Source organism: Sturnus vulgaris, chromosome 1, assembly GCF_052056855.1.
Source record: "Sturnus vulgaris isolate bStuVul1 chromosome 1, bStuVul1.hap1, whole genome shotgun sequence".
Lineage (NCBI taxonomy): Eukaryota > Metazoa > Chordata > Aves > Passeriformes > Sturnidae > Sturnus > Sturnus vulgaris.
Genome location: NC_142243.1, coordinates 7,961,494 through 8,097,291, shown reverse-complemented (window position 1 = coordinate 8,097,291; position 135,798 = coordinate 7,961,494). Strand labels below are relative to the sequence as shown.

The 135,798-nt window shown below is 40.2% G+C and overlaps 1 protein-coding gene across 5 annotated transcripts; it reads right to left on the bottom strand.

The window, feature by feature from the left end:
* Positions 1–16,051: 16,051 nt before the first annotated feature.
* Positions 16,052–111,961, bottom strand: RBM33 (RNA binding motif protein 33). 5 transcript variants are annotated; one of them, XM_088158943.1, is made up of 19 exons: positions 111,725–111,961; positions 100,457–100,535; positions 95,542–95,590; positions 93,616–93,692; positions 90,841–91,141; positions 89,643–89,753; positions 82,870–83,041; positions 78,120–78,328; positions 76,030–76,333; positions 70,836–70,894; positions 54,825–54,984; positions 53,602–53,933; positions 52,857–53,099; positions 51,776–52,063; positions 43,830–44,465; positions 30,349–30,552; positions 28,762–28,950; positions 17,454–17,542; positions 16,052–17,272 (listed from the first exon to the last, which is right to left on the bottom strand). In XM_088158943.1, the coding sequence occupies exons 1-19, from the start codon at positions 111,750–111,752 to the stop codon at positions 17,224–17,226; spliced, it is 3,579 nt and encodes a 1,192-aa protein (XP_088015069.1). In that variant the 5' UTR covers positions 111,753–111,961; the 3' UTR covers positions 16,052–17,223. The 5 variants fall into 5 exon arrangements, with proteins under 5 accessions (XP_088015069.1, XP_088015090.1, XP_088015095.1 ...); XM_088158964.1 differs by having other exon boundaries at positions 76,030–76,186; XM_014872226.2 differs by having other exon boundaries at positions 17,078–17,272; positions 30,349–30,549.
* Between the last annotated feature and the right edge of the window lie 23,837 nt (positions 111,962–135,798).

The following is a 135,798-nucleotide window of genomic DNA, read 5'->3' as shown; positions in this document are numbered from 1 at the left end:
TGTCAAAGGAAGAAGCAAGAGAGAGGAGAGGCAAACACTGGGGCTGAGGGATCCCTTCACCTCCTCCCCAGCACCTCCTGCAGGGGTTTCCAAAGGGACTCAGCCTCCAGACTTCCCCCAAACCAGAGGGGAGTGAGTCAAAATATTACAACAGCTCAAGGTTCCTGATCCTGGTGGGGCTGCACAAGCTGCCAGGCACATTTTGGGTCCAAAAGCAAAAAAAAGTTGCTTACCAACAAAACCTAACACTAATGGAAAGGACAGTGCCTGAAAGCACAGTGAAGACCTTTGAAGGTTTTGAGATTAATGGCTCTTCTCCCTGTATCTTCCTGGACTGGGTCTGTGGTTTAGCCAATTTTGTGATACCTGAAAAGTGTTGAAAATTCATTTCCAGTCCTCTTCAGACACCCTTGCAAAAGGCAGAACCTGACACATAACTGCAGGCAGGCCTCACTTCTGGAGCTGGCAAGCCTCTGAGCAGCAAAGAAGCCAATCTTCTTGGAGGTTCACAGGGAAAATTCCCATAAACCAGGTTTTGTAGCTCAACTTTGCATAGGAATAAACCTAAAGGTTGTTGGAATGTCCAGGTAAAGATGAAGCTGCCCAAGGAGAGCTTCATTCACCCTGCAGAGAGGAGCAAGTCAAAGATAACTGAAGTACAGCTTGAACAGCACCTTGCTGTGGTTTCCAGGAGAATGCTGATACTGGACATGGGAGGATGAGAGAAATGACTCATGGATACATGTGGAAAATTACTGGATCCACCAGAGAAATTACATTTCTCCCTTTAAGCCCTTAACTAAGAAGCTTTGCTGCTTTCCACCCAAGAGCAGACAGGAACCAGCATTTGAGATGACACATCCAGAGAAGATGATGTTACACAGGTCCATCAAATCAGCTGTGTTGGCAGGGCAACTGTGAAAGTAGAAACTCTAATTTGTGGTAGGGAAGAGAGTGCCTGAGCAAGCAAAAGCCAAATGTCTTGACCCTGGTATTGCACAAAAGACAGAGCAGGTTTTAGATGAAAAAAGGATCAAAGATTGAGAGTCGAACAGAGAATGGGATTTATAGTACCAGACTGGGTCAGTTAATGTAGAATGGTTCTTTGATAAAGTCAGCGATTTTATTTTATTTTTAGAGAGAACAATTGATCTAAGGTGAATTTGCAATGATGTTACATTAGGATGTGCTACCTCAGCCCCAGAGGATGGATAGAAGCAGGGCTGATGTGCAAGCTGAAGGCTTGGCAATGAGGGGCTGTGAAGAGCTCACTGTGAAAATGGAAGGAAGAGACAAATGGATTTCCTCACACGTTGATTGTTTCACTTATCTACTCTAATGTCCTGGCAGAAATTTAGGAGTGTGTAATGGTGGGTGTCAAGAGGAAAGCTGACACAGTCAATAAATGTGACCAAAATACTGGCCAGGAAGCAGGAGACAACCTTGACCAAATAATAGAAATGATGAGAAAATTATAATCAGAGGTGCTCCTTGCGAGTAAAAACAGTTATTCCTGTTAGAAATGGGAGGAAAGAAGGGAGAACAGAGTCCTACAGGCATTAACCACATCCACATAATCATCAGGAATGTAGCATGCTTGTGCAAAATTCCAATATGATGCTAAGAATTTCCATCAGAGTTGAGGGGAAAGCTTTGGGAAGAAGCACATAAGCACAGGAAAAAAAGGTTTTTGAAGTTGAATTTTTTTTCTTAGCATTTGTGTGAGTCTGATGATGATGGAGATATAAGAAGAAAGTCTGGGGGTTGTGTGCTCTGAAAGAGGGAGGATTAGAGATGGGCCCTCTGCTGCTCATCCTTTATGTACATTTACTCTGGTCAGTCACATCACCCATGGAAAAACAAACATTCAGCAACACATCCCATCTCTCCAGGAATTTCAACAGGTTTCACACATACCTCTACAGATAATTACTTCTTATTTAAAGCAGTGTTTAGCTTGCACTTATATGTCAGGAGAGATTTCCAGGGCTGACCTATGGGTGTTGGAGCAGCCCTCAGGAGATGGGCAGAGGTCAGGGTCACACTGAAGATACCCAAACCAAACCAAGCTCTGTAAATCAGGCATGTCCAGCCCAGAGGACAGGGGTTTGGCAGGAAAGAGCTCCAGGACAGATGTGCACACCTGGATGGGATGTCCAGGTGAGGTGCCTGGGAACGTTCACTTGTGGCTGATGTTATTTTTGGTGACTGCAGTCAGAGCTGATGTGGTGTGGGTAGGAAGTGAAGCTGTGACCTCAGCCAGTGTGGGCTGCTGGGCCAGCTCTGCTCCTGTCCATCACCCCACCACAGAAGGGTGCACAGGGCAGCCCCTGATGCAGGGTCCAATTTTGGGTGGTTTCTGCATGGACAGAGTACACAACTGGCCAGAGCCCAGTTTCTTCCCTGTATGATGAAGGGACTTTTCTTGAAGCCCACACTGCCACTCAGCTTTTCCCTTGTCCAGGTTGGTGCCCAATTCCCTATTTCTCATGGTGAGTTTCCTCCGGTTCAAGAATCTGCTCTTTAATATATCCACAGTTATTATTGAACTAAAACCTTCCCTTTTCTCAGCTTCATTCCAGGTAAAGAAACTGACAATTAACCTGATTTGGTTGTGAGTTAATTCATTTAATCTCCAGGTGCCCTTAATCTTGAAATTAATACTCCTAAAACATGGCTAAGGAGCATTCAACTCTCTTCCTTTAATTACGTGTATAATGAAGCTCATTTAGAAAGCAGCCAGCAGTATGGAGACCACATGGCTGGTGTTGCCCCTCTTTCCCACTATGATCCAAATCCCCTCTTCCAGGTTAGTATGTGAATACAAAGAAGAAAGAGTCTCAGTGACCCAGCTTGTGGTGTGTTATGGTTTTTCCTGCCCTCTGCCAGCAGGCAAAGAAGTTTCAGTGGCAGCAGTCTCCTCCTGTTGCTCCCACCTCTCCTGCATTAATCTTCCTCTCTGCCACAAAGGACCAGGCTCTGGCATCCCTCAAACGCTGCAAGTGAGCAACAAACTCGAGTTAAACTGTTGTTTTCTACCTGATCTCCTGAACCTGCAGGAAGGGAGGCTCAGGATAAACCCTATCACTCTCTACGCCCACCTCTGAGGAGGTCACAGCCAGGTGGGGATGGGGCCCTTCTCCCGAGGAACAAGTGGTAGGACAAGGGGAAGTGGCCTCCAGTTCCACTAGGGGAGGTTTATATTGGATTTTAAGAAATAATTCCTTCACAGAGAGGGCTGTGAAGTGCTGGAACTGGCTGCCCATGGCAGTGGTGGAGTCCCCATCCCTGGAGGTATTTATAAGACATGGAGATGTGGCACCTGGGAACATGGTTTAGTGGTGGGCTTGGCAGTGCTGGGTTAACACCTGGACTTGGCATCTTAGGGGTCTTTTCCAACCTAAGCCATTCTGTGGCTCAGTGACACTTTGATTTACCACCAGGAGGAAGGCTGGCATGGAATGTGAGCGTGGCAGGAGTTGTGTCCTGCAAGTAGTGCCCTGCCCAGCATCCCAGCCTGCAGCAGGCTGCATTTCCAGAGCTGCCTGCTTCCTTGCCTGTTCATTATGCTTCTCTCTAAGGACTGTTGGGGATGCCAGGAGGAAAAAAAATTAAAAAACCTTACCCAAAACACTGGTAATTAGTTCCTGTAAATGGGTTTCAGTCTGGTTACGTCTCTGGCTCAGTCTGATGTAAGATTTTTTTCACGCCCTTCCCAAAATCACATGTTAAAACTGGTTCTCTGAGAATATTCTGGGACACTTGGTGTAAACAATTCTGATATAAAACTGCAACATCAGGGGGTTTTTGAGTCTCTCTAGGGTGTTTCAAATCATGGCACAAGAACAATATTCCTGTGGGAAACACAAACTTGCGGTTCCCCCCCTCTGCTCCCCTGGGAAGCTTGGCAGTGCCCAGCTAGGCAGCTCAACCACCCCCTGCACACCTCCCAGCACACCAGGCACCTCTCTCTGGGCTGGGCATGAGCAGGTAAAACTCCAGCAGAACCAACACCTCATTCCCATCACTCCTCCCTGGTGGCCCTGCACGGTGCCCACCCCATCGCTCCGTGCACATCCACGTCCCTCCATCATCAAATCTTACTGCAGAGACAGGAGGAGGAAGGGGAAGGTGAGCATTACAAATGGATCTCTAACCCATAAAAGGGATCAGAGATGGGCACGGGCCCCTCCTGGGATGGAGGGGTCCCTTCTGAGGTGGGACAAGGCTCCCCCATCCCCGTGGCTGTGGCAGAAGGGGCAGCACAGTTCAGGTAAAGGGTTTGGGAGGGGAGTGAGGGGTCCTGGGGGAAGAATTTCCCAGGGGATTGCATCATGGATTGCTGGCCTGGGGATGGGCAAAGGTGTGGTTGAAGGACGTACACCAGGCTTATTTAATTTCATGAGGCTGAGGAAGAAGAAAAGCCCTTGTACGTTCATGCCCAGCATGAGTTCTTGCAACCAGGGCCAAAAATATCACAGGGCTGGCAACAGTCATTCACTGCCTCTCACACTGGCACATCCTCCTCAAGCTTCACTCACCAACATAAGAAAACCTAAAAAAAGTCTGAGGACTTTTGTGACACTTGGCTTTCAAGTATCTTGTCTTGGGTAACTTCACAGCTACACTCAGGAAGCAACCCCAAATATCTTGTAAATAAACACGACCTTCATGGAGAAGGTCCCCATCCATCGTGTTGCCCACTCTGCACTTTTAAGTAAAACCCAGGGGATCTGAATAGAACATGCCAGCATTTTTTCATTTCCTTTGATGTTTTTGATGTTTCAAAGGCTTGCCTTCAATACCTTGACCACGTGGCCTGTAAGGCCTCCTCACTTTTCCTCCTCCTGATCCTTGGGGTGAGCATCACCTTCACCTGAGACCTCCCTCACCCTCCTGCCAAGCCCCTGTGGGTGGAGATCCAGGGTCTGGTTTGTCTCCTCCATGGAAAAGGAGCAGCTGGAGCAGCTGAATCTCCCAAGTCCATGGGACCTGATGGGATTCATCCTGAAGGAGCTGCCAGATGTTATGGTAGGACCCCTCACCTACCAAAATTCCTGGAAGTCTGGGGAAGGTTCATCCTGATGGGAGTATAAAAAACTGTGTGAGGGAAGATCCAGGGAACTACAGACCCTTAGTTCAACATCAGTTCCTGGAAAAATTATGGAGAAGATTATACTGAGTACTACTGAAAGGCATTTAAGGAATGATACAACCATCAGGCACCATCCCTGTGGGTTCACGTGGGGAAAGTCCTGTCCTCAGTGTTTACATACAGGAGACACAGGAAACTGGGAGAGCTGCTGGGCCACACTGGTGACCAGGAGCTTGTGAGGAACTGAAGGTGGGTGGGAAGACACAGGCTTTCCTGGCTGGGTCTTTTCATTTGATGAGTTGGCTGGTTTTGTCTGTGGGATTTTTGGGTTCTTTTAGGGTATTTTTAGACTTTTTGGGGTATTTATTGACACTATTTTGATCAGACAAATACTTCTGTGCTCAGTAAATCACCTGCTTCATTTAAGTGCCATGAGAGGAGGGGTAAGGGAGGATGCAGCAGCTGCCAGGTACGAGATGCTCAGAGGATGCTCAGAGGATGCTCAGAGGATGCTGCCCCTGGGGCTCAGCAATCTCTCACACACTGCCCTGTGTGCCCACCCCATCTCCTTCCGAGGCCAATCCAAGGGGGAAGAAGTCAAGAAGGCAGCACCTCTCAGCAGGAGGAGGCCAAACTGGAGACACTGTGCACTTCCCAGCCTGTCACAACCCACAGGACCCTGGACATTTCACAGGTAAAACTCCCATGTCAAAATGCAGAGTCTCACCAGAAACAGCCACATAAAAGAGGAGCAGTGAAACAGAGACTGATGCAGAGCCTCACGGAGCTGTTTCCTCCCTGCTGAGGCTCCACCAAGCCCCGCTGGCACCACGGTGGCTCACGGCAGCCATCTGGTGACCACAGCCATCATCTTCTACAGAAACAGGTGAGTGATGCCAACGACAGAGTGCTGTCAAGCTGCCAACAGAGCCTCCTCCCACCCTCCTGAGCTGCCCTGAGATGGTACCTGCTTTCCTTTGGGCAGTACACAGCATGAGCCTGGATGGGCTCTTGCACAACAACACTTAATTAAGTTTCAGATACATAATTTTCAATGTATCCAAAGTGTTTATTAGTGACAGAGCTAAAAAAGCCAGGGAAATATAGAGGTATTCAAGCCATTGCCATCATGCTTTTGTGTTTGACTTCATGTTCCTTGCATACTCAAATATTTAGGGCTTGATTTGTGTGGGTTTTTTTCTTTTAAAGGCTTCAGTACGATCTGTGAGGATGCAGGTTTAAGACTGGGGCACCAAAAGCTCCCTTTCCTTTTTTCCTTTCCTTTCCTTTCCTTTCCTTTCCTTTCCTTTCCTTTCCTTTCCTTTCCTTTCCTTTCCTTTCCTTTCCTTTCCTTTCCTTTCCTTTCCTTTCCTTTCCTTTCCTTTCCTTTCCTTTCCTTTCCTTTCCAAGGTATTCACCCTCTCCAGCTTGCAAACAAATGCACTCATCATACTTGCTCCGTGCAATTGATTGGACAAGAAGAAAAAAGCCAGGTGCTTTTAGATCCTGATGCACATCTTTGCAGTAAGAAACACGAGGGCTCCTGCTTTGAAATAAAACAGGCTAAGAGACACTTGCCAGTTTAAATCAATAATGCAGGGAGTATCTTGGCTCTGGGCTCATCCCTGCAGGATGTTGTGTCAGGGTTTTGAACCTCCCCGGGAGCAGAAGGGCAGCAGGGATGTGCTGAGTCACTGAAGGACATCACCCCGTGCAAGAAAACCTTAGTGCAGCATGTTGGCACGGGGTTCAAGCTGCCAAGATGTGGCAGAAAAATTGTCGGGAAGGATCCTGCCTGCTCTGGGACAGCCCCTTCATCAGCAGCATTCACAGTGTGAGGACCCATTTCACCTCCCTGAGAGAGGGTAATTATTTCTTGTCACTTAGACTCAATCACTGAACTCCACACAGCTGGTGGCAGAGAACCATTTAGCCTCATTTACCACCCTGATAGCCTTTTAGCTCTTCCACATTTCACACGGTCTCTGCCATTTCGCCCATAAATTCTTCTTAGAAAAAAAAAATCATAAAAATTTATGAGGGGAAAAAAAAAAGACATAAAATGGAGGCAGCTAAGAGAAAAGGTACTAAAATTTTCAAATGAAGATGAGGTTATGTACCCCCAGCTGTTTCAAGTGCAGTGATTGAGGGTCTCGCTGATGAGGGATGATTACATTCCTCCTGCCCCTCACCCCCATTAAAAGCAGTGTGCATCCTCCCTCTGGATAGGGCTGATTAACAGGAGCACAGGGAACACTTGGAAACAACCACATCTTCCCCATTTTGATGCAATCCTTGAATTTTCCTGACTCAAGTAGACGAATACAAGCCCTCTGCAATAAGCCAGCACCTTTAAACAGTCTGAAAGGTTTCAAGCAGTGATACCAAACTGTGGGTATGACTTTGCAGAGAGACCCTTTTGTGGTAGTATTTAAGGAGAATATACAGAGAAATTATCTTCTCATCAGTTAATTGGGATTTGGCTTCCAGGACTGGTTTTGCTACACAGAAGTCCAGGCTAGAAACAGAAAAAGACATGTTTAGAATGCCAGGGTTCTCAGACTCTATCCAGTCCCTGTGACTAAGATTTTGCATCCAGCTACCGTTTGCCAAAGTGCAAATTTCAGTAATAAGGTTAATAATGATAGCAATAATATTTTTTTTTAATAAGCAGATTGTAAAAAGAGATGAAGAATTGACTGAGGGCTGTAAGAGCAGCCAGGCATCCCAAACCCCTGAATACCTTTTGAGTCTTAGCAAAATAAATCAAAGAGCTGACTTCCACTTTTTTTTTATTTGAAGCTTTTAGCTATTTCCCCATTTCTCAAGTCCAGCAGTGGGATCCACGTTAATCAAGGCTGTGGAAGGCACCTGACTCACTGCATAAAAATGTAGGAAATGTCTCTCAAACCCTCTGTTCTTGCTGGCCTTGCTGCAAGTAAAGACTCTGTGCTGCTGTACAGGAACATCACAGTTTCAGAAGGCACAGGTAATTTGTTTGAGACCCAAGAAAACAAGATTGGAAAAGGCTGTGGGGCTATTCAGTCTATCTTCATGCTGTCTCAAAATCCTTCTTATGAAAGGAGAATCCTCTCATCAGTAATTTAATGAAGAGGTTGTTAATTAGGTAACAATCAGTGGCATACAGGACTAGAATTGGAAGAAATAGAAACGCTTAACTCTCAAGTTCACCCCACAGCATCCCCAATGCCATCAGCATCTCCACAGAACAATTTTCCTGGTCAGCATCTTTAATTTTTCACCAGTTGAAGGCACACATTCCCCTGGGACTCTTTCAGAACAGCACGGATGGGTGAAAATATTTAATGTATATTCAGCAGTTACCAGAACTGACATCTGAAACCAAGGAGCAGTGGCACTGTGTGACCAGTCAATTCTCATTGAATCCAACTAAGGATGTTTTCTGTAGCTTAAGCCCTGGTCTTTGAAAGGCTGAATGTGTAGAGCAGAAGTAGAGGAAATCTTTGATAGATGAACCATTCAAAAAAGCTTCCCAAAATAAATATTCACAGGGTGTTTCTACTTAGGGAGTAGGGAGGTGGTTGATTAGGTTGCAATTTTTGAAGTCCAGCACTAAATCTTCACACCACACATACACATGCTAATAACTCAATTCAGGAAGTGCCTGATGCATCCAGCCTAAAAAGGCAGCACTCTTTTTCTCACAGATCACCCCATCTATAGATCACCTATCTGCAATTAATTCACTGCTCTTCCTCTTTCCCAGTGACTCTTACAGCAAAAATCCTTATTTATTAATACCAGAGTGCATAGCCTTGCACTTTGCAAGATTAAATTTAATCTCATCTCTTTTATTCTAATTCTCTAGTTCATCCAATTCCTCCGATCCTCCTCATCTGAGCCCTCCCTCATCTGTCTCTCAACACGCTTGATGAGCACACTCCAACTCTTCCTGCCCAAATCATTACAAATTAATTAAGGTCAATCAAGACCAATTTTCTAAGCACACCACTAGGCATCTCAAGATTTGATTTTAAAGGTTTGTTTGCACCTCCCTTGGTCACTCTCTTTCCATCCCCTCAGTAACCATTTTCCAGCCACATTGATTTCATCCCTCTCTCCCTTCCAGCCTTCCAGCTCTCAAGGCACATTCCCACATGAATCCTGCGATCTTACAAAATTACAAATTCATCAGCAGAACATTTTAACTTCTGAAGACCAACAGACTTTTATGCCCAATCCTCACCTGCCCTCTTGCAAAGGGAGATTGTCCTTCCCATGTGCTGTGCAGTGGTCAATCTATCCAGTTTATGGCAGGAGTGGAAGGGAGCTGATGCTCAGTGGTGCTGCAACTTCACTAAAACACAAATTCCTGCCCCAAGAGTACAGACAGATAGGGGCAGGGAAAGGTGGTACAAGGAAATCAGGAGACAGGACTCATTAAATTTGGGTTTTGAGGGATCTTGGTGAGGCTTATTTTGGTTTGGAGCTTCTCTGGAGGACAAGATGTGGAAGAGGCAATGCTGCAGTCGGGTATTTACAGTGTGCTCCTACTGTTCATACATGACAAAATCACAGGTTGAAAACAAAGCTGGAACTTTGATCACAAAGATGGTTATTCTTATGTGGCTCCCTATTTAAATCACTGAATCAGAGACAATTTTTCACCATGATGAGCCTTCTAAGGTCACTGTGCTGCTGTTTGCTGTGTGTCCTCCATCAGGCTACCAGCACAACAACCAACCTGGGGTGTCATTGGTCTGCCCTATGTAATGATGTTCTCTTGAGATTTACCCCAGTGATTATGTGACAAACTAGCAATGCTTCCCTGGAAATGGATACACTGGATCACAGGTGGCACTTCCAGTGATGCCAGGATTTTTAGATTCAACTTTGTTAACAGGGTTAACAGAAAAACGGACTACTAAAAACCCTATGAAGTGCGAGACAGCTGATTCTGACTTATTTTCTCAATCTACAACAGGCCACAACAGTGGAATTAGCCTCCATTTATGCTGATATAATTGTGTTCAGGAAATAATTGATGGTGACTAAACTGAGCTTGCCAAGAGCTCCTCTTTATGTCATGAACTAAGATAAGCAATATTTGAAAGCAGAGATCTTTTCTTAGACATGTCAGTATAGCTAAAAAGCATCAGAAAAGCTTTAACACTCACAAACTTTCCTCCTGTAGGTATGTTATCTCTTTTTAAGAGACCCTTCTTATCTTCCAGACCCTTTCAACCAGCTGCATAAGCACAAGTTGCTTCTACCCTCAGTGACTTTTCTTTCCATCTGGGACATCTTTGAACAGCTGGGGAAGAACCCTGTGCTAGGCTGCTGATGTAAAAGTAAGCCCAGAGATGATATAATAAAAATGGTAAAATAATCCAGTGTGTGAAGCTTTTTTTGACATGTTTGAAGTGGTACATCAAACAACGCAGGAAATTATAAAGATCTGGTTTTATTGACATCTTTCAGGTACAATATATATATATATTTACATGTTCACATTTCAAACATGGAATTACATGTAAAAAAAAACTTGTACATGAGATCATCTTTGTGTTTCCATTTTTACATTCACTTAAATAGGTACGACAAAGATCTCTTATGCACGTGGAGAGTTTGGTATAGTCCAGTATTACACCCAAGCAATCAGCAGTGCACACCTTGTGCAGATGATGCTGTAGGAAACACGAGGCAGACGCACTCCCAGTGCAGTCAGTATGATACAGTCGGCTGCTGAATTTATATCCTGAACTGCTAATAAACAAACTCTGCAATCCAGATTAGAGCAGTACATTTGAAATGATTCTCAAAACACCCAAATATAGATATATATATGTATATATATACACTGCTTAGGACTTTACAGGTTAGGAAGGATCACATTCAGTAATAGTAATAGGAGGTAGAATCGTGTCGACAGTGTTGGTATTTCTAGGTGGCAATAACAAAAAGTGCTATTACTATCACTGAATTCAAGAACAGAGCTCCTGAAAAAGTGAAAAGGATAAAATAGTTGTTAATCCTGTTTAGCCTGGCTAAATGCTCAAGCATGTAAAGGAAATGTCTACATTCCCCAGCATGGGTAAAACTGCAAAGCAAAAGTGTTAAGTGATGCTTCTCCAGTGCTCTGGGAGGGGCAGCATCGCCTAAGGGGTGATACCTGTACCAAAGCAACCTCAACTTCAGGCACCAGAGTCTGCAAAGGAAAGTACAGCATGGAGGATTTCAGGGCAGGACACCTAGGGTTCAAGTACCCTCAAAAGAGCTGGAAGAACAGAAAACAGAGCAAAAGATTGAATGCTATGCACTCAGGAAAAAAAAAAAAAAACAAAACACAAAACAGAGAGATGAACACGGAGAGAAAAGGGCAGGAACATAACAAGTGGAAATGGAGAAATGGAGGCAAATGAGGTGGAAATGAGAAAAAGCACAGCAGAGAGGCAAAGGGTACCACAGGAAAAAGAAAGTTGACTTAATCCAAGGGCTCCTTTATAAATAACATCATATGCAATGGTACAGAAGATCAGCTGTGAATAAATAAGCGTTAGTGTCTGGTCTCTGCTGGATCTGTAAGTGAAAATGTCTATTAATTGGAAGTTAAACTGCTGAAAGAAGTTTCATCATCTGAAAAAGAAAACCTGCAAACAAATTGTTTTGTTATTCTGAAAATAGAAATAAAACTGTAAGGTTCCAAACTCAGCCTGACAGACACTAGGAAAAAAATACCATACATATTAAAATCCATTAGATGCACACAAAGAAAATCCTGAACAAACACAACATCAATACAGCACTGTTTGAAACTTTGATCTTCCAAGTGACTACACACAACACTGCAATACAGCTACATTTAACCATACACAGGTTCTTTTACAAAATTATTTGTAATTTTCAATACTATTTAAAGTTTAGATGGCAAAACCCACTGAACACAAGTGCTGTTACATAAAATAAAAGCAGTATAACCTGTTGAAAAAGTGTATCTATAAAGCCCATTTCCAATTAGAAAAATCAGTGCATCCAACCAAGAAAGCAGAGAGCAACACAGGCACCTAAAAGACCCCGTTGAGATTTAACTTTCCACTTGAAGTTTTCTTTAGTGCAATAATTTCACACTTTCCATATCAAAATAAGCAGAGAAGTAGAAAAGGGAGTTTATTTGTTTTAAATTAAAAAACCCAACCCTGCCAAAAGCAGCGTTATAAAGAACAAAATGATCCTTCCCAACCATATTATACCAGAAGTTGGTATACGCAAGGATCCAATATGAATCTGGTTTTGTACACAAGCCCCTGTGCTCATGTGGACAGGAAGTTATCTCCATGATTAAAAATCAGGTTACAAAAAAACCTTACAGAAAATCCTTAGGATTTGATACTAATTTAAGATAAAATACTTTCAAGTATTACGTTTATGAAGTAATTAGAGGGCAAGGCATCATTTAAGGTAACATTGAAACAAAAGCTCTATGTTACCCGAAATGACCTTTATAATGCAGCTAACTTTCTGCAATCTGTTCAGGATTTATTTCCTTTACATTTAATTTCTCATCTACCATGATGCTAAAAAAATAAACGAAAGCAAAAGCACAAAAAAATGCATTAAAAAAAGGTTTATGTCTCTCTGAACAAAAAATGCCTTTTTGACAGTGATCAGGTGAAACCAGATTTCTACCTTCAAGTACCACGACTCGCATCACAGACACAGTACTACACAAAGGACAGGAACATCACAATACTATGCCAGAGGACAAATCCAGGGTAACCCCCAAGCAGACATTAAAAAAAACAAAAAACAAAAAAACCACCCAAAAAAAAGAATAGGCCAAAAAACCCTCAAAAGAAGAAACCCCAGAACCTCCCACCCTCTCCTCTGACCCCAGCTACAAGGATGACACACCCACACACACATACAGACACGCAGCTACTGAGTGCAAAGGGCAGGAAGAGCCTGCAGCAGCTTCCAGGGAAACTGCATCATTTCAAGCTACACAGATAAAAAATAGAATCTTTTAAAAAAGGGGAAAAAAATAGCACCAAGTAAAAGGTATTTTCTTATCCCCAGTAGCTGACGTCAAAAAAAAAACCTAAGAGGACCTCCAAGGTTATTCTGAAATAACCTTCAGTTTTACTCTCATCTGTATCCTTGCAGTGGAGACCTAACATTAGTGAATTAAAATGCTCAGTCTGCTTGGCATTTTAAAGGCTAGACGGACTTCTTTACAGAAATTTGGAAACCTGAAGCAAATCTTCAGATTTAAACTGGGGGAATAAACTACATATCCAAGGATTGCACGCAGAGGGGTGTTTGTATCCACTCCTCCTTCCCAAAGTCACACTGGGGATGTGTGGGCTGAGGACAGCATCCCTCTGGCTCCGGAAATGCTACAGACCTGTCCTGGTCCCCCTGCCTGCAGCAAGGACCCCGAATGTGCCCAGCACACCAGCACAGGGCTGGTGTGGCACTGATAACACTGCCATGCACTGAAGTGCCACCAACCTGGCCTATGTGTGAAACCAAAACTGTGAAACCAAAACAGCCCCAACTTTTGAGGACAGTATTACACCACAGACCTGATTTGTACCTGCAAACAGCACAATGGAACAAACCCAGACAGACCCCGTGCCTTGGTCTGACAGTGCACTCTATTTCACCTCAGAAGTTAAAGGACAGAGTTGTTTTAGGGTTTTTTTTAATTAAAAAAAGAAAAAAAAAAAAAAAAGTAGAACATTCTACTAAAATACCACAGATCATATGGGTAATTCAATATTTTAGTCAAGGCAAAATATGAATAGTTATAAAGTGAATTTTCCAGTGGTACAAGATGGAAATGAAATAATTTGAAAAAAAAAACCCGACTTCATATAACCACCTACTGGAGTTGCCTATTTAAATAATTATAAAATTATGCTAATAAAAACTGAACAAATAATACACAGATCAGGATATATGTATTGACTTACTAGCATCTTTATAAAAATTTGAAGATATACACAAAAACACATCAACATTTATGGAACCATATCCATTTAAATTTAGATAAGACAACACAAAAAACTAACAAATAGCTAAGATGTGGTTGACTGTAAGCACTTTGAGTAGCATTTTAATTTTAAAAGTTCAATATTTACATACTACATTAAATGCCTTCTCTTTTTGTTTCCATTTTGCATTGTATTGTAAATTCACTACAAAGAAAGAACAAGATAATGGTTGCAACAGATCTTCCAAGAAAGTTAACTTAAAATGCTCAGATTTAACTCTGTGCTGAAAGAGAACACATCAAGAACACGTCTGTCTAGCTTTACCTCTACTTCCTTTGGGTTTTTTGGGAGGAGACAACAAATGGATCTAAAGTAGCTGTATCATCCAAACCAATCAATGCCAAGAGATCCACTTTTAAGTTAGGATTTCAGAAATAAGAGAACACCAGCATTTTAAAAAATGACTCACCTAATTGCTGCTTTTGCTACTGAGTTTTTTAGGGTATTAGAGGGATATGGTGACAACACAGGGTGTGGGTATGTATGTATGTGTATAATAAAACAAATATAGACATACATACATATAGTATGTTTACATGAAGGAAGGTACCCAGGTACTGCAGGAAGCAGCTGAATTAACCCCCAGCAATCCACCCATACCCTGTCTATTGCACAAGCAATAATCTGTAACTGCTGTTAAAAAGGATGCATCTACTCATTAAACAGGCATTGCTCACGTCACTCCACTTAAATAGATATGAGGCCATTTCATATCTTCATTCCAAAGCCGCACATTTGTCTCAAAAAAAAAAAAATTAAAAACCCAACTGAATAAAAATTTTTAAAACTTAAGTTGGCTGAACCTCAGGCTCTTTGGGATGGATTCAAAACCCAAAGCAGAAGCGTTTCTACAAACGTCTTTGACTTTTGAATCAAACCCATATTCTTAGGCTCCAAGAAACCCTCTAACCCCAATAACGTTTGCTTCTGACAGGACAGCTGATCAACTGCAGATGTTCCTACTGCTGAACTCAGCTGCTGGCCTGCCTGGCGTTTGCATCTGTCCCAGATTTCCAGACACGCACTATTATAACTCCACTCTGAGATGTCTCCCTGTCCTGCTCACTGCAGAGAAGCTGCTCCCTAACAGTGGGATGAGCAACTGTTCAATGCCTTGTTTTAAAGAAAAGCAGTTATTTCTTAAGAATAAAAGTGACATAACCTGAGGAGGCAGCGTAGGGGTCCCAAAGGTGATGGTATGAGGAGTTAAACAGCCTGGGGCTGATCAATCTGCACATCTTTGGGCTTGGTCCCACTGGGCACTTCCTACCTGCAGCTCATGCTCTGTCCTGGGCTTGGCTCTACCCTGAAGCACTAACAGTGCTTCATGTACAGCAACTGTGGCTGTCATTAAACATTATGCATGAACTACACACGTGAGTGTAAGCCTCGCTTCCATGAAAAGATTCTCATTCTGTTACTGTGTCTCGTCACTAAGTTTTAAACGGACTTAAAGTATATTTCCTAAGCACCATGTTATTCTATATTATTTCAATGAACAGAGAGCAGGTCTACCTAGAAGACTTTTGACAGTACTTATTCCCTCATTACTTCTGATAACTTTGACTTAACTGAAAATCTGGACCAAAATGGAAGAAAGCCAATTAGGTATCTGAGCCATTAAATCATCCAAAAAAGAGGTACTATTAAAAAAAGGTACTATAAATTCTATAAATTTGCTTAGCTCATCCCTTCCAGCTTGGCATGCCTATTTTGGACCCCATTTGCAGCTCTTTTTTTTCATACCCAGAGTGTTTTTCTGCAGTCACTCAGGTAACAAACCTATATTTCTGTAAATCCCCCCCTTCAAAAAGTACGTGGAGTGCTTAAAGAGTAATCTTAAAATAAAGCATGAAGCAAAACATCACGGTCTAAAAACTAAGGAAATGTTCATAAAAACTGGAATCCAATATAAAGATGACATTTTAATAAGTTTATTCAGAAGTAACTGAAAAAATTTTTCCTTTGGCAACCCCGTCTGGATGGTTCTAACCAAAAGGAAACATTACGAATTTTACTTTGAATAAAATATAAGCTCCTTAATGTCTGCATGGCATTTTTGGGAACTGACACGTTCACCAGGAGATTCACAATGTCCTTACAGTCCTTTATGTGTCAGGAGCACCACATCAAAACAAGTCCTTTCAGTTATGGGTTTCTTACGGTTCACCATTAATCACAAAATAAATCTCAAAAAAAAAAAAAGCCTGATCAAAATAAAGCATGAGGCAACCATGAAACACTAGCCCAAAAGAACTATCAGGAATGCACCACTCTTCCTGCATAACATTTTTGAAGTAACCCACCAAATATTTCTTTTTCCTTGCATCTGGCAGAATCATTTAAAACAACCTAATTACAACTCGGAGTTCGCTACCCCACAATGCTACTGAAGGGCAAAGATCCTTGTTTTTAAAAACCAAGGGAAAATACAGCAGTGTTATTCCTCCTACACAGGGTTTCATGGAATAAGTGGAGTTGGGAAGAGAAGATGGAAGTCTATATTGGAACAGAAAAATGCAAAGACAGACTTATTTACAAAGATCAAAACTACAATTTTCCAGTGTCACCTCCAAAGCTTCTCAGCAAACTGCTATTCAGCAAAGCAGACCATGTTCCAATCTATGCAAGAATACCTTCTGTGCTCTCAGGTATACAATGCAACTAATTTGTTTAGAAAAATGACTTTTCATTCAAATACCTTGCACTGAAGATAAGAGCAACCATTATCAAATATTCTTTGCTATGGAGAAAGTTTTTTAAATCTTTTGCTGTAAGCGTTCTCTCTCAAGTCACTGTGGTCACACAGCAGGATCCTGAAGAACAATGTCTACATGCATCAAAAGCATTTTGAAAAAAAATTCTATAATTCCATGTGGTTACAACAGAATGTGAAGAAACCGAACAGAAATTCCACCTTTGCAGATCCTCTGGAATTCACCTCTCCTGGAGGTCACCTTGGTGCTTTCTGTAGTTCAACAGTGCAGTTACAGACTGAGCTGACAGGGCTCCCAGCCCCGTGGACTTTCCACTGTGAGTCTGTAGCTCCACACACACTGAGGCTGATGCAGGGGCTTCTCTCAGCAGACATCACTCCACAATCAGTGCCACGTTGATGTGGGACAGATCTATCATGTGCCTGTTAAAAGTTAAAAGAAAGTTAAATGTGGTGCTCAGGTTGATTCTGGCATGGAGCTTCTATGAAGGTCACTAATCAACAGATGCTTGATTGGATTAAAGAAACACTGAGCCAGAGGAGACTGATTTTATCTTCTGAAAGGAGGGAAGGAACCAGGCGGCAGCAATGCTTAATTATTTACCTGTGGAATTTCTGTTGAAATGCTAAAGCATGTGCTGGCTCCTTGAATTTTGCTATGGCTTTCCGTTGTTGAGGGAGCATCTGTAAACTCTGCAGAGACAAAAAGCCAAAACATACTTTTAATATTCACTTCAAGATCCACTTCACAATAGCCCCTTATTTTGCATGAAAGTGAATGAAATGTTGCTGTATTTCTTTATTCAGAAACTTATTTCTATATAAATAAAAGAATAGACTGGAGACTTCTGAGAGTGCAGTCAGAGCCTCACAAGAGAACAGACTGGAAAGAGATTTCTGAGATTGCAGTCAGGGTCCCAGATGATGGTGTTTGAGTTGGTGCATTGAGTTAACTCTACCACCTGGAAAACCCAGAGCAGCACTTGTTAAGCAGTGACAACTCTTCAATCCATGCAGAGGAGCCAAACCCCACAGCCAAACTCTCACCAAGTAAGAAGCATTCAGCTGGTCAGAGCTCAACTACCCACACAAACACCTGGAGTCATTTACCTGATGTACATTAAGGGATCAGAGTTTTCCATAGGTTAAACAGGGCAGAAACAGAAAAAGTGGTTTTCTCAACTGCATATCCTCACGCTGTTTTTATACAACAAGTGGCCAGCTTTTGACAGACACCACCACAAAACCCCACTGATATTGTCACCACATCCAAGTCCTCCATACAACACACATCTCCCCAGACAAGTCCATCTGATTAGTGCCATACCACGAGAGCAGCAGTTCACAATGCTTTAACTATGACAAACCCCCTACATGGCACCGAGTTCTCCAAAACGACAGCACACCTCAGCCATGGCTCTGGAGAATTCATGTCCTTATTGCCTGCTTGCAGCAGGAAGTCCAGGTCAGGCTGATCCCAGAGAGCAGTCCCATGGCCTTGGTAAAGAGGTGTTATCACACGTATGAAGATTAAAGTTTATGCTTTGAGTTAGCCCTTCAGTTACAGTAGAATATTTTTCCAAAAGACACTTGAGAAATTCAAGAAGATGAAGCTTTACACATTAAATAGCTACATACCCAATAATCAGTGAGAACATCCAGCAAGTATTCAGCATCACAGAATACTCAGGATGGAAATATGATCCTGAAATCCTGCTGCCTGTGAACACAGGCCAGAGATTTCAGAGTAATGAGGTTAAAACAGATCTGAAAGCTTCAATCAAAATTTCCCAGTTCCACAGGGATTCCAACATCTCACAGAAAGTTCTGGACGTTTAATAGCCTATGCTGCAGCACATTACAGACAGAATTATTCTAATTCAGCTTCCAGTTTTTCTTACGGCTTTGGATACAGAATAAAGAATTATTAACATTCTACTTTTCTCAGAGTTTTTACATAAAGGCAATACAGTTTAATAGCGAGATTTAGATGTATATATATACATACACACAGAAATGCATGCAAAAGTTTTCTAAATTATGATCTCCTGATGGATAAGTATGAACATAATTCTTTGCTCCTGCATTTTGCCTGGAACTCAGCTGCAATCCCCACATTTGGATGATTCCAGCCCTCTGATGGTCAGTCTTCAGGATTTTAAACTTTATCTACAAAAATTTCACACCATCATCTAGACTGTTAAAAAAGTACCATAGATCTTTAGAGAAGGCAACAATTCCTTGGGGAACAACATACAACCCCATTCAATACATTTTGAGGGTGACATACATCTCTTAGTAAAAGAATTTTTAATCCCACTAATCTCTTCCCTGTTCATTCAATCTAATGGAGCATTTTAAGCAAGATGTCAAATGTCTTGATGAAATTTGTTAGTAAAACTGTCTACTTCTATCTTTTTTGAACACTTAAGACTCTTGGTAAGACATATATATAACAAGAGCCATGGTACCTGATAAGTCATATTTCTTTGTATCTAAGCCTGACAATTCAGCTTTGCCACTTTCTGTAACTTACCTAACTGTGATTTTGAAGCAATTAATTTTGCAACTTCTTGTAGCTGACAGGAAACTTTCCTCTCTTCAGGAAAATCACAGATGTTTAGTATTTCCACCAGCTTGTGATTTCAAAGTGAAAGCTGAGTAAAAGTTAAAGGATTCAGCAAATCTGATAGGCATCAGCAGGTTAATTTGCATTTTATAGTTTTTGGAAAGCTGCTATGATGAAAAGGTATAGCTAAATCACTGCAACTTCTCTCTTTCTGAGCTGATAGAAATAGGATTAAGCTTTTAAAAAAACCCACTTAGCAGATGATTTTTATTTCTTTTTAAATCATAATGCTCTTGACATAGTTAAGCACATTTTGCCAACAAGAATGCAGTCACGCTGCAGAAAGCTCAGTGGATAAAGCTCAATGTACCTGCAGGTTTATCTACAGGAATAAGTGACAGATGCTGAAGTCTGTGTTCTCCTCCCTTACTGATCTCACTTTCTTATGATTTATAGAACTGGATCTTAACACACGTTTTCTTGACACCACTTTTCTTGCTTAAAAAGAAAGAATCATGAACTAAGTCAGTCCTATCACTGAGAACTATGCTTTGAAGACTAGAAATTAAACACAGCCCTTAAATAAGATTTGGAAAGAACAAACTTTAAGAGTTGATAACAAAAGTATCTCTGAATTACAACTAAAAAAACCTAACCAAACAAAACATCAGATCCTTTCAAAGAAGTCAACAATTTTAATAAGAGAAAAACCTGTTTGAATCACCAGAAGGATGAATATTTCAGTGAACAGTTCAACAAGAGGAGCTGTACAAGAACCCATGGATGTATCCTTGCAGCTGCACCCTGCATGTCCTGCTGTCAACTGCTTCCCTCCCCTCTCCAGATCCATCCACAGCTCTCCTGCTGCCAGCTGATCCTCCCCACAATGTCAGGTCTCACTCAACTACCACAGCAGATTCTCCCAATGCTTTATGCTCCAGACCTCTGCTGTGATCAACTGAAGAAGAGAAGCTGTGTTTGGTGACTTTTCCCACAAGAACTGAGCTATTATTGCATTAATATTCTTGAGAGGCACAGAAGCAAAATTTGATTTTGCAGTTTATACAAGCATGATGATGAATTATTAAGAAGTTTCTCAGTAATTAGCATGTAAAAAATTGACTAAAGGAAGACATTCTGGTGTTGTGCAGACTTATTAACCAAATTAGGCAAAGCATCTAAATATTATCACAGATAACTTATTTATACTTTCTTATGAATTAATAAGCTTATTGACTGACTAGTTTGGGTACTGTGTTCTTACACTGTATTACTGCTTTATTTTCCAATGAAAAAAAAGAAAATCCTCAAAACACTAAATGCATTTTAAGACTCAACTGCTTTGGCAACAAGGCATCAATTCTTGGGTAAGTTTACTGAAAAGCATCTTTATCAGATTTAATTTCACCGGCCAATGTAACTATGGAAACAAAAAACTAACCCATCTGATCCTTCACTGAACTGCCTAAACATAACCCATCACCCATCCTGGGGTAAAGCAGCATCTTCTCAACTACTGCAGTTACACATGCCTAGATTTCACACCAAGAATTAAGGACTGCAAAACAAAGGATAAACTAATGCTATGCAAACAATATTGCTCCAGATGGAAACTGTCTGAAAAAAATTAACTTAAATGGGTTTAATTCAAATTCTCAGCCTCTGCTGCACTCAGATATGTCAGCAAAAATTATGCATAATCACTTCATGTTTGTTAAGCTATATGAGGTATATGCACCTTCTTCGGGTACAGATTAAAAAAAATTTCCTGGTTTTGTTTTAACAAGAGACAATTACTAAGCTAAGTTACTCTGAAGATGTGACCACAGCCTGAAATGCCACCATCTTTGCCATGTTTTCAAACAAATCCTCATCTATCATGACTTGCAAGTGTGAACATTATACATCCAGCTAACAAAGATTTATTTATGTTCTGATTTTGGGACAATACCTTCTTACTTAACTACTTAAGCCCAGAGCTTTATGTTTTAAGAATACTGATTATAAGGCACACAGCACATTTACCACAGGTGTAGATCCTGAGCAGACCCAGGCTATTGGCTGGGCATAGAAATTATGAGTTCCACTTTAGCAGAAACCTGAAGTAAAATTATTGCATACTCATCCTACTGCATTATTTCTGTCTTTTTGAATTTTGAATTTGCAGTTTAGAGCTCATCCTACATTTAGATGATGTTAACAGCTATAGTCAGAAAAAAACATTCCTTGTGGTACCCTGTGGTATTTTATTAGCTCAAATATTCAAGGCATTATCTCAAAGACTTAATGCATCAGCTTCTGCTTTTGTTGATTCCAAACACACAAGCTAGGAAAATACATCCAAAAATTCATACATTTTGGAACTTTTAATCATGTTACCTTGCTAGTTTAACTTAATTTTTTTCATCCATTTTGAATAATTTGGCAGCAGTTGGCTTTTTTTTCAGTGATAATATTAAGCAGCCCCTCTCCCCTTCTGAAAACACATTATCCCAGAGGCACAACCACACTGCTGATGGGGTGAGCCTAGGCCAGTGGTGGGTCCATCCTGGAGTTGGTTGGCATTAGCTCTTATCAGACAGAGGGGAACCTTCGGGCAGCTTCTCACAGAAGCCACCCCTGCAGACCCTCACTACAAAATCATGGCCATGCAAACAAACACACATTTCTCAAAAACTAATTCAGTGCATTGGTTTTAGACCTGAGGCAGCACCACAAAGCAGCTACAAGCACCACACAGGACTAATGACAGCTGCTCTCTCATTTTTAAGGAGCAAATCCTACAGCAATCCTTGGTCTTATGATCTTCATTGTAACAACAAAACACATGGTTACATGTTTCCCAAAGCATGATACCTCAATTTGATCTGAGTTTGGCTTTATTCTGTGACCTACAGATGTCGGAAGGCCAGTGGTGGGAGGCAGGGCAGGATGCAGCACTGCCTCTGGAGACCAGCTGGTTCCAGTGAGCATCACTCATTGAATGGGAGGGCCCTCACTCTCCCTCCACAGGAGACTTCTCTATTGCCACACTGTGCAACACCACAGTCTCCTATCATGAGCCCCTAAACTGAAATACCACAATCCTCCCAAACGTCACAGCTCTGAGAAAACAACTTCATTCACATCTTCTCTTTATGTTGACCTAGTCAGATGTTCACCAGAGGATGAAAATCTCTTCTGGGATCCGCTCAGGTGGAAAGGATTGACAATACATACAATAACTTCCAAGGGATTTCAAATGACTGGTTACGTTACAGATTTGGCTGTACAGATCTACTGTGCAGCACTTCCTGATAGCAGCCTGAGGTCACAGGTATTCTGAGCATGTTCCTGTCTGACTCTGGAGAACAGAGATTACATTCTGACATCTTTCTAGCATTAAAAATAAAAAGCTAGTTTAGAGTGAAGAAGAGTATTTTACATGGAAGGGATTTAGGAAGCACAGAGCTCATACTGATCTTGACTGTCTCCTTTTTCTGCTTAGGAACTGCCATGGGAAGATGCAGATCTTAAGCTGAAAGAAGTCCAGTATTTCATAATCATACTTTTGACTGAGAGTTTGCTTACAAGCTGTTTTAAGACATACTATTTAACTCAACAACTTAAAAAATAATCAGCAGCTCCGGCTTTTTCTGCAACTGAAGTAGTACCAACCAGTGACTAAAGCATGAATATCATAAAAAGACCATTCCCTTTGAATGTATTTCCTTAGGCCTGAAGATCTACACTGCGCTCAAATTTGTCCTCTATCCAAGCTCTGTGATTAAATTTGCACTTACATGGACAGTATTGAAATAGCCAGTATGACCATAGCAGCACCTTAATCTCTAGTAAAGCTTCACTGCAAAACCAAGAGCCTTGAGACAAACAGCAGGACATCCTCAAGTACAAAACAAGAGACTGTCTGCAGAATGTAAAGACCTTTGACACCAAAACTCTCAGAGGTTACACAGAGAGTATGAAGTTAAAGGAGAGGTAACAGAGCACTGGGAGATGGAAATCAACCAGGTAGGAATGAGACTGGAGCAAGCACTCATTTCAACTATAGGAGACACGTGGGAAATGAGTTTCCTCCTTTACCTAATTCCTCTCACTGAAGTAAATGGACTACCCAGCAGACTACACATAGTTTATCAGTGGGTTTGGGATTAGGAGTAGCAGTTCATATAAAGCTGCTAAAAACCAAGTCTGTGCAAAAAGAAAGTAAACTTCCCCAACCAACATTACCTCTAGTGTGTGAGGCAAGCTGCTCTGCAACAAGTCAAGTAGCTGCACAGCAGGCACTTTCTGAACAGAAAGATGAGATTCTAATTTTTTCTTCCCTCCCATCAATAAATGCAGACATGTGTTTATTGTCCTCACAGGTCTCCCGACACCTGAAGCATCTTTCCTGGCAGTGACACTTCCCAGCCACTACTAGCAGGCAGAGAGGCTGGGACAGAATGTATTTATTTCACCCTCAGTTGTTGCAATTGATCTCTTCCAACTTCTGTTCCTCCTTCCTGCTTTTCTGCCACCTTTGACTTCCTACTATCTGCCCTTAAAAGTACTCAGCTTTCTTTTTCCATATGCAAGGCGTCATGAGAGAAAGAATGTTCTGTCCCTGAGCTGGGCATCTGTCACTCACACACAGCTCTACAGCAAGGCTGAACTGGACAGGCTCAGAGGAGGAGCTGCTCTTCTTTCTCCCCAGCCCCAAGGATGGAGCAGGATTGGCCATATCTTCTCCCATAGCTCCTGCAACAGCTGAAAATGTTTTCACAAGTAGAAAGACCAAAGTGTTCCCCACGTCAGCCTGAAAACCTTATGCCAAAGAACTCCCCTGCTGACCTGCAAGAGCACCCAGGTTCTGGGTGTGTGCATCCATGGCATTTCCACCGATGCCTCTGTGAACTTCAGATAAACCAAGCACTTTGGAATGCAGAGTCAGAGCAGAGGGCTGGCTGTGGCTGCCTTTACACCAGCTGAGCACTAGGTAGCACTGTCACTCCAAGAAAGCAAAGCCAGGCACATCAGCGTTGAAATTGCTTTTCCTTTCCCACAACAGAAATGACAGTGTTAGCAGAGTAAAACCCTTATCTACAGAACTACTCAAAGTACACCTACAATCCCAACATTCTCATCACCTCTGATATACAACAGTGTATCTTTGCTTTTTTCTCTTTTTTTTAAGCATCAGAATTTATGTTCTTAAATCTTCACAAATACTGAGATTTTGCACTGATATTTTATGTTTGCAACTATCTGATGTAAGAAAACATGATTAAAGATGATGATGATGATGATGAAATCCCTCCATGGAACAATTCCCTCAGTACTCAAATTATCTGGAGATCTAGAAAACGTCTATACCTGCCACCATCCTAAAAAACTCAATTCATCTGAAGGTGGCAATAACTAGCTGAACACAACTCTCTTTAGACAGTATAAACACTAAACCTGGATTCAAGAGCACAAAGCAAAACAAAAATACAAGTGCTGTTTCTCATGACCTTTGCAACTTATTAGTAATCTACTTTATCAAGTGGTTCCGGATGGATGTGCATTGAATGTCACTGCTCCACCACCATCCTCAGGAGGCTTTAGCTTAGTAATGTGCTCAGAAATCTTCTGTACTTTCCAACACTTTGGAATACATAATTTTATTTCTAACACGTAATTATTTTAGAATCAGCGAGGAGATTTTACTGCAGGTACATTATTTGCTTCTGAAAGCTTATCCTCTCCAGAAAGAGTATGACAGCAAAGTGTTTTGCTGGAAGGAAGCACTTCTGCTAATTTCGTCATGTTTGAGTTGTAAAAGGCAGCTACAACAAAGGGGATGTTCCTGAGCCCCAAAGATTTTCTTATATTCAATGTCTTGAGACTCTAATGATATTTTATTTTCCTATGTTAATAACAGAGCATCTTTAGTGAAGTTGGTATGAGAATTAAAGAGTTTTCAGTGATTAGGCAAAGGTGTTTCAAAGGTTATACATGGGAAAAGATAATTTTCTCAATTTCTAGGGTATGGGAAGGGAAAAATACCAAATTTCCAACTTCAACTCCAAGTTTCCCCCATCCTGTCTTAGGCACACCCAGTTATTCCCAAGTCGTGACTCACAGAACACCTCAATGAAAGCTGATGACAAAGCTTGGAGCACTGAACATCACTGAACATCCAACAAGCTTGGAACATGAGCATCAAGTTCTTAACTTCCCTTCCCAAGGTTTGTGCAAAGTACTTGTACCTCTGGAATGATACTGACAAAAAAAAGCTAAAAAATAAAACCCCAAGCCTAGAAAAGCCAAGTAATTTCTTCCTCCCTGTTAACTCCATTGATAGATTATAGACTTTTTCCACAACTTAAAACTGTAATGCCAGCAAAGATTCACTTTCTGAGGAAAGACACACAGGATGATCACACTGCAACAAGTTCAGGATATTTGGAAACAAGAGCTGGTGTGGGATCAGTTGCTTTACAGATGCCCCAGCATGGAAGGTGAAAATTAAGCAGAGGTCCTCTACCAGGTGGGACAAGTGCTCGTGGTCTGTTCTTCTTGTCAAAGAGCAAGGAGATCCTTGGAAGTATTTCTTCCTCCTCTCTGCGAGCTCTCAGTGCAGCCACTCCCACATTGACATCCTGACTGCAGCAGAAATTGATACATGAGATACTCGGGTTTCTGAGCTATGTTTGCACCCTGCCTTGATGCAAAGTGCTTATTTAACATCAGAGATGTATGTCCCACAGTTTGTGAATCCTTACCTTTAACCAAGGATTTGGGGGTTGGAAATGTATCATTTCAAGACACTATCCAGACAAGAAGGGAACTCCTTAAGTTTTGATTTAGATTTAAATTTCCTTTATGATTGCAAAAAAATAAGCATGAGTTCAACGCACTTATTTCCCCTGGAGACAAATAAAATGAAACATCTTGATCTCAAAAGAGTTCAGTTCCTTAAGGAAAATTTTGGTGGATATAGTCAGCAGCTGAAGACAGGATATTCTACATCTTAAAGACTGAGTCAGATAGAACTGACTCACCTTTCCCTCCTCTTACTATTTCTTCAGCTCCATCAGACACCAGCTAAAAACCTGGGCACCTTGCCTAATTTCAACAAAAGCAGCTAGAATTTCACACCTTGCTATTTTCTCCCCAGATCCCTCCTATTTCAGTCCATCAAGCTGCAACACTTCACCTTAGAGGACCAGAGCTCTGCACTACCCAAGATCTGTTTGCTCTGGTCCCTGTCTCACACACACTGTCCTCACACAGGAACCCCCAAAGCTGGCATGGAAAGAGCCCTTCCAGCCACTATTGGGCTCTCTTCAGCAGCTCACTTCAGCACTCCTCCCTGCAAAATCCCTTACATGAAGCACCTATTAAAGGAAGAATGAGGAAATCATTGACTATCCCTTTGCTATCAGAGCCTCCCGACCCTCCCAGCTGCAGGGGATTTTGTACAGCAGAGCACAAACAACAGTTAAAACATTAATTTACAGCCAGCAGAAAATGCACTCAGTACTTCAGGATATCGACCTCTTTGGAAATCTAGCATCACCTGTATAAAACTAATTGCTCTGGATAGCAACAATGCAGATTTTCAAACATTGTGTTTTCCATTCTTGTCTTCCAAGCCACTTAAAATTGTTGCTGCATCTTCCTCATTTGGTGCATTAACACTTCTGTGGACTCACTTCTCATGGTACCATAAAAACCAAAATCAAAAAGCTAAGTATTACAGATGGTGGAACCAGTCTCATATTCTTCCTACAAAGGCATCACTTTTTTCCTGCATATCTCACCATTCATACTTGTGAAACATCATTTAGTCTCAAACAAGCCAGGAAATTTCTAGCCTTCCACAAGTCAGACTTGAAATTCAAGTGCAGAATTAGCACAAGAGCATCCTGCATCATTAGTTAAATTCAAGCATCTTGTTCAAATATTACTTCTAGATTTCCTGAAAGGTGAAAATGAATGATGATTCAGAAAGCATAATTTCCAAAGGTACAGCTGATGTTGCTGCAAGAATACAAGTTCTGGAGGGCATAGATATGCATCAAATCCCACTAGAAAATTAGTCGTTGTTTTTTCTCCTGTAAGTACATTCTTCTAAATTGGCCTGTGACATTGAATTGAGAGACCGGGGTTTGGAGTCTGCTATGAAACAGCAAGTACTGAATAAATTTTTTAGCACATTCTCAATAACTTCTCTCAATTGTGAGATTTCCTTGCAGGGTTTCTATTAATCTCCTTCTAATATTCTCATGCAAGATTTAGCAAGTAAACACTGAATAAATGTGCTTTGGAACTGTATGAATAATTGCCAAGAGTACTAGAGAACACGAAGGCACAAAGTATTTTGCGAGGGTAGTTTTGCTTTCCCAAACAAATTAAACCTCTCCGAATTGATGACGTAAATAATTCAGCATTATTCCATTTACTAAATTAGGAACAAGTGAGGCAGAGTGTTCATCTTTAGGAGAGCAGTGTGTTTTGCAACAGAGAGCTGATCCCAGTAAAAAAGAAGTCTCACAGAATACCTCCAATTCGTGCACTGCATTTGTCTGAAAATGTTGTTCCTGTCCAAAGGAAAAAAAATTTCTCACCTGTGTTTTTCATTATTCATTGACTGATATTTTCAAATGCAGTAACAATAAGTCAGACAGGGCCTCCTAAGCCTTTCACTGCTTTGAAAACCTCCTGCTTTCCTCAAGTCATTTAACTGACACGTTGGTTCCAGGAGGCCATTTGTGAACAGAAGCTGCACAGCAGATACAACAGTGTGTGCATGTCATAACCTTGCTCACAGGTCCCTACTGAAGAGAACCTTCTAAAAAAACTAAGGATCAATAAAACCCTCCAAAGAGGATTTTCATCTGAAAAAGCAGAGGATGCTACACAGTATAAAATGTCTACTGGGTCATTAGGTGCTTGTACAGGACTGCAGTGACAGGAAAAGATAAATGTCAAAAAGGACAGTAGGTGCAAGTCAACAATAAACAAGGACAGCACCCAAAATATATTTGTTTTGATATGACCATCTGGCTTTAATAACCTCACAGAATGGACAGGCTTGTATTGCCTAAGAAAATAACAGAGATGGCACAAGAACTCCAAAATGAAGGAGAATTTTGCAGCAGGAATGTGATGGTTAGCAAAATCCTATCATGCCTCCTGTGCTGCAATATCATCACGTGCTTGTCTTTGCTACCAGGTGTAGCTTGTGTGGGTGGGGGTGCCTTCAAACATAAATTACCAATAAACACGCATTGTATTTAGTGTCAGGGAATTAATTGAGCTTTCTGGAATGAAAGCCTTTTGGCACAAAAATGATAAAGCAAGGTTGACCTACCTGAATGGGTCCCACTGACATCAGCAGGTTTTTCAGTTGGACATCAGTAGTTGATGAAGAAAGCCCTTCAACTGACACAATACAGGGCTGAGGTTTGCACTCCACCACTCGCAGGTTCTGTTTATTTGGCATCAAGCGTCCTCGGCCCATCTGGCCTGCTACTCCTCTGCCTCTGCCGTGCATAATGACCTGCCAACAACAAAAGTAACAGTATTTTGATTTACTTACCCACTGACTCTGCTTGCTGCACTTGACAGAGGATATACAAGTTGGATATTTACTTGAAGACTTGATTAAAGTACACGTTGATTTAAAACAGCTTGTTGCTGTTTGCCGATTTGAAAGGCCACTTATTAATATATTCATCCACTGCTTATACAAACCTCTTTTAGCAGGGTAACAAGTTATATATTGACTTACATATACTGCATTCATCCTAGAAGCCTCAGCTCTAGCACAAATTGATCAATTAAGCAGTGGAGGATCTCAGACAAAAATATATAGTGGTTTTCAACACTGACCACATCAGCAGCATGTGTTCAGTTCCCACATTTTGAGTCTGGACAAAAAAACCACAACAGGTGATCTCTCTCCTTTATCTAGTCTTAACCCAAAGTCAAATTTAATGTGCTCACAAGATCAGCAAAGTGCTTCAAGCACCTTCAATCCCTACTGCTACCAACTCTCGGTATGTTACCAGAATGGAGTTTTATTTGCATAAGGCTAAATAAAATAATTTTTTCGTTCCTCTCCCCTATACTCTGGAGCAGGAAATACGTGGATTTAATCCTTGCAAACTAAATGTTGAACAGTCAGAGAATGGAAAAATAACAATGAAACAGAGTAACAAACATTAAACAGAGTTAACACTTAACACTGAGTCAACATTGAACAGAGTTTGATTACTGCTTGGAAAGCCTATGATAGATAATAACTTTTCATACCCTTCAACATCAGCAACAAAACTTCATCCTTATGAAACAGGAAGATTATGGCCAACAGTTCAAAATCAAGAACTAACTTAAAAGCCAAAATGCCAGCTACTTTCAAAGAGTGTGCCAGCTTGCAAATGCTGAGAAGGCACACGCCACTGCCACCCTGACCCTTCCCTGCCTCCTACCAGGGCATGATCAGTGAAAAAATCAAGTTACAACATCACCAACTGTTTTGAGTGATACTAACTTTGGGGATCCAGCAAAGAGCATCCTGAAACAGTTGCTGTGTGCTCCTACATATGCAGGAAGCAGCTAAAATAAAATCTTAAAGACAACTTCAAAAAAACCACTTGGCTTTAAAGCCAGAAAGCACGTTTGTTACCATCCCCTCCAGTAGCTGTCTCGGGACACATGCACTTCCCCAGGGAGTGCTGAGCTGGCCAGAACGTCAGCAGATGAAGCAACCTGCAGGCATTGCCAGTCTGTGCTGGGTACAAACAAGTCTCTCTAGATTAAAAGCTTTATATGCAATTATGCATCTCCTGGGTCATGCAGCCCTGCGCTAGCAATTGACAAACAGAATGCTGGTTATTAATAGAGTAACACAGCTAGACAGTGAAACTTCTAGCAGCAATATGCATCTAAAAATCACCTTTTTAGGTTGATGGACTCCCTGGATGTTTTTGACTCCTTGAGGAGCTGGTGAATGGATCTGTGCCTGCTGCTGCTGTTGGTGCTGCTGCATTCCCTTTGTCAATGTGACCTTCCGCACTGGCTGCTGTTTCGGCTCCGGGGGTTGCTGAGGCCGCTGGGGTTGGCCCTCTGGGTGAAAAAAGCCAGCATCCTCTCCCCCCTGCTGAAATCAACAACACAACAGCGGCTCAGTGTCCAGGCACTGCACACTCTCACCCTGAGCAGACTCCTGCCACACTGCAGCTCGCTCAGAGAGTGTGCAGGGCTTTCCCTGCTAAAGCAAACTGGTGGCTGCAGCAGGCGCCTGCAAAGGTCAGCCTGGAAATTGCACTTCAGCCTAAAATAAATCAGTGCTATCTGAAGAACAGTTTACTTTGTTCAGGCTTTATTATAATTACAGTGGTCAATCATATCTTTCTATATACAAAGGAACAAGATGTTTTCACTCCTCTTTCTAAATCATTCTTCCTTCCAGGTTACATGTGAACTACGGCATGTGTTATTTTTTTATTACTTTTCTTTTTCTTTTTTACTACAAAGAGAAGCATACACATTGCAGAAGAAGCAGCAAAGAACTGTGGAGGCTGGAAGAATCAGGCAAATGCTCTGTTCATCTTTAAACCTCCAACCTCCCTTTAGTTAAAAACTGGTATTTATTTTGAAGTGCATACTCATTCTGTCAACTTCTACACCAGCAGCTTTTTAAGCAGTCCCCTTCCTCTGACACTGTACTTGGAACAGTTCCTCAAGGTGTTTTTTTGTTTGCCTTATAAAGCTCTTATTATATGTGTTTGTAATCATAAACGCAGTGAAACACCATCTCAGTGTCTCTCTCTCCAAGATAACTCCTGCCATTACTTACTCTTGGTGCAATCAGGCACAGTAAAACTATGAACTTAAAGCACTGAGAGAGAAATTATTCCCTTCCACTGCCTCCACCCAAACAGTTCGGGTTTTTTTCTACAAATAGGTGATTTTTGAATTTGTGTCTGCCTGTCCAGATTAGATCAATCACTGAAAATTCCATGGAGCAAGAACCAGCAGAGTCTGACAAAAGATCAGGAATTTTTGCATCTATGATGCACATCATATTATTGCATGGTTTCAACAGCTGTATCTATACCTTGACAGGACTTCAACTTTAGGTCTCAAATACCAGAGAACATTATCTGCAGAGGGAAGGCTTTGACTAACTCGCTAACCAAGCTTCGGTAACCCCACAAAAGCTCTCAAATAGAAGGCATGTCTAAGCGAAAAAAGTAAAATATTATGAAAGCACCTTTATTTACACAGGGTTTTCTTTTCCCCTTCCCTTAAATATTCACAAGACAAAACTCCTTTTGCATCTGTAACACACCACAAACAAGAGGGTTTCATGCTAGCTGGCACACTTCTTGTGGATAAGGAGATAAAAGACTAGAGCACAGAAGGAACAGACTTATGATTTAACAGCAAGATTATTTTCATTGAGAATACAAATTAGTACCTCTCTACATTAAAGAAAAGCAAAAGAAACACCTAGTGAGGACTGACTAAGCATCAGCTAAGATTTGACAAGAAATGGTCTGCAGTAATTAGGCAAGTCTCATGTTTGCAAGTTCAATAGTTCACAATTTACACCTCCAAATCAAGGTCTCTGCATTATAAAGTATATGCCGGCTGTAACTTCTAAAGAACTCAAGTACTTAAATCTCATGATAAATGAGCTTCAAACCTCCTTGCACTACAACTCAAAAGCACAATCTATAATAGGGAATATCCTAAAGCTCATCATGGCATTTGTCCACAGTGTCCAAAACAAGAAAGCAACAGAAATCTGCATCTGTCTTTTCCACCTCTAATCACAAACAGGTTCTTTTCTCTGCTGAACTGAATGGCACCAAGTCTTCACTGAAAGTTTTGTACATAAACCTTTGAGAGCAGCAATTAGTGAGAAATTATAAAGCTTTCCCTTCAGTTTCTCTTTAATTTGTATTCAAAAATACAAAAGCAAGAGCACTCCTGAAAAACCCAAACATATGCACAAAACCTTAACAGCATTAAATCATCCTCATTTTAGTATTAATTCTGGTATCAGCATCACCATAAGCTCTATGCCTTGATCAGATAATTTCTTTTATTCAACCCTACAGCAGCTGGAAGATGATGAAACTAAAAGGAACAAAAAAATTCTAGGAGGAATTTAAATGCAATAACTGGGAGTTAAAATCTAATCTCTGCTAAATGCCTGCTGTGAGAACCATAAATATTTGCAACCATTTCTTTCCAAACCAAAAAATGATCCCAGCACATCAGAAGAGCATCTGAGAGCAAAGCCCTCAGGTACAAAACACATCCAACATGCTCATTACTGAAACTTCAAAAGCAAATAATCATTTCACATAAAAGTCTAGGATGGCCAACAACCACCCAATATTTAACTACCAAGCTCAATTATCACCAAATAAAACTGTATAAATTGAACAGAGAACTGTAACAGAGTCAAAGGCATTAGCACACAACATTGGTTTGCACTGATGAAAAATCTGATCGGGTTTGTTCCCTGCTGTGGGCTCAAATGCCACCATTGGTCTTTGCTGCTACCAAGATGCTTCTGCCAGAGTCTGAAAAGGTGGAAAGCTCTGAACTTTTTAATGAGTTGATCCATTTCAGAAATAAGAAAACCTACAGAAAACAGTAATGAAAGGGTATGGAACAAGCTTTGCTTGTTCCTGCAAAAAGAAGGAAAGGAAAGGCAACTGGATCAACTTTTTTTCTATTACTGCTCTGAACATTTACTGGTTTTGAGATGTCTTGAAGAGGGGAAGCAGAGACAAAACTGCAACACTGCTTCTCAAGAGAGGTCTGTGAGTCAGTGACTCCAGACCTAACAGAGCTGAGCAAGTCAGCAAGACATTAGTTCATGTTCCAGGCAGCTTGGCTTCAACTGAAGATAAAACCTGGTGGTTTTCTTAAGAAATAAAAAACAAACGTGACTGCTAACAAGCAAAATTACAAAGAAGAAGCATTTTAGCAGCAATTCCTTTTTCACTGGTTAAGACACAACAGTGCAAGGACAAACAACGAGCCAAAATGAACAACCTATGCACTACCATGCAAATTACTCTCGCTACCACCATCATTCTTTAAACTTCTATGGAAGACAACAACGAGTAGCTCTTCTAGGTACAACAATTACAAACCAAGTCAAGCAAAACACCTGAAAAGAGCTTTTTAACTTCTGGACTTTAAAGTTACAAAACCTCAGAACATTACTGACAGGTCACATGTTCACAGGAGAACACTGACATTTTGGAGGGGAGGACATAGAGTTGTAAAGATGACTGTACATATGCTGACTCCTGATATTCCCTCATGAGCTGTACAACAAACTGGCACCAAAACACACAGCAAATTGCAGGCAAGCAGGTAAGTCCACTAAAGCTGTACTGCAGCAGCTACCCCAAATGACATCTAAATCATAGAAGCTAAATTGCTAACATCTCTTCTACTTAAAATGTCTCGAGTCTAGCTCATCTTAAATCAACTTTTGCTTTTCCTAAAGACAATTTCTGTATTGTTATTTTTCATCAGCTTACATCACTGCCCTCCCCAGATTTAAATATTAATCAACAGACGGAGGTATTAAAATTTTAAGCCTTCCCATGTCAGAATACATTTTCTTTCCAAGAGTATTTTACAATGAACAGGGCTGCACTAAATCAGCACGGCCTGTCTCATATAATTTGATGCACAAAATGCTGACCCCGGGTAGAACACCTTAGTCGACCACAGAGACGTGGGACTGACTGATACAAGCTCTGATTTTATACTTCAAATTTCCTCTAAAGTCCTGTGCAGAAAATGAATGTTTATTCTTTTTCTGTAAATCAATGAAAGAAGAATGTTTTCCTCTTATTGTCTACTCCTTAATTTCTAGATTATAAATCATCCAGAGTTTCGAGCTCCAAATTTCCAAGTTTTACAAAGGGTCTGCATCCCTAAGATCTGGCCAGGAAAGAGTTCTCCTAAAAGAAACCTTTCTATTACTCAATTAAAGCTGGAGTAATGAAAATGCCTTTTTTTAAGTTGCAGGAGTTCTGTTCAGGGGAAAGTATTAAAAGTATCTTTCAAATTTCAAGTACTGAAAAATTGTGAGCAGTGCCAAAACAGGTTAATTTCAAATACTGTGCGTATATAAACAAAGCTCAAAAGATTGAGGTAAAAGGATTTGATTTACGTGGTGAATGTTTTTCAAACCTCTGCTCTGGAAGAATCTGCAGTTTGACCTGAAACTAGACTAACAAAAAGAACTGATGCCATTCAATGGCCATGACTTTTAGAACCAATTCACTGATACCTATCAAGGCTGTTTTTCATCAGCCTTTCACTAAACAGATCTATATATCGTCAGTGTTGTGTTTTGAGCAACATAGAAAGAATTCTGTCAAATATGAGATCACAAATCTTCTAAAAGCAGAATTTGATGAAGGACTGCTTGAATTTAGCAGGCTGGAGCCCTCTGTCATAATCATTATGACAGTTTTATGATGAAGATGAAGTTTATTTGCCACCAACATTAGCAGGACAAATTTATTTATAACAAATGCTTCAAAATGTACTGATAAAAATGCCTATTGATACTGTCAGAGCTGCTTGCAATTTGACAGATCAAATCTTATTTTCATTCTTAAACCCCATGAAGGAATGGTATCACCAACTTGCATTCTGTAGTGAGCAAATTGATTAATCCCCTTCTATAGAAATCTCAACTCTTGATTACACCTATCAGACGTTAAGCAGCATTATTCTAGAGTGACAACACTTGACAAATTCCCAAACCATTTTTCTCAGCCTTTGTGGCCCTGCTAGCTTGTATTAACCCTGATGAAAAATTAATTTTCCTTATCTTCTGCTAAACCCCAAAATCCAAATCCGCCAAACTGGCAACTCTTTCTGTAAAGGTATTATGAAAACCTCTAAAAGATTAATTGCATGTCTTCAGGTGACATTAAATTAATTTCTGTACTCGTGACAGACATTTGATACTCCGTACTGAGAGGACAGATAACATTGTCAGGATACACAGAAGGACAGTGGTGCAGTGTCCCAGGGCAGCCTCTTATGAATTCTCCTTTCGATAAGGCCATACTTCACTGTCATTGGCACTGTTAGTGATCTTGCAGCCCACAGACCTCACTGCACAGGTTTCTATTAACTACCACAATGCTGTGTCTATCCATGTAATCTTTGTAAAGCTAATTCAAAATCGTCCAGTAGCAAAGGGATGCGCGTGCTGGATAAGGGAATAAATAAACTCTGGTTGATTTGTGTAAAAATAACACAGAGAAGCAAAATGTTGTCAGCTTTTCTGAGATGCATTGCAACTCAAATTCTCTGTAGCACGATGAAGACTTAAACCTTGTAGGAAATCTCAGTCCAAAACTGTACTATCATTGACTTCTTGTAAGGAAGGAGAGACCCTTCATCTGTTACCAGTTTAGAAATTAGTACCTTTAAAGTATTACAGTAGCCTGGGGAGGAAAACATCCTTTCAGTTATTAAATTCAGCTTTACTTTCAGGACAAGAGAAATGAGCTATATAGGTTTTTATAGGTAAACTTGTATTTACTGATACTGCAACTGACTGCTGTAGAACAGACAGACATCTACAAAGACAGCTGTGATCCCCACGTAACAAAGAGAAAGAAATGTAAAGCAAAAACTACGTAGAACAACAGTGACTTTCATCTAATATATACGAGTATTTTTTCACTACGGTTATCAGGAACACTTATTAAAAGCAAACCCCTAATAATGAGCTATTTCTCTTTGACTGGTGCTCCAAATGCTTTACCACTTTGATACAGCTGGCTGACAGACTGGGGCCCTGGGAATAGGAAGCCTAATCACTTGCCAAATATCCCACAACCGAGTGACATGACCAAGCACTGTTTCTGAACAGTTGACGATCTGTTTTCAATCTGTCAAATGCCAATGAGAAACACCTGGAGACCTTTTTTCTTTTCTTTTTCTTCCCAGGCCTTTTAGGACCTTTAAAAGGTTTTTTTGGCTTTGTGTTTTTTTGTGTTTTTTTTAGGAATAGCAGTAGTTAAGAAAACTGCTCTCCCATCAGGCTAGAAAATGCCACTCTATCAATAGACAACTCATCATTAACAACTGGTTTAAGACATATTAATGGGCTAGTTTTGACTCAAAGTATACACAGCAATAAGCTACATCAGACTACAAAAGTGATGAAAGAGACAAATCACTCCCAGCTCACACCAGAGAAAAAAGACAGACTTCTGATGTTGGTCAGTGATTTAGGGGTTATTTTTCCCAGCCGAATTTTTGTACAGGCCGAACTTAACAAGAGCACCCAGACTAAGCAATAAATAAAATGCAGAAATAGTTCCCTTCCCATGTTAAGAAGACACTGCTTCAGTGAGCCATGATGTGATGAGTATCTTCTGTGCCTAATGGTGTATGAAAAGTCAGAACAGCAAGAAGAAAATGTCTTGCAGAAAAAGCCCCTAATTCCATTTAATCCCATGTACTAACACAATTCTTAACTGAAGTATCTCCTCATCCACCTGAAAGGAGAACTAAGGCATGGAGAAGGACTGGCCAAGGAGAGTCCCAGCTATACCCATGCTGCATGAAGTTTCACTGGGAGTGACAAAAGTACAGCTTGAATCATGTTGAATCACAACTACATGGCTTTTAGTTAAACCACTCACCTGCTCACTATGAAAAAAATAATGAAAACTATATGTCAAACCTACAGGAAAATCAAGGTTCTAGAATGGGCATGTCTAATACTCCCAGAAATACCTTCATTTTTGTGTTGTCTGCAAGATACAAAATACAGATAAACAATGTTTTAAGTAAAGTTTCCTGGTTCGCTTTTCAGCTGCCACTCTGAGTTTTTGCACAGGGAATTCTAGCAAAGACTGGACATGCAGAGAAAGACCAAGAAAAAATGCTCCTGTTGGAAAATATCAGTGACACAAAACTTGTGATGGCCCAAAGCTCCTGGAAGAGCATTTCCCAGCAGGACACCAGCTATGGCATATCCAGTCCTGGCTTTCTATCAGAAACCTGTACAACTAGAACTTCCCTTCTTGTGGCATGTCTGGCCTTTCTAATTCATGCTCCTTGAAGCTTAAAACTACTGGCAAGTCAAATCCCTCTTGTGTCGTGCCTGAAGCTCCTGGTAAGTCTTAATAAAGACAACCCCCACTCCCTCCCACCTCAAACACTCCTGACTCGGGAGCCAAACCTCTGCACTGAAGGCCGATTCCAAGTGGTCCAACTTTTCAACAGAGGGATGTGACTTCTCAAAATATTAAACTGTACAACTCGGCAAGCTTGTCTCCCAAGTAAAGACTGCATTTTCATATGAAATCTGACTCCTCTTTGCAAAGCACTTTAGTGGTGTCACAGCTGTCTTTATCAGGAAACTGGGCTCCCAGATACTCTGTAACACCAACATGCTACAGATATGAATTCTGTAATATTTATGATGGCAGAGAAACTCTCCTTTGAGACTTAACAAGAGTGACAAGCAACAAACGCTCTGCTTTCTGGGTGTTCAGGAGCAAGCTGCACTCTTCTTCAACATACAATTTAAAAGTCTCCTGAGGAAAAGGAGAAACCTGTTCTGCAGCCTGCAACAGAAAATACTTTACTGCACTTTAGATCCAAGTTATCCATAGCAAAGTCAGTTTCTATTTAGGTAAATCTCTCTTCCCCCTTCCATGCATTTTATAAGAAGCCCATAAAATATATTATCTGTGTCTGGTTTTGCTGTCACCTTAACTCTCACTTGCTAGGTGTGTCCACTCATGCCCCTTTATTTCCTTTTCCCAGTAATCAAATATGCCCTGAGGAGTAAAGCACAGCCCACCTCCTGACCCCAGTCCATTAAATAGTCTGTCTCTACAGGGACCATCCTCACCGGAGGTCTCGGAGAACACAGATTACTCATTTTCAAATGTTCCTGCCATGGGCAGGGACACCTTCCACTAGACCAGGTTGCTCAAAACCCCATCCAATCTGGCCTTCAACACTTCCAGAATGGGGCATCCACATCTTCTCTGGGGAACCTGTTCCAGTTCCTCACAGGAAAAAATTTCTTCCTAATATCCAATGTAAATCTACCCTTCTTCAGTGTGAAGTCATTCTCCTTGTCCTATCACTCCATGCCTTGGTAAAAAGTCCCTCTTCAGCTCTCTTGTAGTCCCTTTAGGAAGGTCCTGTAAGGTCTCCTTGCAGCCTTCTCTTTTCCATGAAGAACAGCCCCAACTTTCTCAGCCTGTCTTTAGAGGGGAGGTGCTCCAGTCCCCCTTACCAACTTTGTGGCCTCCCCTGGACACATTTCAACAGCTTCTCACAATTAAGAAATTAATATCCATTTGTGAAATACCTCCAGAGTGAAATCTTCCAGGTTGTGGCAGGCAGAGTCCTTCTTCAACAGCATTTATATTAATGCTGCTTCAGAGGTCTTGCCCTTTTTGCCATGGTTCCTGGGCATTCAGATATGGCTCCTGCAGCTCCTCAGCCACTCCTAGTGGGCACTGTCCATGCCTCCTTCAAACCGTGGGATACAAATAAACACCAAAGCCATTCTCCCATTGCTTAAAAATATTACAGGACTGTACAGGGCAAGAGTTCCTTTATCAAGGGTTGGGGAAAGGGCTCCCTCATGAACTTCCACACAACTGCCACAGTTTTTAGTGTTTGCAATTCCTGACATATTTAGATGAAAGGCGCTAAAGAGCTTTCAAGTCAAATATTTTTAATTCATCTTGAATACATACATGCAAGTAGAAACATGTACAAACATTAAGCAAAGTTGGTTGATAAGGTTACATTATTAAACAAGAATCATCTCAATCAGTATCTTTTTTTCATATTTAGAACTCCATATTCATCTCACACTTCCCAGTTGCTTGAAATACGAATGAAGTTGTCCATCTTCCATTTTCATCTTGTTTTTGCAATCCAAGGACATTTTTTTGTGACAGGCGTTTCAAACAGAAGAACTTGCCAGCTCTTTTTTCAAGTGTTTCATATGAAGTATTTCAGGTTTTCAGGAATTAGGATCACTTATAAGATACTGCTTGCAATGCGACAGGGAACACCAAGATTTTTATGTATTTTTATCTATATATGTATTTATGAAAAAACCCTCATTGTGCAGCCTTCCACAGAGACAAAGATTGGTACGTTCTTGGTGCAGCATAAGAACCAGCATTTTCAGGCCTTTGGGACAGACACACAGCTCTCTGAGCATGGCAGGACATTTTCTGGCTAAGAGAGAAATCATTCAACAACAACATAAGATGACAATGATACAGAGATTTTAAGATATTGTAATTTACCACAGAACCTTCAACTAAATAAGAGAACATGTTCAGCTCATATTTCATATGATCTTAAGATATCTAAGGTTATAGCTGGTACAAACCTGTTCTTCCAGGACTAAAGCAACTCTCAGTATATTGACTTAAGGAATTCAATTGCATTTGGTACTAGAACTCTTAACAGACAGATTGATGACAGAGAGCCAAAAAAGCACCACAAACAGAAAAGGTGTTAGAAAACATGACTTATCAAGAGAGAATGAAAGATATTAGAGCTCAGAAATAGCTAAGGTAGCTTTAAAAAGAGAGGAACAAAGAGAAGAGAAATTCTCCCCATCTCCCTTCAAGTATTAATACCAATAGTCAACAACTCCAAAATGACAGCAAGAAAATGTGATTTGGTCACTAAGAAAATTCTCCTAAATACACACATTTGATATTGAAATAAATGACCTGGGAAATCGGCATAATGAGATCTCAGGAAAAGGTTGGACAAATCTGTCAGGAGTACTACAGAGTTCATCCCACCCCCTTCAAGAAAAATTAGTTCAACACTCTTTTCACCCTTATTTTCTATAATTTTACAATCACATTTTGAAGTGATTTATTAGGGTGTTTCTTTCCTACACTCTCATTGACTTTATACTTACAAGTAACTTTAGGATTGTCTTCAGGCTCCTCAGCAAGCCCAGCAAGTCTGAGATGCTTTATTAGTAAAATTTACAAGTATGAATTCTCAGTGAATACACTGAGCTCTCGTATCTGAAAAGGACAGCTCTGGGGAAATGCCATCAAAACAGAGCATACTGGATCCATTGAAAGATATGTGGGCCCCCTTGGAAAAAATAAAACCAAGAACAAAACCAAAAACAAAGCAACAAAAAAAAAAAAAACAACCCCAAAATCCCCCCAAAACACCCCCTTCCCCCCCTAAAAACCCAATCCAAAACCAAACCAGCAACAAAAAATTCCAAGTCCACGTGCTAAACCCTGCCTAATTTTCCAAGAACAAAACATTTAAAGGAGTAATTAAAATGGAAAACTATTCACTTTACTGCCATTCCTGCATAAATTATACGTATATTAGAAAGGGATGGGCAAATCAGTACTGGGGGGAGGTGAAGGGTGGGATTTATTTAAAAAATACAAAAGCATCAGACAAAATCATTACTGACAGTCCCTAATGTGTCACCTTGATACACAGACTTAGTCTGATATACTGGAAATGCTGAATCATTTTCTACTTTCATTTTGCTGAAGAACAAGAAGTCATAAATTTAGGCATCTTATGCAGCAGGAAAACTGAACAAGTTAAAATATTCTTGGAATTTACACGGTAATTCTTAAAATTCCAAAAGTAAAATCATCTCACAAAAGAATACTGTGGAAGCAGATGAAAGACCATTTTATCTTCCTAAGGACCCAAAGGGTATTTCTACAGGTCAGAAATCTTTGGTAGCACTGCTGTGCCCAACAACACAAACAGACAAAAGCTCAGCCTGGTAAAGACACTGCCCTCAAGAAAAGAAGCCATTCTCTTCTGACAGTATCTGTACTCCACAGGTCTCACCAACACACCACACTGCTTAACTGTTACACAAAAACATCAGCAGCAACACCAAACTACTGAATCCTGGTTCTGCAGATGGCCCTACTAAATTAACAGCAGTCCTTGTTACCAGTCTCTAGTTTAGGCCAGCTTGGTCTAGAGTTAGTACAGCTCTGGACTCCAGCAGCTCCTTCAGCTGAGAGCTCCCCAACAGCTGCAACAGGAGAGACTTGCCAAGTCTTCACTTGAACCCAGTAAACTTCAAAAGGGAACCTGCATTCTCTCTTATCATGAGCTATCTCACTTGTACAAATGTATTCAAAACATCTCTGCACAGAAGAGCCCAAGAAAGGAAAAGAGTACAGGGAATTACATAGAGAGCAAGGGCAGGGATGCTCAGCTGCAGGATTGAGCCAGTGCACACAGGTAAGAGATACAGCAACCCTTTGGCCAAAGGCAAGGAGTACAAGGAAGCACCATTACCTACTGAGGAGAATGGCTAGGGAAAATGAGATTTGGCTTTTGCTTTACATTCAGTGCTCAAGCAAAAGTTGTGAAAAAAAAACAAAGCATGTGGCAGGACTAAAGCAGTGGAAACTGCTTAAGTGTGATCTCCAATCTTGATAGTATTCAGAGTCCAAGCATATTTTAACTCTTCTTTTAAATCCTGTCAAAAATAGACTAGAAGATTGTCTGCCCTGCTGCTCAATTTGTATTTTTTTCCTTCTGTGGTCAAAGAAATACAGTCACACATTCAGCTTGTCACTAACTGGCTAAAAAGTAATCAACCATCTTGATCAGTGTTAACAGCTAATTGCAATGCTCACTTTCACTCTCCCACAGTTGAAAGGAAATTTAGGAAGTCCATGCCAACATAACAACAGTGACAAAGGCTACATGTAAAGAACCTGCTTCACCTGGCTGAAACCTCAGTATCTGGAAGTTAGGGAGGACAGAGTAAATCTGCTTCTGTACACAGGGAAAGAGGAGTTACACATGCATTTAATTAAGCTAATTGCTCTTGCTTACCATGAGACTTATCTGAAACCAATCATTCGTGGTCTTCTGAAATAGAGCACTGTGATAAAAACTATTTCATTGTGAATGCTGCTGTGGGCACTGATAACTATTTGTTATGAGGAGCTGTAAGTTGTGACTGGCATTGTTTTGTTTCACCACATAATAAAAGAAGCTGTGCATGACTGCTTTATTCAATTATGCATGAATCACAAACCTGTCATACCTCTTGCAGGCCACTGGGATTCCTGCAGACATACTTATATATAAATATTTTTAGCTCAACAGAATTAATTTCTTTCAGCTTCCTGTACTTTATTCTTCTGTACTTAAGTCACTATGTCTGAGAAATCAGAACTGACAACAACCTGACATGCAGGATGTCTATGTAGTCAATAATGCCCCGTATGTCAGTATTTGGAAAGACCATACAGTCATTATGCAATTCACAGCTCTGAGTGCAATTAAGTTTTATGAACTGTAGAAAAACATTAATAAAAAGTAGTTAAGACTTTGTCATTTCAACCTCCTCCCCATTTCTACAGAGTAAAGCCTAGCCTCCAAGGCCTGTGTTCAGTCCCTGTTACACACTGTTTTGTTTTCCCTATAAAATTCTCCAAATAATTTAAAAGCATTCTTCCAGAAAAACACCTCCGATGTGAATCACATCGTTCTTTCCTCCTCAGCACAAACCCAAGGACAGACTTCAAACACTGACAACATGATCTCTATGTCTCCTCGTCTTAGTTTCTTTAGAGCCCTAACAAATTAACTTGTCTTTTCATTAAGACACAAGAAATTTGGTCGAGACACTTTCTCACCAAAACCCCAGATTTTAAATAGGCACACTGTCCTCAAGACAATTGTGAGTCCTCCACACCAGCACTCAAGGGACACACTGAAGATAAAAGACCCCTCATCAAGAGATAAGGAAATCTCATTTAGATGCAGAAGTGAAATGGTAACGTTTTAACCCAGCCTCTAACAGAAAACACCCCCCTCCAACACACTGCTTAAATTAGTTTCATAACATGCTTCCCAAGAAAATAAAAATCATCTTCCCCTGAGCAGAAACAATACTAATACCAACATCTGCACACAACTAAATTAGGTGGCCTCACTTACCAAATAAGCAGGTCCTTTTTAACCAAACCTTAATTAAACACAGTTTCCTAAATTATTTTCTCTGAGCAATTATCAGACCTATCAACTTAAGCAAAAGGTGCTCAACTGAGCAGTCTTTCAGATTTCAGATTCCAAGTTACAACTTAAAAGAAAGGAGTATTTCAGTATGATTTCATTGGTAACTGCCTGACAGTAAAGCATTACAGGAAACACTAATTGTTTAATAACTGCTAATAAATTACAGCTCTGAAAATATAATATATAGACTATTAGGTAGGCTAAACCTGTTACTTCCCTCACCAGCTCAGGCCCATTTTTTATTTTGGGATTACACAGAGTCAAACACACAGAAACGAACCACGAGGAGACACATAGATGAGACGAGCCTTGTAAACTTACCCCTCCTGACAACTTAATCACCCTGACTTTGCTGCCGGCATGGGGCCCATCACTAGCACTGTTTGTCCGCTGCATCACAGTCCTTTTCACCCCCGGCTTCTGCTCCTGGGGCCTCGCGGGGACGGAGGCCACTCGAGCCGTGGGTGGCGTGGGCAGCGCCGCTGCAGCAGGTTTGCTCTGTAACACTTTCTGTGCTGCCTGAGGCTGACTCGCAGGAACTGTTCTAGTTTGCCTCAGCTGCTTCACTGGCTTCATCTGCTGTCCTTGGTACTGCCCGTCCCCTGCGCCCTGCGGGAAATCTGTGGGCTTGGGGTGGATGTTTGCAACTACCCCATCTTGCTTTCTAACAAGGAGTCTGTTTTTCACGTTGTGCCTGGTCTGCAAGCCAGAGTGGGGTATGTAGGGGCTGCCGTTGGTGGGGAACTCAGAGGAGTCCTCCTCGTGCTGCATGTAGGACTGCTGGGAGCAAGGCTGCTGCTGCTGCTGCTGTGCAAGTCTCTCCAGCAACTCTCTCTTCCTGGCCCCAGCCTGCTGCTGCCGTCTCAGCTCCTTCTGCTTCAGGATCTCCTCTCTCAGGCGCTTCTGCTCTTCTATCTTCAAACGATACAACCGAGTTTCTTCATCTTCGTCTGGATACTACAAAGGAAAAAACAAGTGAATTTACAAAATTCTAAACAGATGCCCAGCTTGGTGAATACACCATCTGAAACAATTTCAAGTTAAGTTGTAACTCTGAAGAGCTTTTTGAATTTTCCCTGATACCAAAGCAAGGCTATTAGTGGAGTGTATGTGCTGCTAAGGTTTATTTGCTATTCGTTACAGACAAACAGCTCAAATCTGGTTTAGGACTTAGATGTACCACTTCCTAGACATAAAAGCTTTAATACCACTTGAGAAATCTGATCAGAATACTAAAAAAAAATAATAAAAAAAGTTTTACAAATTGGAACTAATTTAAAAGTTTCCAAAACCAATTAAACTATTAATATAATTCAAGATATCAAAATATGTTTCAAATAGAAGGTAACAATACAGCGGCAACCCACTGTCACACAGGTTTTATCTTGCTCTTTTCTGACAAAGTAACAAAAGGTAGGGTGGTAAATGACCTGAAAGGCCCTGATTAGAACTATTGATTTTTCTCACAGAATTTTAAGCCTGATCTCAAACTCATTTGTCACACAATAATTGGTTATAATGAACAGCACAAGTCAATCTCTCTGACCTTGAACTCATGCACTCTCTTCAGAATCAAAATGTTGCCAAACGCAGTGTTGGAATATTAATGGTATATAGAGAACGCCTTTAATATTCCAGCCCTGGGCCCCTCTGAAAATCCTACACACCATCAAATAACCTTTCTAAAGATTCTTCAACTCTGGCAGAACAAGTTCTTATGAAAAGCTGTATAAAAATGGACAAGAGTCAAGGATTCTCATCGTCCTGGAAAAGAAATCAAATGGCTCCTGCAATAAAATCACATATATTTTTCAAAATTAGAAAGCATACTTTTTTATTATATTATTCTTCTCTTTTTAACCATTTGAAATATTAAGTTAGACTTATAGAGAATGCCTACAAATGGTAATGAGCACAACATTCTACTCAAAATGTATTAATTACTCCTAAGAACAGCCTCTCCAAGTAACAATACTTTGCATGCTGGCGAATTAATGCATAAACAGTGTAAAAGTATTTCTTAAAAACTGGGAATCCGTGATGAACCTTTATCTATCTTGCAGCAACTGGGTGCAAACTGCTCTTGACACAACTGCCATTTTCTGAACATATGTGACCCAAATGTGTGACTTGAAGGTTTGGGTTTTTTTAAAGTGCTTTCAATCTTAGTGCACCCAGAACCCTCCCCAACCCAGAGAAAAAACCCAGCAGAACAGATTCAGCCATAATGTTGGTTCATGGACATGAAAGCCCAGTAGAGTCAGATTTGTACTCACAGCACCCAGATGCACAAATCCTAGATGCTTATTTCCCTCAGCTGTAGCTGCTTCTTCCCTAAGCAGGTATTGACAGGGGTTATTCTCACAGTTACCAAAAACCAGCTCATTGTCTCAAATTAGAAGTCCAATTACAAGCATCTAATTAGCAGTCTAATCAGAAGTCTAAACAAAGGCTAAATAAAACTAACCAAATTGCATTTCTCTAATTTGTATTTATTTTTAAAGTATGGGTTGTAGTTCATGGATGAGGTCTAACACAGGTCTTTGCATGAGAATGCTGCATCTACCCAGAAGTTCTTACCTTTATCTACACTTTGTGGAACATGAAGGTGGTGATTAATAATCACTGTGACAACTGAATTAGAGCTCCATGTTGATAGATGGTACAGAAACATACTTTTACAGGAGGAAGCCCAAATATTTAATCTTGTATTGACAACTGGAGATGCTTGATTGTAGCAAAAAAAATAGAGTATGACCCTTATGAAATACACGGAAAGATAACCTCCAGCTAGGAGAAGGATGTGCTGTTATGCAGATCCTGATGTAATTAATAAAATTTTCAGTTATTTTCAGAGACACTGAGTATCACAATTACTACAATTGTTCAGAGGGAAAACTTGTTTCACTTAACTTAATGAATTAGTTTATTCAGCTGCTTTGGCTTAGATCATAATATTCTACAGTTTATCTAAACAAGCCTGATGGATGCCATGAGCCAATATCAAGTTTACTTTTGGAGGTAGCCCTGTAATTTTTTTTCCCCTTATATTCAACTGAACACTGACTGAGTATGAGTCTTCAGGAGACCACCACTTCTACCAGTGCCCTTCATTATGAGGGATTTGCCTGCTCACTTTCTCACCTAACAAGTTCTGAAGGGTTGGGAGATGCAGATCACGATGTGGTAGGCTCAGAACACCAACTGAAAGGTTACACACAGCAGCACAGAGATGTGTGCTTTGCAGCACACTCAAATGAGTCCTGCCAGCAGACAAGGAATTAACATCCCGAGGGACTCTGACTAATAGGTCCATGCAACAGCCCTTAGACAGATACACTGCTTCCAACTATGTCAGAATAACACACAGAAAGACGACTGACAAATTCTATTACCAATACACATGAAGTTTGAAGAATGCTTAGTAGAATATTCAGGCAACTTGATCTCAAACATCATCAGAAACCTTCCTTTCAGGAACTTAACTCAGGAAATTAGTAATGATCCTAGGAAGTCAATCCCTTCTTAAAGGTTAAAATCGAGCATCAAGAGCCCTAAGGTTATATGACAACTGCAGATCAGCCTGTTAACAGGCTAGAGGTAGACCTAAAACCTTCAAAAGCAAGTTACTACTACAGCTAAATTCTAAACAAAATACCCTTGCAGCTAGAGGAAAGTAATATGAAGGCCCTGTGATGATTAACAAAATATCCCCATTAGAAGTCACGTTTAACTTGTACAATGGCCCAATAGTACAGATTAAGGACAGCAAACTCCTTGTAAGGATGAAAACAGGCAGTTAAATCCCCTTCTCCTCAGCTTTAAGAGCACCTTATATACATCATCCTCGAGAGTGGGGGTACATATGTGATGTATAGTACATATAAATGACCTATGGTGTGTAATAAGGACATTCAGCACATGGAACAGGAAAGACAGGGTCACGATGAACACAGGACACAATGCCTATTGCTAATCATTTCCATTCCATTAATTTAGTAAGCCCAATATAGATTTCTCCAACATATAATAGCACTGCCAAGGAAAAAGGCAAGGCAAGCAAGCATTTTGCCTACATAATCAACTGGGAGAAAGTACACATCCTTAGAACTTCAAACCATTGTGATTTTCACATCCTGTGTCTGGAAGCAACATTATCTGCAGGTGAAAAAGAAGAAAAACTTGGAGCAGCCTTTTTCCTAGACAAACTAAGCTTCATATGTTTTGGGTAGAAAACTCCACAACATGAAGAAATGGTGCACTGCACATGTATATGGCTCCTCCTTTTACAGGAGGATGCAGAGTACAAAAGGCCAGACATGCATTTGGTTTTGTGGGGGTGGCTTTTTTTTTCTGCCAGGTTTTGAGTTTTTGGCCTTCTTTTTTTTTTTAAGTAGAAATTCTCATCCATCTTTGGACAGTTTTAACACAATGCCTTTCACTGAGGTTTGAAGGAAGACTGAGCCTTAGCTGTAGGTTTTTCTTCTGCCTTAAGGTCAAAGGCAGTTTTGATGGAAAGCATCAAAAGAAAGTGTTACAGGCTGGTTTCCTTAATCTAGCTGAAAAGCATCAGCAAGAGAAGCACCAGTCCCACATCCTTCTTCTGGGGAACATAGAAAGGCACTGTTGACTTAGGAAAAGACAGCAAGGACACATTCAAAATCAAAGGATTAAACTTTCTACTGAAATTTAAGGCCTAGTACCAGTGGCTTGCTTTTCAGTGAATTATAAAGAAACAAACAAACCTATGCCTTTTCAGACGTCTGCAGGATCAATTGCCAATTAACAGAACTAAATACTGACTCATAAGAACCAGACACTGTTAATGTTCTGGTTGGCTCCCAAGGAACAAAAGAGGAATCATGCAACCAGGATCACTTATGTGTCTCTGTAAAATGGGTCCAAGAACAGAGCAATCAAAATGGTTTGATCTGTGGCATAAACACGAATCTATTCAGTAGACTTGTCTTTATTTTTTTTAAGCTGTAACATTAAAAACATAAGAGGCTAGCATAATTTGTCTAAAGATTCATATCAATTGTTTGCAAAAGGTGCAGTCAGATCCAAATTGCATCATTTGGCTGCTTGTGTTCAAACCCACAAAATATGTGAATTAAAGGGTACCTACGTATACACACCTCACATTTCACATTGCTGATAACATCAGCTCCCCAACCAGAGGAAGTACAAAGCAGAGGTGCTGTACATTTTGGACAAACAGGGAGAGAGTGAAGAACAAGGTTACAAATTGGTCCAATAAGCACAATGCCCTCTTGCTAATTTCCAACTGGAAACAAAAACTGTGATAAGACTATTCTAACCACAAGACAGGAGAAGCCATTACAAAAATTTGGAAGACAAGTTATTTAAACTGGAGAAAATTTTAGCTTAGACATTTATAATTTTTCAGGTAGTTCATTTCCAAAGAGATGAAAATATTCAGATACATTTGATCTATTTCAGTAACTCTCTTCCATATTGCAAGCCTTGTTAGAAAAGACAGCAACATAAAAACCAACAACTTAAATTCTCAACTTACTGGATTTGGAAGAATGGAATACAAAGGTGTTCTTTCAGTACATCAAGGACATTATCCTCAGTGTTAAGTACCAACATCAGTACACCTACTGAAGGACTACACAGTGCTCTACTAATTTCCCTCTTGTTCTGAGCTGAAATATCCATTTCTCCTAAAGACACATCATCTTTCTCCATTCTCCCTCTTCTTTAAACTCAAAAATGCTTAATACTGCCTTAATTCCTCTTAGCCTAAGCTGACTTCAACAGGAGCAGAATTAGTCCTACATCATCCAGGCTTTCCTATTTCAATGACAAAATGATGTTTCAGACTGAGGATATATAATTTAAATACTGGGAAGTAAAAGCTATTCTGAACAGGCATTTAAGGTCAGTATTTTGCAGTCTCACAGGAGCACAAGCATTCCATTAATATACCATTTTTAATCTTCTAGTCACTCACATTGCAAACCTTTCAAATATCTATATTTAGGGTGAGCAAAATCTCTGACAGCCAATATTGCTATTTTTTTGGTGCTTCCTAAATGATAGGCCACTCATAAATACAGCCACTGACTCTTTAGGAAGAAAGATGCAAAGAAAAGTCTTAATTTTCCAGTTGAAGACACTTGCAAAATAACCTGCCCAATTCAGTTATGTGCCATACAGCTAGAAAAGGTGACAGAACTTAACTCTTTCTCATTGTCATCAAAAGCAAAAGAATAGGATGAAGTCAGCTAATTACAAGAAAAACACACAAAAAGGACTGCAAAACAACCTGCCTAAGGAGAGATATGTAATAACTTGTATCACAAAACCAGTGAAGAATATGATTAAATGCTTGTAAATGAACATTTTTTTGTGCAGTATTCCCATCTGTAAGAGTGATAATAAGCAGCAGCAGTGAACAAGACCACTGCAGTGGCACAGCAGAAATGGGACAACTGCTACTATACTGTTTGCAGCACCAGGCTCTGCTCCAGGTGTGCTTTGGAAGGAGAAGGTCCCTTATCTACAAGGGTTTCACTAGGGGACTTCTTTTTTTCCAAAACAACACTGTTTTTTTATCCTGCTTTGCAAAAACTTGCATAAAACAGGTATCCAAATTTTTTCAATTACAGTTTTGACAGAGAAATAAAAAGAAAGCTTTATTTGTGATACACAAAGAATTCACATAGGGAAGATTAGCTTGTTTGATAACCACAGGCTACAGTATATTTAAAATGTAAAACGGAGACAACAAGATGACTGCTTTGGGGTTGTTTTAGTTTTCAAATTTAATTTTAAAAATTTTAAAAATATTCTTATCTTTTTCTAAATACTGCCAGAGATACTTCAGAACTAATGCCTTAATTTTCATATGACTACACTACAGAAAAACTTCAAGATGTTTTAGACAGGGAGGTCTGTGGCTGATTTTTCAAGACTTACCTTACTAATTGCCTGAAAGACAAGGCTTCTCTATGAGGCACTGCATTTTCTGTGACTGAGATTATTCCAACAGAGTGAATTGAGGGGAAAGAGATTACTCATATATTTTTTCCAAAAAAAGGTGAAAATTGAAAGCTTAAAAAAAGGAATTTTTTTCATTTCCATTGAAAAGCAAGCGCACAGGAAGTCAAACACTGATAGCTTTGGGTTTCTTTTGTGCCTCATTTGTGGAAATTAGTTATGACCATTCCTAATTCAAGAACAAGATGAAAAGCTAATCATGAGCAGCTTAAAAGGAAGACAGCATTATCACAATTAAAGCTTTCAACAGCTGTTGAAGAAAACCACGAATCTTGTCTCAAGGACCAGATTAACTGTAACTATAAAGATTTACAGTTCTTCACAGAATAGCCTGACGAAGCACACAGGGTGCATTTAGCCATCATGCCCAGGATAAAGAGCACCATCAGTCCAATCCTCTCCACTCTCTCAAAGTAACAGAGCTCATGGAGAGTCTTCTCTAGCTTCCAAGAGATCTGTGAAGGGAAATGCTCAACTGTTGACATGACATGATCCAGTGGAGCTGAAAACACTGGCATCTAATTTTTTCAATTGTGCAGCATACCAGCAAAGCAAACAGCATCACTTTCTCCAAAATGGAAAACTTAAAAGCATCTCCTCTTTTCCCTTACATGAAAAGGTTTCATAAAAAAAGAGATTTTCTTTTTCAAAAGCAAGAGTAAGAAGCGCCAGGGACAACACAGCTATGATAGCCTGCATGAATGCTCAAGGCCTAGCAGGGACTGAACAGCCTAAAGGAAAACAGCATGAGGAAGATAGTTCTCCAAATAGCCTTCTTTTTTCCTTTGAGCCATACAGCATCATAGAAGATGACAAAGAAGAGGCTTTCAGATTTCAAAGAATATGATCGCCTGAAAATAAATTATAATTCCCTAAGATAAAAATAGGGAAAATGAGTATTTCAGAGACTTTTATCACTAACCAGCTATACTCAAATTCTGCCTTTTTCTAGTAGAAATGACTCTTCTTCCTGCAAAACAAATTCACCATAGCCTTACCAACCTTCCAGACCTTTTATGTCAATGGAGACTATTCCTGCTGTTGCATTAAAAGAGAAAACTGCAATTCAGAAGGGAGGCCTCTAGTGGCACCAAAAAATATCTGATGGATAATACATTAGGCGTGCTTTCAGTTCATAAATCAGACTAGAGAAGTTTTATAAAGGCGGGAACTTTGTTTCTTGTTGTTTGGTTTTTGGTCTCTTTGACAAAAAAAAAAAAAAAAAGAAAATCCCTTACCTCTGGTTCAGATTTTCCTTCTGACTTTGTTTGGCCCACTGGAGTGATTGCTTTAGCTTTCATGTCAGGCCTTCCCTGGGAGTTCCCACCACCAGTGACAGACTTGGTGGCAGACACGGTGCTGGTAATGGGTTTGACCTGAGCAGCTGGGGTGGAGTTTCGCCGGCTGTTGCTCATGTCCATGGCGTGGGACGGCGCGATCGGCAACTCGCGCAAGTTACTGTTCCTGGGAGCACTCGACTGGAGCTGCTGATTCGAGCGCTTGACAATGTTCTGTGATGGGGTACTCTGAAAAACAGAAAGGAAATCAACTGCTGACTTCCACCACAAACCAAGCTGAAGTGGTTTTTGTTTCACATTTTCCTGATTTAGTTCAGTTTGGGGAAACAAGCTTTGTGAAGAGGAAAAGTATTTTTAATGTCAGGAAAAAAACACAGGAATGAGAACATTTTAATAACGTTTTTTTCTAATTAAAAGCAAAAGTTAATCTCACTTGTTTAACACCATTGTCATAAACTGGATTCACTGTGTGATTTCCTTTCCTAATCAAAGCAATTATGCTAAACTATAGTAATATTTTCCTGAGCACTGCTTCAGGCTGTTGTGCTACCCAACCTACCAAGCAGCAGAATATGCTGCATTGGACGGAACTCACAAGACAGGAGAGGCATTATCTGAACCAGAAAACTGATCAACAGTGGTACAGACAGGCCTGCAAATCAAAAGAATATCACAGAACTGGGCTCCCACACAATCACAAACTATCAGCAGTTGTAGAGCCTTATAAAGTAAACCTATCTTTAGTAACCCCTTCACTGCTAGTTCTTGGGCAACTGCAACATCTCCTATTGGACCCAAACCAAAAAGAATACTGAAGACCAGAGGAGAAAAGAAAGATACACATGGTATTTTTCAATGCAGATTACAAAATGATCAATGCAGAAAATGAGCAAGGAATGGTAAAAATAGGGGGAAGAACAGGAAGGGAATAAATAGAACTGAACACTCATGCTGCTGAGTTTTGAAACCTGTGCTTACATGCCTGCTACTCATGCAGGACACTGATGCATGTGGTACTTACATGCCTTGGCTTCATTGGACCCTGTCGTGGCTGACACTGCATCCTGTTGTTATTTGGCTGCTGCTGTGTGGCTTGCATGTGAGGCCTGAACTGTGGCTGGTTCATGGGCATCAAGGGCTGTGGAGGCCCTTGGAGATGGTGATGCTGCTGCTGCTGCTGGTGATGGTGCTGCTGTTGCTGCTGGTGATGGTGCTGCTGAGGCTGAGGTTGTGGCTGAGGCTGTAATGGAGGATGCATGGGACCCTTCACATGAAAAAAAAAATACTTTAGTTTCAAAGTAATAAACTCCTGAAAAGCAGCTCCAGTATCACGAGACCTTAGCAGCTATGAACCAGGTTAAACTAAAAACATATAGAGGAAAAAACCAGACCAACAGAAGCAGTGTAAGGTCGTTCTACAGTTAAACCCGTGTAAGGCAATAGCAACAAATTCAAGGGTTCCTGTCCTCTGCCCTGTTTTCTAATGACGTTTATCCCGGCCCTCTGCACATCCCCAAGGCGCTGCCCCGCTCTCAGCGGCGCCGCAGCCCCACGGCCCCGGGGCGCGCCCGGGCGGGGGCCGCTGCCGGCAGAGGGCGCTGCCGCCCCGCGCCCGGCACCGGCACCGAGCGCGACACCGCGGGCCCGGCACCGGCACCGGCACCGAGAGAAGATCCATCACTCTCCCAGCACAGCAGTACCACAGCACCATCCCCCTCGGCCCTGCAATACCGACGGGCTCCGCTCGCTCCCGGCCGGCCCCGTACCTGCATGCTGGGCTGCGTGTGCGGGGACAGGAAGGGCTGTCCCGGCGCCTGCAGGAACTGCTGCCGCGGGGGGATGAAGGGCCGCGGGGTGGCGGAGCCCGGCTGGTTGAAGTGCAGGATGCCCACCGGGCCCTGCGGTTGCATGCTGGGCCGCACCGGCCGCTCCCGGGGGTACACCGGCTGCTGTCCCTGCTGGTTAAAGGCGGGCCCGGGCGGGCTGAACGGCATGGGGCTCTGCGTAGGAACGGGATGGGCGCTGTTCAGAAGCGGGGGAGGCGGTGGCGGTGGGGGGCTTCGCTGCTCGAACAAGGGATGACCTGGGAACCTCGGATCTGTGGGAATGAGAGAACTGATTAAATGACAACCTCCCTGGGACACAAACACGTTTTGGAAACATAGAGCTCAGGTTGCTTTCTGTTTCAGAAAGCAACCTGAAATTTGCAGAACGCAGGTGGATGGGATGTTTTAATTATAAGAGCTACCCTCAAGATTATATTTCTCTTGCTCCTGTCACTTGTGTGGGAATTGATCCTCCCTTGAAAGACCAGCACAACCGGTACTTTGCTGGAATCAGCAACACCTTTTGGTAACTCTACTTTAATAAAATCAATGAAGGATTCCAGCGATTATAGTTTAAACCATGGAAGATTCAAAGTAGTGACACCATTTGCTGATCAGGTATTTAGCACGTTGTTACATATTGTACATGTGTAGAATATTTGTAAAATATTATATATAAATACATTACATATATATGGTTTAAATATAAACATGCACTTACCCTCTCTTTTGTTTGCTAAGCTGTATCATTTAATCTAACCTTAACAAATTTCTTACACACAGTCCAGGCAGTTTAAAGAGTTACAAGAGGAAACCCAAGTGTATGGAGAGTACTTGTTACCCAAAATACAACAAAGTGCAACAACTTAATTGCAACAACCACTTCGATATGAATTATTTTTGTGTCTATCTAAATATCCGGATTCATGGCAGTTACAGGTGAAGACATATTTAAAAAAAAAGAAGTAAAAATCCACATCAAAATAAGTAAAAAATATACTACATGACCAGAATTTCTGGCATGTACCAGCCTGGGTACATCAACTGGGATCTTCCAGCCTTCAGGCTCTTCTGAACACTTGGTGTTGTGGGATACACAATCACAGTGCAGAGTCACGTTACAAAAGGTGGGTGTTAACTGTTAATGGGATTGAAATGCTCACCTGCTAAGAAGAAAGGATCTCTGTCCTGAGGAGGTGGAGGAGGGAGTGGTGGAGGTGGTGGGGGTGGCCCTCTCCACTGGTCTTGGATTGGCAGCCTCGGGGCTTGGGAAAAGTTGGTAGGAACTGGTCCAGGCGCATGCTGCTGGAAGTCTGGAGGGCCCTGTTTAATAAGGCAGAATTAAAATTAAGGCTACCATACAGAAATTTATGTATTGTCTGCTGTAACTTTTTTCTCTTAAAAGTACAATTGCTGTATGAATTATCTCCTATCACTTGTACAAATTGACAGCCCTGAGTCATTCCTTCACAATGGATGATATATTAAACCCCAGTACAGTATCTTGAAATGAATTCACAATGTTTAATAATCACTAGCACCACAGGAATGCCATTTCTTCTCAAGCTTATTGAAATCCATGCAATTATTGACCTTCTTTCCCATTAATCCAAAAAAATCTGAATGTCTACTTTAGAAGACATTCCTGACATTTATCTTCATAAACCACAGTATTCTTCATCACCAATTTAGCACAATGTAAGCTACAGGAGGGAGCAGCTTTACTAAAAAAAAAAAAGGGGGGGGTGGGGACACACAATTTATGGCATTCATAAAATTAAAGAAATCATCTTTCTAAAAGAATTGAGAGTAACATTTCTGTCTATTCACAGTTTAGCATCTGAAGAATTATAAGAGTACAAAATTTTCCTTCCTCCAGTAAGGCATTGGATTTTTTATTTTTTCTTTTTTTAATGCCTTTGCATATTGCAGGAAGCAGTATGTTACTACAAAAGCAGAACTCTGCAGAAGACACATTTAATTGAGTAATTCATACTAAATTTTTTTTTATTATAAAAAGTTGACAAAACACATTGGCAACCTCCGATATACAGAGTAAGCTTTGCTTCACATAAATTATATTCTCAACCATTTCCTTATTGAGTAAATCAAGTAAGTAATGAAAATCATCTGTGAACATCCTTGCTTTCCTCTTTATAAAGACTGTGAAATCAGTAGTAGGATCTGTTCCGTCTATGTGTGATGTTCACCTTGAACCTTAAAACTTGCATTACTGAAGACAAGCTTTTCAGAACAGATTCTACACTAAAAACTCCCTGCTAGACTGAAGTATTGTCTTTAGGAAAGGGCCAAACAACTAAGCTGCAGTAGCTTATCTTTTATCTCTTGAGTTGCCCTCACCAAGGGTATGCACAGTCTCTCCCTATCATATTCGTACTGCATGAAGACTGGAATTTTAGGATAAGAATTTCTTACGTAGCAACAATGGCCCTGGAGCATCCTCACTATCAAAGCAACACAAGACAGAGCTGCTTTACAGCCTTCTACCAGCACAATACAACTGAGATTGGCAAGGCCCAAATAAGTATGGGAGAGGCACCAAGGATCAGATCCATTACTAAATCTGTGGCCTTCCTGAAACACCTGAATGGGTATATGTGAGATACTAAGACTTGTTATTTGGGACCAAGACTGCAACTACTTATTTTATGTCATTATATAGCCATCAACTGTCAATACATTATCATTCCTAGAGATTAAAGGGTCTATATCCCTTGCCAGTACTTCCAGTCAGCCAGTCTCCTGTGGGTATTTCATTTAGTGAAAAGACATTATATTACACTCAAGCATGACAGTCCTCATAATATATACACAGTTTGCAGGAGGAGCTCTACACTTCTGCAAGTGAACAGTTACAACACGTTATTCCTCCCACCTTGGAACTGACTACTGCCTTTGAATTTCACAATCTGTCTGCAAACAACAACAGCTGGAGCAAGAGAGAGTTGTTTGGGATGAGAAAAAGTGAAATTTATTTGTTCTATAAAGACCATTTCAGGTTTAGCTGAACAAGGATGTTCAACTGCATTGCCCTTCCCTCATGTTGAGCAGCACAGCACCGGCTGCCTGCCAAAAGATCAACTGAACACAAACCTTGAGCATCCTGACCCTTCACTCCCAAACCACACCTCGAGCATCACTGCACACAGGAGCTGCCAGAGCTACTTTCAAACTAAGATTAGATGCACTCCCTCATTTTGGAAGCCTTCGTGATAAAAGCCTATTTCTCAAAGTATTGCTCTTACAGCAATCCCAGAGAATACACAGCCCTCCAACATGCTACACATCCTTAAGGGAGGTAGCCAGCAAGCCAATTCATTTTTAGCTATTTAGTCATTAGTTCACCAGAGGATAATGCATAAGGTCATTGTAATAGGAGCATGGGAGAACCCAGTTCAACAGGGCAGTTGCACACAAGATGGTTTGAATCTTGCACCTGATTTACAGCACGTAATCACATGCTCATCTTGCATTTCGGGTCTTGACAAACTTTTTTTCCCCATTTTCAGAGAGCTTAACTCTGAATCTCTCAAATTCCTCATATTTTTTTCCCTAGACATATGCCTACACTTATCTTAGTCATTTGTAAAATAGCCAGCCAAAAACAAATTACGTGGAAACTTACTGAAACCTGGACTAATAAATCTTAAGTGTCATGTATCTGCCACCTGAGCTGAAGAACTGGCAGCAGCAATGATGTGTCTGGGCTTGGTTCCAAGCACCAAATGGCAGTGCAGTGATCAGTCTCCTCTACCTGCTTTTTCCCAACTCCATGTATTCTGCCCTGCTCAAGGTAACAGATCCTTACCAGTCTCTTCCCTTATTACCAAACTTCAGTTTTAGTGCTAGACTGAAAGGCAACAGGCTTAGGCTACAAAATAAGCAGCCTTGTCTGCTTCTCAACCACATTTGTAACCCAGTCTCAAGCACCTTCCTCAGTATTAATTCCCTGCCCAGTTTGCCTTTTTGTTCTCCTGGTCCTCCTCACTCCTTCAGATACATTCTCTCATCCCCATCACATCTTTCACTCTGCCACTGGTTCCTAATACCAGCATGGATCCAGCTTCCAGACTCCAAGCTGGTGGTCTTGTGTCGTGGCAGCTGGTCAAGAGCTCCTACTTGCCTCACTCAGCCCCTGATTTCCTTGCCTGTACACTTACACCATGCCATCTCCCCTCTTCTTCCTGCCAAGTAAGCAGCAGGCACAGGTTGAAAAAAATCCAGGATGTTTATTTTAAATAAACAATTCTTTGTACCAGCCTTCCCTCTCTTGCCAACCTGTACCCTCATTATTATGCCCAGATTTATCTCATCCTAATGCAGCCCTGAATTGCAAATGCATGGAAAGTCCTGTTGAATTTCACACAGCCCTTATGTACTGAAACATCCTCAGTTGCAGCCAAACTCAATTTTCTTCCTTGGAAACTGAGTAATAATAAAACATTTCTAAATAACTCACTTGGGCACAAGAGTATTGTTCCACTGTTTCAGCCTTGCAATGAAAGCATTTGGAAAATTTCAACCAAAAGGATTCAAAATGAGGCCAGCAACCAGGACAACATCTTGGTTTAGGCCACTGAAGTCTATTAGTATTATTCAACTGAGAGAAGCTTTATATATCTCCCATCATAAAGAAACAAATCTTTATGAAATAAGCTTTAAGTAAGTTTTAGAACTTACTTAAAACCTACTTAGTAATACAGGTGATTTTAGGTCTAAGAAAGCTCAGTTTTTGAAAAAGTGATATTACAGTTTATTTGCAAAAAAAAAATACATGAACCAATAACCAGCAAGACATTTTACTGCTAAAAATAGTAGCAATGCTGATTTCAAACTCCCTGTGATCTTCTGTACCAAAGGTGTCCATCCATCTTAAGAAGCAAAACATTTAGTGTCCTCTATCTGCACTGGTTTAACACAAAATAACAGGTATCCAACTGTTATCCAAAAGCTGGTGTCAAAAAACTCCAAAAACTGCTTACTAAGATACATTAAGCATTTTTTTCTCTAGCTAGCAGTATATGCCATGTAAGTATATGCTGCTACACAAGCCTTAGAACAGTCCAAGAAAGAGTAAGAAGGAAATATCTGAAGTTTGGAACTCTTCCTATTGGCCTCTCTTCTTTCCACCCCTAGAAGTTAAGAACTCTCTGGGTTTTTTTCCACTTTTTAAAATTCCAGATTCACTAACAAATACCTACTTATTTGATTGCTGAGCAGATTTTAACCTTTTGTATATGACATTTTGAAAAACTATTAAATTATGACTGATCACATTTCTTGGCTGATAACCAAAGGCCAATCATGCAAAATTAATTGCAAAGATATTTGTTATTTGCTGAAAAACGAATTACCAATGTTTGCTTCTAAAAAAAATTAAAATTAGCTTGATTCTTTTCCTTCTTACAGTCATGACAGACTGACCTCCACTTCCTTCCTAAATCAGCTTTCCTTCTACATCCATAAAGATAAAAACTTCTGCCTAAAGTAACAGTAAAACAGGGAGGGGGAAGCTTATATTTTCATATCTTACATTGCTGAGATTTTTCTTCTGAAAAAGCTTCCAGGATAATTCCAATAGGAATTCAATTGTGTGACTGAGTCATATCACACACTACACGTGAAACTAAAACTAACTTCTTCCAGACACACATGAACTTTTTAAAAAAAAAAAATACATAAACTATGACAGATATTTTTCTAAATTATGAGGTCTTTGTCTATTATTCTCAAATGACTTTTTTTTTTTCCCCAATTCAATAGAAATACAACCGTACTACCAACTTCAACTTTTAATTATGTCAAATTCTAACTGCCCTAAAACCAGTACAAAATAATACAACATGGCCTAAAGTTCTCCATGGCCTAAAGCTTTTGAGGGTGGGCTTGGTTTTTTTGGTGGTTTTTCTTTTTTTGTGTGTGTTTAACAGTAGTTAAACTACAATTTTAGTAGTGGATTATTTTACCACTAATGTTAAACTCTACATTCAGCAAGCATTTGTTGCTAATAACCCCCAAGTGCCCTCTGGTATTTGGTAGAAAAGACCACTCAGAGCTATTTAACTTCAAAAATTAATGAAGAGCAGGTGCAAAAGCCAGGTTTCATAATGGTCTATTTTTGATAAAATAAGCATACTGTAACATAGATGCATAATAAATCTTTATATGCACAGTAGTTACTCCCATTTTTCATGGTTTTGCTATCCGGATAGTTTCAAATTACACCCAACTATTCAGTACACACATCAGCTAAGAGTCCCTGCAAAAAAACATTTTAACTATTACTTCACCATTATTAAATCTTTCAGGAAACTTTCTTACTCAGTGTTCAGAACACCTATTTTCAAGCTAACAAGTTCCAACCTAACAAAAGAAAATTGCAAATTCATACGATCAGCCACAGCTCCAAGGTTCTACATCTCAGTCCAACATTGGGGTCAACTCTTAATACGAAGGGAAAGGACAAAAAAAAAAAATGTATGTGCCTTCCCAGTAGGATTCCACAAGGTTGGTTCACATCCATACACAAATGGTTACCACGACAGGTACCAAATATCCATAAGAATGACCCAACAGACACCTGTATCTTTTCCTGTTTTTAAGGAAAGCCCTGAACTCCATAATTTAATTTATCCTCGTCCAATTTTATTTTGAAAATTCAGGAAGAAAAAAGGTGGTGTTCAAGAATATAAGACCTGAGGTCTAGAAGGAAATTACATTGGAAATTGGATTCTGTGAATTCTGTGTAGGTTTCTTAAGAGAACACAATCACAGACGTTTCAGAAATACTTCAAAGGAGAAGATAACACCACAGTGAAGTTCTACTGACAGGTTATTTTGTCTTTAATCTTTGATTTGTGATGTTTACTCTTATAAAAAACGTACCCACTCTTCCTCCCACACACACCGTGACTTATTGCACTTCAGACTGACATTTTTATACAACTCTGAGTAACTGCAGTTGTACAATTTCCCCTTTCACTAATTTCAATTATTCAGTATAGCTAAGGCATAACCTACACCTTATCAATCACTTTTGGAAAAAAAAAAGCAATGCAAACTTATGTCTACAATTCATTAGAGTTGAGAATAGCTCATTGAACATGACTTTCACACACTCATGCAATCCCACCTTCTGAAAGAACACGAGATAAGGTTACTTTAATCCTTTCAAAGAACTGCACTATTCTGCCTTCCTTTTATCCCTTTAAATATCCTTCCTAGTTAAGAAATTAACATTTTCTCTCATACAATTCTTACACAAATTGTACTTTTACTTTTCTGCATCTCTTGTTAATTACATGATGTTATCTCCAATAATCTATTCATGAAGCACAGATAACTTTGGTTACCAATAAAAGGGAAAACTTAGCATAAATTGCTTAGCACAAAGTTAATCTTATAAAGCAAGGAATAAAGAGGATCTAACAGCTATTATATGATTTATCAGCTTCTCTAAAAGGGTCACTCCACTTTTTTCATGAGACTAATTAAATACCTTAACAATGTCATTGAAACTTCATGAATCTTTCAATAAAATACACCCTGCCTGTACAACATGTTTTCATTTATTAATCTCACTTAAAATGCAAAGAGCTAGGAGAACCCCATTGACAGTTAAGCAGGGCCACTCAGTTAATTCTTCTTATATGGTTTAAATGCAAAGAATAATGACCACTATAACCTATGACAATTAAAACTATAGCCATCTGTCACAAGATGTTAATCCTCTTATTTCAGCAGCCCCCAGACTTTTTGAAAAGCTTTCCTAAACTGACTACCTTCTGTGCAAGGAACTGACTTTTCATCCTCCTGTGTAGGAAACCCTGCTCATATATCTTGGATATGGTTCAAAAATTTACAAGCAGAAATATGCATCAATATCTTCCACAAAACATGAGTCTTCCAATTTCACAGCATATTCTTTTAGTTTGCACAGCATACAGAAAGGAATGACGCACAGAAATTTTTTATTATTAAATTAATTCTTTTTAAATACAGTTTCAGTGACTCAGTATTGTTCCTCTGATGTCTGTGACAATCATATAGGTCCAAGGTGAACTAAACCTAGCAAGCACCAGTTTTCTCAAAAGATTTAGGATAAGATCATCTTATATAAAAGACACACCTTGAATTCATGCCAATTATGGACAAAAAAGTTCAGAGTGCCCATAAAAGTCCAGACAACAGTTTTATGTTACCCATATATGAGTCTTTTCAAAGTTTCTGGAATATATTTTCTGAGGGGAAGATGTACAGAGATAGCCAAGCACTGGTTCAAGTCTGTGGACTGCACAGATCCTGGCACTACAGGCAGACTGAGTCAGAGAGAATGGGTCAATATTTTCAACTGAGCTGAATGTAATTTTTAATATTAAAATGTACCACAGAACTTGGACAAACCCCTCTTTGACATTACACAACTCCAAGTGACAAGCAAGTGTTGGGAGGCTTAGGCAGAAGTCCAGGTCATGTGTAAGAGAAATAAATCACCAATGCCCTATTTCACTGTTTAGGGTCTCAAAATAGAATTCAGCCAACATGGCAAACCAGTACAAGCAAGGAAGGAAAGGCATGGAATCCCTTGTTATTTAAGCCAACTCATGATCAAACAGCTAAAATAAGTAACACAGGCAATACAGAGAGAGATGGGTATTCCTAGCAGACTGGCAATCCCTAACAGTTCAGGAGACTAAAGCTAAAAATTAGAATTATTCTATACTAAAAGTGTCCCTTTTCAGCAAGTTTCAGGGCATGCCTACAATACATCCAGCAGGAACAGATTCATATTGCAAATGGAGACAAAAGTACTCTCAACCTCAGTGTGTTTCTAAGAGAAGCAACAAAAGCAGATGGGCCCATAAGAAACCACTTCTCCACAGGAGAACTTCTGCTTCAGAGAATCCTTAATGAAATACAGACATAGACAATGTTCTAGTAACTAGATCCCAACTCTAGATTTAAATTCCTAATTTAAAGTGCTGAACATGCAAAAAATCCACACTCCCATCCATCGATTTTGTATGGATAAAGGAAGAGTGCCTTCAGCAGAGACAGGCCATACTGAGAAATAGGGTGACAAACAAGTTGTTGCAACTTGCACAGACTGAAGGAAGGGTAAACCCAAACCTCTCAAGCCACAAACCTAAGGAATTTCTTTAACACTGCATTCTTAAATTAATTCATCTGGAAGATTTAGTTTCACTTAAGTTCGCAATCCTCTGCAGGAGTGGGGTGTAGAAGACTGCATTATCATTTTTTTTGTGCCCTCTAACTTTTAAGATTAAGTACGATACAAACAAATTGGGGAGAAGACATTATTGTCATTTAGAACAATTAACTCTCCCTTGAAAGATGAGGATTTCATAATCATTTAGTAAAAGACAGTCAAATCCTTCTGCATAGTTTCTGTGCTGAAAGTTAACAGTTTTATGGATGTGTAAAAAATTAGGAATCCCTCCTGTTGTCAGAACTAATGAGATAAGATCTTTCTCTTTGGACTTTGCAGAAACTACTCCACAGAAATATTATCATGGTGTTTACGTCTATCTTGGTGGTCTACAAGTCATTAACAATTCAAAACAACTTGAGGCTACAACTAAATGGATCAGGAATAACAAATTCGAGATTTCTACATTACACTCCAAGCTTGAAGTTGCAGTTACAATTTATTGAAAACCAATCTGAGAACCTCAGACTGCGACTTGCAGATGATGCTTCTCCCTTTAACAAAAAATGGTCAAGTTGCTACAAAAAAAGTCAAGAAGCAGACAGCTTAATAGAAAATAAAGGGGGAATTGCTGCTAACCTGGACTTTGAAAAGGACCTGATTATTTAGTAATCAAATTACTGGATTGATGATTTTTAGTTCTGTTAGGAAATCTCATTTTTGAGGTGTTCTGCACATCTCTGACCTTACAAACACATTGATGTCAGAACTTTATATACTCAGAGTTCCCAGTATGTCTGCAGGTACTATTTATGCATTGGGTAAGTAGGCTGGAACATTTTAATCAGTCAACCCATAATAACTGTCTGAATCTGAATTATTTTATTGTAACAGTAGTGACTTACTGCTTTATAATAAAATGGAGCATTTTCACTTTCATGCTCTAAAGAATTAGCAAGAACTGAAGGCACAGAAGTTGAATAAATATCTGTTTATAGATTTACCCTTTTTCATATTATGATGACACAAATGTACTGAGTTATCTTTTAACAGAACATTTTCTCATCTCAGTGAAATAGCTTATGATAACTGTACTATCATCTAATACTCTCCAGTATTATAATAGATATATTTTAGTTCTCTATTCAGTGTTTAAGCTCTAGATTACTCTTACAGTATTGTACTCAGCAGACTGTATATTTTAATTGGATTTCTTTACATTTACAAGTCTTGATTTCTGCAAAGTAACTCTGTAACAGTGCTTAATTAATGGCAGAATAGCATATGCATAATACTTTTATCTTTTCTGCATTGATAAAAATTTGTGCTTTGCTTACAGTGTTTTTTTTTAAAAGCTTCACATTTCGTTCATAGAAATACAGCAAAACTAAAGTACGACCTACATAACTGGATAAACAGAAACTTTTTTACTGTGAGGGTGCCTGAGCACTTGCACCATCCTTGGAAATATTCAAAAGCCATCCATACGTGGTCCTGGGCAACTGGCTTCAGGTGGCCTTGCTTGAGCAGAGGGATGGACCAGGTGACCTCCAGAGGTCCCTGTCAAGCTCAGCCATTATGTGATTCTGAAAAGCTGAGACTGAAGATCTACAGTCATTAACACAGGGTAAAAAAATTCTACAATACTGGTTTTCTTTGGCTGTGCTAAACAGCAATTACCTAACAGAAAGATAAGTGACAGTAAGAATAAAATATAAATGTACAAGTTTTCTGCTCCATTTTACTGTCTACAGAGCACGTGCACACTGGAGCCAACATGACAAGTTAAAGGGTTACTGCATTTAGATACCAGCCATTTCTCTCTTATTTAATAGCTGTTACCATCATGTTTAGCTGCTGCTGCTCCTCCTGCAGATGGGAATTCATTGATATGATTAAATTTGATGGTATGATAATGTATGGTAATCGTGATTAATCAGAAGCCCACTAGCAAATGGAGGATGTTGGGTATTATGTCACCTGCATTTTAAACTGCATTCCCTCTATGGCAGCCTGACAATACTTGACAGCTGGAGCGAGCTCATGCTGCATTTGCTTGCTACTACTTATAGATCTGATAAGAGAAAGTGCCCATCATTCCTTCACTATCTTAAGTGCTGTAATTACAGAGCTTTGCAGTCAAGTTGTGAAAACAGTACCTGTTAAAAACCAAAGCCTTTTGCTAGCTGCTGAACGAGCTCTGTCTCACATCTGCAAGAGCTATAATCTGAAAGAAATGTAATTTGATGCAGCAGTCTCATTCAAACATGATTTGCATGAAATGCTGTGTAAAGCAGTATCCAAGAAATGTCAATCAACACCACCTGATACCATGTATTCTGTTAAATGAAAACAAAATGCTTTCTACACTACCTGTGATCTGCCACTACTACACAGCGATAGAGAGAAAATTTCATTTACTGTTACTCATTATAGTGAAGCCATAGCTAAAGCAAAATAATTGTGAGGAAGTAAGAGAATCATTTTCACAAGTGGCTTTTTATTTCCATTAACAGTTTGTCTCCTACATACATACCACTGCAAACATGTACAGGTTACTAAATATCACTTTAAAATGACTGCCTGTGGTTAGATGAAGGGCTGTTTATAATTTGTCCTTACTATGAGCACTGCACAGTATGAGCCCACATTAATAACAATTGCTAAAAAACTCTTACTCACATGTAGCAACTCATGATTGAATTGAAACAATGGGGAAAAAATTTCCTCCCTATTTGCATTTCCCACAACACACAGCAAACACTTTTGCAAGGAGTTTGTTTTTTGAAAGCACTGCAAATTCCTGCCTCTACATCCTGTAAGAGCTGGTGCAGCCACAGACCACAGGCCCACTGTAATACCATTAAGCCAATCCACGTTTGATAAAATGGTAGGATAATCCATGTGAGTCCAAGGATTACCTAGGAAAAAATAAGTAAGCTGTATTCTAATCTATCTTTTATAATTAATTTGTATAGCACTAATACATTGGGTTTTTTTAAATAAATGTTTCAAGCAATTGACCATGAAGGACAGCAACTTCTGTTTTGAACAATGACTGGTCACTTGTTTAAAAACCTCTCACAGATTAAATCATAAAGAAGGGTTTAAAAATAGTGTCTGGAACATAAACAACACTTGAAAGCTCAGAAATCAAACTACTTTTTCCAGAAATGGTGGAAAAAATGAATCAAAACTAATCAACTGCCTTTCTATGCATCCATTTGACACACCACTACCTGATGTGCTGGAGATCAAGTGGAAGCATGTTCAATGAGAACACGAAGAAAGTTTACTAAGGTATGTGCTGTTTAAGGAAAAAAATGTATTCAAGATAAAGACTGTTTTAAAAAGAAGTTCTAAGTTCCAAAAACAAATAATGTCAAAACCCCCGGGAATAAAAAAGACATACAACATAGGCTATTCACAAGGGCCTGAGGATAAGTCATCCTAATAAAGTCTTAAAAATACTAAATAAAACGTAAATTATGTTTTACAATTCAGCTTCTTCAGACATCAATCCAAGAGTTATCTGAAAGACAGACCAGTGCACTAAGGTATCCTATAAAAAAAAAAAATTGTGCATTAAAAAATAGCAAAGCCTTCCTGGCACAAATTAGTCAGGTAGACACTGGTGCCACTTGATCTTGTGCTTGGTGCCACTTCAGACTGTTTCCAAATTTCAGCTCTGAAACTCCAGCTGACCAAAGACGTCTGTGGGCTGGACACCTGCCCAGCTCACACCACACCCAAGGTGACAGCTTAGGGACAACAGCTAAATGAGAACTGACCCCAGGTTCCTGAAAGTTTTCCCAGCCAAAGCCATACAGCTCCATTAATAGGCTCTGCTCTCTCTGCAGCAGCTTCAGAGGAGGATCCAGGTCAGGAACAGAGGGGGAATGACCTCAGACCTGAGGAATCCCTCTCTTCTGCCTTTAGCAGTGGGAGGCAGGTTCTCTGCAGCTTCCTCTTCTCTCCAAATGCCCCACACTCCAGGCACAAATCTGGATGCTAGGGATACCTCACAATTTCTGGCTGAAGAACACTGACACCTTCCCTCTGCCTCGTTCCATCCCAAAGTGGGCATGACAACACTTTTCACTTCTGTATGTCCCTAAAATACTGCACACGTGTCATGTAGTCATTATTACGTTGGTGCTTATTAGGTTAAATAAATGATGTTTGAAGCTAAAAGCTTCTATAAATTTTATTTCAGGCAAACACTGAAGTATTTTCGACATGGAATGTGCTGGTGGACTCAGATAAGCTGATGGTCCAGATTTTTTCATCCCTTAACTTCCGACTTCATACTCACTAATGGTCTGGGCCTCTGCAATAGTCAGCTAGCAGCAGCCTTTTTATAATATAAAGTGTTGAGAAATATCTCTTCCATTTTCTATTTCATCTCCTCTTCCCTTGTTTTACCCCATCTTTCTTCACAGAACACAGGAATTGAAAGAGTAATTAGCCCAAATAACAAACACTGGATGAAGGACAGGAATCATAGTGGTCCCTCTTGTGTAATATAAAACCCTCCAGCTCCTTTCCCTGCACTCGGGGCATCCACAAGAATTAGTAAATCGGTTAGAAAACACATGAGAAGTTCCAAAGACTCATATGAGCAGTCTGTGAATAAAGTCTTCTGTAACCTTCTTTCAAATGGATCAGTCCCCAAAGCAGACCGTTGTTTGTGAAATACCAACACTGGGACAGGAGCTCTGGAAAAGGCCTCTTAACCACCTTAAAGCAAAGGCAGATGATAAAGCCAGACCTTCAGAAGGACTCTGGCAAAGAGGTTACTTAATCTATTCTTTAAACTGTTTAAAGAAAACATGCACTTGACACTTGCACAGCTCCAGGTTAATTCAAATCATGCTTGAAGACCAGATTACTATGAACTACAGCCAGGAGTACTGTGCAATTCAGACAGAGTTCACATCCTCAGCTCCCAGATCCCACAAGTTCACCGTGTTTCTCAGTTGTGACACACCTCAGATCCACCATTTATTCAGTCCTTATCAGTTGCATATAGCTCTAACACCATTCACACCAAGTCACCTCAAATGCTTACAGAGTAACAGATAAGACAACTTGATTGCTTGATTCAAGATTACTGTAAGTGTTGAAGTAACTCTGTAGGCAACACATTCAGATTCATTCATTCCCTTGCATCTTTTCCAGTAATCCCTCTCTAAACATTCCAGGAGTTAAGTTTTAGGAAATAAATAATTGAACCATGAGCTCTACACTGAAATACTAAAATTGAGATTCAAGGTTAAGGGAATTTAATCAGTCCCCACTCTAAGCAGGTTCAGTCCTGATCAACACTAGCCTGACATAGCACTACATTATTTCCTATAATTTAGGTCGCACACTATATGTTAACACGCTCATTACAACTTTGTTCAACCCTTCAATTACATCTTTCTGCAGAAGGTTGTAAGAATTAACCATTACATGGTTACAAGTCATTTCATCAGCCCTAAATTAACAACACCTGGTTTCCAATAGATTTATGACTGGCAATTGATTAGCTCTGATTGAAGTTCTTCCCGTATTTGGAGCACAGGTTCTCTGCACTGAGGTTTCTCTCCTACATTAGATAGAAAGTCAGAGACAAATTTTTCCTTCAGTTATGGCATTGCCCACATCTGGTCTCTTCTTGCAAGAATTTAATTACTTTTCATGTTTCCACCTCTGCCATGTTCAAGCACAAGAAACCATCGAGTTCAAAGTTCAAGGGGAAAGCAGACTGCAAATATTTAGTTATAACCCCACTATCTTTTAGAAGCAAAGCAATCAGAAAAACCAGTTAACTATTATCCTTTGATTATGCAATCCTGAAAACAAGAGCAAATTCAAGTTATTACATATCCAGAGATTCTTTACACAATGAAGAAAAGGCTGAATGAACTGTATGTAGTCTGGAGTAAGTCTTTGATCTTTTTCAAACGGCTTGTCAAAATTGTCTAACCATTGCTGCATTGCTTTAAGTCAACATTTATACATAAACAAGTGAATTATAATAGCACAAAGGCATCTGACATGTAACAGCAAAAAAGGTAGTTCTGCAAGATAAAACGTTAGTCAGAAAGTAAATTTGTCTTCAGCTCAAGAGCTAACATACTACATTTAATAAAACAAACATGAGATATGTACACAGTGACACTTAATTCCTAATCCTAATATGACTGATAACCTATGCAAAATTTATAAAGTACTTCATAAGCGAAGTCCACTTTATAACTCAGTGAGCCATGGAAAGATGAAGCAACTTTCTCAGGGTCAGTAGCATGTTACTGCTGAAGTAGGAAAAAACCAGCCAGGGCAACCAAATGACAGTGCCAGATCCTCCTAGTAAAGTCAGCCCTCCTCCTCTTCATGAAAATTTAATTACACTGACTCTTATCTGGTGCACTGCTTATATAAATAAAAAGGCAGCAAGCAGTCAAGTTTTTGCTGCAGGCTAAAGGAGCAAGAGTCCTACCAAAAAACGTTCCATTTACTTTATTCCCTTTTAAAAACTGCTACATATAGATTAGTTGGGTTTGCAATACTTCTCAACTTGCACCCCCAAAAGTGAACAGAACTAAAATCTAATTTTGCACTCAATTTAAAAAAAAATTAATTTCCAATTTTTCTACGCTGATGTAAACACACTTTAAAGATGCCAATTACAATGCCTTTACAGATATTCCTTATCCTCCAACTTCTTTTCCATCCCAAATTGTGTTTATTGGCAAATCAACTTAGCATCAAAGAAAAACAAATGCAAGACACGTGTTTTCATAAAAAAATAACAATTAAAATTACTTTCAAAATGTAAATAAGGTACTAAAGGCAGAAGAAAACTACTTCCTCTGAAAACCACAATATTTTTAATTTAAAAAAAGCTCAAAAATATTTTATTGAAGATAAAATATAACATGGATTTACTTAATGAAACTGTAGGTTTACAGCTTAATTTTTTAAGATGTCACAGAAGAAATGCAGCAATGTAAAGACTGTTTCTCTGCAAAACCAAAATGCCACAATTCATCAGTTATATGTCCTGTATGCAAAATACTCTGCATTAAAAAACAGGTCCTCACTGGGCAATCAAAAGTCACAGCAGGTTCCTGAAATCTACTTCTTTCCAGCACATCTGATCTCTATGCCAGTAATTTACTCTGTGATACTACACAGAAGTTCAGACATCTATTTTCCTTCTTCAACACTGCACACATCAAAAAAGGATATTTTTTGTGTTTTATATATTTGGGAAGCATAATACACAGGTTTTTACTTGAAAATACTTCAGACAATATTGCATCCTAGATCTTTTGCTTATTTTCATACTCTGCTAAGCATTTCAACTAGAAATTTAGGATAACAAAACTGAAATTATGAGAAAAGTTCTAGAAGCATGCACCCTTTCCATTCAGAGAGTTAAAAAATTATGAAGTGAATTAGCCTAGTGAAGCAGCTAAGCTAAGTTTGTTTTCAAAACTAGAAACATAAAAGAAAGCAAGGTCATTCAATGCCAGTTCTATTTTTTATATAAGAAACACAAGACTGTTGAAATACCTTTAGTAATGATAAAAAACGATTGCTGCATTTTACAATAAATACATATTACTGCTTTTTAAGCTTAGGGATTATTTCAAATAGCCTTTTATTATATCAAATAAAATAAGGATTCTATTTATACAGAAAGAGTCAAGTAATAAAATGAAGCCCGTATTCCTTAAGACAAGATGCATTCATGCCTTTCCCACTGGAGAGACTGGTTCAACAATTTTACAGTTAAACAGAATTAATTCTACTCTCAAAAATCCATTGACCTTAAGCTTTTAACAAACATTTTCAACTGCAGAGTGTATTGTCAATATTTACAAATCCTTAAAATTATATTTCACTAGAACAGCTTTTATTTGCTATATTAATATTTCCTTGCAAATGTATGCTTATCCATATCAGAGAAGAAGAAACAGCTGCTACTCACAGGAAATCTCTGGGGTCCTACAGCAGGTCTTGGTTGGGCGGGAACTGGCAGCAAGGGCACTGAAACAAGAAGTACCTTTTAACACCATTTGTTTTACCTAACAGTTGTTGCAGTTATTTCCAAAAGGAGTTGCAATAAAAAGCCATTATTAAAATCTGCTACTTTTACCCTCGCATGTCACAGTTCCTACAATTAACTTTGAGCAACCGTTCCCTCCCCTGCAACATGCAACAGGGCAATTAGGCTTCTCCTAGTTAATTTGCATAATTTAGTTCTGCATTTTCCAGAATTAAATTGCTCCTTGTTGCAGGAAGGCAAACTAGAATAGTTATTCAGCCAAAGACATCTCTTAGACAAAGCTGACAGAGACACTAACAATAATTTCATGTTTCAAATAGAAGGGTACACGATTAATTTGCCTTCTCAACTTCACACCACTCAACATTTCCAAGGCATCTCCCAGTCTCACCACCAAGCTACCACAAGAAGCATGGACATGAGAGACACTAACAGGTATAAAATCACTGCTTGTGAGGGTAAAATGAGGCAGGCAGCTGCAATTAACAGCACACAAAAACTGCTTAGCCTGGCCTTGCCACCACAGTGGTATGGGCAACTGTGATCACAGAACTGCTGATCTCAGATGACTGCGATTGCATAGAGACACCAAGAAGAATTAGGAGACCTTTTCCTGAAAAATAACCTCTGAAACTAGTACTTCAGGGATTAACATGGATTATTTGTCCTTATAAATCCTGCACTTTGAAAGGCTAGTCACTAAAAGCTATTTCCCAAAACATTCACTTAATGTTATGGCAAAATGCACAAAGTGCTACAGCTGGATCATCTTGGGAACTTAACCTATATTCGAATCTTGAATACAAAGTATAATGACAGCTTTCCCATTTTCCCCTTTTTATCCCCTATTAGAGTTGTCTAAGTGATCAAAAATACAAACATTTCCATGTTAAGCAAAAGGCCTAGAGAAGTTAAATAAAGCATTTCAAACTACACATAGTGTTTGCTCATTTACTAAAAGCTTTCAGTAAGATTCTTCTGCTTCTTTTTAGCCCTTCTAAAAGTGACAGGGAAATATTTTCCAGGCAGAGTTAAAAACTGACTTTGCAGACAGCTACTGTGTTACACTTCAGAGAAGGAAAGATACTAAGAAATCCTGCTAGTTTGAAGGAGTTTTGGGTGCATTTCCCAACACAGAAGTTTGCTAAGATGCCTCAAAAATCCCTTTTTCCTTGGTAACCAAAGCACAAGAACAAATGCATTAGTGGGGTTTTTTTCAGTTCATGTCCATGTCTGGTTTCTATCCACTTTTGTTAAGTACTTGTGGTTTGCTGGTTCAGAGACTGATGGGGTAAACTAATTGCAGCAGTCTTTCAGCAAGGCAGGACTGTGTGCAAGCTTTGTATCACATTACACGAGAAAATTACTGGAATAGTTTCATCCTGGCTTCTAATGAACATCTGTCAGTATCAAACAGCCATGGCCACATGGCCAAAAAATTGACAGGATGCTCTTGACAGACCTAGTCCTAAAACAGTTCAGGTATTACAGGTCAAAGAGGCACTGAGAAAAAGAGCCTAAGGTGGGAAATGTAGAGAAAAGTCAACTGAACAGAGCACTAGAGTCTATTTCAGTATCCTGCCTCCAGCAGGAGGATATAAATTCATATATTTATATATTTAAAACAAATTACTTTAATACTCATGAAAGATAGTAGTTCAAACTCTGTGCCCTTTCAATCCTTGGACACTTTCTTAAGCAGCAAAGAAGTCTCAAGCCCTCATTTTCTTGGTGTCAAATATTCCATAGGTGTGAAAAGTTATGTTTCAAAAATAATACACAGCATGGTGTAAGACACTATTTTAAGAAGATTAAATTGCTTCTTGCTACAAATTCCAATACTATACTTGTAAAGATGAAGAAGCAATTCCCACATTGATTATTCAGGAGAATTACAACGTGATTTTTCCCAAGACACCAAACAGTTTTCAAAAGGTAAATGACATACCAAGCTGCCATAAACTGCTCATTAGTTCATGTCAATTTTGGCAGCACCACAGTATCCCTGAAATAGTTACTTGTGGTATAAACATTTAAGGGGAAAAAATGCAGCATCTATTATCACAGGTTAAATCAGTATTTCGTAGTACATCTGTGTACAGTCCTCCAGCATTAATAAATTGATCAACCTCAAGTTTGGACACACATTCAGCAAAAATTACTACCTACAACTCAAAATTAATTTGTGGACTAGGACACAAAAAAAAGATAAAACTATGAGACAAGCTAAAAGATATTGGTTTCAAATGCCACAGGAGGCACAGCTGAACACCAACTGCACAGTACCTGCAGCAGGTATCCACAGAGGTTCATCTTTTAGGGGTTTTATAGACCAAGTCCTTAATCATTTATGAAGCTTCAAAGACTAAAAACAGTACCAATTCATTTGAAGCAAAACAGACTTGAAAGTAACTATTTTTCCAAATCAGAATTCAAGGCTGGGAAGGGAGACGGTGGCTACTGTGAAGAGATTTGCCTTTGAAACATCAAAGGAATAAGCCAACGATAGGATTCTTCTTTTCAGGCTGAAGTAGCTGTCTACTAGAGCTCCTGTATTTTATTCACATGAAAATTTTGTAACAATTTACAGGAGGTTTGAGTCTATTTTAGAAAATCATGATATAGTCGATGCATTTCAAGACTAACTCCAACCAAAAAGATGTTTCAAAAGTGTATTTCTATGATCTGCAGTTAGGAAAAGTGTCCCTGGTGCTGACAATTAGAAGTGTGTGAGCTTTATCCTGCCATAAAATTAGAGAGGAAAAAATGCCAGTCTACACTAAAACATGACAGCACACCATTAAAATTACCAGAACCTAAGTGTGCATATCATGCACTTCCAGACATGGCATTTTTAGCTTCCAGGCATCACATTTTCAACAACAGAATCCCAATAAACTTTGCACCTATCTGACTGTATTCTCCAATGTGTAAAGCCCCTCATCTGGAAATACGTTCATCCAAGAAGGGGCAGGACATCATCAAGAATACCAAGTCAATCTGATCCTTCATCCTTCCTGTTACCCTGAAAGAAATGATGCTGCAAGTGAAACACATCCTTTTGTTGTCAACCATCAGTCTCTGCCTACTGGGGTTTCAAGTAGCTGGATTAAAGGAAGACTTTCTAAGAGGAAGTTTGGAACAGCACTCCCTCCACTAGAATTTCTATCTACCATTTGCCTGCAGTGACTGCTTTAAAATTCACCTTAATATGCAAATACCATTGAAGATTTTAGAATTATGCTCATTTATCTACAGAAAGCTCCTGATTTCTAACACATTTTCACATTTTCCTTATGTGTGTAAGTGTTTACTTAGCATAACTGTACTGCTACAGATTAACACTGAGATGGCCACTGCTCTCAGTCACTGCAGGAGACTCATCTTCCAATACATGCTCTCTAATAAAGAAGATTAAATTTCTACAGTGACTTAAAACATTGTATTTAATAATATACTGCACACCTATTAGCAGGAAAATTCAGGAGTCTAGCCAAAGACTCTTTCAGTAAAATGAATGGCACAAAGGGAGTTCATATGAAGCAGCTGCCATCAATACACAGAGCAAAGAATGTCCTTGCTGAATGCAGGTTTTACCACCATTCAACAATCGATCACTCATTCTCCAGGGCTGCTCAGTCTAAGAAAACATCTGGACTTTTACAATGAAATAGAAAAGAAATGAATGTGCACATAAAGTCAGCAGATATAAGATCTAAAAAACACAAGAACCACCCTCCCCCTTACAAATCCAATACTGAAGCTCTCCTAACCTGTAGGAGGTACACAAGTTTCTGGAAAATGAGGACAAAGACTGAAAAAACAGACTATGAACAATATCAAGCAAGAGACCTCCAACAGCTGCAGTGCCATAGACATAGTGGTAAAGCTGAGAAGAGCCTAAAGCTGCCCAGTAACGTGAAAAAAAACTCCACAAACAGAAGAAAGAAAATACACTGGGATACTTTTGACATTAGGCAAAAGCACAAACCCTCGGTCGTCATAACCAGAATTACAATCACATTTGCTTACTTAGAAAAGATGTGGTACTGTTTCACAGGGGCAGAGAAAAGGCATCTAGAATAGTCTAAAAGCAATTTTTGCTTCTCATTAGACAGTAACTTACTTTGGTAGTGCTAGAAAAATGCACAGAAGGTACAAATCCACAAGTAAAGGCTCTTTTGGAGTGTTTCCAAGTAGTCTGTCCTGATGCATAATTTGGTGGGAAGCACCACAGGGAAAAGCAAAATAAGCTCTGATACAGCTACTACAAAGCCATCTGTGAGAAGCACAACACACCTCCCTATTGCTGGCAATATTCTACCCTGCCAAACTCCTACTTTTCATTGGTCAAATCAATGACGCAAAGACAGCACTGGCTAGGAGTTCTGCTGATGTGAAGGGGGAAAAATACAGAAAATCTAATAGTAAGTATGTATAAATATTTATTTAGTCTGTCTTGTCCCAAAATAATCAAAAATCAGAACTATGCAGGTGGCTCTTTTTCTGACCCTCTTTGGGAATAAACACTTCCTAAATAAGCAGTAACATGAAGAGCTTTGCTGAGAGCTACCCTCAGAAGTGTAGCCCAAATGTTTGTGTTAACTTAGAGGAAAAAACATATTTGCAAATCAAAATAAGTGATTCTGTGAAAGGAAAATTGAGGGCATCTATCTTGTCAAATAAGGACAGCAACTGGTATATTTCACAGAGTAATTACATTGCAAGGAGTGTCTCAGTACCCTCTCACCAAAACAGGTAGATGGTCCTGGGAAATTTCCAAATTGTAGTACTTTCCCAGTTTTGAAAACTGACATTTATAGTTTTTTGAAAAATCATGTTCTCTTTTCAGTTTCCATTTTTACTGCTCTTCTCAGGCTTTACATTAGAATAGCAAACATGATAAAAGATGAAAAGGCTTTGCTTGTTCAGTTGGTCACAGTCCAACAACATTATGTCTTACTTCAGGCAAAACATTTGTTTCAAGCTTCAAGAAAAAAAAAGAGCAGCCAGAAGCACATTTCCATGAAGTGATAAACAAACAAATTGTTCCATCTCTGGCAAAGAATGAGATGAGTCACGCTTGCATGACTGGGAAGGTGTTCAGAAAGCTCACCTTGCACAGGCGTCACTACCGTCCCCTTGAAATGCGGATTTATGTGTATGTTCTTCGGTTGCTGAGGTGTCACTGGAGGGGGAGTCATCATTATTCGAGGTGTTTCTATCTGAGGGGGCATATGTAGCCCTGGAGGAGGAGAAGAATGATGCTGATGCTGTAAAGGAAGCAGAGATTGTAACTGTTGCTGCTGTTGCTGTTGTTGCTGCTGCTGTTGTTGTTGCTGCTGCTGCTGCTGTTGTTGCTGCTGGAACAGACTCATAACAGGTTGCTGGTGTGTTGGAATTAACCTCTGTGAGTGAGTCTAAAGTCAGACAAAAGAACAGAGTCACTAGGCTTTAAAGTTAAAATATCCTGACATAAATGAGCACAAAACCAAGACATCTCTGGAGAACAATTAAAGCCAATTATGAACAGAAAAACTTCTTTTCCCTATAATCAACTGGAACTACTAAAAACCATCAGCACAGGAGAACAAAGGAGCAATCAAAAACATTCATAGGAAGGAGGGGACAGCAAAGAAGCACAGGGAATGCACACACATTCAATCATTTTTAACAGTGAAACTGTCTGGTTTCGTATGTCAGGGTTTGCATATGTCAGTGTTATTAACTAAAGTAAGGTTTATGTGAAGATCACTAGAAATCTGAGTCCTAGTATCAAAACAAATCCACTACCTTTTCTCTCATGTATAGAAGAGCCTCTCTGAGGTAACAGGGCTAGCACTAGCAAGAAAAGTCAAAACACAAATTCAGGTATCAGTGCAGCACAAATTCAAATACTCTTTAATATCAGTGCAGCACATCTATCCATACTGCTTGAAGAAAAAACTCATTTGAAGATACCTTCCAAAGGTATCTTTCCAAACATAGAACAAAGTCTCTTGCTGCTCAACTCTCAAAAACAAATGGCCAAAATCAGTGCTAATAAAAAAGTATTGTGTCTCTTTTCAGAGACATTCTTCTGCCTCTCAAGTCAGTTACTAGATCTCAGCTCTAGTCCAGTACTTTCCAAATGGCAGTGCAAGAAGAGACCCAAAGAGGCAACCTTTTAGCAACAAAGGTGTGACATGGTTTCTTTCAGCAGCAGCACATAAAAAGCAAAGCAGCTACATAGTATGCACAGGACACCGTGATGAGGACAAAAATATTTACATTTAAAATCAAAATTACTTGCAAGGACTGCAGCAAAACAGAAAAAAAAATTCAACCTCCACTACTTAAAAAACATGAAATATACTACTGCAGGGCTCTCAGAAATGAGACAGCCACTGACTCCTGCCAGTGACCATCACCTACTTACTGCTGTTGGAAAAAATCATCTTTGTTTAACACAGATGACCTTGTCCTGCAAAAACATACACAGACTTTGTTCCACAATCTCAGCTTCCAGTATATTTTATGATGGTGAACAAAAAATAAGTGTTGCCCTCTTGATCACTTGCTGCTTGGTTTTGGTTTTTTTAAGGCTTTTTTGATGGAAAAAGTCTTTTATATTGTGATATAAAGCACAGCAGAGTAAAATAAAGTAGTAACACAGCTAAATTTCATTTGAAATCCCAAAATAATAACTTATCTAGTAGTGAAGTGGTGATTACTGTCCTAGGGTTTTATTTACCTCCATAGTGGCATAGGTTATATGCAAATAAGTTTTTTAAAGAAAGATCAGCAAAAATATTACCTTGACAGAACCCAGTAAGTATTTTACAGAATCGTATTTTTTAAACTACATTATTATGAATAATGTGGGACTGAACATGTTTCCATGTAGCATGTGGACTTCTTAGAGGAATTCAGTTTTTCCTCCATCCTCATGCAAACCAGCAGCTAAGTCTGACTGATTCATCAGTGAAAATGCACTTTTGATTTGGAGTCTTGAGATTGCTCAAGGTGAAGCCAGTAACAGGACTAAGCACATACTTTACAATCATCACACCACACAAAACCCCTACTGCCTAACAATGCCCTGAAACAGCAGAAGGTCTACACTGGAATAAATATTCCACCTTTGCAAAGATTCATGATTTAAAGTGTATTTCTCCACAACTTCCTGCAAGGATGCTCAAGGAATACTAAGGATTTAAAAGGTACCATTGCTGATGGCTGGTTTGGTAGCAGTGCAGGCCTGTGATCCTTCATTCTTCCCCTATCATTATTGTCTCTCCTTTGTTCTCCCACTCCATGGCACATAACTGAGCCTCCTCTTCTCCCTCCTCTCCTGGAGCCGTATCGCCCCTGCTTAAGCTGCCTTTCCCTCTCTTCAAATTCACGTAAAGCTGCTTGGGCTTCTGCAGAAAGCTCTGTTGAGAGAGAAAGGGGGAAAATATTTTAGCTTTGTGCTGAAAAGGTGGAAAACACAATGACAAATAAAACACTGTCAGAACTGCAGAAGAATTCTTGCAACTAACATAAAATTTGCAGGCACTTTGATCTCCTTTAGGTGGCATGTTAACATTTCATTAAAGACATCTTTAAAAGGAAAAAGCCCAGATACTTGTGTCTTTTGCACAGGCAAAAAGCAGCAGATAAATGAAACAAACATGAACAAAAAGGTTCGGTTGTTTTCTTTTTGAAGATGGTATCAAAGTCTGCCTTCTGCTCCAAGAGGGGACTGTGGCTCCTCTCGAAGTTGTGTTATCTTTAACATCTCCTTATCTGCAGATATCAGGCAAGACAATGAATCTGCAGTAAACTTTACTGTAAAGGATCTTTTGAGTCTTCCACATAAACAGATTTTACGCATCAGACTGCACATTGTCCTGTTCCAAAGGAGGACATTCACCTTGCTGAAGTGTTTCTAGTACATAACTACTTATTTTTTGTTTGCATGTGATATAAGAACCAGCTGTACTTCACAAGTGGTAATTCCACTGAAGAGAGAACACACATTAAAATCTGTGCTCAGCTCAAGTCAAACACATGGCTGCTGATAACACCCACCCAACTCACATCACAGGTAAACACCAGAGAACACATGGTACTCAGCAAAGATGACAAATCTGCTGGAAACCTTGGACAATGCTGACGACATTAAGGAAGAAATGATGCAGTAACAGACCCAGGTAATGAAATAGGAAATACTGAAAACATACTTGAAAATACAGAAAAATCTACAAGAAACTTCAGGAAACACACTATGAAAGTGTAAGCAGAATCATTCACCAGGTTTCAATCACTTACAAGGGGTAATAAACTAACTCAAATATGCAGCTGAATCTTTTGCCATGTGCTAGTCAGATCCTCTGTTACCCCTAATGGTGATTTATTTCTGCCTCTAACAAGGCAAAATTAAACTACTAAAAACAAACATGCTTCTGACAAACGAAAGCATATTTTGAATTAATATGGTATTTACTTGTCAATACTACACACAGTGACCATAGTATCTGAGTATCAGACTTAAAGTAATCAGTATCTGGCAGGAGACATTACTACTACGTCTCCACACCACTAGACAGATATCCTCTCCCAAGAATACATAACTAAATCAATTAGAAAACTCTTACAATTTCTTGTGAGTCTAAAGGCCAAAGCTACTTAAACCACCATCTTAAACATCTTCATAAGTAATCTCTATTAGTCTTTGAAGTCGAGGATTGACAGAAGGGCAGAAAAGGGTGAGCACTGAGCATTCCCTCTGTGGCAGTTATTCTTACTTGGCTACAAAAACTACCTGCATGACTGAGCTGCAAAGACTGCAAATTTGCATGTCCCAGTTTTCAGAAGTATTCAGCTCCTCCACAAAGCAGGAGCTTTTCCATTTTTAAGAGTTCTGAATCTGCTGGTGGCCTGTAAGAACACAGCACACATGACAGACTTCTAAAAGCCCAGGATCTGCCCAAGTTTCCTATTTCATTTTTGCACGTTGGTGATGAGACAAGTTTCTCTACCTCCTTTTCTCTCCACTCTGACACCACAACTGAATGGCATAAAGCTTTAAATACTCTTATGAAATGCTACCTTTGCCCTCAAGGGACCTGCACAGCAGAGCCCAAGACAATCAGGCTTTATCAGGAAAATCTTACAGAATCCTTAGAATGAGGGAAGGAACCACAGTCCCTCAAGTCTTAGGTATCAAATGTGCATTTCTGACAAAAATGAAGAGAAATTCACTCTTGTCCAAAGCAATCAAAAGCATTACATGCAAGTAAAACAACTGCCAAAACTATCTTTGGCTGACAGGGATCAAAAAAGCTGGTTAGATGGGAAAAACTGAGCTTTGATTTCAAGTCTCCTCCCTCTCCACACTTGCAGCAAGTTGTGTATCTTCAGAAAACCACAAACATGCAATGGCCAACGTGGGCTTTGACCTGACCTGCCTGAAACACAGACTGCTACTTCCCATATATCCATGGGGGGAGAGAGTGCCACCATGTTACAAAAGAATAACTCTCCCTTATTCAGAAATGATCCAAGTCCTGCAGGGCATCCTGGGCATGCTGCTGCTTGGACAGTTGTTTTGTTTTCCCAGGAATAGGACAGGCAGGGCCAATTTCTCTGCCATCTTTCACACTACAACCCTGAACTCAGCAAGGCTGTAGCCTGGAAAATAAAGTTCAGTCATTGCAACAAATGCCTACCACTGATGGTCAAGCAAGATAAGAACCAAGTTCCTATTAAATAGCTTAAAAGTCACACCTGAGGAAAGCAATTTTTAATGAACCTGGAACAGAGCTAGGCTTCCTAAAAAGCAAGACCATGGCCAAGTCTCTCAGCCTCTTGAGCAAACATTGAAGGCCACTGAATAGAAAGAACTTTGGAAGAAAGAATGGGCTGCTCCCATTCTCCCATTGCTCCATTGCTGCAAACAAAATTACTTCAGAGCACTGTGCTGATTAAGCTTGAGGAAGGGATGACAGCATCCATACAAAGTCAAGTTTGTCAATTTTGGATGTCCAGAATCACTCTCTTTAAAATACATTAATTATTTTCCTCCTCACTTTACAAAAAATTTCTCAAACTTTTAAGGCCACGTCCTTAAAGGCACAGTCTACATGCTCAGTTTTTCAGCCAGAGTAGGGAACACATATAACATCAACTTTAGAAAAAAAAAATCCCCCAAAAAAATCTCACACAAATCACAATCATACTACACCTATGACCACAGAAGTACAATATAACCATTGGATTTTAAAAATAAAAAAGATTACATAAACATCAAGCATACTTCCCCCACAACATGTCACTGAGGGCAACTGTCCCACCTGCAAAGAATTTTGCTTAACCACGTAAGTGCAGGTTCAGAACTTTCTTGCAAAAGTTAAGACTGATGCCATGAGCACCTCAAGTGCTGCATGTAGCTACACATCACCACACAGCCAAAATATAGTCAACTCTTTTATGAGGGGGGCTGCATACTGAATGATACTCTGTGCTTCTGGAAACAGAGCAACTGGACAAATTTAAAATACTCACTTTAATTTCCTAGCCCAGCCTGAAATCTCAGCCACAAGGCATCACAGTGAACATAAGCCAACTAAGCAGGACATAACAAGTACTGCCACATCCTACTGACCTTTGTTAGCACTTGGCAATTGGTTCTGCATAAGTCTAAGGGTTTGGGTTGTGTATTTTTTATTAGATACAGAGGGAATACTTTACTTTGGTAATACCAAAGACATTTTTCCTCTCTACAGTCCTTAACAGGTAACTACATCCCGAGAATAATGACAATTCCCACTCTGAGAAGACTTCACCTACAGGCACTGAAAGAAGATATGTATTTCTTATCAAAGGTGACAAACTTGGTATTGCTAGAAATCAATTACATATCTGTCCTACAATATCTCTCTTCTGAACTTTGAAAAACCATTCTTTACATTATCTAGGATGAAAAAATGTTTAGGAAATAGCTACCTTATTGAGAACACTATTTTTACATCTTTTTTACCATCTTTTTACTTTTTTTACACTTGGTCTCATCTTGACTGTACAGTTCTCACACACACAGTTAATGCAGTGAATCAGCAATTATTTTTCTCGTGTCTCTAAGTGTCAAGATTAATTTCACTATTGCTGGTAATAAAATGGTTTCAAATGACATCTTTAATCAGTAAGTAAGAATGCACTCCTCCAATAGAGACAAGCTGTCACAAAAGGTCACCAAAATGTGACAGGATGGAAATTACGTTTGTAACTTCAACTGAAATGTTAATTCCTCTTTAAGTGTTTTCTGAACTATGTTCATATTTTAGAGTAAGGAGATGTAGGTCTGCAATTAAATTTCGTTTTTAAACCATAGCAGGTGTAAAAATTTGCCCTATAATCTTAAAAGTAACCAGATATTTATATGCAAACAGAATTTTTTGTGGTTTAACCTTCTACCACATGGTCAGTTATCTGGTCTCTATCAACAAATTATTAAGAAAAACTAGTATGAATAGAAACCATTTCACAACAGCAATATCATGTTTTTGCCAAACATACGTTTCAAAGAGCTACATCCCAGATCACTCAGAATTACACTTAAAAGTCTAATTCAAATCACTGTTCCTTTAACAGTCAAACTCCACTACAGGTGTTCTCCTTATTGGCTGGTCCTGTTTTTATATTAAAGTAAGGAATAAATCCACAGATACATGATAACAAATGCAACTGGCATTTACCTTGCAATTATGTGCAGAAATTTAGTTACTCCAGTGCACTTTTGTTTTCAAAATATTCTGTTTTGTAAAGCCACTAGCACCTTTTGTATAAGCACTATATGGTCTCTAACTGATTTGGAGAAATATGGTCTTATGGTTGCAAACACATTTGGAATGCACCTCAGCTGAAATACCCTTTGCCCTTTCCTATCATTCATCACAGCTCTGCAAAACAATCCACTGCCACAAAACCTCACCCAAAGTTTCTGGAATGTTTCTCCTTTCTCTTGTCACATCTGAGAGCCTGATGATCGTTCCTTCTTTCCGTTCAGTTTTGAAACGTAATCGTCCAGATTCTTCATCATCATCCTCCTCTTCATCAGATTCTTCTTTTGTTTCTTCTTGAAGTTCCAGAGATCCAATAGCTGCCTAAATCACAAAAACCAGAGGATATGCAGCCTCAAAAAACCAAGGCTCTTGTAAACAGTATCAAAAGCAAATCTTTCTTTAAAAGCTCCTTTCCATAGATTTTGCTGGCATTATACATTGTGTTCATATATAATTCAGTGAACATTTAAGAACTTGATGATTTTTTAAAATAAAAATATATGTACAACATAATAAAGTAAAATCTATTTAGAAAACAAATTTGCTGTAATATTTAAGGGAATATTGAAATTCCAGTTAGAACCTCCATCGGATTAGTAGGTACTTCTGCACACAGATTGACATTTTATCACTGAATTAACTACGATGCAAACCTTGGTTACTGCCGGATTCAAATAACTGGAACAGTAAAATCCTCATTTTTTCATCTTTTAACAACTGTTAGTACCATGCTATTAAAAAAACCCAACCAACCAACAACAAAGATAACCTTGCATCTCAATCCCATTCCTCTAGGTATGTATGCCTTTACTTTCTTCCTCAAATACTTGCAAGTTTCAATTCAGTAATTGATAGGGAGAATGAGAATAGGATTGGATAAATTTGAAAATACTAAATTTGTATTCGGGACGCTACTGGAATGCTTCTGGAATTTACTTTCTAGTTCTCTCCAGAACAGAGAACTTCTATTTAAATAAAACAATGTTCCAAATGAAAATGGATCCCTCTCCTTCAAATTAACAGAAACAACAAAAAAAAAATCATTTTCCCATGCAGGCCTGATGAAAATGTCCAGGGTATTACACAAGTTATGTTGGATTTCTACAGCTGAAAATTAGAGGTGTTCTAATATCATGTGATTCTCCATAAAAATTTTTGGCTACTGTGTATTTGATTATTTCTTGTACAAGCCTACTTGTTCAGTTCTTACAGCCTGCACATGCATTTTAATTCTATGCAAAGCCACTAAATACATCATAAATTTTATGCTGCTTGAGGACAGATAAAAAATTAGCCCAATCTAACATGCAAAAATGGTTTAATCTTCTAATTAACGAGATCAGTGCAGAAATTTATATGAGAAAGACACAGCAAGTGTGACAGTCAGGTGGACAGATATTAAACCACAAATCAAGAAAGAATTAATGGCATAACTGTGCAAGAGATTGCAAATTTCTCTATCCAGCAGCATAACCTCATCCATAACCAAAAAGAAATGTCGGAAGCAAGATCAGAGACAAGATAACCTGGTAAGAGAGCTTCTGCTTTAGAAGACCTATAAACCTTATGAACTCAAGCTCAAAGCTACTCCAGCTTTGCTCTGCTGAATAAATGATGTGTATACTTAGTTACAGGGCTTTAATGGGTTACTGATCCCAAGCTATGTTTTATCCATTCCAGACAAATCTTTAAGCACTACATTTCCTGACCTCACAAAACTGCTTGAAGACATAGCTAAGAGAACAGCCCAATTTTACAAAATGCTTTAAGGCTTCCACGTTACAAATGTATTTCTTTTGGTGCAACAACTTTATCGCATTTAAAAAAAAGCAGGTAAAAACAGGAGGCAAAAGAAAAAAAAATACCTTCAAGACTGAAAGAAATCCAAACCTCAAAAGCAAATCCAAACTGAGCACCACTGGTCTAATTAACATATCCACATATAATCAAAATACCTTTGAGGGCAAGCAGTTGATACTTGTGGAACAGAGGAGGGAAGTTAGCAAAGAAAGAGATGCTAACATGGTTTAATGAAAACAAACAACACCGATAGACAGGGTTGGCATTTTACTTTGAAAGGAGGGACTCCCAAAAGAGCGAGGAGTAGCAATATCTCTATCAAATCTGTGTTTTTATAAATATCACAAACCCTGTATTTTTACTGTCTTGCTGCTTCTTTCTAGAAACTTTCCTTTCAGGAGCAGGATTTGGAAGTCAGAACTGGAGCAGCTGTTTGGCAAGACATGCTTACACTACACTGAGCCTCCTGCTTTACTCTAAAGCATAAACCCCAGACACATCCACGGCCCTTGAAAGCTACACTGGAATTCTGGTTTGGAGTCAAAGACTCATCTCAGTCATGTAATCTCATCTGTGAGTGCTAAACTTAATCGTGCAAGTAGCTCAAACTTCAGAATCAGGACTAGAAAGGGTAATGAAGTCTACATTGTCCTGAAAACTTCTGATATGTTTTAATGAAATGCTCTAAGAAACAAACCTGTACAAAGTCTGCTACATTTTGACAATTATTCGTTCTGGAAAAAAAAAATCTATTCTAAAAAGAAAATATTCAAAGTTCTGACAGACTATTAGACAACTACTTACCTACAGAACAATTAAAAACAATCTCAAACTTTTCTAGACTAGCACTATTCTACTCTTTACCTACTTATGCCAATTCTGAAGTCTTGGTCTGACTCACTTTATTCATCAGCATAATGCTCATGCCACTCATTAACCAGCAACAGCCATACAAGCATTAAATATCAAAGACAAAAAAAAAAAATCAAAGGAGCCAATGAAAAAGTACACGAAGTCAAGGCAGTACTGGAGAATGTACAAGTCTGATTACACCAATTATTGAGGGATTTATGCAATGGAGACACAAACATGTCTGACAGCCACCCATCCGTTCTCTCCACAGAGCCCCAGGAAAGGTTGGCTGAGCAGGGTAGCAGCACACACCCTTCCCCTGCAGTTTGTTCTGCAGCTGTAAAATGCAAAATTCCTACATGACCTTTTCCAGCTTCCAGTGCAACAGAAGGAGCTGTTTTGCCAAGATTACAGCATGAATGGATTCTATGTTTCAAAAAGACAACTGCAGACACAGAATTAAGATATATTATTACTTACAGGATTGGCTTTAATACTTGCTAATTGTGAATATCTCTGCATATGTATAAACAGTCCTTGAATGGCCACTTGAGGTCCCTGGACTGGACTCACCAGCCCAGGCTTCCCAGCAGCTCTCCTCAAAGGCAGCTTTACACTTCCCACTATGACACTTTGCACAAAGCTACCAAAGAGCTTTGCTGACCCTTACATAGAAACAGAATGACCTTTCTTCTGCCACGAGGTCAGGGGTTCCTGCAATCCTCATTAAATAACTATTCCCTAAATCCCAGCCACTGAGCAGAGCTCCTCACGCTGGGTTATGATCTGCTATGGAGAAGGAGGGAGTGTTCCTGCCCTCAACAGCTCACAGGCAGCTGCAGGAATGGCAACAGATACAGCTCAAGGGAAGCTGCAGAAACACAGACAGCATGATCCTCTCAAACATGGGATCCTCTCCCAGTGCTCAGGAGAGTTTTGTGCCAGGGATTTCTAAGATGTACAAAACCAACTAAATTAAAGGTGAAATAAAGAACTTTTAAACAAGCCATAAAAAAGGAAGTGGAGGCATCTACTACAGGTTAACACTGAAGAAGCTGCAATTGTTTAATCCCAGGAGATCAAGAAATAACAGTGCAGGTAAGAGGATATTATACCTATTCCAAGGGCACACCTATTCCACAGATGAAAAATGGAACCAAAAAAATAAATCTAAATGCCTTAAAATATGTTTAAAAATTGGCTGCTTTAATTCACACTCTTCTCACTGCTTTCCTCCAGGTTGGCAGGTAGTGGTTCCAAACTTGAACAACAGAACTGAAGTGCAGAAGTTTTGGCTAAACACAGATGGAACAATTCAGACAGACATATTGGCCTTTTTTTTCCAAGCCTATAGCCTATTAAAAGCAGCATGCAGCACTCCTTCATGAAATGGTTTCTTGATTAAAGTACTCTTCATTTCTTATCAGCCTAACCCAAGAAACAGGTTAAATTATGCAACAATAAATCCCCTACCATTGACTTCACAGATTACTTTCAACATAAAACAAAGCCATTATTAATTCTATTTCATGAGGTTTAATTTTTATGAACATTTCACAGAAGTAATTAGTGATATTTTTCCTCTAAAATATTTAGGACATGATACCTCATGTGGCTGTTCTACCACACCTATCTGCTGCTGAAACTTCTGGGTGTTGGTTTTTGCTTCATACCTTAGGAAGGCAGAAATATTTTATGAAGCACTGCTACATTTTTCAAGGAAGCCAGACAGTGTTATTTTAAGTACTGTTTCAAAAATAAACTTTACCTACCTATTCCTCACTTCTCCCACTTGAGTGCCACTTTGTCTCACCTCCGTTTTTCCATTGTCTCCCCCCATCATATTCCAATTCTCCAGTCAGTAAGCTTTTCTCTTGGTTTACAAAAAGATTTCTTCAATATAATCAGTATAATATATTCAATATTATAATCTATTAAATATAATCAATATAATCAGAGGCTTTAGCTGGTTTTAACGTGGTAACCACTTAAATAATAACTCTGTTATTCAGATGCCAAATGCCAACCACAAGATAATAATGCTCTTCTTTGTACCACATCCATTACAGCTCCACTCGTGTTGCAGGAGGATGCCAATCCTGTTTACAAGCACTGAATATTATGAGATTTCAGGAAAAGTGCTGTTATATAACACTTGAATAAAGAATAAAACTCTTCAGAGCTGGAGGCAGGCACCTAACCATGCAATGAGCAGAAGTGAATACTTTACAAAGACTCTCTGACATGGTGGTATTCTTCTTTAGAGAGTCCAACTCTGAGCCTACTGCCAAATGGAAGTAAGATCCATGCAAAATAATGGAGGAACAATAAGATGGTACCATGTTGGAAAAAAGAAATGCAACAATCTACAAACCATGAGAATAGAGCCAAAATGTAGAGTACCTGAAGGTATAGCCAAAACATTCAACCTACACAATGAACAAATGCCATAAAAGCTCAAGTTACAAAATCAATTAAAAACTTGCATTGATGGCACCTTTTGAATGACACAAATTTAATTCTGAATGGGACAAATTTTGACAATGTGATTATTAGAGAATTCTCACTCTAGAGTTCATACTCTCAAAATGAAGGTGTGCTTTTTTACAGGAATAAGTTTGGCAGTGAATCCCAGCTATGTATTTAATTTTACATGATGTGTGTTGTGTCCATCATCTCAGACTGTGGCTGAAGACACCACAAATGCATTAGTTCACCTCCAAAACGAAAGTGTGCATCATGAATTCAGTGAAGGAATAGAAAGTGTTCAAGGATTTCACAGCTCTTTTGAAGGGTAGACTTAACACTTGGGAAGTAGGAAATTAACTACGTGTATTGGTGCAAGATGTTATGCTTGCAACAGTGAAGGCTGAACAATGCAGGTGGTCCCTTTCAATGCAGATCTCCCCCTACCAAAAAATGTTGTTTTCCCAAGATAGGTTTGATACAACTGGAGCATCACAGCACACCCAGTTGTCAGAACTTCATACAGTCATGCTGCTGTGTCTTTGAGGAATTAATTTCCTGATGAGTTAAAGCTCCAAAGAGGAAATACATTCTGACTACACTTCTCAGCAGGTAATCCATTCAATCCTATTTAATTAAGAACTGGAATAAAAGTAATATTAAAGCAGATTCCTGGTGGGGAAAGGAAAAAAAAACTTACATCAAAAACTTGCTGCAAATTAAAAACGGTTGTGATACTCTCGCCTACTAACAAAAGGAAAAACCTTGCCACAGAGTTAAAGTGGCAAGATAAAAAAGCAATTCTTTTACGAAAGCTTGCAGGTGCACAATATATGGCATTGCACAGGCATGACACAGGATCTCTGTAATTTTTGTAAGGTTAATTAATTAGTATATCTAGCCAGTACATCCAATAGGAAATCAGTTATCCCAGTAACCCAGCACTCGGCCAGCTGGTCCAGGAGCTTCTTTGCCCTATTTTCTTGTTATGTCTGACAGGTTCTGGTAAGACATAAGATGTCCTTGTTAGGAATTCTCTTCTTAAGAATAAGACTAAACAGAATTCAAAGAATGTATGGTAAAGGTTTGTTTAACTGTGAGAGAGGGCAGGAAAAATATTAGAAGCTATACAAACGTATATTAAAAATCTACAATGCTATAAATATATGAAAAATACATAAGCTAAAAAAACTTTAGGCATCACTACCAGGCTATAATTAGTGAATGCATACTTGGCAGACTTTGGCATAAGCTTTTTTATTGCAAATGAAGGAACTCATCCATTTTCTTCATCAAAGGAGATAAATTTCACAGGAATTGCACTCTCAACACAACTTTCAAAACAACAATCTCACCTTTGCCAGTCTAAAATAGAAAACCTTCCATGCTTACACTCTTCTTCAAAGGAACATACCAAAGATACCCAAGAACTGTATTTACATCCCAACAGCACCAGAGATCCATCTGGTAAAGGGAAGCACCACAGTTCTTAGAGATTTAACAGACTGCAGTACAACTCTCAATTCCTACTCAAACGGGCCCCTGAAGTTTCTAATGTTGAAGCCAAGACTAAATATGCACATTCTGGGCTCTCTCTTATGATTTTAATCCCAAGGGGAGAGGAGATCTGATGTATCTGACAATACAGATGCTATAACAGTTCATTTCATACATGGAATTCTACCACCAATAATTCAACATTGGCAAAGTTGCATCAATTCTTACCCAGCAGTATGTACAATTCTACAAAATCAAATTGCAGCAGAACCAGTTATTTAGAGTTTCCATTAAATTAATGACATACCTCTTCTGATTCATTAGGCATTGTCTGGGATTCTTCCAACCCCTCCTCAGCTGCATACTCTTCTTGTTCTTCCATTGCTTGCTCATTATATGATTGCATGTAATCTTCATCCTAAAGCAGTAAACAGGAAGGTGAAAAGACACAAGGCCAACTGAACGGCATTGCTACAGCTTCCAGAGTGGAAGAAAAGTATGGCCTCTCTCAGAACAGTCAACTGTGAGTGATATGGCACACATACAGCATAATTAGCAAGGCTTTTAACTGGACAATAATTTCAGTATTATCAAAACTGAAACAGTTTCCATTCATACCCCAGCAATGTCATCATAAAGATCCCAGTCAATACTGTTTGCCCCAACTACTTCTATACCTCTGCATCCACTGATTGCAAATTCATGAAGCAAACACTACAGGACTTTCCTGTACGAAACACCCATCTATAGCACATATACATTAACAACAGATTTTACCCCATCAAATATAAACATTCTTAAAGCATTCTGCAAGTGCTTACATATGAGTGGGTTCAACTCTGAAAAAATATGAACATAAAACAAAAGCAAAATCTTGCTTAAGTTTGCTTGTATTTTCAAATGCCTCATTGATCATATATAGTTTTAATTAAATCATTTCATTAGCAATTAAAGCCAGTGCATGTTCTTAATGCACTTACGCTGCTTAAATTATATTGAATTATGCAGGTGACATTTTCTGAACTAACCTCCAATCTCTTTATTCAGTTTTAGACAGCTCTCAGTTACAAAAAGGATGAACAAGCAGGACATCAATCACTTTGGGATATTAGCACCTTAAAGATGTCTTTAGCAGGTCAATAATCTTTTCACCTTCGGAGGACTTTATCAGATCTTGTCTAAAGCCTGGATAAAAGCTTTTGCATTAAGTACTTCTAACAATTGGCAGTGTATCTCCACCACACAAAGCTGTTTTCTTCCTTAAGGATACAATCCTCAAGGTCATGATTCTCAACTGCTTTCCAGCATGACAAAGGAGCATTACCTACCGCCAAACAAGCTGTCAACACAAACTTTGTCACAGCCTAGATAAAGAAACTGGCAGACAGTGATAATAGGTCTAATTTCCCCTCCTCCCTAGAGAGGTAAACAGATTTTAAATCAGTCTAAAACCCTATGCACGTGAAGCAATGTTATCTTTGAAGATACAATAGAAGGAAACTCACTGGAAATTCATCTAGGGGTTCATTGATTTCAAGGTCTAGCACTTCATCTTCTTCTCCGGGCTCTTCCCCATATTCTATTTGGTCTTCTGTCAGTTCAGGATCGTTGCCTTCATAATGTCCCTCCTCTGCATACTCGGAGGCATATTCTTCAGGTGCTTCAGACTTGTCATAACCAATTTCATCTTCCCCTTGGTCATACTCAGACTCATGTTCCAGTGAGGGATCGTTGATGGACTCTGAGAGTTCGTATGATGTCAGGATGCCAGATGTGGCATTGAGGCTCACTGTGACACCTGGAGAGCTGTGGGAAGGGAAAATTCAGATGCTAAAGTCTAAGTGGCAAATTCTCACAAAGATTTAGCAAAACAAAGCCAACAAACACAAAACCTCCAAGATGGTGGAGAGAATTATACCCCATACACTATTTGACTCCATGCCATGTTCTCATAATGCATACTAAAATGCAGCTTATCACCAGCTGCAGGCTATTTAACCAGGGGAATCAAACCAACCAGATGGTTTAGGAGGTCAAACTGGCAAAAGTCCTGCTTGGTAACCAAAGCAGACCAGATTCAAGTTTAATTCCAAGACTAACAAAAAAAATACACAAAATTACTATAATAGCATCTGTTTTCCCAATCTTTCAGAATGCACTAGTAAAATAATTTTACTTAATGTATTAACACTGCTCATTCTTGATTATCCTGAATTCAAACTTGCATTTTTATGACAGATTTAATGTTCTACTTAATATAAAAGAAATGGTCAAGAACTGTAATTTAAATGATTAAGATATTCCTAACTAGCACAGACACTGAAAAAAAAAAACTATATAAAAACTGGCAAGTTTATAACCTGCAGTCAGGTAAAGCAAAGCTAAGAGTTCACTGTTTACAAAAGCCAGTGCCATCAACACAAAAAAGCAACTAACCAACAGCAGCCTAGTCCTTGATTTGAGAGCTCCAAGTATGAGGAACACAAATAATTTTTTTTAAATAACATTCCTATTATTCTCCATTTTCCTAAGTTTAGGGGAACAAGATCCAGGCAGCTTTGAGATATTTGCATCTCTAAGAGGGAGAAGATTTAACACAAAAGTGAAGACATTAAGGCAGGATTATCATTATCCTCCCAGCTACAGAAGCATGAGGTTGACTGCAAACATAAGGAGAAGGGAAAGGCTTTTTTTAACAATAAAACCGATAAAAATGTAAAACTTGTCTACAGAAACCTGCTTCCACTAAGCAATATTATCACATTTAAGAAACTTTATCACACTACATTTTGTCACACAGCCATCCCTGCTACCCAGGGGTTTCGAGGAGGACACACAGCAAAAAAAACAGCCAAGAACTGTAAGGAGAACAGTCCAACCCTCACTCCTGCAGGGAGGAAAATGGCAGTAAATTAAGAGACTGATGGTGGTGCATTTTATCACATCCCCATCAGTCCAACATAAGGACAGGAGTCATCCTAATTACAGAAAAAGACAGGTGATCTCAGAGATGGAGATACACCTATGTATGCTATGCATGCACACACATTCATAGCCCTTCAGATGATACGCTCTGCGCAGCATGAAAGAAGGGAAAGCTGGAAAAACATGCCAAGAAAAGCAGCAACGGCACTGCATCACTTTGGCATCACAAGCATCTTCTCTCCTACTTCAGCCCAGCTTGAAAAGTAAAACAGGACACTCATTTTGATTTGTAATGCCCATAATTCGGCTGAGGAGCTGTATTACCAACAGGGTATTCACAGGGCAGGATCCTCAGTAAACTCTCATGGAAATATCTGCTCCAGCCTATTAAGCCTGCTCAAAATTTTCTTCTATGTACTTGTACACAAATACTTAAATCATAAATTCCCCCCTCAAGTCTTAGGAATTAAGACAGATTCTCAAAATAAAGATGGCAGAAAAGAACTATATATAAGTGATGCCTTTTCCTTGGTCCTAAAAATTAAGATCCAGACGCAGTTAAAGGATAAAGGGTTTTTACCTTGTTATTTCCTAAGGATCCTTATGGTGCACCTCTTCACCAAGGAGGAATGTGCCAAAATGCACACACACAATAAACTGCATACACAACTTTACAGACCTTACAAATTAGCATATCTAATACAGATGTCCAATGAGAGGCTTGAATGGATAGCGTGATATCCTCCCACCCCGAGGAATTCCTCCCTGGATGGGCCAAATACCTAATTTACAGGATGTGTTCTAGAGAGGACCTTGGCTTCTCCAGATAGTGTAGGGTCATCCAGCCTCTGACTACAAGGCCTTTAGGATGTTTGTTCTCCTGGCCTAACAGAATATTAAGACTACACTAAAAGGTCAAACTTAAGGAATTACAAGTATGCATGCTGAGAGTACTGAGGATACACGAAAGTGATATAAATGACATATAAAAGAAAAGGCAAAACATCTTGGCATCAGGAAAAGGAAGCTTACCACAGTAAGCAATACTGAGGCAGTAAAGAAAGCTCTGTAAGTGCTTATAATTAATTCTATATGTACAGCAGATGATAGAATTTCTTCTTATATGCTTTTTAGAGATTTGAATAAATTTTTTAGATCAAAATAAAAAATAATTTTACTGAAATGTTAGCAATGTCACTGAGTACATTATATATACATCACTAAGTAGCTGGCTAGGTAAAAAGCCACTATTTTAAGTATATACCAATAACTTTAGTTTAGTAGTTATTAGTTATCAGTCATAGGAGTCAGTCACAGCTTTGAGTTATCCAAAACGAGATTCAAAATAGAAATACCGAAATTCTTGTTCCTCTTCATTGTCACTTTGCAGAAGATCATCATTCAGCTCTTCATCTGACAAGTCTGACTGATTCTAGGTTTCAAAAAAAAGCCAATCATGAACATAAAAGATATAAACTTTTAACTAAGTACTCAACACTAAACACTTTCCCTGAAGAATACATCCCAATCTAAGACCATATCTTAAAAGAAATTACCTAATTCCATGAGAAAAAACACACAACACAAGATCACAAATCTTAAAATACATCTTTGACAATCCAATGGAAATTTACAGAACTCAAATTTGCTTGTCTATCAACACTTCTTTTTTACTGATCCATTCTCAAATACAGCCAAAGATGATAAATCACTCAAGATAGACCAGGAAGGAAGAAAGGTTAGCTCTTGTACACAGTCTTGTGACCTTGATGCATTGGGCAAGTCAAGAAAATGCATGAACTGCAGCTTCTAGAGAGAAGAGATAGGAGGCTGGAGGAAAGGATACGATAAAGAAAACTGAAAAATCATTATTAGTTTGTAAGTGAAGAAAAAAAACAGAAGAAAATACTGTGTCTCCTCCTAACCTGTCTGTCAAATTAAATAACTTTCAGTTGTTTCTTTTTTTTTTTTTTTAATAATTACACCCTATGGAGAGAGAACTGCAGTTCTGAGCAACATTTCCAACCCCTAAAGTAATAGGGCTAGAAAGGTTACACAATGATAGACTTATCTCAAAGGACTGGGATGAGATTAAGCAGAAGGAAGATTAGCCAAAATAACTCAGGGAAAACTTTCTGAGAAATCCATTATTACCCCACCACATGAGTCCATACCCACAGATACTGCCCTGTAACACGGTAAGCTAAAAAGAAGCATAGAAAAAGCACAAAAAATCCCATAATACACTGGAGAATCTAGTACTGGTTAGTATTCACATATATAATTTTTAAAGATAAGTAAGTAGCTTTATCATCCCCATTCAATGTTAACTGCTTCTGGTTTTGGTAACTGTGTAACAAACATCTACAATCATTATACTCCTGGAATTTTATTCTCTTCAAACCAGCACATGAGAATAAGAAACCTCCTATCTTTAATAGGAAATGCTTACAGAAGCTATAATAATTTAAAGAACTTAACTTCCAACATATTGAGGATGGTTATAAAAAACTGTAACAAATAAAACTCAAGTTCTTAATAGAGCTGAGTTTCTTAACAACCTATTCTTCTCCAATTAAAACTTCAAAAACTACTTTCAAAATTAGTTCATTTAGAAGATAAAATACAGAAAGAGGTGACCAGTAAATTTGATTTCTCAAACAGAAATTCTGTCTTCTCCTACTGATATCTGGCAAATCCAAAGATACATTTAGCTCTTTTCACAGTTCAATCCTGGAAATAGGTACCAGCAGGACGAGTCTTTAGCAGACATGGGAAAAAGTTGTTTATGTTCCCCAGTTTTAGCTGCTCCCATATTTTTCCCCTCACTTTAAGAGGGGAAATCCTCTGCCTGCTCATCAGGCAGCAAGGCAGCAGATCGTGCACACTGAGTGTGAACTTTCACAGACAACACTGACTGCTTTTTTATTTCATCTCTGGTAAATACTGCTGGTATTTTGACAAGTGATTTTTTAATAGCCAGGAAACTGGCACTTGGATTAAATTCTTCATCATGCTAATTAGCATTCAGAAGACATAATTGGGTTAAAAAACTCTCTAAGTTTTATTTTAAAAGCCTCGGAGGTATTTCACAAAAGGAAACAAAGTCCTGGGTGCAGAATGCTCTGGCAGTAAGGCAGATCTCAGGTACCTGTGGCTGTCAGGCTTTGGGAAGGTGACTGTAAAATACAAGAGGTCAAACCAAACACCTGAACTAGCTAAGCTGAACAACATTCACATTTTAATATCTTCAACAATTCACTTTAATGCACATCTCTTACCTTTTTTCCAGTTAGCAAATCCTCTCCAAGCAAGTCATCATCAAGTTCACTGAAAAACAGTAACAAATTTAAGAAGCTGACCTTTACAAAACAAAACAAAAAACCTTACAGGGCATATGCCTTAAACTGCCTCAAGGAGAATTGCTGTCCAGCCAGCACAAAGCCTATTTTAGCAAAGCATTCAGGCAATATTCAGGCAAAAGGCATGTATTTTCAGTGAAACAACAAACCACACATATTAAATTAGTCTGCTGTTGCACAGTCATTTCATTTCTATATCCTCTCCTTTTCATGTCCCTCAACACAGCACAGAAACCTAGCCAAGAACAGGCACAGCCAGCCAAAACACAGCCATTCTAGATCCCTCACTCCAAGGCCATTTGGACACATTGTCCAAAGCCATTTTGTCCAAATTGCTGATTTCCAGCTCCCCAGGGAAGATGAGACAGGAATGTCCTGTGGGCAGGACTCAGTCTACAGTCCCCCATGTGTCCCGAGCTGCACCTCAGCAAGGAGCTGGGAGGCTGGGAAGCTGCCTGGCCTGGGAGCCTGCATCCTTCATTCCCTCCTCCTCAAGCAGAGGGTAAGGTCAAACACACATTTGCAGGGTGACAAAAACCAAATGCATGCTTCATCAGTTTTATATTTGTGCCCAAGAATCCAGGAAGCACAGAAATACTGGCTTACAACACTCCACCATCACAGTACAACTGCCCCATAAATATGATTTAATACAAGGAACTACATTCCAGGTGAGTTAAACTTTAGAAAAACTGCTCAATTTCATTCTTCCTTCAGTGAAAGAACTATCTAGTGACAGGGATGACCAGACTCCCTTTCTATAATAAACACTTGTTACTGACAAAAGCATGTCTTAGAATATGCATATCGATACTAAAACGAGATGCCAGTGATTTGACATGAGCTATACTTTGAGACTATTTCTACCTTAAAAAAAACAAAGAAAAAGAAAAACCACCATGCCTTAGGTAGCACATAAAAATCAAATCATCCCAAGTGAGAATGGCCTATATGAACTGAAAAGGAATTTGTGTAAGAGTTCCTTAGGACTACATGGCAAATACTTGGAAATGGGGAGGCAATTCCAAAACAAATCAGTTAGTTTTGCAACAAATCAGTTAGTTTTTTGGATCAATCACTTTCAGAGCCAATTACTGTATAGATAATATAGAAGGGAATGGGGAGTGAGGGTTGGAAAAATCTTGTAGGCTAGGAAAGAACCAACGATATACCAAAGAAGCCCTAAATAGGACATTATCATCAGTATACAGAATTTATACATTGTTATTGATCAGAAGTAGTTCCAGGAATGACTGAAAGTTAACGAATAACAATTGTTTTGTGCTCAATGTAATACTTAACAAAAAGTGGGAGATAAGGCATATCACACATTCCAAAGAGCAAACTGACTAGAAATTCAACCTTTTCTTTCAGAGACAGGAGACTATGTAACAGAAACAGTTGCAGAAGAATTTCCTACTTCAATTTTGTCTCAAAAAAAAATCACTAATCTTTTCAACTGCCAGTAATCTGACAAATACACCAAAATGTTTGAAAATATTTCCCAGCACTGTGGTCCACCACTGACAGCTTTTAATAAAACTGCACTAGAGAAATTCCAAGAGATGGCAAGAGCATATGTTACAGCAGCATTCAAAGACAAAAACCAAGTTTAGGTAGCAGGAAATTCAGATTAATGAAAGGAATGCAAAAGAAAGTGAAAGATTAAATTAATTATCTAAAAATACCCAGGCCTATTAACAACATTACTAAAAAACATCCTTGACGTGGTTATTTAGAAAAAAATTAACATTTTATCTCTAGAATTAACTGCAAACATACTCTAGATTTTCGGAAACTCTGGCCTATTGCTTGACAGTAAAAAAAATTTTCACAAATTTCATTTCTATCCCAGTATCAGAAGCAAAAAATTAGTTCACAGAGTGCCCTTCAAAACCTATTAAAATATTCAATGTCACTCCGCATTTTCATTGTTAAATTAGAAGAAGAAAAATGATCATGAGTAACTTTTTGAATAAACAAAAGTAACAGTGAAAAGACTGTACAGTAAACTGGAACTGCCTCAAGCTCCTTTAAAGCCACCAAATCTGAAGTTGTCTATAGAAAAAAGAGGGACCACAGGGACTAAATCTGGCCATTAAAGAACAAAGCAAACAACCAAAAGAATCACCAAGAAAACAAAGAGAAAACCCCCAGACACTAACAGATCTTAGGATAGCTGAGAGAAATAGACAAAAATGAATGGTTGTAATTTCCAGTCAAATCCACATAAAACAAATTAAACAGGAATAAAAGTGCACACCTATGCTAGTACCAAAAACATCTTGCTATCAAGACACAAAAGTATTTCCAAAACCACAATACTAGGAAATTTTTGGTTAAGATAATTTTGGGTTTGCTGCTCTCACAAGAAAGAGACAGATTTTCCTCCCCTTCCTCAACTCCCAATACCCAACGTTTTCCTCACTGAATAAATTTAGCCTTCTCAAATAAGAAAAAAAATAATAAATAGCAGACAATAAAAAGTGGAAAGTTTTCAGTCAGTATAGAGAAATCAGTAATCTCAAAGAAGGGTCTGAACAAGTGAATTTCAGAAAAAATCTGCTACTAAATCTGCCCTGTCATCTTGAAGGAGAGCACCAGAAATGCAGGTTTTTCCCACACCCAAGCTTTGGGCTACTTAATGAGATAAGTGTACAAATTAATGTGATAAAGACGTCAGACTGGTCCTTTTAAGTCTCCAATTTCATAAGCATGCCTCATTAAACAGGAGCAGTAGCAAGGACACAAATGTTTCAGGAAAAGAATTTGTAAAAAAATAGGAAGAATTCTCCAAGAACAAAGTTACATTTGTACTCCCAAATAACCGGGGCCTTCTGATTCTCAGTTAACACCCTCCAGAGTTTGAGAAAGGACAAAGATCTGAAAATTCAAAATTATTTAAGTGACTGGGGGATGGGACTCAGTCAAATAACAACACAGTAAGAGCTGATGAAGATGTGTGAGTAGCAGAACTCCATCTCTCTCCCCCAGCAATGATGCTTCCATAGAAAATAAGGCATAAAGATTAGAACACCGAGACTACTGTGTTCATCCAGCCTTTTTTCCACCTTCAAGAAACTAATGTCCTATACTGAATTAGGCCAGTAGGTAAAACTCTCAAGCAATTACATAGGCAACATACCCATGTACAGTATTTGTAATTATGAAGACACCCATAGAACTCAAGACTTAAAAAGACAGCTTTGCAACTTGAAGAGAATATTATTAACCAAAAAATATTCTATCACATGCAAATAGTATTTTATTAGTTCTAAAACAAAATGTCTGAAATGATCAGCAAGATCAAACTCTAGAATCTTCTGCTCTGCATCTGAAACCACTTCTCTCACAATTCCACTATTGAATTTTTGATCATCTCTCTTTAATTAAATACAGCTAATAATAAACTTTTTTCTAAAACTAAGTCCTTGTATACTTCAAAGCCTCAGCTTGGTGAAAATACTCAAAAACTACTGTCAAGTCCCATTAAAAACAGCTTTGAACAAGTTGTTTACCACTGGGCAAAAGCTTCCAACTTCTGATGCAACAGCTGCTTGACTCTTCCAAATTTTCTCAAGTGATGAGTAGGGCAGCTAAACCCAAGTGTGACCAGTCAGCTGCTGAGAGCCCAGCCATTCATGCAACAAAGGCCAAAAGTTCAGAAAATATTCTAATACAAAACATTCTGCCTGTAATAACGATTTTAAGGTTTCTGAACAGCCAATCCTGGGGATGTGAGGCAGCACAGGAGTGACCCAGCCCGGGCAAATTATTTTAATTACGTTCTCAAACCCCAGAGCAGCTCCTTGGTGCACTTCAGCATCCAACCCTCTAACAGCTGTACTGGCCTGATAGAGAGCAGACACTGCTCACCAGTACACAGCACAACACCCTGTATATACCTGTGTATGTCCAAATTCCAGGTATATGTATATACCTGTGTATGTCCAAATTCCTCAGTCACATACTCGCCTCCTGCAGCAATGAAAGCTACCCACTACCCACTCAACCTAGCAGAAAGCCAAGGAAGAGAAAACTAATGCCTCTGGAACAACAATAAATGTAGAGCAGTTGATATATTCCAAGGGCTCAGCTCAGTGGAAAACTACTTACAGTAAAACTTGTTTACTACCATCACTGAGTGATTATTAGAGAAGACAGAAATCTACTTCTCCCTTTTCGAGTGAAAACCACTGGCCAAGTCTGAACAAGTCTATTACTAAAAAGGAACCGTAGAAATAGAACAGAAATAAGTGAAAATTTTTCTCCCAGAAAGAGTAGACCAGTGTAGCTTGATTCCTGTCTCATAAAGGAACACACATTCTCTCCCAAAATAATTCAGAGCACACACACTTCTAAATCTTTAAAACAGTCATATTGTTGAAGAAGCCCATGCCTAAGCTCTCCTCCACTTTCCCGATTTAAAACTGAAGTAGAACTTTGAGGATAAGAATTTAAACATCAAGTTAAAGTAAAACAGATTTTAAAAATTAAGTTGGGCAAATTCAAGTACTAGCAAATTCTGTTTAAACCACCTAGGCATACTAAATATTTAAAAGCAAAACCGAAACATTAATTGCAAAATTACACCCCACAAATACTTTGTATTTATCCAATTTTAAATGGCATCTCTTCACAATGCTTTATATTCCTCAAGGCAACTACAAGTTTGGCACGATCTAGCATTGGCTGACACATGCAAAACAACCAACATCTTCATTAGAATCTAAATGTGCACTGCTCTAAATGTTAGAGTACGAAATGCCAGAATGGGAAAACAGAACAATGCAATTCAGCATACAAAAACTGAACATGAAAATATTATTCCTACCTGTCCCAGTCTTCATCTCCAGCTCTTCTTCTCCAAGACCTTTCTGCACCAGGCTTATCAAACTGATCAAAGTCATCATCTGTAAAAAAAGGTGACTACATTAAATAATTCTTACTGAAATGAAAGGTTGCCAGAGCAACCACACAGATGGGATTTTCTGGGGGTGTGGGGGGGTGTGCATGCTGTTCAGAAGATGCAAGAATACATTTTTCTACTTTTCAACTAACATGGAGAAAACAGATGAACACCAGCATATAATTATAGAATCATTAAGGTTGGAAAAGACCTGTAATATTGCCAAGTTCAACCATCAACCCAGCCCCACCATGTTCACCATTAAACCATGTCCTCAAGTGCCATATCCACATGTTTCTTGAACCCTTCCAGGGATCATGACTCCACTTCCCTGGGAATCCTGTTCCAGAGCCTCACAATCCTTTCAAACATCCAATCGAAACCTCCCCTGGCACAACTTGAGGCCACTTCCTCTCATCGTGTCCCTTGTTACCTCGGGAAGGGACAGACCCACCTGGCTGCAGCCTCCCCTTGAATCATTAAAGCTGATGTGTTCACAGACAGACTCTCTAACTAGTTAAAGTTACAAAGTGGTATGTTTATTAAGATGTCAGCAGGCTGCACGGGGGCAGTCCCCTAGAGGCATGGCAGCCCTGTACAAGGTTCCTTGCCCTCTACTTATTTCTCAAAGTCTTACATTCTATACATATGCATAACCCCAGCACCTCCCATCCCCACTCTGTATCAAAATGAGGCTATTAGTCCTTCACACGTGCACAATTCTTCTCTTGAATTGGGTCAGTGGTCTTGAAGGATGAAATAAAGAATGTCTTCACCAGGTCTCTGTGACCCTCTGGCACAATCTGTCCCCTGCTTTCTGATTGATTGGTATAAAGTCCAGGTGCTACTCATTGTTCTACTGGTTTCAATCTGTTCTTATAACAGTTCACTTACTCCATCTCTTTCTATAAACAAAACTGAAACAAGCTCATAATGGCAAACAATACCTCTATTATCTCTAGCTTAAGCATCTAATAACTATTAACCTATTGTTTGTTTATCTAACTTACACTCTGATCAATATGAATTGCTTCTAAACCCTTAGCTAAAATCTTAACTCTTTAAAATCCTGATTCACTCTCAGGTGGTTGTAGAGAGCAATAAGGTCCCCTTTGTGTCTCCTTTTCTTCAGGGTGACTCCCCCAGCTCCCTCAGCTGCTCCTTGTCAGACTTGTGCTCCAGACCCTGCACTAACTTTCCCGTCCTTCTCTGGACACACTCCAACACTTCAGGGTCTTTCTTGTAGTGAGAGGCCCAAAACTGAACACAGGATTTGAGATATGGCCTCACCAGTATCAAGTAAAAAGGGGTGATCACAGACTTTGCTCTGCTGGCCACACATAAACCAAGATGGCCTTCCTGGCCACCTGGGCACGCTTCTGGCTCATGGTCAGCCACTATCAACTGACATCTCCATGCTTCAACAAAAAATCCCAGAATGTACTACACAGCTTTGCCTCTTCTCACTGCTGTGACAAGGACCACCAGAGCACGAGCTAAATCACTAGCAAATTCTGCCAATGAAGGCAGAAACAGCAGCTCCCCAGAAATGCATGAAACTGAGGGGCAGTGGAGGTGAAGGTAACATCACCTGCCAAATCTTTGCTTGCCTTGGAAGCCACAAATTCATCCACTAACACTGAGTCTGCCAAGGCACTTTGAAAGCAGGAGTAAATGTCAGGTCAGCAGCAACACAGAAGTCAGGTGGAAGCACCATCAGTCATCTCAACTGGGGCAGTAAAACCACCAGAAGTCACTGAAGCAGATTACACTCTGTACCTAAACATGCACTTGCCTTCCAAGAAACTGCTGCTCCATATTTCTCTCAACAAATACCCTAATTTAGCCCATCACTTCCTCTTGCATAGCTTAGTTTGCAAATGACGATTTTGCGACTTAAAAATATAAAAGCTTCCATTTCTCTTCAAGAATATGCAAAGGTCATTTGCTCTGTTCAGACATGTCTTGTCACCTGGAAATTGGAAGCACATACCCTCACATACCCTCAACGTCCACTCTCCCCTTCTACAGCCCAACAGAGAATGCACATTTTAACAACTCTGGTAAGAACAGTGGGAAAATAAAAGTTATGCTCAACACAGAGGGAAACCTGCTGCAGTTTAATGGTCTGCAAAATACAGGAGGTCAAGCAATCCAGTCTGACACACTGAACTGGGATCACTAAGATGCCATAAATCCACTCATTCTCCTGAGTCTATATGCATTCAACTCTTTGACCAAGTACACTGCCAAGGAACAACTGATTTATTCAACTGGGTTTTTTGTCCGGTAGTTTTTTTAAATAAATCTCCAAAACCAAATCTGTCTTCAATTCTTCAAACTCAGCCCAGTAGCCTTAAGTATTTCCCATATGCAATGACAAACCTCTTCACCTCTCACTTTATCTTATCAAAATAGCAGTATTAGTGACTGATGGAAGTTTAAAGAAGGTAAAAACATTAAAAAGAGAAAATCCAGATCTTGTGACATCACTGTATCAAGAACATTCAAACCAGAAATTTCAATCATAAATAGCTATGAAAGAAAGAGTGCTTAGTATAAATTATGAAGCAACATGAGACAAGTCTGGCAACAGGAGACAGAAATAATTCTCCTTGATCAGGCTCTCCCCTTTACTATAAACAGATATGTCTATATTTTAATTAATCTTTTCTATTGTAACTGATTTACATGAACCAAAGCCATTGAAAACAGTTGTTTTACATTTCTCTGCTCAAACATCTACATATTGCAACCTCCTATTCCAATTCCTATTGCACTCACAGAGGAAAGCCAAACAAATACACAAGTATTTCCTCTTGAACACTAAACTAATTCGGTGGTCTCTGGGGGGGAAAAAAAGGCCATGTTGCTCTCTTTATGGTCATTCAAAACCATGCTGCAGCGACTATCTTAGTGCACTGACGTTTTAAGGGCAAAAATATCCTGCACTGACACTGTTCTTACAGCTGGATTACAGTAATCCACTGACTTCATGTAACCACCACCAAAGATTCTTTTTTAAGGTAAAGCAACTGGTTTGACAGCAATCCAAGCAACAAGTGTCCACACATTGCCTAACGCAGCTCAAGACAATGACCACCATGAGGAAGGCAGTAAATTCTTTTTAAGCTATTCCTGCTTGCAAGATACATTTTTTCATGCCAGGCACCCCTTCCCTTTGGCATTTAAATTGTATTATAAACCAAGAGCACTTGAAGATCTGAGCTCTTAGCACACAATACGGACCTTCACATCAGCCAGGTTTAAATCTAGACAACACAAACTTAGACACCAAACCCTTCTTCTCTCCACAGCATAGTGAAACACTTTTTGATACAACTCACAGTTGACTTTTCTAATCCAGATACCAAAGTTTCACAGCCATAAAAACGTTTCAACCTATTACTGCTGCTAGTGAAGGAAGTATAGCAAAGGATGGCCCTAGTTCCTGGCAGGTTTCTACTGTGGACCTGAACTCTCACCACTCAGCCAACATCACAAACCTCCACCCTCCAGCTCTTCCAACCCCTCCAAATTTCTCATCCTATTCCTTACTTATGAGCAGCTTCCACCAAAGCTAAATTACATCCAGTAAAGCTCTTTTCCTCCACTGCCCTCCAGCAGGATGCACACAAAATCCTCAAAAATGACCAGTCCATTTGCCTGTAGTGACCACAGCTTGCAAGAACTGCTCCACATTCACCTCCCTGTTCCCATCTCAACACACATGATACAACAATCTTTGGGACAGAAGGAGACAGCTTTTCTTTTTTATGCTTATTTGTTCTGTCACAGCTGACACTGACAATAAGCATTACAAATTATGCCATTTTGACATTAAGGACTGTCAAAGCCCACCAGAGCAGGTTGTAGCTTTCCTTTAGAAAAGGAGGTCACAACAGTCACGCATCTACAAATAGCATTCTGTGCCAGCTTTGTGAGACACGAGCTCTGAAATGGACTCAGGCCTTGCACCTGCAATAGGATGTGATACATAACAGACCTCACGAGGCGTCATTTTCTCTACATTTCTGAAACCACACAGACTTTTATTTTTCTTGAACGTGTCTAGGCAATAACATTGCAAAACACCAGTAAATAACAACCAATGTAACACTTATAGCTGCTGCTCCTTAAGAAACTTGTAAGTCAATGTTTGTGTCACGGGTGGTTAAATGCCTGTAAAACATTAACTTGTATAGAAATAAAACCACTCAGCATCAGCAGAGTACACAAACACTGACAGCAACAGCCAAAGTTTAGAATTTTTTTTAAATAATTCTCAGTATTACTGTGTAGAAGATTGTAAGAAAAAATGGATGGTGGGAATTCATGAACATAAGCTTTTAAAGCATTCAAATGTCTATGGCAGGGAAGAAGTTCTGTATCTCTTCCAGCAGTCTCGCTGCAGTCCATACACAGCAACTGTTGCTAAGACACGGGAGGCTCTTCCTTGCAATTCCAGGCGCCCATGGCAAAGCTCACCGAGATGGTGTTTGTGCATCAGCTGAGCACCAACTGGAAGATGCTGATAGGTGATCTCCAAACACACTAAGCCCCCACTAATTTCCAGGCAAAACTAGAAATTAAAACAACAACAAAAAAACCCAAAAGCAGAGCAAACCAAAGGAGACCTACTGAACACCAAAAAAGCATTAACTGCATAAGGAAGCAGAACAGTTACAGAGGGAAAAACCAAACAAATTCACCACTTGGCTCTTCCTACTGCAGTTCTAAGGAAACCACTGTGATCAAAGTGGCAGGGAAGTTTCAGGATGCTGCAGAGGACAAATGGTGGCTGGTTTGTTAGAGCAGCCTGCCATGCAAGGCTCTGGCCAGCTGTGAAGTAGAATAAACACAAACACACTTGGGTCCCACTCTAAAAGGCTCCTATTTTAGTTATATTTACCCCGGTGCTGCACCAGCAGTGATGCAAGTTGTTCCATAGAGCTTATGTTCTGGTTTTATGATAAATGGCCAAAACTGGTATCTTTTTTCCTGTTTAATTAGAACAGATAATCCACACCAGAAATCCACAAAATACAAGCATCATTTCTTCTCTGGCTGTGCTGCTGGCAGTTTCTAACTCTGTGGACACTCCTTCAACAAAATCCTCTCTAATTTTTCTGTGTAAAATGGAAGTCTTAAGCTGCACAGTCAAGTCTCACAAGCGTAGGAGGTGAATCAGCAGAACACTGCAGAGCTCTTAACATCTTAAAATGGTACTAACAGCCTAAAAAGGTACTCACACATAGCAACTGTTGCTACGATGGAATATTTCACCACAATGAGATGGCCAAGACTTCTGGAGTAAGGAAAACATTTAACAACTGCATTTTTAGTCCTCCTAGACCCACATCTGAAAGCTTTCTGGAACACTAACCATGTGCTGCCTCACAAACCTAAACACTTCAAAAATCTGTGTTCTGGTTTGCTTCAGCATTACACTTTCATGAACACAAAGCTTATTATTGTAGTTTTAGGCACTGAAATGGCACTGGACACTTCTCCTTATCCAAAACAAGATGGAGACGCCACAATTATCCTAGAGTTCAATGGCTAAAATGTTCTACACACTCTTCACCCAACTTGTCTTTCAATGAAGTAACTAAAACTCACTGCTTTGGGGCAAAATAAAAATAAACCCAATATGATTCTATGACAGGTACGGGAGCTAAAGGTAAGGGAGTAAAAGAGAAAAAAAAAAAAAAAAAGAACAGAAAAATTAGAGGAGAAAAAGCCATTTACCACATGAAAAAACATCATTTCTCTGTTCTTCAAACAATACTGAATGTAACAACCCCATCTTGCTCTATCCCATTCAAAACACTAAACATGACAACTTGGCAGCATTTCAAGAGCAAGACTCCAGATCAAAAACATTTTACCAGATTGTCTTTATGTAATAGCTTATTTCTACAAAATATTTTTCTTCATATTTCATTGCTAAAGGTTATACAACACATAGGAATTGTAGAAACCTGATTTTCACCCGAGTACATCATGTAAAAACAGTGAAACAGTAAACTGAATTTCTATATCTCTCTTATTTTTGTATCTCTATACAAAATAACAGGTTTCATGAGGGATGTCTGTGTCTGTAGCACAGTCTGTACTTTTAACACCAGTTGAACAAAAACTTCTGGTAAAAAATCCTGACAGCATCTGGCAGGAAAAAAATCCACAAGATCAATGGGAATTTCTGAATCCAAGTCTGTGCCATAAACCAAACACTTCATGAAGCCCACTATGAATCCAGTCCCACTTACTACAAAAAGAAAAAAAAAAATCAACCTTTCTACACCATCACAAAAATCACGTTCAGTCTTACTACATTACACACAAATACGCCACACTCAAACACAAACAATTTAGTTTATATGTTCAGGAATAGACAGCAGGCAGCCTTGATATTGGTAAACAATTACTCACAGAAGCCTTAAGTACTTGGTGACTAAGTATAACAACCTAACAATTGCCTAACACCTTCCTCAATTAGTGTATTTCATGTTTTGTTTCCAAATTATTCCTATAGACAAAGTTTAGCTTCCTCAAAGAAATAAAGCCCAAAAAAAAGTAAATTCTACTAGAGAGAAATTATTTTTATCTTCTTAAAACCAATTTTTTTTTTAGAGTTTGTATGCAAAGCAAGTCACTAGCAATATGCAATATCAGAACTAATAATGATATGCTGTCTGGAACTGAAATTTTCTTATCAATGCTTGAAGAAACAAGGCCTCTTCTTCCTTTTCTTTTTTAGTTAATAAACTACACCTAAACCCAAAATCACCAAGTCACAAAAAAAATAATAAAAAAAAATTACTTTCAAATAAAAAATAATTACTTTCAAACTCTGATTGAACTAGAAAATATATTTGCTTTGGAAATCCGGAAGTGCTATAGTCCTTGTTTTACGAATGTTGAACAGCAAAGGAAGGCCAAGAAAAAATCCAAATGAGCTTGGTTCCCAAATGGATTTGGATGCTGATGAGAAACTGCAACTCTCCAGCATCTTTCACAGCAACCAAAAATTATACTTAAAACCGAGGTTGCATTACAGCACAACATAACACAGGATGAATCACATCACTTACTCAGAGTTTTTTTGGTCAGGCCTGTGACAGCCATCATCTTAAATTATTCTGGACAACAAATTCTGTGTGACCTAAAATCTGAGGTTTAATATTTGATACAAAAAAGTTTGGTCTGGCTCTACAAAACAACTGATATTAAGGCTACGTTTATTTCAGATGACCTGAAAAGACATTCAGAAGACTGGAACCCTGTCAGAACAGCAGAGAGATTAAAAATTGCTGTGTTTAAAGGATATCTCCCTGCCTCAAGCACATCGAAGCAGCACTGGTTTTTGGCACTAGTTGTTAGTACAATACTAAGTACAACACAAGGGCAGTACTTCTTAGTACACCCCTGAGCGTATTATTTAATGAACTGTAAACTCTATAGGCCTCTAAGACTTGGAGTTTTAGTGTGTGCACCACACAGGCACACTGCAGAATCTATTTCCAGTCCCTGGATAGCCCAAAGCACAACAAGTTCATATAAATTTATCACACTGTATAATTTCTACCACATCCTTGGACACTGACCACAACACACAGAATGTACCACACATGCTGTGCTAGCACTATCAGCTTTCTTCCACATTTTATCAACTGCTTCACAAGAGGCTTTTAAAGGCCTTACACTGCTGAGAGTGCAACAGCCAACTTCATACATGCTCAAATGAAATGAAGCTGATGACAGCCTCAGAGGTAAAGAAACACCCAATCTGCTGCTCTCAGTACAGGACTTCCAGCAGGAAGGGACACATGTGTCAGTGCTATCCTTCCCAACTCCTCCTCCATCCTATCCCATGTCATGACTCACAACCCAAGGACATCTCCACCCAAAGTCTTCTAGGCCACTGCTGTTCATCAGAAGTTATCTAATCTGAAAGGAAGAAAATTTACGATAATTTTCCCTTACTGCAGTATGGCAGACAGTGAAAAGGTGCTCCTTACTTTGTTTTGAACATGGTTTGTTGTTTAACCTGTAACCACCTCTCCCTAAATGAGACTAGCTGCACACTGACTGCAGTAAATATCATGAAAAAATTTCAACATCTATACAAAATGGTTGTTACCTTGTATGATAATGAAATCACATGATAGTCCAGGTTTGAAGGGACCCTCCAACACCACCTCTCTCATGAAAAAGGGAGCCTAGATGAGATAATTTATCTAGCACCCTATCCAAATATACCCTGAAAGCCTCCAGTAACAGAGGTTAGTTACATCATGCTCCTGAGGAAATTTTTCCAGGGACTGATTATTCCCCCAGTTAAAAGTCTCCTTGTAGCAAGTGAAGCCTCTCCTGGTGCAATTCATAGCCATTGTCTCTTGTGTGCTCCGTGTGGCTCCATGTGCAGAGAATGCCTCCATCCTCTCTGTACTGAACCTTTAAGATTATGTTACTCAATATTCAGTGTTTCCTCTGGTTCTGTTTCTGTATGTAAAATTGGAACAAAGTTTGGAAACCATTGCCTTATCAATGAGCAACTGTGAGCCCTCAAGGTCCCTCATCACTAGCATACCCACCTCGACTTCTCATGTTTCAACATGCAGCCATTCCAGAACTAGGAGCAGGTTGAATCAGGCTGATTAGCTAAAGAATTTGCCAACTATTATGCAACTGTGAATTACTCCTAGAGACTCACAGACCACCACTTCAAAACTTTTCTAGTCTGCAAAACCTAACACCAAAAGAGCTTTAACCTTCATCTTTACAAAGCTTTGCTGCATCAACACATCTGGTTAAAAAAGTACTTGTGAATGCTTTACTTTTAAGAATCATGCCAGTATTTCCCCAAAGCTTTAAAGATTATAAATGACCAATGAGTCCATACAGGCCGTCCAACAGACATGTTGGACAATCTCCTTCCTTCATCAAATACATTTAAATGTCCAGCTAATGCAGACATTTCACATTTCATTCTCAGTCCTGTAACACACCCTTACAGAGGACTTAAACTTCAATCTGCATCCTCAAAGCCAAAATTATCTAATTTTGTCAGCTGTTATGCTACCATGTCATCAAATTCACACTAATTTGTATTTCCAATACCTATTTCATACTATTTTATCAATCATTAGCCCCTTTTTTTTTTTTAAGAAAACAGTGGGGTGCTGTTTTGTCAGTATTTTAAAGTCTCTCCCTCACTCCAAAAATTCAAAAACTAAATCCCAAACATTAGTTGCTACAGTTAAAACTTTTAATGACCAAAACCACTTAGTTTGGAGCTCCTTTTGCATGCTACCACTACTGACTTTAGGTAGCAATCTCTGTCCAAAAATAGTTGCATATTCCATTTCTGTAAGTTCTAGACTTTCTCGGCTTTAAAAGTGTATTTAACAACCTCAACCAGGAATTTTCCCTGAGTAGTCACATGGACATAAGTGTGTGACCTGTGGGCTCCTCCATTCAGCAAGTGTTGCACAGTGATCACCAGGACTAAACAAACACGACCTGTATGGGGCAGGGATCATCTTTAAGTGGCCACCATTTATTGATGAGCACAGTGTGAACTATGAACAAATAACTGCTTGTGCCCACTTAGAACAAAGGGTTCCCAATTCACCCTTGGACACAAACGGAGCTCCAAAACAACAACAAAAATCAGCCTTGAAATTGCAGTTTCACCACGCTGTTGAAGGCTGGCTGCTGCAGCACACACCCTTGTACATTAAAGCATGTTCACTCAATTTGAAGCAGTTTTAAACACAAGAACCAAAATCCTTCAAAAGTGAAAATTTCTTTAAATTACTCTATCCTTATAACACCACAAAAACTTCTACCTAGTACATGAATGGCAACCTTACTTCCACCTCACAAGTGGAACCACAGAGCTGAACCACAGAAATTAGCACTAAAATTTTTGAAAAGTAACTCAAATATCGCAGTATATTTAATACTATTATAACAATGCTCAAGGTATTAAACTGTTTGCTGTTTTACCAGTAGTGCTGTCCTTCCTAGCCTTCTTTCCAAACTCAACTCCTAAATTTGAGAATTTCTTTGTAACATTTACCTTCACGTATGGCAAAACTTACCATGAAAATCTAATTATGTTTTGCTTTGTAACCCTTCAAGCCAACCATGGAGCACAGTCAAACCCCTCAGCTGAATGAGTGCTCAACTATCCACCCCTCTTCTCCTCGACAACAACTTACAGAGACTAAATCACCAAAACCTCTAATATAAATAAGGATAGGTGGGTCAAGTGACCACTTTGATCAGTCTTTGCCAAAAACTGCTACTCCCAATGAAAGCAAGCACAGAAACACACATATCTTCTTAACTATATCTCTCCTGAACACTCTGGAGAGACACCTGAAAAATTTTCTTTTAAACACCCAAACATTTTAAAGCTCTCATTTTAAAGTTTGCTTAATCAGAACTACAGAGGATTTTAGGCTGTCTATTAAAATGCCATGTGTAAAGGTGTCCACAGTCATGCAGAAGCACAGTGCAACAAACACCTGAGAGTCTTAGAGTCAAGCACCGACTTCATTTTACACTTTCCGAGTGAGATCCTCCACTTCTGGGCAGTCTATGAAACAAATTATAACTACAAGGCAGATTAGAAGCGTGTTACTCAAGCCACACACCTGTACCTGTAAAAACTATGTGAAAAAATACCCACCATCCCTAAAGAAAAGACTGAACGTGGCACTTAGCACCACTTAGTTGATACGGTGATATTCGGTCTATAGGTTGGACTGGATGGTCTCAAAGATGTTTTCCAATCTAAGTGATCCTCTGATTCTGTCAATATCTTTCAATAAAACACACCCACGTCCTCCGAAAGGCCCCGCACCCGCAGCGAGGCCGCTGTCCCTCCGGGCCCTGCCCCGGCCGAGCGGCCACAGCATCTCCCATCGCCGCACGACGCCGACTCCCAGGACCAGGAGTGGCGTTCCCGGGAATCTGCGGTGCCAGGGCAGCTCCTGCACCCCGCGGCCGCGTCCCCCCAGCCCCCGACCACGCGCGACGCGCCCCCCCAGCCAGGCCCGCGGCAACGGCGCCTCCGCCCCGGGCAGGCCCCGCAGGAGCCCGCAGCTCCCCGCACGCCGCCGGCCGCGCCGCCCCGAGCCGGCCCCGCTCCGCCGGGCGCGGCCCCCGAGCACCCACCTGCGCCTCCTCCCAGCGCGGCAGCCATGGCTCTGCGCCCGGCCCAGGCGGCGGCGGCGGGTCGCGGCAGCGCCGCGGTGCCGCCCGCCGGAGCGGCGGGTGCCGGTGCCGCGGCGAAGGATACGGGCAACGGGCCGGGAAGGGCTCGGATTCAGCGCCCGGCGGGCCCCGCTCCCGCCGCCCGAGAACAACAAACTAGCACAACATGGCGGCCGCCACCGCTGTCGCCGCCGCGCTGCATTCTGGGACGGCGGCGGACCTCGCTCCCTCCTCCGCGGCGGGGGCGGGCGGGCGGCGCGCTCCGCTGGTTGGCCGGGCCGGCGCGCCCCGCGCGTGCGCGGAGCGGGAGGGCGGTGCGCGTGCGCGGCCGCGGGGCGGGCGGGGCGCGTGCGCGGGGCGGTGTGAGGGCCGAATGGCGGCCGGGGCGGGGCACGGGGCACGGTTCGCTGTCCTGGCTGAGAGGGGGGCGGCTGAGCCGGTGCTGGTGCAGGTTCCGCGCAGCGGAAATGGGAGGGGGAGACTCCCTGCTGGGGGTTTGTACATGTGTCTTGCGGACGTGGTTGAGCCCTCGTACCGCCTCTAAATGCGCGGCTCACACTGAATCACAGAATCGGTTCGGTTGGGAAAGACCTCTGAGGTCATCGAGTCCAGCCCATGACGGAACACCAGCATACCAATTACATCACTGCACTGAGTGCCACGTCCAGTCTTGCCTTAAACGCTTCGAGGAACGGTGACTCCACGACCACCCTGGGCAGCCCATTCCAATCTCTAATCGCAACTTTTGTCCTGCCTGAACTTCCCCTGGTGCAGCTTAAGAGTGTTTGCTCTTGTCCTATCGCAGATTGCTTTAGAAATGAGATCGACTCTCTGCTGGCTACACCTCCTTTCAGGTGGATGTAGAGAGTGATAAGGTCCCTGAGTCTCCTTTTGTCCAGGATAAACCCCAGCTCCCGCAGCTCCTCCTCATCAGACCTGGGCTCCAGACCCTTCCTTGGCTTCATTGCCTTTCTGTGGAGCGGGTCCCGTGTCCTTCCTGTCTTGGGCTCCATTGAGGCTTTCAGGTCCAGCTTGAACCACCGAGTTCAGTTGCCTCTTGGGTGATAAAAAACTTCATGAGTTAATGAATTAAATACATCATCAAGGGGATGGGTCAGGATGTGTTAGGTAGATCTGTGGCTCCCCATCTTTCAAGGTTTGAGCGTGCAGGGAAGTTAATCCATGTATTAATTGAATGGAAGAAGTTCAGATCATGTGGTTCTTGCTTCCCCACTCAAACCTCTCCCTTTACAGGCTGTGTTACAGCATGCTCAGTTTAGTTCACTGCAAGATGTGAATCTCTTCCTGCTGGCAGTGCAAGCACTGCTCTCCTGACTGCTTGGCTACTTGCTCACCTCTCCTTTTCAAAAGACCCAGTGTGGCTGCTGAGTGTATCAGTTTGGATCACTGATCAGAAAAGTAACTACCAAAAGTAATTACTAAAAAGTTTTCCTATCGACTTTCCTTCCTGACTTCTCCAAGTTTTAACAGGGGAATCCAGACTTCTGTACAGGACAGGTTCAATGCAATATAAAATTATGCCATGATATAAAACAAGCTTCTAGGTTATACTACTTGTAAGGAAACCAAATCTGACCTAAAACAGTTTAATGGAGCCTACTATAACAAGACTAGTTCAAGTAAACGGCAAAACTTTCCCAGGTGGACAAGTCCTCATGGAAATAATTAACAATGTTAGTATTTAAATTATCAGCGTTATCTGATTAAACCCTCGCTATGAGAATTGGGAAGTTCTCATGTCACTTTGTTCTGTGCTCCCTGCAGACTTGTCTCTACATCGCATTTGATCTCATTTTTCAGGTTTTCTTCACAACCATACAGCTAGAGGTTTATTCTTTATGTATTCCTACAAACTCAGCCAAATTCTGACTGTAATTTGGGCAACAGGCCATCGGTAAGTGATGCTTGCTGATAATTTAATGTGTAGTCCATCAGACTAGCTCTGATTGCCTGACATAGAGTCAATAAGTGAAGACAACAACTACCAATGGTAAAAACCCACGATGATTTCAGTGGGGGGCCAGGAGTTCACCAATTGCTTCTTGGTATTGATCTGTTTTTCCTGAAGCTGGTTTGCAATACAAAAGAGTTTCCTGGCAAAGGAAGGGGTTTCCTGGACCCTTTAAATGCAGTGTGGGGCAAAACTCAGCCAGGCTCAGCTACAGCTTGCAACAATTCACAAGCTCTCTTGTCAAAATTCTCAGTATTTCTTTTGTTGGATGCTGGGAAATTGTTAAACATTAACAATGTTCACAATGGGTAGCTTTGTGGAATTCAGATATGTAGAAGAGTGCATTTTACGGATATTTTATGCTCTATATTTTTGCTCATTTTAATAGCAAATTTTTTTTGACTGACAGGCTAAACAGAAACCAATTTACCGTTTTCTTAGCAGACCAGTCCAATGTCAAAGAGGAATAACAGGACACTTAACTATTATTTTGTTAATATACAAACACTTTAGCCACTTTGCACAGCTCTGGTACAAAAAAAAAGTGGCCATTCCCAGGTGTCTGAACTTCAGCAGGTGTGGAACAGGGACCTAAATGATAATCACAGAGACAGGTAGGGTGGCTACTCACCTTCACTCAGAACTTGCTATGAATTTTCAAATTCCAGGAACTCTACTTGCTCTGGATTCTGTACAAAAAACTCCAACTTTTTCTCTGAACTACCTACACCATGCTTTAAAATGCAAATGTGCTCATGTCTTTTTGGTAAGTTAACCTACAGCTTCTGGAACCCAAGAATTAAAATTACATTTTGTGAACTAGTTCATCATCAGTTTAAAAAATACTTTTGGAAATTCTGCATAAATAACATATTTGCCTGTGCATCTTCCAAGCAAACCCTGTTGCAGTCAGGAATGCAGCAGATTGTGTCACAAGGGGATTAAGTAAATGACAGAGAGAGAACTCAAGATCCAGTAATCCTGGTTCTGCATTCACTGCATTACTGGAGCAGGTTGCTTTGCATTTCCTGCCTCAGATTTCTTCTTTTAAACCTTTCAGCAAAAATTGTGTCCTAATTCTCTACATTAACCTATTTCCACAGTAATAGTCATTACTAGTTTTATTTACAATGGGTTTAGATGTTAAAATTTTTCAAAATAATTTGTGACTTATTTCTGGAGCAGACATAATATTTTTAAAAATCTTTTTTATATTTAAATCATTATTTATTTTTGCACTCTAGAATGGTTAGAAATCAGTCAGAAATCCAGTACAGCAACCTTCCAAATTTAATTCCATGAAACACTTGGAATTAACATGGGGTGTTTTCAACAGTGTTATCAACAGCAAATGGTTCCTAATTCCATAGACAAAGTATACTTTTGACTTACTTTTGAACCACAGTGACCTCTTTGTGAGATTGCTTTCTAGTCTGACAAAACCAGACTGAGTTTTCACAGCATGACAGACTGGCCCAGGTGGGTGATCCAGTCATGGGCTTGGCTCATAACCTCCTTGTGCTGAACCTCTCAGTGACACTCGCTTCAAGGTACCATCTTCCATCCAAAGTTAAACCTGGCTTTGGGTGAAGTCCTCCAAACCAGACACTAAACACTTCCGGGGTTGTTTCAGCAACATCTTGTGATGCAGCTGATGTTCTGTCACACCTGACAGGAAATTCTGGATTTAAAGTGTACAAAATGAGAGGTGCAAAAGCAAATTTGCTCTCTTGTAGGTGTCACTGGGCCTGATCTATGACCTCTTGGCAGTGACAGCAATCACGGGAGGCAGCAGTACTTCTTGAAAGAGAGACACAGGTGAAAGGTGCTTTCCCTTTGAGGCAATCCCCTGGAAGGACAGAGGCAGATTAGGAAATTGCAAAGACTTAAAAACTAATAAATGTCTTACTTAAGGAAAAAGAGCAGTATGAGGATGAAAACAAAGTATATGAAAAACACTGGTGATAAAATTTGGACAGAAATATTTTTGAGTGTGTTACAGCCCCATGACTAACTGTGGTTTCAGAGCTGTAGGCAGTGTTCATGTGTATCCAATTTTGGTTTCACTGTAATTTTTCTTTCTGTTTCCTCCTGCATTCTTGTTACATATTTTTCCCCTTGTTGCAGCTTTTCTGCCTTGTAGTTTGCAATCCACTTGATGCATCTTATTTCAAATGTAATTTCTTTAGAGCAATGTGACCCTGGGACTCCTTAAGCAGCTGCGAGGGTGGAGAACGGGAGAGCTTGTGAGCTGAGAAATGGCCTGAACAAGCGACGTGTCAAGTGTGTTATTGATGTGTCACGTGTGGAGTCCCTAGAAAGCTGGCCAACCACCAAAGATCAAAATTTCAACAGAACGCATACCTTGTTGTAGTGTAAAATATATAAATTTTTATCAGCTCCAACTGGCTGCAGGGAGGTTTGGGCTCTGCTTTGGATTCTGAACAGAGAGCAGCCCTCAGAAGCCTGGGTAGTGGTATGGACCTCAGTGTTTGCAATGTATTTTAGGAATCTAGTGGAAAGAAATCAAGAAACACCAAGGAAATCCAAGTGTTAAATGTTTTGCAGTGGTTTATTTCTAGGCTTTTTGGGTCTGCATGCTGGAAATCTTGCTAAGCTTTGCTTCGTTTCATCAGGATCCCATCTGGTATCAGAGACAGCATGTGAATCAGGGTGAAGTTGACAAATGTAAAGCAGTCCTTCCTTTCAAGAATGACTCAATGTAGTGGGTAATGTCTGAGATCCCCTATTCTCAGGTAAAGGGTGTGGTACCCCATGATAAACCTATCAGAATAAATAAAGGTTAGGAGTGTTTCCCAAGACTTCCTGATAAGGAGCCAATGTACAGCATTGTTGGTCTTGCCCAAATGCTGAGCTTTGGGAAGAGCTTGCTTTCTCTGGACACAGGCCAGGCTGTAAAAGAGCAGAAGGACACGTGATGGCTGCAGGCAAACCTCAGAGCACCACAAGGAACTCCTGTGGCTCATACCTGTGATCACAAGGTTCCTGTGACCCATACCTGTGGAGCCCCTCTGACCATTTTGTACAGGTACCAAATGTCAGCAGTCCTGTACAAACTTCCACATATGAGCTCACGTTCCTAAGAACTCCTCGTGCCAGAAGGCTATAATCCCGTTAAAAGCCTCTGGGAACTACTGCAATGCAAATAATAGTAGCAATAATTAGCTCTGCTTTAATTGATACTGTGTATTCCTCAAATGTCAGTGAAAATTTGCTTTGCTAAGCCAACAACTTCTCCCCTGGAACTCTGCTGTCTTTACCAGAATTACACGAGGGGTGAGTTTGGATCATTGTAGGTTCCTGGCATAAATTATCAGCTGTTGATTCCTTGCCCTTTAAAACTTGGCAAGCATACAAGAAGAGTTTGCCAGACATGCAAGAACTAGGTCTATGCATTTATGGGTAAATCCTCTGGGACTATGCACAGAAAGGAGTACAATTTGCTAGAAGTAGCCAGCTGTGAAATCCAGGAACTCCTGCACACAGCTCGAGCAACTTAGAGCATATTTAGCCTGGCATTAATACCAGCAGTTCCTGGAAGCAGTTTTTGCACCCTCAGCTTTATTAAAGCAGAATGTGATAGCAATAAACCCTTTAAATGTGTGGAGATGCTAAATTTACAGAATAATCGTAATGGGGGTGATTTGGAGTGGCTTAATCTAGAGTCAGTTTATAGTTTATCCCAGTGGCTAGGAGTTGTCTCTGCTTAACATTGAGAGTGCAGGTCTGAGCATGTCATTGGCATAAATTAATAAAGATAACACACTCCAAAGATGTCAGCATCTTCAGCGTGAGCCACATCCTCACCTGGACCTTTTCTCTTACTGAGAACCTGAGAATTTTAATGTCCCACCCTTCATGGACAGACATCTTGCCTTGTAGCACTGGTACAGCTCCATGCTCAGATGCTCCTCAGGGCTTCTTTCTAAAGGGAGGATAAATGTTCTCTGCCTCTGGCTCAGTAAAGGTCAGAGCTAAGCTTGTTTTCACTCAGTTACATTAGATGAGCTGAATGGTGGCTTTTAGCTGTGGGAGACCTCTCTTGGTCAAAGTGATGGGAAATAATTCCCAGCCAAGATTAGTACCACTAGCAGATCTCGAGTCCAACATTTTCCACATTTACCAGGGAAGGACTCCTGGCTTGGAGACCTTCAGTGCATTATTACAGAACCAAGCCATTTCTGTGTTTGCTGGGCCCAATGAGTAATGGGTTTAGGCTATAATGGGGTCCTTCAAGGACTCAGAGATACAATGAACCTGATTTTATGGGTTTTCCATATGCACAAAAGTGTTGTTGCCAAACAGACTCAAGAACAGATCACTTTAGCACATCACTAATAAGCCAATTAGTGAAATGAAGCATTGCAAGTATTAGACTGCTTTATGCAAATATGTTTGTTAAGAAAACAGAATCATTTGAACTGGGTTTGCATTCAGGAAGACCTTTCCAGTTGATATGTTGTGATAGTTGCTAGAGCTGTTATTGATTGGTTTCTCTTTTCATCCTGGTATGTGTGGATGTAAATGCAATGAGTGATGTGAACCTTGATGAACATAAGGATGGTCAGGATTTAGACATTATCATATGTTTTTTTCAGTTACTACATTTAGTCCACAGGTTTTACACCTTCTAACATTAACTTTGGTTATACTATTTTTCCAATACAGTCATTGGCAGAACCAGTATTTTATTTGGTCCAAAATCCACCAATTTTTTACATTCAGCTACCTTCCTTACAAGGAAGAATAATAGAATTAGGGCTTATATATCAAATCAGTGATTTGGGGACTTTAATTTGTCTAGTTGATCCAACAGATTTATTTTTCACAGCCTGTCTACATTAAGCTGGGTACTCTTTTTGTAATGAATTCCTGGCAGCCCAGGAGCAGGTTATGGAACATGACCCATTACAGTGGGCTGAGGTACAGGGAACCGATAGAGATGCATTATCCAATGCACAGGCTGAAGTGCTATCTTGTATAACAAATTATTGACTTCATTGTACATAGTACTGGGATTTAATTAAGCGATAAGGGCCGTCATAGTGGCCCTTTATCTAGCAGATAAGGATTTACCAAGCTTACCCAAGAGGTCTTTATCTGAAAGATAAGAAAAAGGTACATAAGGTGCCTTCTGCTTTTAAATCTTTAATTGAAAAGACTTTATTTTTAAAGTTCTAGGTTGTTTTTTCTTCATGACCTAGTATTAAAGATTCAGATGGATTTTTGTAAGAGAGGTTGTAGTAGGGTGGGATGTTACCAGTGGCCTTCACTGTTTGAAATTAATAGGATTTATGTAATTTTTATTCACAATGTACCAGCTCTCAGATGAAGTAGAAATACAATCTTTGATTTCCAGGAGATTTTCCAGTGATTTCATGATCCCATGGCCATAAAAATGATTAATTCATTGACAATTTCAGAGACTTGTAATTGTGATTATATTGTGAAGTTTAGAAAAAATTGTGATTGCACAATAGACAAAAATGAGGGAAAAGTAATTTGAAGACAGTTCTTTTAATAACTGTGTTGTCAACTAAGCTAAATTATGTCTAATTCTCTAGTCCTTTACCTATGTGATGTAAAGACATATAAGCAGAAAACATATAAAGAAATTAGGGCTAATGCAAAGAACTGGCACTTAGAATAAGATGAACACACTGGAAAACACAAAATAATACTACTGCTAATGCTCAGTAGAGAAAAACACAGAGGAAATTCCAGAGAAAGGAGAGAAGAGCATATGTTTTTTATGAGAAAAGCACACATAAGGGCCACTGCATGGTTGAAAACAGGACAGGATCTTTGGATTTAGCTTATTTAATCCCAATGTTACAGACACTTTTTAAATAGAATCATTTCATAAAGGCTCAAGCTCTTTTTAGGAGTAGCTGGGCTGTTGCCTCCCCCTCCCTTAGAGGAAGGCTGTTGTGCAACATCTGTACACTCAGAATTACCTGGCATCTTCCAGTTTACAGTATGACTGTATCCCTGGCCAGTCCACACTTGTTTTTTCTTCCCTGCTGATACTTTCTTTTAGCATAGTGACATTTCTTCCTTCTCTGTGTTTTTCATTCCCATCCCCATGTAAGCCCAGACATCAGTCAGCCTTTACCACAGTGCATGAACAAAGCCCTCCTTGGACCACTTTGTCCTTGCTGGTCCAAAAGTGACAACCACCAATTGACTCTGTGCCCCTTCTGGGACCAGGGACATATCAGACTCACTGTTCGTTCCACCTCAAGTTGCTTTGTGTATGCTCTGTGAAATTCTCCTGAATTTCCAGGCATCCAAGAACCTAAGCTGCCACATACTGGAAATCCAGTAGGTTACTGCCCAAAGCAGTTGTCTACCACATAAATTGATAGCGTTGGCAGCTCTGCTTGTGAAAGACCCCCTGTTCCCCAGATTGTTAATCATCCTGCTCTGCACCTGTTCCAGCTTGAATTCTTCATGCTTGAACAAGGGCAGTAAAGCAGAGTCTGAAGGGATCAGATTGTATTAGAAGAGCTTGGAGCAATTCAAGCCAGAACTGAGTAGCAATTATAATGAGAGATACCCTCCAGGTTACACGAGAGGCAAATTGCCTCAGCAGTGAGCAGAAGTTTGTGGTGCTGCTTTGAGTCTCTTTGTTCAGGAACCAGGGGATTTCATTTCCACTGTTGACAATATGACACCTTTTATGGGCAATTGATTCCCATTCTTAAAAACTATCTGGCACAGAGGCAATAAGTGAGTGGAAAGGTGTGAATTAAAATATGTATGTGTACACAGCTAAAGACGATCACTCAGGTATTTGCTTAGATCTGAAATTCCAGCTGCAAAGCTGGTATTATTCTCTGTTGCTCCAACTACCCTCCAGTAATTGCCCCATGAGCAATTCTGCTGTGTCTTTTTACTTATTTATTTGCAACTTTGAAAACTGATTGAGCTTTCTGCCTCTGAGAAAGCTATAAGCAGGGTCCTTTCACTTTAATATACCCCACATGGAGTTCCTTCACATTGGTGTAACCTCTCATGCCTGCAAGTCTTTGAAACAGGTCTCTGCTGCCTCATACTCCAGAGAAGCCAATGAAGCTGCATCCACTGGCTTCAGCAGAATAACTTTCCCACCACACACTTCATGTTTATTTCACTCAGAAAAAGATTTTGTCTGAGTGTTGCTAGCAGGCACTTCTGCTGTCCTCTTCTTCCCCAACAATCTGGGAACAAATTCAACTTACATGTATTTCAACATGAAATTATTTTGCTTAGTACATTTGAATGGTATCTTATAAAAGGGATTTTTCTTCCTTGAAATCCCACTCCAGCGGGAGCTGCCCCAATCAGCAATGTGTGCTCTCTTGCTCTCTCTCTGTAGTTGTTCCATTAAAGGAGTGTGAAAGCTGCGACTGTGTGTCCACTGTCATTCTGTATTAGGAGTCAGGGCTAAGGTAATGATATGCAAGGTTGAGCCTTCTGTAATACTTTCCTTGGAAGTACAGTTCTGCCGTTTCTGCTGTCAGCCTGTATTTAGAGTGCAGAGAGTGCTGCATGACTTGAAAGCAGCAGTAGGCAATTCCCAGTTTAAGCCTTAGATATTTACATATTTATGCTCACTTCAGTGGAGTAAATATGCTATGAATAAATCCTATTATGCTGAAACTGTACTTACAGTATAATAAAATCACAGTACTGTGGTGCAATCTCAGGTTTTATTTTGGTGTCAATATGGGCATAAATTTATTAAATTATATTTTATTAACATTACATTCATCACCCAACAGCAATTAGAATACCTTGTATAATGTGAGAAAATAATGAAGATAAAGTCCTTTACTCTTTAAACAAGAATTGAAAGAAAAACACTGCCTGCAGGTAAAACAGTTCTGGTAGAAATGGCCAGTCCATCAGGGGTGACTACAGCTATTATCTTTGTTATTACTGTTTTTTAAGTTGTGTGCATCTGAACGTGCTACCTAATGCAAGAGATTTTTTCAAAGTGAATTGCCAGGTTTGCTGATACAATGCCATGACATTGCATATGCTGGTGCTGAGTTCTGGGGAAGAGATAATTTGATACCTGCCAAAATTCCTCAGAGTTTATGTTCTGGAAAAGGTGGCTGCTTGCTGCTTGCAGGATCCCTGCAGCAGTTATTGCTGCATTATGCTAAGATGAGGGATCCCTATGAGAAGAGAGGCTTTTATTTTAACAAAATCCTCAGCCAGAACGTCTGCTTTGTGTTCTGAGTCTTACTACCAGCCTTTTCTGTGACCTTCCTCGAGACATGACACCTTCCTCTGCTTTTATTTCCTTCCTATCTTCCATGTGTTTGTTGTGTACTCTTCATAATATTACCATCCAAAGGAATTTTAAATGGTTTCATTATTTCAAAGTACTGATTTGTGTGTGTACAAATCTTTAGCACCACCATCTCATCTGGAAGACTCCTGAGGAAACCAACGAGCTGCTCACTGCAGGAAGATCTGTAGCAGGCTCCACATGGTTGCTTTGCTTTGACAGCTTGACCCCAAATTCACTGGAGTAGAAGAGTTTCACGTTACCTCAGCACAGAAAATCTGATAATATTTGCCAAGAACCTTTTGGTAAATTCAAAGATCAAGTCTTGCTCCATCTGCTAGATGGTGTATGAAGACTCCCCATCTTAATTGGAAGAGTCATAGGGTTTTCCATTGAGTGTTTGACAGAATCAAGCTAGGCTAAGGCTTTCACATTCAGAGATGACCTGTATTGCAGAGGGAACTTCCAGGCTCAGAAATAGACTCAGAGAAGCTGAAAGTGTGACCCTTTTGTGTATGTCCTCCTAGTGCAGGGCATGAGAAGTCTCTTACAGAAAACCTGAATGAAGGAAAAGGAGTTGAAGGAGTTGTGGAGTAGGGGGAGTTGAAAAATAAAAAAGGTGAGGAACTGTAAAAATTGTAAAAAGAAGAAAATGTATCTCCAGCTAAGCACATCAGAACTTAAGCCATAGATAGTCATGTCAGGTTGCTGATGATAATTCAGGCTTTGCTGGACACAGAGATTTGGGATGAATCCAGTAATGTCTACTAGTCAGAGAAAAGATAAGAATATCAATTAAACCTTTTGAAATTTGCCGTTGAGACTGAAATGTTCTTCTTAACTTTGAGGGAAGAATGAAAAAACCCACCTCCAGAAGGCATTTGATGTTTTCAGACAAAGTATTATCTCTGAAATTTCCAGGTGGAATACCATTTAAGAAATGCCAGTTTTAATAGGAGTTGCAAAAAGAGGCTCGTGCCAGTGCAGTCGGCAGCCTTGGACTGTGTGTGAGTGTGTGAGGGGTAGAAGAGTTGTCTGTGCTTATCTCAGAGTGCCTTCTGCTTATCTCAGAGCACCTTCATGCAATGCTCAAGTGGCTGTGCCTACTGTAAGACATAAACCATGTAGGACATAAGCCATTGCATGTCCTGGGGATTGTAGGACATTGCACTGCATGGGGAGTTGCTGTGGCAGTGGCCATTTCACTTCTCGTAGTAGTCCCTCTGTTCCTTTATGATCCTCATTACTGTGTTTCCAATATATTGTTTTTATTGCTTTCTGTGTTTAGTCTATGAGTTCTTTGAGGCAGGGGCACTCACAAAAGCTAGGAGAAGGCAGATCCTAATCTCAATGGGAGAAAGAAACACAAAGATCTCATAAGAGCATCACTTTGGTCAGAACTTGAGGAAGATTAGGAATCAGTATGTAGTTCTACTTTGAGCAGCTACTGGCAAAATTAGCTCAAGAAACAGAAGAAATATCTTGTGCACTGCCTTTAATTGAAGTCTGGATCAAATTTGCTTATATTTCTTTGCAGTTTGGTTTAGGGAAAATACAGATTTCCTTCTTTTAGACATCAGTACTGTGTTATTGTGATAAATTCACAGGTCATTTATTCAGTCAGCACAATCTCAGGTCACACTACTCACCACAGGACCATTATTTAAAAAGCAAATGAGTCCTTTTATTAAGAGAATGGCTACACCTGTGTCAGTAAAGAGAAGATATCAGAGGTCACCCTTTGGTCCTCGGGATGAATGGTCCAGCTCACTGAACTCTTGTTACCCCCAGAAGAGGGTGGCCAGGCTCTCTTCACCACTCTGCGCTATCATTACCACTTTAAGAAGAGAATGCTACAGGAGAATTAAGGGCCTATAGAGACATATGAACTACCTCAGCAATTGCTGAAGCCTAATGTCACAGGAATCAAAGCTCATTTTCTTGGCTTCTCAGGTCTGTAGCCACAGATACTCCCACTGTTGCAATGCAGATCAGTGTAGGGATCCCATGGCTGGTTTGGACCTGGCTCAGGACCCAGGAGCAGACCAGTGCCATGAAGTTCCAGATACACCAATTCATCACAGTCACGCTGCTTCCCAGGCAGAGCAGCACAGACCTTCACAAGGATGTTGTCCAAGATCACACAAGAAGTTTGATGTTATGGCAAAATGGAATTCCTCTCCCCTAATTCTCAGCCTCATACAGGACTATTGGGTCATTGTTCCCCTCTTAGGAGGTTAGATTTCATTTCTGTGGCGAATCAAACACAAATCTCCAGAAGATTGTTGTTCCACAGAACACAGACTGCTGGCAGTTGTTCCCAGACTCGAAGGCCCATAAAACAAATTATGGGGTTATTTACTGAGAGAACAGAAAGATAGTTTCAAATTGTAGCAAATATATTTCTAAATTGAGTCTATTAAGATTGTGGTGGGTAGGATTTTTGACATTTCTTTCAGTGAATAGAGCCCTGAGAAATTTGAAAGCATGAAGACCCTGAGTTGTTTTTATTTCAGAAAACATGAGAAATTGTATGTGGAGAAAACTTCTGTACAAACCACAATAACTTGACAGATCTTCTGCTGAGGATAGAGTGCACCAGAGCAAACCAGTATGTCTTAATTAATCACCCTGTCTACTCAGTACAACTGCAGTAATACTAATCATTTCCCAAGTAGCCTTGGCTGAATACAAAGGCTTTTTAGACTTCTGTTTGATATGTTTTTTCAGAAATGTAATGTTTTGAAGATAAATAAAATCTGCTAATGAATATGTATATGTTTCCTGATGCCGAGTATCTCAGTGAATATTCTAGGACAGTTCTGTAGTCTGCAATGAACATGTTCCTTTGAAGTTTTTACTGATCTAAAAATGAAGTCATTATGTTTGGGTCACACATTAATTTACTGATCTAGTTAGACAAAGAAACTAAGCTTAGACAAAATATTTCAAGACAGGAACACTTTTCAACCTCAAACCACAAAATACCATGGAAATTCTTCTCAGTATCTCCCAGACAATTAAAAATCGGCTTAACAATATGGAACAAGCTTTAGTTTTACCTCTTGGCAAAAACGCAACAAACCCCATCATTTTCTCATTGCTTAAAACAAGAAAAGTGAACAAATTGAGAGGCACTGGAGGACTAGAGATGTCCATATGAAGGTGTATGGATACAATACTGTGAAGCACCTGCTGTACAGACTGATGACTTCTTGTCCTGCTGTCCAGAGAGAACAGTGGCAGCTGGATTTTGGAAGGCAAATGTCCCTGCCCCACACCTGTGGGCAATCCCAAGAACAAGAGCAGAGCTGGCTGCATGGCTCTTTGCTTGTTGACTGTTCTCCTGGTCTGATCTCAGAATGACAGTTGTGGGAGCATCCTTGGATTTGGCTTTGATGGGAAGCAAAGGTGGGTGAGATGAAATGTTCATCTCCAGCCTTTCCAAAGCAGGGGTGAAAAAATGGAATTTCCATTTCCTCTTTGTGTTTTCAACCTTCCAGTGTCAATGAAAAGACTGAAGCAAGAGCATTGTCCTGTTGCATAAGGTACTGCAGAAGCTCCAGGCAGACCAGCCACATTCAACCTGCTGCATTTAAGGTTCTTTTGGAAGCATCATTCACCTTTGCCACGGGATGAGGGGATGCTTATTATGAGAGCATTTATAAGGATTATAAGAATTTATAAGAGACTTGAGCACAATTGAGGTTAGCTCCCTTCATTAGAGCATGGCTCTAGCAAGGTCACAGACTCAATCCCTGTATCAACCATTTACTTAATGATCATTCTTCTGGGTCCTTTCCAACTCAGACTTCTGTGATTCTGTGACTGCAGCAACCAAGGCTGAAGCCATCACAGTCTGCCACCCAAACCTCCTTATAGCCCCAAAATCATTGCTCTAGATCTCTCTGGAGAAGACGCTGCTCTATGTATGTGTGTGTGTAACACTCCTGTGACACAATCAACTGGGAATTAGTGAAATCCTACTTTTGCAGATGACTTAAAGCAGGATTCAAATTCCCTGAAGGACAGGGACAGATCCTGCAACCATCGATGCTCAGGTCCTGTAAGACAATTAGCATTACAATCAGATTTACTGCATCATCCAGAAATCCTGTACTAAGTCTCCAGTGAGGTCATTTCATGCCATGAGAACTCCAACTCCAGCCTCACCATGACACTACCTGGCCAGAGCTCCATGGCAGATATGGCAGGGCACTCTGCTGCTGAGGCTCCCTGGTTGTCCTGGTTGTCACCTCTCAGGTTGGTGGCAGTAGCAGAGAGCCCTTGGAGCAGACCTTTGACATACCAGCAAAGTCTCTCCAGCATAGGTGCCAGGTGGCAGATGCCAGTGGAAGGAAGGACATTTATTTATCATCAGCCTTGGGCTCTGAATGAGTCCAACCTGAACTCAAGTTGGGCTGCCTGCTCCCAGATGGAGATGGTGGGTTTGGGGAAGGTTTCAAATCCAGCTGTTAAGCTGACAGATGTTGGGCTGCAGCTGCAGAGCAAAGGCAGCTGACCTTAATCTGGGGAGATCTGTGGCCAAGTGCTCTCTGCAGGCAGAAGTTTGCGGGGGAAAATGCAGCATCTTTCACCTGCTTTATGTTTTGGCTATGTCAGATTTTGCAGCCACTTAAAAACAGGATTGATTTTGTTGACAAGTATTTTGTGTTTAGTTAGCCAGAAGCCAGGGACTGATGGTTGCATTCCTCTCTTTCCAGCAGGAGCTGTGTGGAAATGCACGTTTGCTGCCTGTCATGGGCCAGTGCTGCCTGCTCTGGTACCAACGGTGCTGAATTTGCATTGTCCCTCCCAGAACCTGCTCACCTTTCTATTTACCTGACAAAACAAATCAGCTCAAGAGCAAATGGCAGTGATTGCTCGTGGTGTATCCTTAACTGTGCACAGCAGTTGTGGAGTTGTGTTGAACAGATTATTCCAGAAAGTGCTTTTGCACCATGCCAGGCATCCTGCAAAGAGAATATGTCAACTGTGCTATTTAGTGCCTAAATTTAGCAAAAGGCACCTTGTGCAGCAAGCTAAGGGAACGCTGTTATCAAACTTTTCCGAGTTTGAAAGCCAGGCTTTGTTGCCCTAAACATCCTGCCTACCAGTTTGGTCGTGTTCCAGCAGTAATTCCAAGAGCTGATGTGCATGTGCAGTTTGTTGTGGTCCTGACTGTGAGAAGAGCTCTCTGACACTCAATTCTGTGAGTGCACATGGGCTGGATGTGTCTGGGCGTGGAAGCTCTGGCTGACAGAGATCAAGAAGGACCTCAGTGCCAGGTTTTGTCTCGTGCCTCCCAGGAGGCTCGACACAAGACAAGGGAGGAAAACAGCTTCATGATGTCTTTGCACTTCTGGGCTTCGGGGCTGATCCAAGGGCTGGCACAGATGCCAGCAGCCACCCCAAGCGTTGCTATAGCTCGTGGATGCTGCCCACAGTTGCCCACCAGCTGCTATGCAACCCAAAATAGGCTCAGCACAAAGCACTCCAGGAAGCTCCCTCTTCTTTTCCCTCTGTGTCCCCTTCATCCGGCACTCTGATGAAGAGAGGTTAAACTGAAATGAAGAGGTTACCTCATGAATGAATGGAATTAATTTAATTCACACTTAATAAAATTTAAAAATAGCCAATTTTCTCTTGCAGATTTGAAATGAAGCAGCATTTTGTTTTAGCTAATCATTTTTAGAATTTATTTTCATTTCCTAAAATTTAAAATCATTTAATAGTTTAAAAATTTAAATAATTTAATAATAATAATTAAATAAATAAAAAATTAAAATAATTTAATACTCATATAATCTCTTTTTGACTTGTGTGAAATAAAATGAGTGGTTGGGGATTTCCTTCTTTTCCTTTGTTTTTCTTCTTGTCACCCTGTAACTACTTAATACTTTTCTGGTTATTATGAATAGTGCAGGGAATACTACTACTACTACTAATAATAATAATAACACCCACCAAAACTTAAAACTGTTACTAGATTGATGGCATTCCTTTTCCTTTTCTATTTTTCAGTGCTTCCAAACATGGAAGATTTTGGAAAGCTAGGTCTTGGTCCTACAACCATGTAAGTTGTGTACTAGGTCAGAACAAAAGTCCATCTGACACAGTATTTATCTCTAGGAAAGACTAGCAGGAGATATGTAGAGCCAAGACTGAAAAAGGAAGGAAGAAGAATTTTATGTACTCTAAGTTTTTTCCGTACATTTCTGACTGAGGAACTAAAAATTGTATCTTTGTGAGTAATACTGCTTTACTCTTGCCATTGCTATCTTGCTTCTCAGTACAAGACCAAGGTTCAAAGACAAGGTTAGATCCTTTGCTCCCATTGCAAAATTTAAGTCATGAATGACTACAAGTGACTGCTGAATTTGGGGGATTTCCCTGAAATTTCAGGTCTTGGGCAGTGAAATTTTTATAGGCACTCTTGGTTCCTAAATGTGTTGTGGCTATTCAGCACAGACTTGCATTAAAGTCTTAAGTGGGATAAAAATATTTGTTGAATAGGCAATACTAGACAAGGAGGTTGCTGGAATGCTTGGGTGAGAAATTAATCTTATCAGAGACAATAGGAAATGGAGAGGATATATACTGAGAAAAATATGTTTAGAAATTTTCAGTTAAGCCTCTTAAGAAGTGTTGGAGAAGATCAAAAGCCATTTGTTTACTTGTTCTTTTTCTTTCCTCATGGTGTTATATTTCTTCCTGAATAAAGTAAAAAAGGTTTTACAGAGTTTTACCCTTTATACAGGATTGCTGTATATCAAGGTTTGGCTTGAACATCCCATCCCAACCTTCCCTGCCTTTCAGTGTGGAGAAGGTGATCCCTGCTCACCTCACAACAGTGTCTCATGAGTTTTGTTATCCTTTCTAAAAATTTACTGAAACAAGAAACCATTGCCATTCCACTGATGAATGCAGAAAGCCTTACCAGGGTGCTGATGGGTGTGCTGAGGGGACAACAAGGTGCCCTGGCCTCCCAGCTTTGAGCATGTTATATTGAGATCATGAAGATGCCCTGCTCATGGAGCAAGAGTCTCACTCTCCATTGCCTGTTCAGCTTCTGATAGTTTTTCTCCCTTGTTGGACAAGACATCCTGCATCACACAAAAGAGCTGTTTTCAGTGATGTGTTCGAGGTGTGCAAATTATAGCAGGATTTGCTGCCTTGCTTCATTCCCTGCCATGAAGACAAGCACAGGATGACTCCTCAGTGTCACCCTACCAAACCCATTTGCCACAGCTTTAAACTTACTTTTGAGATAGAAGAGCTGGAGAGCCTGGTGTGTTACTTCTCCTCATACCTCAGGTGTATTGCTTTAGTTCTGCCATCCTCACCAGGACTTCCATACCTTTGCCATGAACCAGAGGTTTTGCTGTTGACTCTGTGATGCCATGTGATTCTTTCACCCCTTGATCTCGAGTGGAAAATCATGGGCTGTCAGGGAGAAGATGGAGAGGAAGAGGGGTGATCCAAGGGAGTTTTCCAAGGATATCTGGTCAGCTTTAAGGAGAACAAAGCTGCCTTAACACTTGGGTTCGTTGCTGACTTTTAGGCTTGGAAAAATGCCCATTTGGCTGCTGAGGCAGCAGCCTGAATTGTTGTGCAACTTGGCTGTGAAGGGAATGCAAAGGGATTTCTTCCCCTTCAGGTTCACGCATCGCTAACCATGCCAGGCGTGTTGCTCCGTACTGTACACCCTGAATGAATAAACTGTTCCTAATAAAGAACTGATGTTGCTAATATCTTCGTGTAATTTAAACCAAGGCTTTTTGAATTTAGCTCATTTGGGGAAGAAAAAAAACCACTGATGTTGCAAATGCTTATGCATCTGATTAACTTTGCCGCTTAGCTTAATTTGCAGGATCAGGGCCTTAGCTATCAAGAGGCTACATGGCATTACAGCCCTTCTATACATCTTCATTAGAGCCTCTTTCTTACGAATTTGCTTTCATGCGTATTTTTACAACCTCAGTTATAAACTGGATTGTATCTGCCAGCAGCAGTGTTTAACTATGTCAGCTCCTCAGTGCCTGAGCTAATCCCTTGTCCTCCTTGACAGGAGTCAGGGGGAAGAGTTGTTTCCTAAGGATGGATGTGTAAAAGTTGTCATGTTGCTGGTCATTTGCCTAAAAAATTGAGGAGATCATGAGTTTTTTATTAGGGCTAGGATTTTTGCTCATTTAGAGTTCTTTCTTTGGGTTTTCCTTTAAATTTTTTTAAGAGCAAAATTGTTATTTTCTGCAAAAGTACTCATTTTCAGGACTGAAAGTGATGAGGGTTTTTTTCCTGTTTTCTGTTGCTTCTGTCCCTTTCCTTTCTACCCTGAGCTGGCTGCAGATTTTATTCTTCCTTTTCTGGTGTGGTTTTTTTTTTTTTTTTTTTTTTGGTTGTTTTTTTTGTTTGTTTTGTTTGTTTGTTTGTTTTGTTGGGTTTTTTTTCCTCTACTTTAATTCCATCTTGTTTTCCATTTCTAATTTTTTTTTTAATGACATTGTGGAAAAATAGTTCTTCACAGCTTCTTCCAGCTGCTGTGGCTGCTGCACCTTGTGTTTTCAGATTTTAGATCTGGCAGCCCTAGTGGGTGTCCATCTGGGGAGTTACACAGGTGCAGAAAGGGGTATTTCTCTTTTTGAAGGTTTGTGCTGTTTGTGCCCTTCCTGCTGTCTAAGGACATGCTCCCTCAAGCAGCAGATCCCTCCAAGGTGCCATGACTCTGGCCTGCCCATCCTTCAAAGCACTGTAGGAAAATCTTGACAGAGGCTGAGACGTGAATGCAGATATTAAAACACAAAGACTTCGTTTGTTTTAAGGGTTATGCCTAATCCTTTCCCTCCTGGGGCCCTCTTTTTTGGAGTCCAAATACTTGTTAGAGGACTCAGCTTCTAGAAGCAGATGTAGCACTGGCAGCTTCCCAGTTGTAAGAGACCTGAAAGAAAATTTTGACTATGTGGGTTCCCACATAAATGCTGGTGAGCTTGGTCCATGGCTGAAGCATCCCCAAGCCAGGGGACCCTGCCAGCTGTCCCCTTGCCATGCCATCAGACATGCAGGTGCAATATGTGAGCACTCGGAATAAACGTGTGCTGGCAGACCCTGCTGAGAGCTCATGGCAGGCAGAGCTCTTCTGGAAGTTGTTTAAATACAGAGATTCACATGCCTCAAAGACTTATGTGCATAACTTATCTGTTTGTTTGAAAAGAATTTTATGAGTTCTTAGGGTTGTTTCATAGGCATGTATGAACTTAAATTATAGTAGAAGTAAATTAATGGAGGAAGTCGAGAAGAGATCTGAAAATTAAGTTATCCTTTCCTCCAGTCAGAATATTCTATATAAGCGTTGTTTTTTTCTTTTAATTTATTTAGTTACATCACTTGGTAAATTAATTCCTAATTCTGCTGTGTGAGATGGGAGGAAGGAGCCTTTACTATACAGAGACTTCAAAGGTGAAATCTCTACATGGATGAACTGGGCATCAGCCAAAAGCTGCATTTGTCTGGAAAAATCTAGGGGGAGCAGTGTTAGTCCTTTGGTGCCTCTGTGGCACCCCAGGCTCTCCCCACATCCCTCACGATTCCTGGGGTTCATACCTGATCCCTGGTGTGGTACATCTGAAGCAGGGACCTCCTCAGCTGCCTTTGCAGATGCACAGAGCCTGCTCAGAGTAGGTGTGAGCAGAAGAGCCCTTGAGGCTTTGCCAAGGTGGAAGGTTTGGTTGAGCTCTGTGTTCACTGAGTCCTGCTTCACTTTGTAAGAAGTGACAGATGCAAACATCTGCCTACACCCCAAAATGCTGCCTCCCAAGGGAGCATCTAGGTCTGAGCTTTGAAAGCAGGTTTGCAGGAGAGCTGAGCTCCTCTGGCTGCTGGGAGCAGGGCTGGGGATGAAGTGGGGAAGATGTTTCTAACACTGGTGTAAAAAATTATATTTTTTTATTCCTTTTCGGAAGCCCTTTCTGGCATACCCACCTCAGAAATGCTTTCTCATATGCAAGGAAATGCTTTACTGCTTTTGGTGCTGACTTGTGTCTTCCCAGAGGACAGCAGAGCTGCTTGCACTGGGAAATGCCACTGGCTACTGCCACCCTTGTGATGGGAGAAGTGCTGTAAGAGCAGGACAATCATTGGCTTTCCAGTGGAAATAAATACAGTGTCAGTTTCTATTCTGCTTGGGTGAAATACCTGTTCCAAAGGGATCACAAATGGAGAGTGATCTGAGTGTGCTGGCTCTTTCTGTAAAACTTTCCTTCTCAACCAACATCCCCTTTCCATAAGTCTTCCAATTTTCAGTTAAACTTCCAGTTACAGTCTCCTGTCTGTAAAGTCTCCCTTTAAAACTTCCAGCCCACAAGCTCAGAAATGGACCCAAGTTACACTGGAAAAGTGTCAGCTCAATATTAAAAGGTGTGATAATCACCCTTGGAAAAAAGGAGCATTACTGATGCTGAAGTCAACAGCTGCTTATGGCCATTGGGAGGCCTGGTGCTCACCCTGTGTTTGATTTTTCCCTGCAGGACTCAGTGGGTCAGTCAGCAGAGCAGGTTTCCTTTGCCCTCTGGGGCACTGGGGACACTGGGTTCAGCTAAGCTCACACCAAGCCTGCACTAAGAGCTGAGGCATCTCCATGGAGGCAGCAGTGGAGGCTTTGGATTATTTTTTTGTGTCTGAGGTTCACGGTGCTGCTGCCAGACTGTGATTTGGGGCAAGCACCATCCACAGCCAGCCAACAAGAGGGTCAAACCTGCAGTGGGGCTGCACGTGTTGCATGAAGCCACACAACCTCCTCCTTGAGCTCTGCTGCTGGAGTTTTTGCTCAGTGTCCTGCAAGTCAGAGGGGTTTTTGCACCCCTCTGGTGCAGGCTGGCTCTGTTCATTCAGCTCCTCTGCACGCTGTGAGCCAAGCTTCTTGGGAAGGCCCAAGGTGCAGCAGCACCCTGTGTCCCAGGCGTGCTCGTTGTGGTGGTGATTCCACCTGGCTCCAGCTAGGAAGGCTTTGGCATGTATTGACAGCAATGCACACAGGGGGAACAACTCCCCATCTGTGGCCACGGAGCGGAGAGACGAGTGGCTGCCTTTGGTAACAGATGGCAAAACAAACTACACGGAGCTCGTGTCCCCCTGAGACACATAGCTTGACATCAGATAGTTTCAAGAACATATTGAAGTAACTCCTCCCTGGTGATCACCGTGGCTTCAGACGCAGCCATATCGCTCTCCTGAATCCCTCGGCAGAGCTGTGGGTGATGGAGGCACGGCAGTTTGGAGGGGTCCCACCCTGCTGCCTCTGCTGGCAGCAGGATTTGGGGTGGCAGGCTGAGCACTGACTGAGACGGCCCCCAGATGCCAGAGCTAGCACTTCTCCGTGGGTACTAAGGCTTTTCAAGCTGAATAAGCTCTTTGTTCTGAGAAATTCTAACTTTAAACATCTGCAGTAGGAGTTTTAGTGTTTTACTTTAGGGATAATAGACTTAGGCTTGTCTAAATGGAAGGGGAGCAGAACCACTTTGAGGAACAAACGTGTTCTGAAGTTGCTTTTGCTGTCGGGAAGCTCTGTGTAGTGGAACTCTGCCCTAAAGCTGTGCAGTGGTCATGTCATCCTGGCCCTAAGAATACTCTGGACATGTGAAGCAATGCTCAAATATGAGCTAATTTGAAAAATTGCTCAGAATCATAGTGGTCAGCAGCCCAGATAGAGCCATCATCACCAGAGATGCCTGGTGTGTCTGTAGGGGCTGGGACAGGACTCCCATTCCATGTCTGCCCAGGGCTTGGGATGCTTCGTGCCAGTACAGCCATGTCCTCAGTGATAGTGGTGAGTGAGAAAGAGGAAGAAACAACCAACCCAACATGCAAATAGCATCAGCATCAGATGGAGTGGGAGCTGGTAGAGAAACAAACATTAAATTAATTTAGTTCACAACTCTCCTGTAGGGTATGGGATCTCCCTGTTTTCCCAGGAAGAAGTCTAGAGAGATTAATGTCAAAAAGATCCACTAATTTTGATGACCCAATTTGCATGCCTAATGACCTGATTTTTCTGAACACTTCACGTTCTCTAGCATTTTATGTGCTGGAAGGACAATGCCCTTGTTTTCTTTCACAGCAACGAGTGCTCAGCAGTTTTCTGAATCAGAACTTGGGGTATTAATTTATGCATTCAAAAAACAAAACCCCACACAATTACCGAGACACAGCTTTCAATGTATGGTTTGGATGACTTGGCAGTCTCTCAGAAAAACTCTTCAGCAGGGACAGAGATAGCAGCCAGTGCCCCAGGACACCATTCAGCTGCCTTCACCATGTCTCCTTCCTCCTCAAATTTCCTGCCTCGTTCACTGGGCAGTTTCCAGTTTCAGCAACAAATGAGAGGGGAATTGAGTGGATACAGGGTTCTTTCCCAGCAGATGCTAAGGCAGGTGTTTACAAACTTCTGACATCCTGATTTGAAACCTTAATATATTTGTGCGATTACTTCTGTAGAACATAGCATCCTCTTTTTGCTCTTTTATTATTTATTTTATCCTATTCTGAAGAACTTACACTCTGTTTTAACATATGGCAGAATCACAGAATTGTTTGAGTTGGAAGGGATCTCTGGAGGTCATCCAATCTAACTTCCCTGCCAAGGCAGGGTCACTTGGAGCAGGTTACACAGGAATGTGGCCAGGTAGGTTTGGAATGTCTCCAAAGAGGGAGACTCCATGAGCTCCCTGGGCAGCTATCCCAGTGCACTGCCACCCTCAGTGTTAAGAAGTTCTTCATGCTAAGGTAGAACATCCTGTATTTTAGTTTATGGCCACTGCTCCTCATCCTGTTGCTGGGCACCACTGAAAAGAGTCCAGCACCATTGTCTTGACCCCCACCTTGGAGAAATTGATATGCATTAATGAGATCTCCACTCAGTCTTGTCTTCTGCAGACTAAACTGGCCCAGCTCCCCTGTAATTTCTTTCCCCTTAGTGAATCCATGCTGACTAGTCCTGATGACATTCTTCTCTTCTACATGCTTTGGTGCTGACCTCCAGAATGACCTCTTCCCACACCTTTACTGGGGTGGAGGTGTGGCTGACTGGCCAATAATTTCCTGGGTGCTCCTGCTTTAAAGCACTGGGTACTCTCGCTTTTAAAGTTGGGAGTAATATTGTCTCCCTCCAGTCATTGGGCACCTCTCCCATTCTCCATGGCTCTTCAAAGATGGTGGAGAGTGGCTTAGCAACATCTGCCAGCTCCCTCAGCACCTGTGTGTGCATCAGGGCCCATGGACATATGGGTGTGAGCTGTGTATAGCTGATCTCTAATCCAATCCTCTGTGACCAAGAGAAGTTTTCCTTTCTCCTAACTTCTCTTAACTTGAGGTCTGGAACTCCTGAGAGCTGACATCAGCAGTAAAGGCTGAGGCAAAGAAGGCATTCAGTAATTTCACCTTCTCCAGGTCTTTCATTACCAGGACACACAACTGATTTATCAGCAGCCCCATATTTTCTCTAATTTTCTTTTTGCTGCTGGGGGAGTATCTCTGTAGCTTCCTTCTTGGGTTCTGCAGTTACATGTGTGGATTTGAACACGAGGAGCTTCTCACAGGTCACCACTGTGGTCCTGCAAGGAGCACTGCCATCAAGAGTGACAGATTTTCCCTTTCCCCCTCCACCACTGGCAAGTATGTGACTGGGTCCAGACCAGAGGAATGACCCCAGATAAGCCCTAAGGCTTTCATCCATGGAGCTGAAATAGAAATCGCATTGGATTTGGACAG

What these genes read in the sequence shown, in the direction of transcription:
- RBM33 (XM_088158943.1), bottom strand. Translation starts at nt 111,752, where the DNA reads ATGGCTGCCGCGCTGGGAGGAGGCGCAG. An exon ending in CAAACCAGCCATCAGCAATG is followed by an intron (nt 76,334 to 78,119) that starts GTACCTTTTAAA and finishes GTCTGACTTTAG; the next exon opens with ACTCACTCACAGAGGTTAAT. An exon ending in GGTAGTGACGCCTGTGCAAG is followed by an intron (nt 70,895 to 76,029) that starts GTGAGCTTTCTG and finishes TTCTTGTTTCAG; the next exon opens with TGCCCTTGCTGCCAGTTCCC.